This window comes from Myxine glutinosa, chromosome 10, assembly GCF_964187855.1.
Source record: "Myxine glutinosa chromosome 10, kmMyxGlut1.1, whole genome shotgun sequence".
Taxonomy (NCBI): Eukaryota; Metazoa; Chordata; class Myxini; order Myxiniformes; family Myxinidae; genus Myxine; species Myxine glutinosa.
In genome coordinates, this window is record NC_136270.1 from 93,058,060 (window position 1) to 93,202,238 (window position 144,179).

Below are 144,179 nucleotides of genomic sequence, written 5' to 3' on the forward strand. Positions count from 1 at the left end.
ACTAAAATCTAATAATTTCGTCCTTATCACATATGATACATCTCTGCCAAATTTTGTCTGAATCCGTCCACAACCTTTTGAGATATTTTGTTCACAAACAAACAGACGGACATACAGATGAAAAGTCGGTCAGAGACCGAGGACTTGCCGGAATTAAAAATATGGCGACCGAACCGTGACCGATGACGTCATCATTATTTGTTTTCTAAACTAATTTATTCCTAGATTATGCTCAAGAAATTTCATCTTGATCAGATGAAGTTTTGTACTTGTCGAATTATGATGTCATAATGGAGGCACTTATGACATCATCATTAGCATATTTTATTCCCCATGGAGAGTTCTTTACAATGAGCCGTCTCAATTCTTTTTATTCAGCACTTTCGGAGATATAGATGTGCAAAGTTTTTCGGTTTTTCCAAGATGGCGGCCGAACCACGTGACCGATGACATCATCATTATTTTTTATTTTTTTTCTCCATCAGTTTATGCCAACATGGCGCTCAAGAAATTGCATCTTGATTGGATGAAGTTTTGTACTTGTCGAATTATCGAATTATGACGTCATAATGGAGACCTTGGGCCGAAAGAGTTAAAAATTGGGCACAGTCTATTCCAGGGAAAGACAAATGTGTGTGTAAAGTATGGCGATTCTATGTGTAACAGTGTAGACGTAGTACTGCGCACAAACAGACAGACAAACAGACAGACAGACAAACCAACCAACCAACCAACATACTTGCCGGAATCTTTTCCGGCAAGTAACAAACAGACAGGGGTGAAAACATAACCTTCATCCACCTTTGGTGGCGGAGGTAATAAGTAGTAGTAGTTCAATTCTCCCTGTGACGGAAATACAGTGATGAGAGAGTTTCTGCAGAGTTGTTTTTACACCTTCGTGCCATGGTGGAGCACCCTTCTTCAAGGTGATCTCTAATGGAAAGATTGAGACTTAAATAAAAACGACAAAACGGGAATATATGAACAAGTAACCATAGATTAGCATGTTGTATTGCCACATGTGCAGATTGAAGGAACCCTCAATAGCCAAAGTTGATGAGAAAAACTAGTTTCCTTCCTTCTTGTTTAAGTACTTAATCCTTCAACTTCCTTTTAGTTACCTTGTGAAAATGTATTAAGTTAAAACATGCAAGGACTTTAGGTATATCGTACTAAAATACGCCATTTTGGTGTCTGTCTGACCAAAATGCATTCGGTTGTTACTTATCCAGTCTCAACGAAACCTGACAGGAGGACTAAGGGTCACATGATGGAGGTTGTAGCAACTTCATTTGCCCTTTCCCCAAAAAGGATTTCCACCTTGGGTGAAATCCGTGTTAAGGTGTATAGATAGCTCAGCTTGGCATTCCATGGGGAACAGTACCCACTGGAGGTAAAAATTATAACCGCAAACTATTCAGTCAATTACATGCAATGTGTTGATAACCTTTTTAAACAGTTGCTACCGTTGTTTAACACTAGACTGTCTTGAGGCATTCCATGCGTATCGCGTCCCTGACAGACAAACGTACCCAACTCCTCCCTCCCACTCTGCCCCTGGCCATGCCTGTATGGAGCAGTTGTTTCTAGTTGGTGAACATCTACAAAGTTGACGAAGCACACAAAATAAGGGGGAACTAGAACGCCACTCAGTGGAGCGCATACTCCCGCCGGGTCAAGTTGGAATAATACGTTTTGTTTAACATCCCCTCTCCCAAAACAATAAATGAAAAAGAAAGTAGGCCCTAACTGTCAGAGAATGCGCAGACAAACAACTTTCTTTTATATATATAGATATAGAAGAATATATATAGAATATATAGAAGATAATGTTTAATAAAAATGAGCCCTATCTTCCAATGGTAAAAAAATCCTTCAAAAAAATTCCTGGATCCGGAATAATATCCTGAGCTTCACCAAAAACTAATTAATTCTTCCTTATCCCAAGGGCAATCATCCCACCAACTTTCATCCAAATCCGTTCAGAACTTTTCCAGATATCTTGTTCACAAACACACGGACACACACACGGACGGACACGATCGAATGCGTTACTCCCTAGCGGGAGTAATTACAAAAAGGAATACAAATAGGAAGTGTTGCTGCCACAGCAGTAGAATGTACAAAGTGCGTCTTCAAACAAACAAATCAGGCCTGCTGATTGTAGGTTGTTTTTATTTAATTAAACAGATTTGTAACTTGAACTAAATCTCCGATGCAGCCATGTTGGATTGTCAGTGGTGACACCCCGCTGTCGGAGCGAGTCTTAGAGCAGAGCCACGAGTATCACTAATTTTAAATTGAAGGCAGCAAGGCCAGGGTGACACGGCATCGGTCTTCGGTGCGATTAGGAATTTTGATCCTTTGAATGACTCTCAAGCTAAAGGTAAGCTTCAAGCATCAACAAAATAACGCAAATGGAAATGTATGGAATCAACACAAATGCAAATGAACTCAAAAGGAGGGAAAAAACTGGAAAATTGTGAGGGATTTGGGTGGGGTTAACGAGGGGAGAAAATATCATGATTTTGGATTGGGGACAATCTGAGATGGCGGTGACCAGCTGTCTTGAAAACCTGGAGGGAAGAATGAGATCGAAGAGGATGTGGAATCCCACTTTTGGGATGTGGATGTGCAAGTTTCCGTTTTGTATCCCACTCACAGGCCGGATCTGGATCCGGACCTGAACCAAAATCTAATCGGCTTGTTCTTGTCACCTAACCAACTCGTCCACCGAGTTTTATCATAACTCGTCCCCAACGTTTTGAAATATCATGCTATAAATTGTTTTTGGCCCTATCTCTGAATGGTGAACAATGATCTTAAAAAATTAGCGTGTCCGGATCGAGATTTGGATCTTCACCAAAATCGAATCAATTCGTTCTTGTCACACACCCAAACTGTTCACCAAGTTTCATCCAAATCTGAATCTCTCTCCTGAGGGCAAAGAATCCATCCGTTAATTTCCCCTAGAATTACGTATGGAATAATTTGCAGAACGCAACCCCCCTGACCATCTTGATGACCACCTTCAGAGGCAATTTTTTCCCTGCAGAGCATGGGTTGGCCTTTTTCGGGCACCGTGGTCCCTTTTTTGAAGCAATGTTTTACGGCCGGATGTCCTTCCTGCCGCCAACCCTGTTGGTCGCCTTTTTGCGACACAAAGGGAATTACCAGTGAACTGGAACTCAATTTGCCGACCTCGGAAGGATGACAGGCTGAGTCAACCCCCCTGGCGTTAATTCAGCGATCCACCGGGATTCGAACCCAGGATCCCAAGCCGGCACCCTAACCGCTAAGCCAACACCAGCCCCCTCCCCTCCCCTAACCCCATTCCTGCCAGAGCAGCACTGTATAATACACATTTACGTAGAGAATTTGTGTCCTCCCCTGACCCTGAATCCAGGTTTGTGGGGGTGGGAGGGGTCTATTAAAATGTTTAGACCCAAAGATCCCATCATGCGCCACCTGCTTTCAACTCGTTCCGTCCAGCGGTTCAGAAGTGCAGAGAAGTGAAACAAACACACAGATAGACACTTCTCAAACTCTTGAAATAGAATACTTTTTAATTCTCCATTATTTTGGGACCCAGTAGATAAATGTGAAAAAAAACTTCCACAGTACGACTAATGTTAGCTGTTGTGAAAAGGTTTGACGTTTCAACTAGCTTCACATTCTTTAAACATATATATTCATATTATCATTTTTATACATTAAAAAAAATATATCGCATTATAAACAATTCATCGGGCACAACTTGCTTCAATGGAGTTATCAAATCCATGGTAGTATTTACACATTGGAATTATTTTATTGTGTGTGTGTGTGTTTGTGTGTGTGTGTGTGTGTGTGTGTGTGTGTGTGTGTGTGTGTGTGTGTGTGTGTGTGTGTGTGTGTGTGTGTGTGTGTGTGTGTACCCGAGGAAGGAGGACTTGGGGGGGAAAGAGTGGAGATAGCATCCCCTCCAACCAATATGGGGTCATTGTTCATTATTATAGGCCTCATGTCGTTGCAGCCTTTCTTGCTCCATCTGACGTTGCCAAGCATTAAGAATGTGCATCTTTAGGTCTTCCAAGCCATGGCCCGTCAGCGCCTCCACGGCAACAATATTTTCAAAATGCATGGGCTGGGTCGGCCTCAGATCCACTGGCAGTTCAGGAAAACAGTCTACAGAGGAACAGCGTGTACAATGTACTGTATCTGTATCCAACAATTCCTTGATGCTCAAGAAGTACAAGAATCTAAAATCAATAATTTAACAGGAACCTTAACACTTAAACTCTTGGCTTTTGAGCAGCAGTACAATTTTGCGCACCATCATCTTCCAGCTAGTGTTATACTTTTATGTAATACCTTCACTCAACATGCAGCGAATATGAAGATGGAACATTTCTGCGCTGCAAGCACTATATGTACAAGCTGCATATGTTAAGTGTCGTTTCCATTTCAATGTCGTTATGTTCAGGTCCCTTGATGTAAATCCAGTTGACTGGGACTTTGCATTTGTAAAATATTTTACGTTTCTGGCATTGCAGTCGCTGATGACGGCCAGATTCAAAATTGACTAGAAGAAGAAGAACCACCTTTAGAGGCCATTTTTCCCTGCATAGCGGGGGTTGGCCTTTTTCGGGCACCGCGGTCCCCCTTTTTGAAGCAATGTTTTACGGCCGGATGCCCTTCCTGCCACCAACCCTGTTGGTCGCCTTTTTGCGACACAAAGGGAATTACCAGTGAACTGGAACTCAATTTGCCGAACTCGGAAGGATGACAGGCCGAGTCAACCCCCCTGGCGTTAATTCAGCGATCGACCGGGATTCAAACCCAGGATCCCAAGCCGGCACCCTAACCGCTAAGCCAACACCAGGCTGCAGATTCAAAATTGACTGCAGTGAAATATCAACGGGGTAAAGAGATCTTTAATAAATAGTCACCCCGCTACCCCAATGCCAATTTAACCTTGCTCCAGCTTCCAAAAGCTTCACTCTGGAAAATAAAAAGAAATAAGTAAATAAAATGAGCTCACTTTTCAGTAAAAGAGTAACCTTCATCAGAGGATTCGGGAGCAGTGTGCATTTATTTAAATACCTCCCTCCCTGTGGTGATGGGGTCATTGCTTTAAATTGTGTTGCATCTTACCAGAATCATTGGTGTAATGGTTAGAGCATCCTCCCTGAGTCTCAGAGGTTTGATTCTGATCCCAGCTGAGTCATACCAAAGACTAAAAATGGTACGTACCACTTCCTTGCTTGGTGCTCAGCATTTAGAGGATAGAGCATGAATGATTCCCATAGGGCAAAGGAATTTCCTCCTTAACTTTCCCATCAAGTGTGGAAAGAAAAGCTGCTCTGGGAAATTACGCAACTTCCCCCAAGCTCAGTGGCTGTTTAGCTGGATTTGAGTCAGCTGTTGTTTCATGTATTTCTGATTACCTACCGGTGGACGGAGGTTATGTTTTCACCCGTCTGTCTGCGAGCAGGATATCTAAAAAGGTTGTGGACGGATTCAGACGAAATTTGGTGGACAGGTTGTGTGTGGGACAAGGAGGAATTGATAAGATTTTGGTGAAGATCTGGATCCGGATGCAAATTTCTTTTGTGATTCTTAACCATTGAGATGGGGCCAAAAGCGATACACATTACGGCACGATATCTCGAAAAGTTGTGGACGAGTTGGGTAGTTGACAAGAACAAGCCGATTAGATTTTGGTTCAGGTCCGATTCCAGATCCGGCCCATCAGTGGGATACAAAACAAACTGTTGAGCCTGGCGGAGGCATGCGAGTGCCGTTCTTGTTTAAAATGGTTTTGGTTGTGTGGCCCCTGAGGTGCTACGGAATTTTGGTTCTGGCCCACAATCAAAAGTATTTGGGGGCCCCTGCCCTAAATGAAGGTAGTACTTGTTTCCCAAATGATAGGCCTGAGCATTTATCCTTGTAATAAAGTTGGGTTGGTTAATCCCAACTGCAGGACATAACTCGTCTCTGATTTGAGATTTGTTCATGTAGGGCATTGTATTTTGGAGAAAAGAAAAACCGAGGCAAGGTAACCAAATGCTTTTAGTTCTGTTTAGAGCATAATATCGTTGAACATACCTTGGACATGCTGCAGCTGCTGCACCAGTTCTTCACATCTGGCCTTAGACCCAGGAAGATCCAGCTTGTTTATGACTAGAATCACAGGCTTGTTGAGAAGACACTCATCATACAACTCCAGCTCCTGTCGAACAGTGCGGGTCTTTGAGATCGCAGGCAGGCACTCTGGCTTTGCACAAAATTTCAAAGTGACTTCCTTGAAATCATGACACTTGCACGTAACCGCCCCATTAAAACTGCCACTTCAAATGGGGCAGACACCAGCACATCTCAAAAAACATTTAGCAGATGCTATTACCAAGGACAAGAGCCAAGGTACTGCATCTCCAAACACGTCCGAGTCAGTCGTACAGACCTTAGTAAGGAGTTGAACAGTCTCAAAGGCATTCCTGAATGGGGTTTTGTAAGACAGCTGGAATCCATGCACATCTACCTGTAAGCATCCCGTTGGGAGAGATGGGGGGAAGGGGGAGGGAGGCGGTCTCCATTTTGTGCTGATTTATCAACAAGGTGTGTGCATCAAGGCCGCTTACATCCTGCATTCTGTATATCGTATGGCTCCTCTTTCCGTTCGAAGACCTCACAATCTCACCACAAACAGCAGTAGCTTCGTCCTCTGCACGTGTTTTAGAAACTTGTGTCCCATGCCACGGTTTCTATGCGCTCCTTCAATAAGACCCGGCAGGTCGGCCACGCTGATCTGGTTTCCACAAACACAGCACAACAGTGACGGTGAATCCCAAGAATACACTTGAACTGGAAGAATTCTTAACATAAACACTCAACTGTAACACAGCATTCAAACACAGACCGTATAGTAATGACCACAACGAACACCACACCAAATAGTTGGTTGAGAGGGATAATGATAACCACCTTGGGAAGATGGGTCGTTTATTTTGTGTGCAGCCTGTGGCTGCTGGTGCGCATCATTGCTGGGAGCGTGGCTGGGCCACTGATGTGGTGCCCCCTGCTGGTTAGACCAGGAATTTAGCCAGGGTGCCGGTGATAGTTCACCTACTCTTCACGAAGGACCCCATGGGATTTTTAACGTCCAACAACTAATGTCAGTAGATTCTGCGTCAGTTTAACGCCCATTTGATGGATGGCACACACATTGATGAATCACCCTCCCTGTGAAACACCTGGATGAAAGTGTATATACATCTAAACTATCCTGCCAACTCACACAGCCTCCCCCCGCCCCCCTTGAAAGGCTCACCATTTATACTGTTTTGTTATGGCATCAGATCTTATTCCCTTGCTATTTCCATCCTATTTGCAAACTAATACATACTTAATGTCAAATCAGTCATGTGACCAATATAGATGAGTTTCAAAGGCCAATATTTTAAAACAATTCCAGTCCTGAGGGTCAGCCCAGGTTAGAAAAGGGTTACTGGTGTGGTATTGCAAATGTATTTTTTGTCTGAAATCTGCCTACCTGTGTATAAGTAGGATACATTATGACTCCAAATTGAGGTCTCAAAGTTGTAACTAGAAGAGTTGGAAGAGAGAAATTATGTTTAAAAGGGTGTTCAGAGATAAATAAATCACAGATCGCCCGCTTCAGATCATCAAAGTAAAAATGCTTGTTCCAGATAAACTACAAAGGAAATGGTGGATTGCACACTTGCATGGATACTGGGCAATCCTTGGCCGTGCGGTGGACAACCGGCTCAGTAACGTGGATTTCCCTGCATTGGGAAACCTGTTCCAAAGCAGAAAGGTGGGCTCCATAATGACATGTTCAATATTTTATACCTTCCCTCTGCGTTCACACAATGTGGCTGGTTGATGGAAAATGTAGAGAGCAAGTGCATAAAAAAATGGGATTTATAATATTATCTCGAGAAGAAGATCCGTGACTCATTGGAAAAACTATAAAAACTGCAACATTAGAGGTATAAATAAATAAATAAATATATAATTAAAATTAATTATTGGGGCAGAGGGAATAGGCAGGCCAAAACAAAAGACCAGGACTTGGAAAAATGACAGATATACCCAGTCATGAGTAATCAACTTCCTAAAACTTCACAAAAATAGAGAGTTCATGGAACACATTACCCCACGCAGACATGAGAAACAATGACATGGGTGGGGTCTGTGAGCAGCACGTTTGATTGGTCGAGATGTACATGGCGGCATATTGTGTCCAAGTACTGCTAAACGGAAGGGTTTTGAAAGTGCCAAAAAAGGTGATTTGTGTTCTACAGTGCTCAAGTATATCATTCAATTAAAATAAAATAAAGATTATAAAAGTTTATCGAAAAAAATTCTTGTTAGTTTACCGCCATTGATGCAGTGTCTTTTACACCACCTTATTTAACACGTTAACATTATTTATTCGTGCATGTTGTTTGCGTCCTTTATAACTCCTTAAAAACAGTAAGTTTCCTGCTTGGAATGATTTTCAGTTTGGACTGTCAGACAGACAGAGTAAAAATATATTATCTCACTCCTTTCTGTGCATGCACAATCAGGACAAATTCTGAGTCAAAGTACTGCTGAACTGCAGGTTCATTTTCCGATTCATGTTCCGACACATGTTCAAAATGTAACTTTCAATCGAAATGATGTCGTTCCTCGATCATAAAGTGACGTTTGTAGACAGAAGGACAAAGTGAAAAAATTGCTTTGTTCCCCACTTTACACCGCATACGTGGTGTAATAAATCGAAACAAGCTTTCCTGAACGTTACCATGTGCTGATGGTGGACAAACCTGTTTCTCGATCTCGCAAGGACAACTACCAGGTTTACAAAAGAGAAAAATCGGCATTTCAGGGTTTTTGTCCAAATTTTCTTTGCATCATTAAATGACCGAATAGGTACAAAACGAACTTTTATATCAGGTCGAGTGCAATGCTCATACATGGGTCGAGTGCAATAAAGCGAAACGTTTGAATCGATATTGATGGAAATATAGATGACTTCTAAAAATGAAGGATCCCAGCTTTTTGAAGAAGCTTTACCCTTGTGAAAAAAGGGGGCAAACTGAATTTAAAAAACAAAACAAAAAAAAACGATGTTCATACATTTTGACGATCCTCCACCTTCCCCCGACGCACAATGTATGAACCAACAGTCCCCATACATCGATACAAGTTACATCGATACAAGTTGGTGTCCATCCCTTTGTGTCTCGTGATGTCTGTCCTGATGTGTTCAAGTTACCTATCTCTTCGTCCTCACCACTTTTATCCATCATCACCAAACGTTATAGGCATCATTATCAATATCCGACATCATGCATATAGTATATAACCCGGCTAGCGGCTAGGGCTAGCGGCTAGGGTGCCAGCTTAGGATCCCAGGATCCTGGGTTCGAATCCCGGTCGATCGCTGAATTAACGCCAGGGGGGTTGACTCAGCCTGTCATCCTTCCGAGGTCGGCTAATTGAGTACCAGTTCACTGGTAATTCCCTGCTTGTCGTAAAAGGCGACAAAAAGGGTTGGCGGCAGGAAGGGCATCCGGCCGTAAAACATTGCTTCAAAAAGGGGACCAAAAAACAACAACAACCACAGTCCCCGAAAAAGGCCAACCTCCGCTTTGCGGGGAAAAATGGCCTCTAAATGTGGTTATATTTTTTTATGCATATAGTATTGTTACGGACACGACTTATTAAGATGTTATGCTGGGCCGAGCGGAATGGCCGCCGTGTTCGCACAAGTTACCCGATTATACTCGAACGTTGACTAAGTCGCGCTATGCTAAATCAATGATGGAAAGGACACAACGGCTGGGTTAAAATGACACGACACCAGGGGTACGGTTCTCAAGACCTCCGGAGGAGGTTATAATATTGCGGAAGGTTAGATTACAAAGACAAGAGAGACAGCATAGAAAGGTGGGCACTTAAACACGGTCTTATCTTAGCCCCGACAGACGACAGATAAACGGGACAAGACTGACTCACACGGGGATTGATGGCAAGGAAGGCGGGTAGTCGATGGCTCAAGGTGCACTCTTGGCTCAAGGACAGAATCGACCCGGTCCGGTCCAGAGATGCGGGAGGTCTCACAGCGCTCGGAGGTGGCGTCTGGTTCTCTTTCGTGGCTGAGGCGCATCTGACGTCACGTCCGGTAGGCTGCGTATATCCGGCGGGGAGTGACACGCCCTCGGCTCGTTAGCTCCGCCCCAGATGGAATCGGTCCGCCCTTCTTATTGGGTGCGGGGGGTTACCGGGCTCCGCCCTTGACGAGGAGCTGACAGTGAGCCCCTTCGTGGTAACCCCGTCGGAGCGCATGGTCAATGGCGGCTAACCAAGCCGGTGTGAGGACGCACACTCCCCGCACGCCGCGGCCGCGCCGCCCCCGCTGTGGTTGTAGTTGTTGTTTCATGGGGAAGATGGGAGGAGGTATGGGGAGGTCCTAAACTCACTACTGGTGCCATACAATCACATTCTGGTGCAACGAAGAGTCAGAATTAATGGAAACGAGTCCTTAACTGACATAGACTAAGAATAACTAGCAAGATGTCCGAAAGTTGTCTACGTGAGATGCGGTGGACCTGGGCACGACATTTAATGGGGGAAGAAGGGGAAGGTCGGTTCTACAGAGTGTTGTTTACAGACAATGGGACTAGGGAATGGGGGATTGGGGATAGTTGGGGAGTATTGGGGAAATAGGGGAATATTTACAAGCGGATATGAAGGCCAAATCCCATATCCGCAACAGTATATAAATTTATTTCCAACCTTTATTCCGTTCGGCCCACTCGAAATGAGACTTGCATTTACTGCTGTGCCAGCTATCTCAACTTAAAAAAATCCTTAGTTTCTTGAAACTGTCACTTCACAACCTTATCTGTATCAAACAAATAAATCTATAAGTGAACTTGGTTCTGGGTATTCCAGTGTAGGTTCTGATGAAATGATCTGAAGAAGCAAGAAAAAATAAATAATTAAGGTGCTGCGAATACATCGTGTGACGCACACAGACATAATGACCGATCACAGTTACCCAATAAGGCCGACATCGGCGATAAGTTTCAAGCTCAGATGTATGAATTGGCGTTGTTGCGCACGGTTTTGGATGAACCCAGAGTCGATAGTACCTCCAAGGCCTCCAACAGCTACGCGCAAACGCTGTTTGGGAGCATACAGTTCTCCTGCAAATGGGCAACAAGCACACACATGACAATATATGAAACTTTTATATTCTTAAATAATCTAGTGCCAATAATGTTTTAATAGCCACTGTGAAAGATGGGGATGCACACGACAATCACCAACATGTACATTGTACAAACCACCTCAGGTAGAGTAGGTGGCCCCTTCCAGCACTACCCACTACTGCTCATCCTGAAGTGATTTCACCCTGAAGTGGCACGGGGGTAGGGTGGGGGGAGATGGTGCAGCTTGTGGGGAGTGGGGAGGGAAGAACGTGTCGGGAGGATTCATCCCGAACAGGGACATGCCACGGAGAAACCGTGAAGTTCACGTGCAAGCTTCCCGGCAAGGTCACCGTGCATCTCCTTCCCCGTGGTTCGCACCACACTGTTTTATAGCTTCTGTCTCCAGCCGTGGCCGTGGCATCACTAGTCCCACCCTGCTCAGCTGCCACTGGTTCAGGCCCTAGTATGTAGGTGGGCCATCCCCCTATAACCGTTCACCCACTTCATATGCCACGCTTTCTCCACGATGGCGGTGTTTTCCCATGCAAAGTATTGCCGACGACCGGCTGGGTCGTTTTAAAGGACACAAAGGACAGATTACCAAGGGGTGAAACATAAAAAGGGTGCGACGGGTTAGCGGTTTTAGACATACGCGTGATGAGGGAATACGACAATTTTCTACACATATAATTAAGCTTAAATCATGATCACAATTAATTTATCTCACGGGTATTCTAAATAGGCACCATGGGAAATAACTATCGCTATACTATGCAAAGTCACTCCCAAGAAGGCCTTCCCACAACAGTATTATCAATAAAAGTTTATCTTCCTTACGAGAGGGTTTCAGGCATTGTCAGATATTCACAATCTTCATTTGTTGCATCAACAGCACAGGAAAACCTCAATCTGCACTACAAAATGTTTGTCATTACAACTACATGCATGTCTACATGGTGACATACCTAAGAGTTGGTTTTCATTCGTCGTGATAGTAATGCCAACAGGAACTTTCAAAATGATGTCGGAACCCTTTTTCCCTTTGATGGACGAAAAACTTGGAAGGAAAAATATAAAAGGTAAGTGGAGATTATGCTTGAAACAGAAGCAGATACAATAACATCAAACAATACCAAAACTCCAACCTCCTATGCGTGAATTAAACAAATTCCCTTTTGCTTCGAAGCATTGAACCTCATAATAAGGAGCATTGAAACAGGGTGTATTATAATATTGTTACGGATCCGGGGTCGTGGGGATCAGGAGGGGTGGCCGCCTCGGACCTGTTTCCCGACCTTTGATCCTGAAGCTGATGAGCCATGGATAACTCCGTGACCAGAAGGGTTGCTAGGCAACCACGGGCGCAGTCTGAGGTGACCAAATCTGGCAGGGTCCTCGCGCACATCTCACGTTACCTTACCGGTGGTTTAGTTATCCCAGATGGAGAACGGGGCTCTCGATGTCCCACCCGTGTCTATAAATTACGCAAGGCCAAGCGGGATTCTGGCTAATCTTGCGCTGCGAATCAATGTGTACAACCTCCCATCTACTTTTGACACGCTGTGTCTAACCAATGTAGGAAACAGACACACGGGCAGGTTGGAAATAATAAATCTTGTATTGTTAAACACGTATTTACAAAGCATGTATTTACAAGCAAACAGTATCACACAAGAAAACAGTGTTAGCCCTCGTGTACGCAAGCGCCCTTACACGATCATTCTAACCTTTGCACGAAACAAGACATCGGCGCCTCACACATTCTGGGAAATTAGAAGAGAAAGGGGTGAATAGACAGAGGGGGAGAGAAGTTGGTGGGGTATAGGATCGACCCCGGCCTCACCCGTATGAGTGTGATCGACCCCAGCCTCACCCCCGTGTAAGGTGTGGTGAGTAGCTTGCGTACCTTTCCATACAGGACCGAAAATACCTTGTCACACGCGATGCTTGTGCATGGTGGTTGTGATGTCGATGGTGGTGGGCTCTTCTTTTCAAATTGATAAATATTCATCTACCAGTTAATATACCATGCATCTACTGGTTCAGTAGATGACAAACACAGGACTTGCTTTGCTCCTCGCATGGACTGCATGGGGCTGCTCTCTGGTGCCATTCGCTTTCTTTTGGTGCTTTTATTTTCCCAAGAACTTGAAAATTACAGCAGAGACTTTTAGCAACAACAACATCTGCCATGTTGAAATACACTGACCCTAGCTGTATCCCACAATTGCTTGCGGTGAACATTATCGAGAAGTCGTTAGGTCTGGGATAACTTTTTGTCGATATATTCGGTCCGCTGGATACCACCAAATGGTGAGCAGTAATATTTGCACTGGGCAAGTGGGCAAGTAGGAAAGGGGACATGGGAGGGGTAGGGTGACGTAAGGGGAGAAGCAGGTACTACAGAACCGAGCAGGTAGAGAAACAGGTCTTCTGGCCTTCGGCTCTAGTGCAAACATTGTTAAAAATATGACTACTTATTTTGAGCATTATGCAGTCTAATGCATTTCAAGGCAAGATTGGCCCCAAATGAATATAGGTACGAACATCTATATAACAACATCAAACAATTCTTTTTGCTCCAAAATCAAAGCAATTTTGTTTTAAAATGAACATACACGGCACAAAAATATGGGGAAAATTAAACTCCACAGTTGCACCGGCATTCAAAAATGACTTTTCAACGAAATCAGCACAAAACAGCTGATCTAGAGCTTGAAGGTAGGACCTCGTGGACACCTACCTGCTATGATGACCCGCTTCAGCAATAAATGTCAATTTGGGATACTTGGCCTTGATGTGACGAAGACTAGCCGAGGAATCTGCCAAGAGCCACACATCCCCACCTGCCCCACCAACTCCTCCATAGCGAGCCAGGCCTTTGCCACTGACACCGCCTTCAACAACCAACCTCAGCGAGTCCACCAACACCTAAATGATTCAAATGCAACATTTTTAGCTATGGACAATGGTTGTTGCGATAACCAAATCAAAATAAATTGCCAGTCAAGTTAATTCATTCAAAAAATAATTTATTTATTTAAATTACCACCTCATAATTATGATGCAGTTCATTACTTGCAGGTGGAGCCTCTCCTGTTTTGCTCTTTCTACTCTCTCAGCCCTCAGACACTCTCCAGCCACTCTCGAATGCACACATTCTTCTGGTCATCATTGTTTGTACACAGCACATGGCTGCACGTTTGCATCAGTTCTTGCAGGGGAGTGGCGATGGCGCTGATGCAGTGCCCGCTGTCGGTTCGAGCAGGAATTTGGAATTTGGCCAGAGTGCCGACTCGCCTACTCTTCGCAGAAGAAGCCATGGGATCTTTAATGTCTTCCAACTAATGCCAAGAGATGGGACACCCAGTTTAACGTTCGTCCGAGAGTGCACACACATTGATGAATCGTCCTGCCCGTGGAACACCAGGTGACAGTTTATAGCTGGGTCGAGATTCAAACCCAGGCTCGACAGCTCAAAAGTGTGTGTGCGTATCTCTAGGCCATCGCCATTGTGCGCGTATCGCTGACTATCATGACAGCTCTGTTCTTCCAGTGATGTCCTGGTTAAACTTCCAAAATCCAGGCTGACTGCAAACCTGAACTCTTTTGTTCCTCACCTCTCACACAGGTGGATCTGCCTTCCGGAGACTGTTAAATCCCACTCTTTTCTCCAAGGCTTCAAGCAGGTGGTGCATCGGCACGTCATGTTATTCCCCATCCCTACCCACAATCTTCATTACTCCCATTAACTCTGCAGAGCCCAACCCTCTTACCTGCAGGTTCCGTCCCCATTTCTCCCCTCAGTCCCTTACTTGCTCCACTATCAGTATGTTTCCTTTTTGCTCTCTGGCTCCTTGCTCTCCCACAACATAAGCCTATATTTTTATTTAAAAATAAAAAAACCATTTCCTTTATAGTAATCGTTGCAAAATGATATAATTCTCCAGTGGTGCGGGTATATCTAAAGTAAAGCAAAAGGACTTGTTTCAAAACTCTGTCAGTGCTGAGTAGGGAAAGGGTTTGAATGTATGACGTAATACTTCCAAGTGACGTGCTAAATATATTTTTTCTCTTCACTCTTGTGTTTATTTGAAGAACAAGATGCATGGAGCTAAGTTAATGGCGTGCAAGTGAGTAGAACATACTCAGGCGGTGTATGCGTTAAACCCCACTGGTCACTACGATCGTTTAATTTAGTACTGAATTCGCTTGGCTGGTTTCGCGCTGCTCCTTCACTTATCCTGTGCCGAGACGAACGGCAACTTGTTTTAAAAATGAAATCCACATACGAGTCGCAAAATAAAAACGAGACTAGTTAGTTGACGAAGTTACAATTACCTCAACCTTCAGGTGTTAAAAATACCGTTAATGCTGACAACGTCATCTTTAGATGTTGATCACGTAAAAAAATATATTGCATTTATTTGCTCGTCAGGACCACGGAGGTATATAATTTTATTATATACCTCCGTGGTCAGGACACCAACCCACCTTTCGAGCCTTGGCCATTCTGGCAGGAACCGTTCTCATCTCATCGTACAAACGGTGAGGCGTTTTGGGAATTAACAAAGATATTTGCGCAACATCTATCCTTCTTTTAAAATCCCACTCTGCTTTACTTTTACTCACCTTTAAAATAACGTATCTAAAACATAAATCGAACGTGATGTTAAACCAGCAACATCCAATAGGAACGGAGCTCTATACACCGCCTATTCTGTTACGTTAGCGCTGACATGAAAAACGCAGAGGTCAGAGGCAAAGCAGCACAAGAAACTCGAAAAAGACAACTGGTTTTATGAATACCCTGACACAGAGCCCAGCCCCAGATGCCGCTGGGATGGCATGACCTCAAAATCAAAGGGCTTATCAGTTGAGACTACCTTTAAAACTTGGCAGTTTCATGACGATTGGTTTAGAGTGACCAGCAGGCGAGTGACTACCAAACAGACAGAATGGAAAATCGCTCAGAGAGCCACACTTGGCAAAAGAGAACAAAGTAGAATGGCACTCAGTAGATCAGCATCCTTTTGACCTCACAAATAATTGGTGGTGGAATCCAGCGATTGATGCAAATATGCAAATAGTCTTCAAACTTTAAGTTAATCGGATGAAAATTGACATTTTTAGAAATTTGGCCTATGTTGACCTCAAATATAATTGGTGGTTGATTTCAGTAAGCCGATATGAAAATCCTATTCAAATTTCAAGTACTGTAAATCGGATGAAAAATGATTTTAGAAATTAAAAAAGGTTATTGACCTTTGGCCTATGTTGAACGTTTGGCCTATGTTGACCTCAAATATAATTGGTGGTTGATTTCAGTAAGCTGATATGAAAATCCTATTCAAATTTCAGGTAAATCGGATGAAAGATGAGGATTTTAGAAATTTTAAAAGGTTATTGACCTTTGGCCTTTGTCGACGTCAAAATAGATGGTGGTTGAATTCAGTAAGCAGACATGAAAATCCTATTCAAATTTCAAGTAAATGGGATGAAAGATGAGGATTTTAGAAATTTCAAAAGGTTATTGACCTTTGGCCTATGTTGAACTTTTGGCCTATGTTGACGTCAAAATAGATGGTGGCTGAATTCAGTAAGCAGACATGAAAATCATTTTCAAATTTCAAGTCAATAGGATGAAAATTGAAGATTTTAGAAATTTGAAAAGGTTGTTGACCTATGGCCTATGTTGACCTTTTGACCTAAAAATAAATAGGATTCTGTCGGACCACAAACTTTACCGTTTGGTGAAGTTTTGTGAGGACCGGTTTAAAATTGTGACCTGTAGGCAAGTATAAGTGAGCCGACACACAAACACACAAACAAACCGGAGTGATCAACATAGTTGTCCCCAAAATTTTTTTAATGCCAAGTAACAACAAAGTCGACCGACAAATGTACTTGAAAAATCTTCGATTTTGCAAGTAACAAACGGACCCAAATGCAATACCCTCTCCTGTGGTAAGGGCAATAGGTATCAATAACAAAAAGCCTTCACATCAAACCCAAAAGGAGCCCAATGCGTTCTTGATATTGCATTTTTATTACCACAATATTCCCACTGTAAAGCATCAATTCAGTACAGTAAACGTGTTGGCAAATATAAAGGCACTTTTAAAAGTTATGTGCAGTACATTTAACCAAAACCGAAATGAAGCGCAGTGCGAAGCAAGAGAATGGAAGGGTGTCATTTAGGCCTGAAAAAGCGCATTCTTCTTTAGCTATTTCAAAACTCACTCGTAATGAGAACTCGTGGCTGTTTCATGAAATAAAAATCCATATTGCGTCAAAATGATTTTCAATAATTGTATAACAAAACAGTGATATTTAACAATGACGTCCTCCCATCCCGACCCCTCAACTTTCCCCGCTCCGCCAGTTCAACCTCAATGATCACTCGTGAATGAATAAACTTGCTTCCTAACAAGATAACCACACAGTTCATTTGTGACGAGGTTATTTTCAAAAAAAAATGCTGCAATAGTACCGGCTACTTTTTCGGACGGACTATGACGTCGGTCGTCTTCAACCCTTGGAGCGAAAATGCGAAAATGCAGCAAGAGAGGAAACGGTTTGCCCAAGTTACACTTTTAAATTAAAACAGAATTTGTAAATCAACAGCAACACCAACTAGTACAAGCAATGACAATCACTGCACATACTATCTCCAGAGTGCTGCAATTGCGTTGGGAAGATCCAAACAGTGCAGCGAGGAAAAAGGGCCAGGAAACAAATAATACGTGAGCAGCTGATCGTAGACATCTGTATTTAAAGAAAAGGGCTGTCGATGCAGTTTTCCATTGGCTGGGGGGCACAGTCCTGGATGGGTCCGCCACTCAGACGCAGGACACTCGAATGGCTGACCTCAGAAGGATGCCAGACTGAATCAACTCACCTGGTGTTATGTTACCGGCACGTCAGGGGCTCAAACTCAGGACCCTAAGATCTTAAGCCAGCCACCTTGACCTTCAAGCAAACACCAGGTTTCTGTATTAAAAGGGAAAACGTTAATAAAGATCCAATTTGCTGTTTTATTTCTGTAGAGATATAATGGCTCATGGCATGGCGCATTCATCACGTCCAGGACATGGATGACATCATGTGCACTATAAAAGCATCTGCAGACGATGGACAAAACACGGTGAGCGTCGATACGGGACAGGAATGATTCGCCAGGGGGTTTCGAGCATCAATCCCCAGGGGTTCAACGGGCAACGCAAAACGGACTAACCAAGTTTGTTCCGAATGTTTGGACGTTTGATTTTAAACAAGTTGTGAAAAATAATGGGGCAGTTTATCGACACCTCCTCAAGCAGTAAAATAGTGGAGAATATTGGGAAGAAACTAACACTTGCGCTGAAATAAATGAATATTTAAATTCAATTTCCTGCACATTTTATATTTCAAACAAGACATTTGAAATGTGAAAACTCTGCCGTCGGCTTAACAAATCTTAAATCGTGTCTGCAATGACATTACTCGGGTGAGTTTAACGCTCAGCAATAAAAATCAATATAATTTACTGGATTACATTCCATCGTGGCCAACAATTGTCCAGCGGCTAACACTTGTACCAGCAACCATCCCTTTCAAGGCTTTTCATCACCGTCAAACACCAATGCCAGCCCAACATACCCACTCATTTGATTGCATCCAAAATCATGCGGGACTGGCAATCGACAGCAGCAAATTGAACGAGTCGATAGATTCGTGCAAACGGAGCGAAGTACGCCCACCTCGTCGCCCTCGTAAACATTGTGCTCCGAGCCACCGTCAGGAATGAGGTTCCGTTGTGGCCGTGGGCCTGGATCATTGCAGCCGAGACACTTTGGTGGGCTGCGATGTGTATACATCCAAAAAGAACGGGCCTTCCTGATTCGGCAGATAGGTGGTCGGTATTACGTTGTACACACCCACCGGTGCCTTCTCCACTTCCAGGTAGCAAAATCCACATCTAGAACACACATTTTAAAAGGAGTGAACAGCAAGCTATGGTTTAAGCGAAGCCAAAGGGGTGATAACTTGGTACTTGCTACAATGAAAAATGGACAAAGGAAAACAAGTAAACCTGATGAGCAGGTGCACTCAGGGCTATCTATTTATTACGTATGCATGTGGTGGGGGTAGGGGAGGAAGTCAGCCGGTGAGTACAAGGAAGTCTCGTGTAATGAATAACATTGTATGAATGAATCCCAATCATTATAATTGCATGCTTTTAATTAAACAAAAAAAACCTGATAATATTGTTATGTGTGTGGGGGTGCAGGGCAGTCATCAAAATGCAAGACCATGGACCATGTGTTCACACAATGAATGAATGATCGTTTTAAGGCTATTTTTCCCCGCTAGAGCAGGGGTTAGCCTTGCGGGCCCATGACAATCATGGTTCCCTGTTTGAGGCAATGTTTTTATGGCTGAATGCCCTTCCTGACGCCAACCCTTGGTCGCCTCTTACGATGCGCAGGGATACGGTGTACCTATTCTAAATCGGGGTACACACCGGGATCATTCATCCCAGCAAGCTGGTACTCAATTTGCCGACCTCGGAAGGATGACAGGCTGAGTCGACCCCCCTGGCGTTAATTCAGCGATCGACCGGGATTCAAGCTCAGGATCATAGGATCCCAAGCCGGCACCTTAACCACTAAGCGAACACCGGGCTCTAAATCAGCAAGTGCTGTAGATTGCTAAATGACATGCTTAGTTTCATATCTCACCCAAACTAAGCTGTATTAATAACAGTAATAACAGTCTTCGAGGTAGTTTGAACTCCGGCTGAGTCATACCAAAGACACGTTACATGCAGTTTCCTGGCTTGATACTCACATCATGGACAAACAACCATAGGCTGGTAATAATAGTGCAGGCTAACATAGGTCTAATGGCCTCCACCTCCACCTGAGCTTACTTCTTGTAGGGAAACCATTTTATAACATTGTTATAACAGTAGAAAAACGAGTGGAGGCTTTGAGTAAATTGTTCATGCTCATAACATCCATATAATGTAACTCCTGAATGTGTCTGAAACCGTTGCACAGCAATGTGTGTATATTTCTTTCCTCGACCAAGGCAGGAAGTGGGTGGAAACGGGACAGTAGTAGTACTTCACCAAATTAATTCTGCCCAAGAGTATGGATTTCAAAAGTTGTAACTCGTCCACCTTAATCATTACTCAGGAAGTAATTCCTCTTTTGATGCTTCGACTTGTGGATGTTTGCCAGTAACCACGCAAACAGGCAGACAGACAGGACTTTAAACCGATGCTAAAATATTGGAGCCAGTTAGGCCTGGGATTTAATTTAATATGGTAGACCATGCTATGTTAGAACAAAGCAGTCAAGGCTGGAACAATCAAGCTGTACAAGGATCAATGATTCAAGGTGAAACTAAAACAGTGCTTGATAGAGCGCACACCTCCGCCGGGCTGAACAGTTTACATTTTGTATCCCACTGATAGGCCGGATCTGCTGACCTGAACCAAAATCTAATCAGCTTGTTCTTGTCACCTAACCAACTCATCCACCGAGTTTTGTCATTATCCATCCACAACTTTTTGAGATATATTGTTTTTGGCCCGATTTCTCAATGGTGAAGAATCATTAATAAAAAATTTTTAATTCTTGTATACGGATCCGGTTTTGGATCTTCACCAAAATCGAATCAATTCGTCCTTGTCATACACCCAAACCTGTCCACCAAATTTCGGCCGAATCCATCCACAACAATTTTTTGAGATATCCTGTCCACAGAGAGACAAACAGGCAAACAGACAGAAAACTACAAAAAGAAATATAAGCAAATATACTCTGCAATGGGAGAATCAAAAAAGAGCAGGAAGATTCAAAAAAGAGCTTGACAGAACAGGAATCGACAAGGAAGACTCATTGAAATGGCTAATAAGAGGTTTAATTAATTGGGATGGAGAACAAGTCATCATAAATGCCAAAGACCAAGGCCACTACATTAATGCCTTTAAGAAAATGGTGGGATTGAGCAAATCAGCCAAATGCAGGTTTTGTGGGTTAGAAACAGAAAGCATCAGTCACCCCCTTTCGGGATGTAAAAAACTCATGTCAGAACAGTTGTACACAGAAAGACATGACAGCATCTATAGAGTAATCCACTGGCACATCTGTAAACATTTTAACATTCTGGTTCCAGAACAATCATGGAAACACAAACTAAATCCGCATGACAAGATGATCCCAACAAGTGTGGACATTAAAAACAAAACATTGCATCCGGACATAGTGCTCAAACACAAAAAGGAAACGTCAGCATGTTGATTGAGGTTTCAGTTCCCAATAACTTTGGACCAAATCCTGTAAAACTCGGAAAATTATCAAATACCAGGAGCTGAAAAATAAGGCCAAGCGTACTTGGAAATTGAAGAAAGCTGAAAGTCTACCAGTGATAGTCGGAGAAACAGGGATGATCAGGAAACCCCTTACTGAGCACTTAAAAAGCATTCCGGGGAATATCACGACAAACGAGGTACAAGGGGAGGCTGTCAGAGGTTCAGTGAGGAGTGTATAAAGAGCCCTTGGAACGAAGTTATGAGAAAGAAGTTTCACAATCTGCTTCATGAATAATAATGACCGAAAAAGGAGGTGAAGATTTTGAGTTCCAGGACAACTTCTGAAACCACAAATGGAGATAACAACCACTGGGGGAAACATATCCTACATCCACCTTCGGTGGTGGAGATAACAAACAGCGAGTAAAAGACCTTCTCACCATCAACATTCAATCTAATATTTCCTCTCTGGAATGTGTGCTGAGCAAGCTCAATGTAGGTGAAGCTTTAAATTTCTTTACATCGACATTTTAATCATAATAATGAAGCCAGCTAAAATAAGTTTCTTCTGTGCAGTGTTGGGTAAATCAAGTCCCACCCTCACTTAGCTCTATACTACCAATAGTGTGTCCTCGCCCAACCCACCTCTTCACTTAAATAATACCTGTAATTTCCCGACGTTTTCTTTTCAAAAGGTTCAAGGCCTGCTTCACCCTCACTGCTCACAGTCACCATTTCAAATCCGACACTGAATTGCCTGCAGGGAAGAAAAAACAAACCGTGCCACACAAAATTGCCCCAAATCCATGGATCAACTACTAGAGGGTTCATAGAATACCTTACCCCATGCAGTGTTTAAGTACAGTATATACAGTATATGAATTTAAATGAATAATGATTTTAAAGGTCATATAAAAAATTCCAGAAGTTTACTGCTGTTTGTGCAACGTCTTATACACCACCTGATTTAACATCTCCAAGTACTGCAACGATTTTCGTGATTAGTGAAGGCGATTTGTGTTCGACAGTGTTCAAGTATTTAATTCAATTTAAATAAAATAAAGATTGCAAAAGTTGCGTAAAATATTCATTCCAGAAGTTTACCGCCGTTGACGCAGTGGCTATTGCACCACCCTATCTAACACATTACATTAGTTATTCGTGCCTGTTGTTTGTGTCCTTTATGACATTCTTAAAAACAGTAAGTTTCCTGTTTGGAATGATTTTCAATTTTGTTTCACTGCCAGGCAGACAAACTAAAATAATAAAATATATATTATCTACTCTTCTGTGCGCTTGTGCGATCGGGACAAATTCATAGCCAAAGTACGGTAAAATGGCACACTTGTATTCTGATTTATTTTCCCAATTTGTGTTCAAAATACAACATTAAATTGGAATCAAGTTGTTCCTCAATCAGATACTGACGTTTGTAGACAGAAGGACGGACAGGAGAGGGGCAAATTAAGTCGCAACAACCTCCACCGTGTGACCCTTAGTCCTCCTGTCAAGTTTAGATGAGATTGGATAATTAACTTTTTGACATTGGACATTGGACGTTCGGTCGATTGGACATTGTCAAATGTATCGCGGTCAGACAGACAAACAGCAAATTGTGTATTTTAGTACGATAAACCACTGTTTCAACTGTAATCTCTTCCTTTTTTTAAATGCCACATTATTCTCTCCAACTTTACCAAAATCGTGATACATTTTTAGAATGCTGTGATATCGCAATCTAAAAGCTCTGCCAACAATCCCAGTAAAAGTCTGCTCGAACCCTGTTTTCGAAAGAGAGGAGAAATGTTACATTGTCTCAGTATCCAATGGGTATCGTCGATTCGAAAATGCAATTCCACTCTCCTGTAGCTGCGCTTGCTCACCTGTCTTAAATATCTCCAATGTAAGCACTCTATTCAAGTACATAGAATCTTTATAGGAACGCAACTGACTACCTTGGTCCTCGAACCTCAATGAGCAAAGGTCCAGCCCGCGTCAGGCGCAGCTGGTATATGGGATTGAAACTATAAGTAGCATGGTAGTTGGTGCAGCCTCCGGCACTCTTGCCCTTCCATTCCGCTTTCACCTGGTAGGACAGACAGCTCAAGTTGACCTCAGAGGACGAGCGAGTGAAATGCAAATTACACATTGGAATCGCACATCAGAAGTTTGGTTTGCAGTTTCCTACTCTCAGCATATTGTTACGCATTGCAACATTTCACAGCTTACAAAACCATTGGTCAATTTTTCAGCTTTTGCATGCCAAACGTCCTCAAAAGTGAAACTCACCCGTTGGTAATTGGGGTACGGGTGAGGGATTTTTGACAGTGTGAACTTGCGTGACCCATACACCTGCATAGCAAACACAACAAAGTTACATGTGCAAAAAAAAAGAACAATGGGTGAGTACAATGAAGAAAATAAACTTGTCATTTCCACTTGCTTACTCTCAGGGTGTAGCTGATGGTGTCGTGCTTCTCATACTGTGACACGACCAGCGTGTACAAGTGTGTCCCAGGCTCCTTGAGGTTCAGCTTGGTAAGGTAATGTGGACTGTTGATACGAATGCCGTCAATGTGTGGTGGGGGGTCGTCTATGCACAACACGTACATGTGCAAGCACAATCAAACATACCTTTTCAATCCGCAAAAAGAAATAAATAGCAACAAATCGATACAATATGTGGACGGACTCGAGCGATATTACACGCACAAGGTACTAAACAAAATAAAGCATCACAGTAAACATCCATTGATATACCCAGACCATGAAGCTTGTAAACTGTGCAGCACATGTGGGGGGTTAGCAAAGGAGGAGGAGAACTACGCAGGAGTAATATTCAAAACTGAAGGTACCATCTTGTACAGCTGCTCACTAAGCAAGGCTGAGGCCCGACGTTTCATCCGGTACTGTAAAAGCATTGTAACCCTGGTGTTAAGAGGGCATCATGTGACTGTTGTAGTGATGACTTAATAAAGCCATATATACACGTGATAATTGCCATAATCAAATGTCTATCAAGCCAAATTAAGATCATTTGTTGTCAAATCTCTATTTTATAAAGTGGACAACGACTGGTAATTCAATTAGACAAAACGTTCAATAACTCTCTCTTCTGGAACAAACTCCCACACCATCTTCAATCCCTCTCCTCCGTCCAGGTCTTCAAAACAGCTGTTTACCACCATGTCTCATCTTTCCCCATCCAAAACCTTCATCTTTTCTACCCCCGTTAATACACCCCAAATCCACCTCCTTCAAATCCCGTTTTCTTTCCTGAATCCCCTGTAGTGACCATCTTGTTTATCCCATGTACACACCCCAGCCCTCTTCCTTACTGTTGTTGTGCTTCCCTCTCTCTCTCTCCCCCTCGTCTCCCGCTTCCTTTATTATATGTTCTACATGTTAGCTCTTACACAAGCCTCGACTTAGAATACCAAAAAAAAAAATAAGTAAATAAAAAAATAAAAATACAAATAAATATCCATAATATCAAAGTAGCTCAACATAAAACACAACTTATAAATTACAGCAAAAAGGGAGTAAAATATTAAAGGATAAAGATAAATTTAATCAAAGGTAATTAATTAGCACAGAGAAAATGGATTTTATCTAATTTAGAACCCGCTGATCCAGTGATCCATGCTCCTCCCCTAAATTATTAAAATAATATATTTCTAATACACCAACTGTGTTCATTGAAACTTTCAAAATTTAGAGTTATTTTGGTTGAATTTGCATTGTTTCTGCTACTAGAAACACCCACTACCTTTGGGAGCAGCCTGGGAGAGGGGAGAGGAGGGGGAGGGAGGGATACTGGGGGTGGTGGGGCAAATATATTGGGGGGATACTGGTGGGTGGTGGTGCAAATATATTTTGTGCCGTGGTGAATAATCCTCCGTCTTCAGCAGCAGTCAGTGAACCATTTACACGGCGGTGGCACATGTGCAGGCGGAAATCATAAGTGGTCTCCTGCAAGGTTGGTGGGATGGGGGTGCAGGAAGTTAAGGGGGGAGGGGGGGTTGAATTTCTTTTTTCAATGAATCACATGACCTGATCCTGGGTACCACCAACGCATATGCAAAATCTGGTGGAGAACGGCCCAGCCAAGATTTGTTTTTGTTTTGCAGAGAATATACATGCCCATTGGAATCTCCCGCGATGAAGCTAACTCCAAGGGCCTCTCACTCACTCACCGCAGGCAGGTTGGTGGTCTTTCCGTCTTCTACCGACTCCTCTCTGGCCTTGCCCCCCCCAGCTCTCTCTGGGCTCTGTCCCGCAAATATTCCTACAGGTCGCACAAGATCTGCCTGCAACCCTCTTTTGGTTAAACTGCCAAAATCAAGACTCTCTGCTCACCTTCACTCCTTCATTCCTCTTTTCTCCCGCCTCTGGAACAAACTCCCTCACTCTCTTCAATCCCACTCCACCCTCCAAGTCTTTAAAACAGCTGTTCACCACCATCTCTTATCTTCCCCCATCCAAAACCTTGATCTTTTCTACCCCCGCTAATTTCACCCAAATTCCACTTTTTGAAATACCAACTTTTGTCCTGGAAGTCCTTGGTGTCCTTGTGCTTTATACTTCTCCCTCCCCCCCCCCCCCCCCTTCCCACGCCTCCTCCCCCTGGGCCCTCTCCCTTCCACACATCTCCCTGCTCTCGGATGTTGTGTGTGTGTGCTTCCCCTTTTCTCCCCATCTTGTCTTCCGCTCCCTCTTTTTGTGTATTTTGTTTGTCTGGTCGATTTGTTTGTGAAGTTAATGTTAGCTCTTTCACGAGCCTCGATTCAGTATACAAAAAAAAAAAAGAAAAAAAAAAAAAGAGAACTGCCATATTTAATATAATACGATTGTTATTACCAATACTCTCATTCATTTGATCTCTATCTATCGAGGAGACATGCTGAATGGAGAAGGTGGATCAGACTCGGCAACGGTTGCTGGAGTGAGATGTGCATGGAAGAAGTTTCGGGAACTGAGTGGCGTGCTGATGAGAGGGGAGTGTCGTTGAAGCTGAAGGGAAAGGTGTATGCTGCATGTGTGAGAAGTGTTATGATTTATGGGAGCGAGACATGGGTAATGAACGTAGAGCAGCAACGAAGGCTGGAAAGGGTGGAAATGCGAATGGTTCGGTGGATGTGCGGAGTATCGTTGAGAGAGAGGAAGACAAATGATGAATTGCGAAAGATGATGGGAATAGAGCCTGTGATTGATGCTGTGAAGAGGAACAGGTTGAGATGGTTTGGTCATGTGTTGAGGAAGGATGAAAGTGACTGGTTGAGAAGAGTGATGGAAATGAATGTAGAAGGAAGTAGAGGACGGGGAAGACCGAGAAAGACTTGGCTAAAGATGGTGGAAGAAGAAATGCGGGCAAGGGGGTTAACAAGGGGAGATGCAGAAAATAGGGCAAAATGTAGAAGATTGTCATGGGTACCACAAGGCTAACCCCCGCTCTAGCAGGGGAAATGGCCTTAAAATACCTGTTGTTGTTGGTTGTATTTGATCTCTATCGATCTATCATTCATTCTCTCTCTAGCTCAAATCTGCCTATTTTGAGTGAGTAAACCTCTTGTCATTTATATTTTCCATGTGAGTCAGAAATCATGCCATTAGTCTTGGAAAAATAAATAAATGTAATAAAATGAAATTCAATCAAGCAGAGAAGCCAAATGGGGAAAGTGATGATAAATAGTCATCGTTTCCCATTACAGGGCAAAAAAAAAAAACACCGAAAAATTAAACATTGATTTGCAAAGACGTAATCAAGGAAGACAGACATCATAATCGTAATAAAACAGCAAACGAATGAATGAATCATGAATGAATAAATCATACACAGACAACACACGTATTTAATGACAAACTCACTCGGATAATATATCTTTTTCCCATTTGTTTTGTAGACGACGAGGGTGAAAAACACCTTGTTTTCTGCAAAATCGTCCTGATAGGAAAAACACGAAAAAAAACCAGCGATGACGAACCAATTCATATGAAAACTCGAGTATTGAGTAAGAAACTGCACAAATCCCTTGCAAGTTCTGGTCTCGGTGTGGAATGAAATGCTTTTCAAAGATCTCGATAAATCTAATGTCGCACTGAAAAATCCGCAATTGTATGCATTTCCCCACATTGTGTCATAATATATCCTCTTTCAGTGCCGCCTTACCTTGTCCGTGATGTGCCTGGTGAGCAGCACCCATACTGCGGTCCCGCCGATAGGCACAGTCACCTCCAGGCGGTACTGCGGGTTGTTGCTCAGGCTGTAGGCATCACGAGTGGGACCCTCAGCTGCACTCCATTCACTATGGGGGGAGGAGGGGGGGGGGGAAGTGTTGGAATGTACAAGCAAGGTGCTGTAATTAGTCACCCTGTACCCTTTGCACACAGCAATAGAGCCAAGCCAATGGTCAAACAAACATACCATGCCAATGGAATACCAGTGCTGGAAAAAAGCCTCTGTTGGCCTCCAATTAAAATTAGAGCATAGTCAATGGCGCACCATAGCAAAAATCCCAACGCTTCCACCTAAAGTAAAGTTGAAAGATGGCAAAAGGGTCCACCAGGAATGACCCAATATCAAATACTGAATTAATTTTTTTTTTCTTTCTGTTTTGACCCCAATGATCCTAAGTCCCAAACCTCTGGGTATGAACAGGGGGTCAAATCGCCAAAGAAACGGCCGCAGGGGGCAGGGTCAAAATTGATACTGCTCTCACACGTTCTTGCCATGTGGTGATCATAATGACCAATAGTGGTGAATTTCTGCACAACCATTTAGGAGGAGATAGCATAGATAGTCAGGCAGCTTAGCACCGGATTTGAGATGAATATGGACATTCCAGACAAAAGCACCAATTTTTTTCCCACATGTTACCTGTTACCTTAGCTTTACATTTTTGATAGGAACCACTTCCTCCGAATACATTATGGCGGCCATCTTGGATTTTCAAGATAGCCACCATGTAAAAACCTATATCTACCAATATCTCAGCTTCTTAGCCACTTAGGATCACAATGTAGGTGTCTAAACATACATTTTCTGGGTCAAGGAATACAACTATACCATTTAGAAAAACAACAGACGATTTTTATTAAGACAAAAAAGAAACTGAACATAATACTGCAAAAAAAAAAAAAAAAAGTCTTCGGAGGAAGTGGTTCCTACCAAAAATGGAAAGCTAAAGCTATGGGTAGCATGTGAGGAAAATTTAGCGCTTTTGTCCAGAACGTCCACATCCATTTGCTAAGCTGCCTGACTAAGATAGACAGACACCGGACAGACAGAGCCAATTACAATATATCCCTGACTCTTTTCAAAAAGCGTAGAGATTTTTTGTTTGTTTGTATGCATAGTCGAGACTCGTGGAGGCTAGCACACTGAACGCATTAGGACAAAAGACAAAAACAGGACACAAAACACACATTCATGGCGAAGGAAACGCCAAGGAGGAAAAACTGGAAAAATTAGGAGGGATTTGGATTGGGTTAACACGAGTAGAAAAGATCATGGTTTTGGATTGGGGACGATCTCAGATGGTGGAGAATAGCTGTCTTGTTGTAAATGATGTGGAAGTTGAATGAGGAAAAAAAAAGGAACAAATGAGTACAGGTGAGCAAAGAGGGTTGATGGTGGACCATGTGAGCACTGCAGAAACCTGAGGGAGGGAGGGAGGGAGGTAGTCAGGGGGAGACCAAAGCACAGAGAGAGCAGAGAGGGTGCAAGACCAGAAAGGAGGTGATGGTAGACAGAGAGACCACTGACCTGTTTTCTATGGAGAAGTGATAGACCCATAGACTCAGCTCCAGCATGGAAGATTCCAGTATTCTTGGAGGCCTTAGTTTCCATGGCATCAAGCTGAGCAAGATGTGAGGAAGGGGAGCTAGTTTCAGATGGTCCTTTCAGAGAGAGATTGTGAAAGTGTGAGATTTGTCAGGATTGAAGACATATTCCAAATGTCTGACCAGTTTGTGATTTTGTCAAGGTCTGAAGAGAGGGAAGAGGCTGCTGCCTGTCTTGTCTGTCAGAAGGATGAAGGATGACACAGCAGAGAGTGGAGCCATCAGAAAATGGATAAAGAAGATTTTCCAGAGAGTCAGAGAGATCATTGATGAAGATCAGGAATAGCATGGGTGCCACCAGAACACTGCCTTGGGGCATTCCAGTCTTTACAGGGAGAGGATTTGAAAGGATTCCGTTGAGAGCCACACATTGGCTACGAGAGTAAGGATGTCAGTAAGGCATGTGTGGAGTTGGCATTGGATGCCATAGGCAGCCAGTTTGAAGAGTAAGGTAGGAAGCCAGATTGTCTCAAAAGCATAAGATATATCCAGTGAGACGGACAGCCCTGATCTCATGCCTGACATTGAGGGCCTCCATCCATTGTTGGGCGAGTTGAAGCAGCATGTCCTAGGTCTGAAACCAAATTGATGATCTGAGATTGTGCTGTCAAGAAAATAAAGGACTTTATATAAACTGTGATGATTTATTCCATGACCTTGCTGATGTTTGGAAGCAAGCTGATAGGTCTGTGTTTGAGGGGATCAGTTTTTACACCATTTTTATGTAGTACTGATTTCCAAGCAGATGGAAGATGACCTAGCGCAAATGACAGGGGGGAAACGGCAGAGAGATGATGTGCAAGAGCAGCAGAGGTCTTTATGACAGGTGAGCTGAAGCCTGTCCGGTCAAGTACCTGAATCAGAGTCGAGAGTTAAAGGAACCTTCTCCACCTTCGCAGGTGCAAATGACAGAGTCCAGGAGCAGTTGGTTATGACAGCAAAGGATGGTTACCGAGAGTGAGGGGTTGAGGACACACGATTTGGAAGCAAACACAGAATTGAGGCATTCATCCTTCTCAAGAGTGGTCTGCTGTGTGCCATTTGAAGAGAAGGAAGGGATGGAAGGGGAGCATCACCAGAGACGGATTAGCAAGATGCCATAATTAGTGTAACAAGACAATTAGTGTTTACTGGTATTCAGGTATTGTTAACAGGTTTTTATTTTTCTTCATTCTTCACCAGCAGTTCTCGTATTACTGTCCACCGTCATCTTCTCGTCCGGGTAAGACGAGTACAAGTTCAAGCTCCTCTCGCGTGCCTGAGCCATCATGGGGAATGCAATGACGGCTGGATGTATCACCACACAATTGCCTCCCCACCCAACTGGGTCAAACCGCTCCCCATTATAACTCGACGTTTTTTTTTTGTTTGTTTTTTTTTTTTTGTATACAAGATCGAGGCTCGTGAAAGAGCGAACATTAATCACACAGAAAGACAAACAGACACATAAAACAAATAACATCGGGAGCGGTAGACAAGATGGGGAGAGAGGGGGAAGGACACAAACACAACATTTGAGAGCAGGGACCGAGAGTATGTGCCTCAAAGATGCAGCTCAGCGAAGTTCAGCTCGACTCTCCTTAACATTGTGTGAACGTGCCTTGATTATTGTATCATACAGCACATTCAACAACCTGGAAACATCGTGTGCAGATCACCCAATGAAATCTCAAGCAAATAAGCCACACCTATGCAAGCACGTGGTGACAGGAAAAAGCTCCGGATTCCAGTTCAGATAAATGACATCGAAGAACTTGCATGCTACGTCCCAATCGATCCAAAACACACCTGCAGTGGCAAAAGGAAAGAGGTTTTTTAAAGTATTTGTCTGAAACAACTTCTTTTTTTTCTTTTTTTAATACCAATTCATGACGAAATGAAAACAATCATTGCTGGAGACCACCGGTATCATGCTGGAAATATTAGCACACCATTGTCAACTTTCTGAGCCGTTTTGATGTCATAATTCAAGGCCTTCTGGAGATCTGGTGTCCAGTTCTTTATGTCCTGTTCGCTGTAGCGACCCTTCCAGCGCAGGTGACTCCAGGGGTTTTTCAGCTGTAGAAACTTTATCCCCTGGAGGACAAATGTAGCAAAAACCCCATGATCATTTGCTTCTCACACGCTTCATCATTTGTATCAAACCAGGACTCGTGTCCTCTCCACAACGTGCAGATATTAAAAGTTGGAAATACAAGCTGCTCACACACTAATGAGGCTTTTTCGAAAGTGATGTGGATTCACCTGGAACATTAATCATTCCTCTCACTGCCCATGCATTTTCTCCTATCTTTGTTTCCACCTTTACCTTGGCTTCTTGGATGTCCAGCACCGCGTAGGCATGAGTAGGAACCAAGCCCCGCTGTTCACCTTCCTCCTCAGTCATTACACCTGTTGCAATGGTGATGAGCACATGACCTCTGTGAAACCTGTTTAACGAGGCATGGCCATTTCATATACAGTCATGAGACGGGGAATGATACTTCAATGCAGAGGCAAAGAAAATGCACATGGGGAAGAATAGTGGGAACAAAACGGTAATGAAGCAAAGTCATTTATCTCACCGTTGATGCAGCATGCTGAATGTGGACTCTGCCTGGAACTCTGTATGGTCAGTGTGCATAGACAGTCGATCAGGGATCCAACCAGTGAGAGCATGCAGGTCAATGTTCTGAGGACACATGGCCTCCTCCTCAGTACAGGTTTAAGGTTTAAATGTTTTCTCACAACTAATGTAACATCCCCTCTAATATGTAGGAGATGTAGGTCTATTCATATATATGTAGGTCTAGTATGCAAACAGATCCAGTTAAAAACTAGAACAACAGTCAGTAGAGGGTATACCTCAGCCAGGCTGAACAGTTTACCTTTTGTATCCCACTGATAAGGCGGATCTGCATCCGGACCTGAACCAAAATCGAATTGGTTGTTCTTGTCAACTATCCCACTCATCCACTAAGTTTTGTCATAATCTGTCTACAACTTTTTTGAGATATCGTGCTACGTATCATTTTTGGTCCTATCTCTCACTGGTGAAGAATAACTTTAAAATTCTACTATATGGATCCGGATCTTCACCAAAATCGTCGTAGTCACACACCCAACATGTCCACCAAATTTCATCCAAATCCATCTACGACTTTTTGAGATATCCTGCTCAGAGACAACAAACAGACAGACATGGGGTGAAAACATGACCTCTGTCCACCTTCGGTGGTGGAGGTAACAAAGCACAAGACCAATTAATCAACATCAGATTACTTTTGTTCACTGTGCAGCCTACATGACATTCACCGTATGGATAATGTCAGGATTTTGAAAGCATACCGAGTTTGATCCAGGAAAGTCGTAGCCACCCATTACTTTCATGTAAGCCTTCTCAACGAGTGAGATCCAGAGTTCATTGCGGTTGTTTGAGTACGAGCAAAGGAGCTCTCCAAAATGATCCACAGGCAGGTAATCATCGATTACTATCTGTCAACAAAACACAGGTACAAAGTATTGTTATGTCGGTGGGGTAGTGGTAACTTTAGACCAGGTAGATTTGTATAGGTAGCATGCTCCGATTGTCGTGTAGAAACCACCATGTAATAAGTACTCGTTAGCTCGGATGTCGGATTGTGTATATTTGTCCCTATTACGAGGAATGGGGCATGTTAACTAATTGTAGGGATTATGTTAACTACTACCTTGTTCGTCAAACCTCTGCGATTTATCCTTTATCTCTTTTGGCAGCGCACCATAGACACTAGTAGGAAGTGCCCATTAAACTGCACTAAATAATAATAAAACCCAACCGGAAGCCAGTTCTGAGCACTGCCGATGGGACACCACCAGCTACATCACCACAGAGGTCAGGCGGGCCGAGAGCCACGCCCAGGAGGGCAGTGATTGGGCAGGAGTTGACAAACAGAAAGGCCAGGGTAAGAAGGAACTCGCTGATTGGTGAAGAAAATGAGGAGCAAGAAGCAACTCACTGATTGGTGAAGAGAAGGGCGAGTAGAAAGCATCACGCTGATTGGCGGAGCGCGACCGATGACGTCAGAAAGCGGCCTGTGCGCTGATTGGTGGAGAGCTGAGCCTGTGGTGTTGGCCTGCGCTGATTGGAGGAGAAGCACCGATGACGTCAGAGCGGGACGTTAAAATAACTCTCAAACCAGCATTTTCTCTCTTGCTCTTGTCCTTGCTCTTCCTCTTGCTTTTGGCCCTCTTGTCCTGCCTGCTTTTTGTTCTCCCGATTATCGTGTGCCTGCTCGCGTTCTGGGTGACGGTGGATGGCTGTGCGCTGACGATTCTCCTCCCGTCTTGACGTTCTGGACCTCGGTGCAAGCGGTTGTGCCGGCATAGTCTTCTCGTTCCCCTGTTCGTCTGGCGTCTAGGATTGAGAGCTGCAGTTGATGGGAGAGGCGGCGCGTGGACGAGCGGACTGCGGCCTTCTTCCCGCGAGGAACACCGCTGGGTCCGGACTGCGCACACGGGGCCTGGACGATTCCTGACGAGACCCCACGAGCTGATCACATCTAAGTTCCACAATAAACCACACGTTTTTATTTTATCCAGATTATCTTTCCCTTCATCTGTTTTTAAGTCTGGTGTGAGGGACGTCCCGTTTAGGAATTTAGTTTACCGTCGCGTTTTCTTGTTTTCGGCATTTCATTTAATAAAACCTGTTTAGTTTTGTACCTTTTAAATCTGGTTTGTTTGAGTTATTTTCTGCAGGTGCAGGAATTGCCGGCGGACCGCAGGTAAGCTCTTCAGTTTCCCCTTCTTCCTTTCTCCCCCGCTTATATAAAGTCCGCATTTGATCATCGCCTCGGAGTTGAAGCTTGCTCGGCTAATCTGTTTCCTGGGAAAGATTTTAATCGCCAGGAACGCGACAGTATAAATGCTCACCCTGTTTTATGAAATGGTCGATGCAGACTATTATATAATTAGGGAAGTGAAATAACTGTGCTACACACTGACATGCAATGACTGTATTCCAGGAGAGGTTTTTGCACGGTAGTTCCCCTCCCCTCTCCTCTCCTCTACCCTCCCTTCCCCATTAATTTTTTTAATCCCCGTTTTCTTGAAAGCCACCTCACAAATTCTGCAAAGCAAGGGGTTTACGAAGCTTTTGCATTTGGATAAGTAGGCCGAAAGATATTTCATAGTAACCCAAGCCAACCCACTGAGCACTATCATTGCTTTGTGCTGCATGTTTCTTTTGCAATTGTACTCCGATTCAAAGTAACATAAAAAAGACATTCCCACCTATGAGGCCTCACAATAAAGTTCCAGGACTGATGTTTTTTTCACGACATGTGTCAGCACTGGCTTGGGTTTCGTAATTGGGAGTGCATCGTAATCTTCCGATCAGTACTGTGTTAGTCGTATCGATCGGTTGTGTTTTGTAGCAGTAGTGGAGTTTTGTTGAAATTGTAAGTGTTGCAATCGTGTTCTGAAGATGAAGAACAAATTTATGGAACAGAGAATCATCATCAGTTTTATGGTAAAACTACACAAAAGTGGCACGGCCAATTTTGACATGTTGAAGCTAGTGTATGGGGAAGATGCAATGTCAATATCACGTGTCTTGAATGGGCGAAGAGGTTTGCGGCAGGGAGAATGGACAAGAATGATGACACACAGTTGGGGCTCCCATCGATTGCCAAAACAGACGAAAATGTTGAAAGGGTGGGAATATTGGTCTGGCCCGATCTGACCGACGTCCAAAACTCCAATTAAAGGAACTTATTTTGCATCAATAGAAGAGATCCAGAGTAGTGACCAACAACACCAACAACAACATGCATTTTAAGGCCATTTTCCCTGCAAGAGCGTGGGTTAGCCTTGCGGTCCCCATGACAATCCTCTCCATCTTGCCCTATTTTCTGCATCTCTCCTTGTTAACCCCCTTGCCCGCATTTCTTCTTCCACCATCTTTAGCCAAGTCTTTCTCGGTCTTCCCCGTCCTCTACTTCCTTCCACATTCATTTCCATCACTCTTCTCAACCAGTCACTTTCATCCTTCCTCAACCCATGACCAAACCATCTCAACCTGTTCCTCTTCACAGCATCAATCACAGGCTCTATTCCCATCATCTTTCGCAATTCATCATTTGTCTTCCTCTCTCTCAACGATACTCGACAAAAAGGGTTGGCGGCAGGAAGGGCATCCGGCTGTAAAACATTGCTTCAAAAAAGGGGACCAAAAAACAACAACAACCACGGTCCCCGAAAAAGGCCAACCCCTGCTTTGAGGGGAAAAATGGCCTCTAAAGGTTTTTTTTTTTTTTTCTTTTTTTTTTTTTCTCTCAACGATACTCCGCACATCCATCGAACCATTTGCATTTCCACCCTTTCCAACCTTCGTTGCTGCTCTACGTTCATGACCCATATATCGCTCCCATAAATCATAACACTTCTCACACATGCAGCATACACCTTTCCCTTCAGCTTCAACGACACTCCCCTCCTCATCAGCACGCCACTCAGTTCCCGAAACTTCTTCCATGCACATCTCACTCTAGCAACCGTTGCCGAGTCTGATCCACCTTCTCCATTCAGCATGTCTCCGAGGTAGCAAAATGTTTTCACACCTTCCAGCTTCACGCCGTCTCCAAGATCCAACTCAACATTTCCTCCATCTGCAGCTCCCTCTGTGCACACCTTACATTTGAATGTAGCTGCCACACTGGTTAATGACCCTCTCAGACCACTACATTTTTGATGAACCCACTCAGCGCACATTGTACATTGAATGGAGTTCACTCCGACAACATTCCTGCACACAGCACAGGGCCACTTCCCAGTTCTTTCCACCTCACCACCTGCTTTACCACTTGCCATCACCTTCGTCTTTCGATATTCACCTTCAGACCTTTTGTCTCCATACATTCCTTCCACTTGTTCATCTTTTCCTTCAGTCCATCCATACTTCACCAGATCATCTGCATACAACAACTCCCATGGTAAACCCTCCTTTACGTTCTGAGCCAGCACCTCCATCACAGCTACAAATAGTAGTGAACTTAGTACCGACCCCTCATGCACTCCCACCTTCACCTCAAACTCACCACTGTTCCCGTCCTTCGTCCTTACAGCTGTGCGTGCTCTTTTGTACATTGCCATCACGACTCTGATCAACCATTCCTCCACTCCTAACTTCTTCAATGCCCATGTCAATACTTTGCGTGGAACCCTATCGAATGCTTTCTCCAGATCAACAAACCCAAGAAACAACTTCTTCCTCTTCTCCATGTACTTCTCCTGCAACTGTCTCACAATAAAAAGCACGTCTGTCGTTCCTCTTCCTGGCATAAATCCAAACTGCATTTCGTCGATCTTCACTTTCTTCCTTATCCTCCTCTCCAACACCCTTTCCAATACCTTCATTCCATGCTCCAATAACTTTATCGCTCGGTACGAGCCACACTCCAGAGGGTCACCTTTCCCCTTGTATAGAGGGACAAGAGTACTCAGTTCCAAATCCACTGGAATGCGGCCTTCTTTCACCACCAGATTACAGATCTCTGTCATTCTCTTCACACCCCAACTTCCTGCTGCCTTCAACATATCTCCCACAACTCCCGTCGGCCCTCCCGCTTTTCTACTCTTCATTGCTTTTATCGCTTCCTCAACTTCCTTCTCAGTTATCTTCTCTGCCGGTCCTAAAACTGGGTTACTCTCTATGTTGCCATCCCATTCATTCTCTGTATTCAGCAGCATTTCCATATATCTTTTCCATCTTCCTTTAATTCCATCTGGGTCCACAACGATTTGTCCCACTTCATCCTTCAAGCAACTCACCCCCATCACATCACACCTCTCTTTCGCTATCTGCTTTGCAATCCTGAATACTGCTCTCTGGCCCTCTTCCGAATCCAAGCGTTCTCCGAACATTTTCCTACATGCCTCCTGCGCCTTTGCTACCTCTTTCTTTGCAGCCTTCTTGGCTGCCTTATAACTTTCATGCTCTGCTGTTTCTGCTCCCGTACCCTTCGCCTTCTGCCACTCCTTGAACTTCTTCCTTTTCTCGTCAATCCTCTTTCCAACTTCATCATCCCACCACCATGTTTCCGAGTGCCTCAGTGGTCCTTTTGTCCATCCACATACCTCACCAACGGCTCCCAACAGACTAGCTTTCATTGACATCCAACCACTTTCAAGCTCAACCACATCACCCTCTACCCTACTCAGCCTCTCTTTTAATGCCTCCCTTACTGTCACCTCTTTCAACCTCCACACCTTCATTCTCGGTTGGTACTTCACCCGCCGAGCTCTCCTCGCACCTTTCACCCTTATGTCGCAGACAACCAAGTGGTGCTGTGAAACAGCCTCCTCCAGAGAGTAGTGACCGATAAATTGTAAATGGCATTTCAGACAGCGACTTCCAAGGTGCATTGAAGCATGGCAGTGACATTGGCAGATGTGTTTAGACTCCCAGGGAGAATACTTTGAAGACGACCACTAGACATAATTGTTACGTTTACAATAAAATTTTCTATTGCTTTAATCCTGGAACATTATTGTCAGACCTCGTATGCTTTCCACTTGTGGGGAACACTAATGCAATGTATGATTTTGTAAATACAGTTCAGGCAAAATAAAAATGGGAGTCACTAACTGTGCTCTTTTTAATTGTCCAGACAGCATGTTCAGTCGGATGCTAATCTCCAATATATTAAGTCCTCGTTCCATTTCAAGGAAGTCCAACAAAATCCTATGAAAGGTGCTTCACAGTCAGGGAATTGCAACATAGTCAATCACCAACAACAGACAACAACATGCATTTTAAGGCCATTTTCCCTGCTAGAGCGGGGGTTAGCCTTGCGGTCCCCATGACAATCTTCTCCATCTAGCCCTATTTTCTGCATCTCTCCTTGTTAACCCCCTTGCCCGCATTTCTTCTTCCACCATCTTTGGCCAAGTCTTTCTCGGTCTTCCCCGTCCTCTACTTCCTTCTACATTCATTTCCATCACTCTTCTCAACCAGTCACTTTCATCCTTCCTCAACACATGACCAAACCATCTCAACCTGTTCCTCTTCACAACATCAATTACAGGCTCTATTCCCATCATTTTTCGCAATTCATCATTTGTCTTCCTCTCTCTCCACGATACTTCGCACATCCATCGAACCATTCGCATTTCCACCCTTTCCAACCTTCGTTGCTGCTCTACGTTCATTACCCATGTCTCGCTCCCATAAATCATAACACTTCTCACACATGCAGCATACACCTTTCCCTTCAGCTTCAACGACACTCCCCTCCTCATCAGCACGCCACTCAGTTCTCGAAACTTCTTCCATGCACATCTCACTCGAGCAACCGTTGCCGAGTCTGATCCACCTTCTCCATTCAGCATGTCTCCAAGGTAGCAAAATGTTTTCACACCTTCCAGCTTCACGCCATCTCCAAGATCCAACTCAACATTTCCTCCATCTGCAGCTCCCTCGGTGCACACCTTACATTTGAATGTAGCTGCCACACTGGTTAATGACCCTCTCAGACCACTACATTTTTGATGAACCCACTCAGCGCACATTGTACATTGAATGGAGTTCACTCCGACACCCTTCCTGCACACAGCACAGGGCCACTTCCCAGTTCTTTCCACCTCACCACATGCTTTACCACTTGCCATCACCTTCGTCTTTCCGATATTCCGAACATAGTCAATCACCCTTTGGGAGATATTAAACTAGTTTCAATCAACTTGCCCTCAGTCCTCATTTGTGGATATTAAAGACAGAAAAAACATTTGGAATGAGAGCAAATACATCTGATACTATGACAACATTCCAAACATCATCTTCCCTGGAATTATGCTGTTATTCATTCCTGGTCATAGCAGTCTGTTATCAAGGAATGTTGATTACCTATGGGAGGTTTATATACACAAATAGATTGTGGCTGCTATTAACGCAAATCCCTACAAGCCAAAGTCGAGTGTTCCTTTTAATGTGTGCAGATTTTAAAACGCAACATCCCCCCTGCTAGCATACTGACAAGGTTAAGTATGTACTTCAAAGCAATGGCAGTAATGAGGTACAGAAATACTGGCAGGAAAGGGCAATTACCTTAAGATTAGCCAAGTGCGATGTCCAAGTTGGAGATATCCGACTGTTTTTTATGTGCATCGTGTCAAGTGGGAATGTGTAGTTAGTCGTTTTAAGTGTCGTAGAGAGGGGATGAATGGGATGTACACGGAAAGTGTTGTGGGGAGGTCGAGAATGCGGAGACGACATGGACTTGATGGACCAGGTGGCATCCTCCTGTATCTGGGTGTTCCTTGTGCAAGAGGATCTCCCTGACCTACTTCAGCCAAACTCAGAATCACTTCGGAATGCATACAAGTCAAGGTGCATCACCACCCTCATAAAACATCAAAAACCTGTCCAATTTTTCTCTTGGAATGCATGCAAAGCATACACACCTTGCGAGGGATGCCGTTAACATGAAGTTTCACCATGTACTTTCCGCAGGGGTTGTACTGGGGCTCTTTGTGCCTGTTTTGGGGGTAGATGATGCTGCAAAAAGAGCAATGGGATTATCTGCAGAAGTGAGGGAACCGCCACAAAAATAATTCAATCCTATTTGTAAGATTCATCCAAGAAGGAGGTAGATGAAGCAAAAACAGTGTATCGGCCAATAAATGTACAAGGTGGTTGGTCACTGGCCTTCCAGCGGTGAATTAAGAAGCAAGAATTTGAAATATTTGGCCAGTGTACTGGCATGTCATGGCGTACAGCTTTTTTAAGACACTTTTATAATCTCCAATGTTTAGAAGTGCATAAAAAATAAGATAGTGGCTTAGCATCCCCTCTGAAATATGACATTGTATAATGCAATGCAATGCCCTACCTGGAGAGCACCTGGCCAATAATCTGTAGTCGAATCCCATTTCATCATGAACTTTTCAGCAATAAACAAGAGCAAAGAAAGAAAGGGAACCATGCTTTGATCAGCAGATGCACTTGTTCCTACCTTGTGATAAGTTTTTTCTTGAAACGCCTCTCATACGCAGCACTGATTGCCAAGGAGGCGACAAAAGAACAATCAGAAACAACTGTCTGCAATAGAAAAGAGTTTAATCAAAAGTGGATATACAAGACAAGTGGACAAACGATTGGATCAGACAGGAAACAAAACTCCTTCACATTATCGTCACAGTTAAAAAACCGAAATGGAACTGGGCCAGACATGTGACAAGAAGAATTGCAAACTGGTAACCTGGAGAAGGCCCTGGAAGAAGCAGAGGTAGATTAAATATCAGATGGAGATGTTTAACTGAAAATTTCACTGGAGTCCATTGACCTCAAATTGCATTGAAAACCCCCCAGAATGGACCATGTTCATCCTGCCATAATTAACTAAATAAGCTGGTCAAGTAACGAAGTAATTTTTTTTTTTAAGATGCTAAAAATTAATGATTTTCTTGCATTGCCAATTGACTTCGAGCACAGTTCACCATATATCAGTCAGCTAGCAGGTTGTGATGTCACTCGGCCATCAAGCAGCTACTTACCTAATATTTGGACTAGCGGTACTAGGATATCCCGGTATTAAATACACGAAAATAAAATAATTGATAAAGTAGTTTATGTTGTCAATTTTGTAACATCTGGCTTTTGCTTGAGAACACAATGACCGGCTGATCTCCATCACAAGCTACAATCTAGAATGGGTAATAGTTTTGGTCAAACTATCTGGTAAGCAAAAGTGTTCTTCATGATTTGTCTTCGCCAAACAGTAAATAGTCATCAAACATTGATAGCTCATTCTCAACCTCAAAGCACAGTATAGTCAAAGCTATTGTCCTGACCATAAGTAATTTGAAGAGAGCTGTTCAGTCACCAGATCAGCAGTGTTGGGTCAAGTCCAGTTCCACCAGAGAGATGGTGAGTAAGCTATTGTGTCATGCACAGATATAACCAACACAAACCTGTTTTATACTGAAGCTGGAAATAGCATATATCATCGTCGGATCATCAAACATGTCCGAGGGCCTGAGCCAGCGAGAAAACCTCTCCTTCTGTTTGGGTGCCAAGGCCAGCTTTCCATGGCTGTCACTAGAAGGTGCAGGAAACAAGAAAACACCCAAATGTCACTAGTTTTAATTTATGTATCTGCTGTCACCATCTTTTTGGGTCTTGCCCCCATTGCGTTTGACAGATTAGATATGTTCCCTCATAGCCCCACCACCCACCAGCATATTCCTTGTAAATGCCCTCATGCAACACAAGTTGTCCTACCTCTTTCTGCAAATAAAGACCTCAATCTGAACAATAACAAAATAAACAAAAATAATTAATGTTTGTTTGTTCCTTGTTCGATGGGCGGACGTGAAACCAGTTCCCAGAACACTCGTTAGCTTAGCACAAACAGCAAGAACATGTTGTCTATATTCCAGGGATACTAGGCTGTGGCAGCAACGCACTGGTTCATACCCAAATGGCACGGGGAAGATAAATCGTTCTTTTAGATCCGCCATGATGAAGGGCATGTATTCGAGGCCATTAATAAGAGATGTCCTTCTGCAAAACAAAGAGCGGTTCAGGTGACACAAACAGCTCAGACATTGCTCTCAAAAATATAGAAATACTAGCAGAAGTACCCGGCATTGCCGGGCGGGGGAGGGGAGGGGGAGGGGGAAGGGGAAGGGTGGAGGGGGAAGGGGAAAGGGGGGAAGGGGAGGATGGAGGGGGGGAGGGGAGGGCGGAGGGGAGGGAGAGGGGGGAGGGGGAGGGGGAGGGGAGGAAGGGGAGGGCCAGTCAACAATGACGTTGCAGTTCTCATGGTAGGAGAGCAGCACAACAATCGCGACATCGTCCAGCATCTTCGCGACAACAGCACGAAGCGGATTTTGGAGACGCACCGATCCTGTGAGGCCCTCCAGTACCGGCGTTGCCGGGCGGGGGAAGGGAGACCCGTACATTCTCAACCCGTACATTTGCCCTCTCGACTCAAGCTCACTCGGACAAAAGCCTCGCACAAATTACACCGTGAAGGCCCAATGGCCATGTCTATGCCACAAATCAAGTACATGAGCGAGTCTGGCGCACTGAATTGAAAATATATAGAACGCTCATACTCCGTGAAAAGTGTAGCCGCCATGTCGCCACCTTGGTTAGCACGACTCGACCAACTCGCTTCGCGGATCTCGTTTGTTTTGAACGTGTCCCAGATTTTAAAAGCCAGACAACTGTTAAAATGCCATTTTGAGCGGCAATAAACTGCTCCAATCGGTAACGGAAGGGTTGTGGAAAGACGTTTCACAGCTGTTTCAAAGACGTTTAATTCATATCGCACAAAATCGACACAAAACACGATCACACAAAAGGTGAAAAACTCAATCGCTTTTCGCTCTGAATTACGTGCAAACGTGTGACGGAAATCACCATCGCCCAGCATCGAGTGCCAACCAAGATGGCGCCCGGTAGCTGCATCTCCACCTATGTGGTGTGAATGGCAATGGTCATTGATTCGATATATTTTCTGTTCAATGGTCTGGCGGCGGGGATGGAACATCACGTGATCGCTCTGAGCGAATCAGCGAGCTGCTCTGGCACATGCTGAGATTCCGTGTATAATGTTCCTCGCTGAAATGCGCTGAGGTAAATATGAATAAAAAATATGGATCTCGTCAAATATTTTTAGGTAGGCCATGTCCTTCCCAGGCTCAATGGCCATGTCTGTGCCAAATATCAAGTACGTGAGCCTCTCCGTTTAGGAGTCTATCGGTAACATTACACACACACAAACTGTGTTTTATGTTCAATGGTCTGGCGGCGGGGATGGAACATCACGTGATCGCTCTGAGCGAATCAGCGCGCTGCTCTGCCACCGGCTCAGATTCCGTGTATAATATTCCTCACTGAAATGCACTGAGGTAAAAATATGGTAAAAAAATATTATGAAATAATTTTTTTTAGGTAGGCCATGTTCTTCCCAGTCTCAATGGCCATGTCTATGCCAAATATCAAGCACGTGAGCCTCTCCGTTTAGGAGTCTATCGATAACATTACACACACACACACACACACACACACACACACACACACACACACACACACACACACACACACACACACACACACACACACACACACACACACACACACACACACACACAAACTGTGTTTTATATATATAGATTAAGTCAATTTGGTGGTACACAAACTTTCATCAAAATCACCAACCAAGAGCAATTTCCTCACCTCAACTGGCTTTGTGGCCCAGAAGAGACATGAGACACGACTGAGTAAACAATTCATGACTAACTGTGCAAGTATCGGACATTATTACACCGACACTTTAAATTGAATAATCAAAGACACTTTCTAAAGTTCCAGAAACAGTACCGACCAATGAAGCCAAAATTAGTCATGTGAAATTTTGCCTTTCCTTTTTTTGCCAACAACGCCATTTTGCCTTTCATCAACGGGTATAATACGGCCCTTAATGTAAAGCATGCAGTAGCTGAATCGAGAGCAGAATAAAAACTTAGAAAACAAGTAAAGAATATTATAATAGATGGAACTTGCAGTATAAAATGAAATACTGAGCAATAAATTGATGTCAAACGTGTTGTAATAATGTGAGCATGGCGATCAGCCACCCCTATAGTGTCTTTAGAAGCAAAGAACTGCCGAGGCAGCTTTCCATTCGCTAGGGGGCACAATCCTGCACGGGTTTCCACTCTGACTCAGGATACTCGAATGGCTCGTTCTTCCCTGTGAGCTGGAACTCATTTTGCTGACCTCGGAAGGCAGACAGGTTGAGGCAACCCACCTGGTGTTGTTTAATGGCATGACAGGGTCTCCCACTCAGGACCCGAAGATCTCAAGTCAACCACCTTAACCGTTAAGTAAACACCAGGCTATGAGGATTGACAGCATGGAACATGTACAAGGGTGAAACCACAAGGTGAAAAAAAAATACATGTTACACCAAAACAGTATACTTATGGATGAGACAGGAGAGTATCGAAGTTAGAGGTTGTATGAATCAAGGTGGTACAAACAAGAAAGATTTAATTTTAAAAAGCAAGTTAAAGGTTTGCATATTGGTATGGCTAATGCGCAGCAGGAGAAAGGGAGTATGTGGGGAAGAGGCAGTCTTATTTAAATTCAGGAAACATGTATACTCGAAATCATGCAACAACAGACAAAACCTGCACAACATGTATATCCGTGTGTGTGTGTGCATGTGTATATATATATATATTTATTTATTTATTACAACATTAAGGTTAGTTAGGAAGTGAGTGAAGGTGGGATGTGGGATGTTTCGTTACAAATGTTTCCATATAGTCCACAGATTTCCTTGATTACTACAGTAATGAATGCAAACACGAGGTGGATGAGTTGGTTAGTGACAAGAACAAGCCAAATCCATTTTGGTTCAAGTCGAAATTCAGATATGGCCTGTCAGCAAGATACAACACGTAAACCGTTAAGCCTGGCAGAGGGAGGTAAGCCCACAGTTGGATGCAAGAAACAAGGGAATGAGTGAACAGGAAAAGAGGAGAGGAGGGAACATAGTAACCTGTAACAAAGAGGGTTGTGATAGGTAGAGTTACGGCAGGTAGAAAAGATAATAAGAAAGGAAAGGTAGTGCCATGAGTTGCTGCTCTACCACCTGCATGAAGGCCTGAAGAGAAGGGTGGGATTGAACTGCCTCAGCAAGGTAGTTCCACAAAATGGATTAAAAAAGTAACAGCGATGTTCAACTCAAATATCTGAGATAGACCAGATTACGTTTATAATCAAAGTAAAAATAATTAGGAATTTTCATAAAAGGCTCACCGCAACACTTGGATCTCCTCCCTGGAGTAGTGTTCACCCGAGGATGAGGATGGTAAAATGTTTCTGGATTGCGACTCTGTGGCCTTGTCACTATTATTGCCAAAGAAGTTCATGCCAAGCGGTGGGATGCGAGGTGCTGGGCGTGCCGCACGCTGCTGCTTGTCTTCCTTCTCTGGAGTAGCGGTCGCAGTTGGTGAGATGCCCTTCAGTTTCTCAACTCTTTTGGGACAGATAGCACAACAAGCACATAGACCATGATTTATTGCGTGCAGGACTTGCTTGACTGGTAGATGTTGATTAAGAAAATTAGTAGAGTTGCAATGTGAACAAGTTTCATGAAATAAAACACCATTAAAAAAGGGAGGTATTAAACAGGTGAAATAAAAAAGCAATGACCCTCAGTGTTTGCACGTAACAACCCAAAGCAGGAATCCCTTTCCCAGGAAACCCAAAGTTCACTCGTGACCCTCGTTCGCCAATCGTTCGCTCCAGACCTCGAAGCAGCTAGGCTTCTTGTCCGACTCACTCGCTCCGCCTTTCCTCTCCTTCCTCTTCGTCGTCGTCCGGTTCCAGTTTAATTTAAAACATTAACTTTTTTACCTTTTGACAATAGTAATCTCTATTTCCCCCAAACGACAACAATAATAGTACATGGAATCAAAAATGTTTACAGTGAAGGAAACCCACAACAACGGAAGTGACGAATCCGTAACAATAGTGATGTTGGCCATGTCATCTGGCTCAATTTTGCTGATGATTTTAGATTTCTCTGTTGATTTGGGTACTTGATAGAATATGGAATTGGATGCTGTATAATTTACAAATCACGTTTTGGTACCTTGACTAGGCATTTAATGCAATTTAATAGATTACTCGTTATAGGGAATGCCTTATAACTTCTGACCTAACGGGCATAGAAAGATCAATTTGGTGTCTAAATGTAGGTTTTTGGTTCTGGGAGTCCATTGAAACAAAAATCTTGCCGATGAGAAACACTCCTTATGAGCAAAACTCAAAGATGGCCACCCGTAAACCCCTGGTACAGGATAATGATTATAACTACCAACTTGGTAGAAATGGAACGATGATTTGTGTGTCCCAATATCAGTTTTCAGGTAAGGGGAATTAAATTATGCAACATTTTTTGGTATTAGAGAATTCCTCCAGAGTATAAATAAATAAATAAATAATATATACACTACCGGTCAAAAGTTTTAGAACACCTCAATTTTTCCAGTTTTTATTGAAATTTACGCAGTTTAATGTCTCAATGTACTCTGAAATTAAGCATAGAACAAATAAATAATTGGAGATCAAAAATAAATCGTAGAATCATTTTGTTTAACAAAATTTAATTTTAATTTTTGACTCAGCAAAGTAGCCACCTTTTGCAGATATAACCGCCGAACACACTCGTGGCATTCTTTCTACAATCGAAATCAAATATTGTTTGGGAAGTTCTTCCCAACACTGTTGCAGAAGTTCCCACAAATGTGTTGCACTTGAAGGTTGCTTTGCTTTCACCCTTCTGTCCAGTTCATCCCAAACCAGCTCGATGGGGTTTAAGTCTGGAGACTGTGCTGGCCATTCCATGATTTGAAGCCTACCGTCTTGTTGTTTTCCTCGAAGGTAGTTTTGACATAGCCTGGAGGTGTGTTTAGGGTCATTATCTTGCTGTAGGATGAACCCCTGACCAACTCGACGTATACCAGAGGGTATTGCATGGCGCTGCAAAATGCTGTGGTAGCCCTTTTGATTCAGGGTGCCAGTCACTCTGTGCAAGTCGCCGAATCTGGATCCAGCAAAAGAGCCCCAGACCATCACGCTTCCTCCTCCATGTTTGGCAGTTGGTGTCACACACTGTGGAACCATCCTTTTGCCTACTCGACGGCATACAAAAACCCTGCGTGGTGAACCAAAGATTTCAAATTTTGATTCATCGGTCCATAAGACCTTCTTCCAGTCTTCAGTAGTCCACTGGCGGTGCGTCATGGCCCAGGCAAGCCTCTTTTTCTTATTTTGCCATCTTAGCAATGGCTTTCTTACTGCCACTCGATCTGTCAAACCTGCAGCTCGAAGTCTTCTCTTTACAGTTGAAACTGAGACTTGCTTACTTCGACCAGTGTTAAGCTGTGCTTGAAGCTGTTTTCCTGTGAGCTACCCATCACGCAAGCTGTTGACTCTCAGAAACTTGTCTTCTGATTCTGTTGTGGCTTTGGGTCTGCCAGACCTCTTCCTGTCAGAGTTTCCTCCAGTTTCCAATAGACTACTTCCTACAGTGCAATATTGTCCAAATAATTATTCAGATGGTGTAATAACAGTCTGTTTCAATACTGCTTTTATACAGACAGGGGGTTTGTAATCAAGTAATCAGCAGAGGTTGGGACACCTGTAGGAATTGTTTGCATCAACTTTCAAGGCTTAATTTACTTACATTGCTGCAGAACAGCTGTAAGTTGTTAACCTTTTACTTGTTCCCTGAAGAAGGCCTTTTTTTACAATATAATTGTGCAATTTACATTATTTTCCCGTTTTTGCTAACCTAAACTTTTTTATTTAACCTCGAGCAGTTTACTGCTTACCTTTGTACCATTTCAGGTTATTCACTGGACATTAAACTGCGTAAATGTAAATAAAAACTGGAAGAATTGAGGTGTTCTAAAACTTTTGACCGGTAGTGTGTATATACAGTGCGTATCAAAAAAAAGGTAATCCGAATTCAAGGGGTTAATATGCAAAGGTTATTTAGTTTGACAATTTACATGTGGTTTACCAATTATGAGGAGATCCTCAGCTTTCCATTGATGCCTTTCATGCATCATTGCTGTCACACATGACCGAGTACATGTTCATTGAAAATGACAAGTTCAAATCACATTTTTACAAGTTTGGCTAATCGGTGCAAGACAGTTTTAAATGGACGCATTACTTGTCGACTGCCAAGTTGATTATGTAAAATTGTTAAGCTGGTCTGGTGATCGTCAGTTGCGTCATCCTTTGTTTAAGATGGGTATTGAAGATGGGCCTACAGTGTATGGGTTTAGAGACAGTCTGAGTCATTGAAAAGATGGTTCAACTTACGACTGAACAGCGGACCTTCGTGGTTACAACCTTTCACCAAACTGGAAGTTTGCAGCGAACTCGTGATGCGTTCAGGGAACGTTTCCCAGAATGAGAGCCTCCAGCAGCCAGAACCATCTGGGCGAATGTTAGAAAATACCAAGAGCATGGCACTAGCCTCAACCGCAACAAGGGGAATTCTGGTAGGAGGCGCACTGGGCGATCGGACATGAAAATTGCAGCAGTAAGGCAGCATGTTTTGGAGCATCCCAGGGATACCAGCGCAAGACGAAATGGGACGGGATTGCCTTCGGCAACATTCAACCGAATCACAAGACTGTACCTCCACCAACATCCATGTCGGATTCACATCCGGCATCAACTTACGCCAGGGGATTTTGCCAGGAGGCTGGTGCTTGCCAGATGGTTGATAGCACGTTGCAAAGCAGATGTCAATTTCCTGCGGTATCTCGTTATCGGCGACGAAGCTGCTTTCGCCATGGACGGCAAGGTCAATACCCATAATGTTCTTAAATATGCACCGACAGGACAACCCGCGGAATTTAATTTTGACACCAACATGAATCGACAAAAGTGGACTGTTTGGTTGGGACTTTGTGGAAGTGGTCAGGTGATCCGACAATTTTTCTTTCAAAGGAATGTCAATGGTAACAGGTATCTGCAGATGATCAATGATGAAGTTTTACCGCAGCTGGAGGAGAACTTTGAGCGACAGGTTCGTGGTATCTTCAGATATCTCTGGTGGGCCCAAGATGGTGCACCAGCACATCGTCTTATCGCTGTCCGAGATCGACTGAGGGAACACTTTGGAGACCGAGTCATCGCCCTCAACCATGCGGTGGAATGGCCGCCAAGTTCACCTGACCTCACACCATGTGATTATTAGTCCCCTACCGGTGTAACACCGGAGGGGACTATAGGTTTGCACGCCGTCCCTCCGTCCATCAGTCCGTCAGTCCGTCAGTCCGTCAGTCCGTCACGCAAAGAACAGTTTTCCGGACTTTTTTTCTAAACGCTTAATGCTAATGATTTCAAACTTGGCACATGGATTCCTCATGATAGGTTACAGATCAAGTTCGAACTTCACGACGTTTCGATCATTTTTGACAAAGTTATGGCACTTTGAACTTTGGGAATTCTGATAATTCTGATGATCCTTAACTCAGTGCCATTTTAAGTTTTAATTTCCTTTAAAAAAGATTTTCTCTGCAATAATTGGACCGATTGAGATCAAATTTTCACCATATGAGGGACTCGGTCTGCAGAATATTTTTATAGTAATTATGACGTCACAGGTCACGTGGTTCGGCCGCCATGTTGTTTTTCGTGACCTTTTTCTCTGCAACGGCTGAACAGATCGAGGCCAAACTTTGCAGGCAGAATCGCATACCCATGACGAACAAAAAAGTCAGCGAGCATGACGTCATGCTTCACATGGTTTCAGAGTTATGACGTTTTTAAGCATGAACCTTTAAAACCGAGCTCCTCCCTCATTTTTGATCCAATCAAGGGGAAACTTCACAGATCTGTTCAGCATGTCAATCTACTAAAATGTCCTTTTGGAATTTGCGATAGGGCGCGTGGTTTGGCAGATATCGTTAATTAAACGAAAATATTTTAAAAATGGATATCTCTTGTTTATTCTAGAGTTCTCCTCAAGCCGCACCGCGCACCCTCAGCCTCGTCTTGTGACGTCAACAGCGCGACACAGCGTGCGCTTTCCGGAGGGGCGGAGCCAAGCCGAGCAACATATATATACACATCGATCATTGATCGTGAACCGGAAAATATAATAAATTAATGATATTTAGCGACTCGAAAGGTTCTTTATCAACAACTTATTTTCTCGTGCTTCTGCTGACCTGTCTGCAAGGTGTATAAATCGAAGTCCCGAGTGCGAATCACAGGTGAGCCCGTCCTGAGGTAATTAGTGATTGGGAACGATTCAGAACCTGTGGATAAATAACCCTTGGTAATTTCCCCAACAGTTTTCCGGACGACAGACTGCCGGTAGGGGACATGTATTGCAGCGCAATACTCAGAATGCTTGTTTCCTTTGGGGACATTTAAAGAACAAGGTGTTCGTAACTCCTCCCCGTGATCTTGACGAATTGCAGGGCCGTATTCGACATGAAGTGGATGCTTTGCGCAATGACCCGGCTATGGTGAGACGAGCAGTTCAGGGCATGCTCCGCCGCTGTGAGCTTTGTGTTGAAAGGGGAGGTGGACATGTTGAAGGTGTGGGTGCATAAAGGCCAATCATTCCTGAGAAAAGTTCACATCTGACGTTAATTTTGCACCAATTATCCTGACTTGCATCGATTAGCCAAACTTGTAAAAATGCGATTTGAACTTGTCATTTTCAATGAACATGTACTCGGTCATGTGTGACAGCAATGATGCATGGAAGGTATCAATGGAAAGCTGAGGATCTCCTCTTAATTAGAAAACCACATGTAAATTGTCAAAATAAATAACCTTTGTATATTAACCCCTTGAATTCGGATTACCTTTTTTTTGATACGCACTATCCCATAAGATGTCACATGTCATCAAACAGTCCCACCCTCCACCTCAAAGTCAGTATCTGTTGTGTCCACCATTTGCACGTGTACAAGTCTGATAGTGGCATCAGGGATGTTCCTCCACTCATTCTGTAATGCCTGACCCAACGCAGCTACGTTGTATGGTGGCGGCTGACGTCGGCGTACACGTCGCCCTAACTCATCCCAAAGGTGCTCGATCGGGCTGATCGGCTGAACGATCGGCTGATCGGCTGAAGATATCCATGTATGGTGGCGGCTGACGTCGGCGTACACGTCGCCCTAACTCATCCCAAAGGTGCTCGATCGGGTTTAAGTCTGGGGGCAAAGCTGGCCAATTTATAGGGTTAGGGTTAGGGTTATACAAAGTTGCGTTTTCAAAGTGTGTCAGGTTGCGTTTTCAAAGTGTGTCAGTGTATGTATATATACAGGGTCAATCAAAAGTAGCGCCCGCGCCCGATTTCTGTTTTTTCGGCTGTCAGATTCTTTCTGGGATGTCATGTTGTTAATAATTGTCTTGCAGATTATTAATTTTCTTAATTTATATATTTTTGTTTTTGTTTTGCAGGTTATTGCTGAGAGTTTGGAAAGTTACTGAATTTGCACCAAATTGAACCATGAATTACCTTTCAATGAATCAACGCATTGTGGCCGTGAAACATTACTACAAATGTAATGAACAACCACGATGGCGGCACGCCGTTTGGCACAGGAATTCGATATTAACCCGCCCCAGGGAAGAAACATACGATCGATTGTCGAGAAATTTGAAGCAACAGGGTCGGTAGCCATTGCAAAGAAGTCCGGTCGTCCGAAAACGGCAACTAATGTAGCTAGGGCTGAAGAAGCCATCAGGAGACTGGAACAAAGTCCGCAAAAGTCAACTCGCCGTTTATCTGCAGAGTTGGAAGTGAGCCAATCCAGTGTTATCCGTATCCTTCACCAGAAAATCGGGCGCTACTTTTGACTCACCCTGTATATATATATATATATATATATATATATATATATATATATATATATATATATATATATATATATATATATATATATATATATATACATACACACACACATACATACATATTGTTAGGAATTTTGGGGTAGTGATATATAGATTCAGGTAGATCTGTATAGGTAGGTGCTCCGATGATCGTGGGTAGAAAGAACCATTTTGATGTACATAAGTCAGGGACCTGTTTAGCCCGAATGTCGGATTAAGTGTATATTTGTCCCGATTACGAGGAATGGGGCATGTTAACTAGTGTAGGGATTATGTTAATTCCCGTGTGTGAGACCTTGTGATCATCCCGTTGTCCCTGATCGCACCACACAAACACTAGTGAGGAATCCCACCATTAAAAGCACCACACACACTAAATAAATCCCCCCCACAATTAAACCAAACAGATGCCAGACATCAACACCAGGGCTAAAAACACCGCCTTGTTGAACACACATCACTCAAGCAGGCCGAAGAACGCCCCGGAGACTCATGATTGGCCAGGGCGGACCAAGAAGCAACTCGCTATTGGGCAGGAGTTGACCAATGGGAAGAACGGAGTAAAGAAGGACTTGTGATTGGCCAGGGGTGGGGCAAGAAGCTTCCCTCGGATTGGTGGAAGGAAGGCTGAGAGGGAAGCATAGGACTGAATGGCAGGGCCCGCCGATGACATCAAAGGGTGGTTTGCGGGCATTGGTGGAGAGCGAAAGCCTGTGGTGTTGGCCGGCAGGGATTGGTAGAGAGAGACAGATGACGTCACAAGGGATTGATAAAAAGAGGAGAGGAACCGCCATTTTCTCTCTCGCATTGGACTTCTCGCTCTTGTGCCTGCTTGACGTTCTGGATCTCGGTGCAAGTGGTTGTGTGCCGGCATTGTCTCCTCGTTCCCCTGTTTGTTTGGACGTGAGGAGGAAGAGTGCCGACGAAGAGCTGGGTTCTCCGTGCGAGTGACGAGCATACAAGGGCGGCTTGCCACTGGAGCGTGACGAGGCAGGGGCGAGCGAGACGCCCGGTGAGGCCTGGCAGCGCGCGAACGAGGCGGACTGAGGCCTACTTCTCGCAAAGGCAGGGACCGCGTCCGGATTCCCGCGCACAAACGGGGGCCTGAGACGGGTCTTGACGAGGTGCCAGGACAGATGATTGAGCTAAGTGCACACCACACACCTTTATTTTCAGTTCTAGTCTCCGGTGTCTGTGTTATACACTACCGGTCAAAAGTTTTAGAACACCTCAAATTTTCCAGTTTTTATTTAAACTTAAGCAATTCAAGTCCAGTGAATAACCTGAAATGGTACAAAGGTAAGCAGTAAACTGCTCGAGGTTTAAAAAAAGTTTAGGGTAGCAAAAACAGGAAAATAATGTAAATTGCACAGATATATTGTAAAAAAGGCCTTCTAGGAACAAGTAATGGGTTAACAACTTACAGATGTTCTGCAGCAATGTAAGTAAATTAAGCTTTGAAAGTTGATGCAAACAATTCCTACAGGTGTCCCAACCTCTGCTGATTACTTGATTACAAACCCACTGTCTGTATAAAAGCAGTATTGGAACAGACTGTTATTACACCCTCTGAAGCATTATTTGGACAATATTTCACTGCAAGAAGTTGTATATTGCTATCATAATGGCGAGAAAAAGGCAATTAACAAAGGAAGACAGACAGACCATTATAACCATTAAAAGTGTAGGTCTTTCCTTCAGAGAAATTCAAAAGAAAGCAAAGATGTCAGTAAGTACAGTTTCCTACACCATCAAAAGGCACTTGTAAACTGGAGGAAACTGAAAGGAAGAGGTCTGACAGCCCCTAAGCCACAACAGAATCAGAAGACAAGTTTCTGAGAGTCAAAAGCTTGCGTGATAGGTGGCTCACAGGACAACAGCTTCAAGCACAGCTTAACACTGATCGAAGTAAGGAAGTCTCAGTTTCAACTGTGAAGAGAAGACTTCGAGCTGCAGGTTTGACAGGTCGAGTGGCAGTAAAAAAGCCATTGCTAATATGGGAAAATAAGAAAAAGAGGCTTGCCTGGGCCATGAAACACCGCCAGTGGACTACTGAAGACTGGAAGAAGGTCTTCTGGACCGATGAATCAAAATTTGAAATCTTTGGTTCATCACGCAGGGTTTTTGTACGCCGTCGAGTAGGCGAAAGGATGGTTCCTCAGTGTGTGACACCAACTGTCAAACATGGAGGAGGAAGCGTGATGGTCTGGGGCTCTTTTGCTGGATCCAGAGTCGGCGACTTGCACAGAGTGACTGGCACCCTGAAGCAAAAGGGCTACCGCAGCATTTTGCAGCGCCATGCAATACCCTCTGGTATACGCCTAGTTGGTCAGGGGTTCATCCTACAGCAAGATAATGACCCTAAACACACCTCCAGGCTATGTCGAAACTACCTTCAAGGAAAAGAACAAGATGGTAGGCTTCAAATCAAGGAATGGCCAGCACAGTCTCCAGACTTAAACCCCATCGAGCTGGTTTGGGATGAACTGAACAGAAGGGTGAAGGCAAAGCAACCCACAAGTGCAACACATTTGTGGGAACTTCTGCAACAGTGTTAGGAAGAACTTCCCGAACAATATTTGATTTCCATTGTAGAAAGAATGCCACGTGTGTGTTCGGCGGTTATATCTGCAAAAGGTGGCTACTTTGCTGAGTCAAAAATTAAAATTAAATTTTGTTAAACAAAATGATTCTATGATTTCTTTTTTATCTCCAATTATTTATTTGTTCTGTGCTTAATTTCAGAGTACATTGAGACATTAAACTGCGTAAATTTCAATAAAAACTGGAAAAATTGAGGTGTTCTAAAACTTTTGACCGGTAGTGTACGTCTGGTGAGGGAGCGCTCCATTTAGGATATTTATTTACCGTCGCTTTTCTTGTTACCGGTATTTCCTTTCATAAACCTGTTATTTTTGTACATTTTAAATTCGTTTTTCGTGTGAGATATTTTTGCAGGATGAAAACATCAGCGAGGCCGTCCAGGTAAGTCGGTATTCTTCTTCCTCCTCGCGTATCATCCACCATCAATTTGAGTTGGACGCCTCCATTAACGCTCGTTTCCATCTGTGGCTCGCTCCCGGTATTAACTGAGAGCAGTCACATGACAATATATATATTCGGGGTGTTTTGGGCCTTTGGGGTGTTTTGGGCCTTTGGGGTGTTTTGGTGCCTCAGGGCATTGAAGGGTATTTTGGGTTTTTGGGGTCTTTGGGGGTCTTCAGGGTAATTTGGGTCTTCAGGGGTCTTGGTAGTCTGAAGGGTCTTGGGGGAAGTAAAGGGTCGTCAAAGGTCTGAGGGGTCTCAGCAATCTTAACGGAATTAAGAGGGTTAATTATGAGGGTGGTAATGTTATTTGAAGAAGAAGAAGACGTTTTCGTCACCTATAAACATAGTGACAAACATAGCGACATAACCATAAACGTTTGCTCTGTTATAATAAGATTTAAAGGGGATTTGTTGAGCCGGTTTACGAACATCCAGCTTATGAACACATTGTGTTGGTAAACCGGGGACTCCCCTTGCACACTTCTCACATTATATGATGTATGATGCATGCTTTATAACAGACACAAACAACTCACCTCTCCACTGCCTGCTTTGTCAGGGTGTTTAGTTTAGTCTGAAGTTCTTTATCTGAAGTTGTCTTGCTCTGAAAGATTGAACAAAACAAAACAATTTTTCCCAATAACATCCAGAAAGTGTTCTGGCTATGCTGCAATTATATTATAAATTACAAGGTTAAAACTTATAATTCACATTTTTCACAACAAAATATTGCACACAAAATGAAGAAGAAACTCAATCAACTCCAAAGTTCATAGAACACCTTCACCCCATGCAGAGTTCAAGTACATATATAATTATATTGAAATAAAATAATGATTGTAAAGGTTGTATAAAAATAATTATTCCAGAAGTATACCGCCGTTGATGTAGTGTTCATTACACCACCTTATTTAACATGTTACATTAGTTTTTCGTGCCTGTTGTTTGTGTCCTTTATGACATCCTTAAAAGCAGCAAGTTTGTAATGATTTTCAATTTTGTTTGACTGCCAGGCCGGTAGACAGAGTAAAAATATTATCTCACTCCTCAAGGCGTTTGTGCGTCCACGTCAAATTCAGACCCAAAGTACTGCTAAACTACAGGTTTGTTTTCCAATTAATATTTCATTTCCGGGTCAAAATATGACATTCAATTTAAATTAAGTTGTTCCTCGATCATAAACCGACGTTTGTAAACAGATGGATGGACGGACGGACGTGTACAAATTGCTTAATCCCACTTTTCGCTTAACGTGCGTGGAGTAATCAGGCTCATACAGGCTACCTCAGGCCTTCCTATGGCTCAATTAAATGGCTTTTAATTGCCCCATGTTCTTATCATAAGTTCTAAGCACAAAAACAAGACCAAAAGTCTAACAAGGGTGTAACTGGGCTTGTTTGATACTTTAGTTGAAGATGATAGTCTGACCTTGGTGGGGATACCAATTAGCAGTTCGCAAATAATGTAAGTATTAAAAAAAATTCAATAAACTCCACATTCCTGTACCACCTTCCTTGACATTGACAGCAGATCAAGCTGAATGTCAGACATTGACAGTAGGTTCGTGAAGGACTTGGACAAAAAAAAAAAACGTACCCAGTCTGAATGTTGCTATATTCAGTCTTATGCTGTTCTTCTGCTCCAATCGGTTCATCTGATCATTTGCTTGTTAAAGTGGACATCTCTCTGGCCATTCTCAGAGAGCCTCCTCAGCGTCGACGAGTCTGGCATTTCACTCAGGCCAACTGGCACGGTCTTCAAGCAGCCATCAATCATCTGGACTGGTGTCCCATCTCTACTGCCTCTGACATCAACTCTTCCTGGGAATTCTTCCAAAGTAAATTGCTCTCTGATGCACCGATTCATCACATCTCGTCTTCAGTTGTCATACCCTTCCTCCTGTCCATGGTACACTGAATCTTGTGGTGAGGCAGTTGCCCTGAAACAACTTGCCTTCGCCTCCTGGAAGACAAATCCAACTGAAGGAAATCTCAGTTCTTTTCACAAAGCGCGGAACAAGTGTGTGTCCACCCTCAGGAGAGCCAGGAAACAATATCTCTCTACTCTCAAGACTGAACTCTCAAACCTGTCTCCTTCCTCCAAATCCAGGTGGTGTCTGGTCAAATCCGATTCTGGTGTTTGTTCCCCTTCCATCCCCTTCCTTACCTCAAACGGCTACACAGTTGATACTGCACTTGAAAAAGCCAAATGCCTCAAAACTCTGTTTGCTTCAAAATATTGTGTCACAAACCCATCTCTCTCTGTACCCACCTTACCCAGTCAAACCCAGTTGCTCCTGGACTCTGTGTCCTCTCCTGACAAGGTGGAGAGGTTTCGGTCAAATCTCGATTCCGATTCTACAACTGGACCAGATGGCAGCAGCCCATGGTTCAAGAAATCCTGCTCTGCTGCTCTTTCTCACGATCTCTCTGTTCTCTTCTCCCTATCTTTTGCTCAAGGTGATCTGTCATCTGCTTGGAAATCAGCCAACATTACCACTTTACACAAAAAAGGTGCAAAAACAGATCCTTGCAACTACAGACCAATCAGCCTGCTACCAATAATTAATCAGCAAGGTCATGGAATCCATCATCGCTTCTGATATTAAATCCTTTCTCTTCTCCAATGGCTTGATCTCTGATCATCAATTTGGATTCAGACCAGGTCACCTTACTCTGGACATGCTGCTTCTGCCGTCTCAACAATGGATGGAGGTCCTCAATGCCAAACAGGAAATCAGAGCTGTCTCACTTGACATATCTCGTGCCTTCGATATGGTCTGGCACCCCGCCCTGCTCACGAAACTCTCTTCCTATGGTATCCATGGAACCCTCCACACATGGTTTGCCGACTTCCTCTCTGGTCGCAGTCAACGTGTATCCCTGAATGGAATTCTCTCATCTCCCCTTCCTGTCCAGGCTGGAGTTCCTCAGGGCAGTGTTCTGGGCCCTGGGCTTTTTCAAGTCTTCATTAATGATCTCTGCGACTCTCTGGAAAATCCTCTCTATCTCTTTGCTGATGACACCACTCTCTGCCACTCCATATCTCAACCCTCAGATTGGCAGCCATTCTCTGCAGACCTGGACAAAATCACAAACTGGTCAAACAAGTGGAACATGTCTTTCAATCCTGACAAATCTCACACTCTCACTTTGTCTCTCCGTAAAGACTGTCTGGACAACCCTCCCATCTACGTTCTGAACAATCCTCTCGAAGAAGCTCTGTCACTCAAGCTTTTGGGGCTCACTATCTGCCATGATGTCTTTCCTGAGAAAACCACATTTCCAAGCTGGCCTCCAAAGCGAGTCGCCGGCTGGGCATCCTCCGTCGTGCGAAGTCCTTTCTGGGCACTTCTGAGCTCCTCACCACATACAAAGCTTTCACCCGCAGCTCAATGGAATACTTCAATATGGTCTGGCACCCCGCCCTGCTCACGAAACTCTCTTCCTATGGTATCCATGAAACCCTCCCACACATGGTTTGTCGACTTCCTCTCTGGTCGCAGTCAACGTGTATCCCTGAATGGAATTCTCTCATCTCCCCTTCCTGCTCCTGCCTCACACCTAGCTCGGCTTCAGGCTGTTGAAACCAAAGCATTCAGAATCATTGGCATCTCCCGTGACAAAGCCGATTCTGAGGGCCTTTCTTTGTCTCACTGCAGGCAGGTTGGTGGGCTTTCCCGTCTTCTACTGACTCCTCTGCGGCCTAGCTCCCCCTGCTCTGTCTGTGCTCTGTCCTCCAAATATTCCTTCAGGACGCACAAGATCTGTCAGCAACCCTCTTTTGGTGAAACTGCCAACATCAAGACTCTCTGCTCACCTTCACTCTTTCATTCCTCTTTTCTCCTGCCTCTGGAACAAACTCCCACATTCTCTTCAATCCCACTCCTCCCTCCAGATCTTTAAAATAGCTGTTCACCACCATCTCTTATCTTCCCCTATCCAAAATATTGATCTTTTCTACCCCCATTAATCCACCCCAAATCCACCTTTCAATCTAACTTCATTACTGAAATTCCTAGTTGTGTTTATTTGCTTTCTACCGTGTACCCCTCCCCCTTCCTCCCCCACCCCTCTTCCTTCCACAAATCTACTGACGTCCCTGTTCTCTACTGGTGTTGTGCTTGTGTGCTTTCCTCTATCTCCCCCTCTTGTCTCCCGCTCCCTCTATTTATTGCAAGTTTTTATGGGCCTGTGCATGTTTTCGTGTGTAATGTGTTGGCTCTTACATGAGCCTTGACTGTATACAAAAAAAAAATCGTGAAACTGTAAATGTGGAATCCGTGAATGGCACGGATGGAAACCCTCACGTCATTTCCTCATTCTACTTTAAACTCAATATCTCTATATTTTCAATATACCAGACAACCCTGGTGTTGGGCTAGCGGCTAGGGTGCCGGCTTAGGATCCTAGGATCCTGGGTTCGAATCCCGGTCGATCGCTGAATTAACGCCAGGGGGGTTGACTCAGCCTGTCATCCTTCCGAGGTCGGCTAATTGAGTACCAGTTCACTGGTAATTCCCTGTTTGTCGTTAAAGGCGGCAAAAAGGGTTGGCGTCAGGAAGGGCATCCGGCCGTAAAACATTGCTTCAAAAAGGGGACCGAAAAACAACAACAACCACGGTTCCCGAAAAAGGCCAACCCCCGCAAATGGCTTCTAAAGGTGGTTATTTTTTTTATATATCTCTATATTTTCAATGCAAACAGCATAATTCATCATTCCAATCACAAATGAAAACTATCGTATTAATATATTAAAATATAATGTTAAATCACGATTGTATTGAGATATTATCAAACCAGCGAACCGCTCATTTCCAGGTTCTGAAGCAAGGTCCCTGTCGATCGCATTTCAAAATCATAATTGATTGTATTGAGGAATTTCTGAAACCTCATACCGAACTTATGACACCTGCTAGGATCCCAAAACGTTCCACAGGGTATTATATTTCCTTTTAGTAAAATATGCAACTGTAGTGGTTACTAAACGCTGTCCCCCACTCATCTGACGAGATCCTCAGCTATGATTGGTGGACGTTTGTGAGGGACATACATACAACGGACAGACAGACAAACGCTGTTCCAGACGGCATTGCCCTACGGGCTACGCCTTAAAAACTAAGCAATAGCCCTGCCTGAGGATCCAAAAAAGCATTTTGGCACTTCACAATTCCCAAGCAAATGGAGTTTACCAAATTCAAACTTGTATCATTTTTGTTTATTGGTTGCCTGGATGATGTGACCAAACATTATCATGATATTTCAAACTCAACATCTACATACAGTAGGAAATAGATGTATTATTTTTCTGACACTGCTTGGGAAATTTCATATTTGTTTCATCCAGACACACAAAAAAAAAATCGAACCTTAGGGAAGAGCGAGTAAAAAGGCGCAACTTATATTGAGAGCAACAACAAACTTTCAGTGAGGCAGTGGAGCCACAAGTGGATACAATAAGTAAGGGAATTAATGAACAGGAAAGGATGAGTGAGAAGAGGAGAGAACACAGCCACCTTCACGTTAAAGCGATTGGTTAGGTTATGTCAGGTTAATGGGATTAGAAAATATTAAGGTGGGGATTAAAAGAGCTGCTTGAAACCATGGAGGGAAGAGAGGGATTGAACAGCATCCGAAACACAGTTCCACAAACAAGAAAAAGAGGAATAAAAGAGTGGAGGTGTGTGTCAAGACTGGATCTGGGAAGTTTAACCAGGCAGTGGATACTGGGAGTATACGGATCTGGGAAGTTTAACCAGGCAGTGGATACTGGGAGTATACACACATCCTGGAGTTAGTGGGGAAGACTGGAGGGCAGAGGGAACTAGACAGGAGGAGACTCGGTTAAAAGAAAAGGCCACTGTCCTGCCTGCGGTAATATATTAGATACAAGTAAGGGGATGCATATCTTACAATTTAACAAAGACAGATACGAACATCGATCTTTATTGCACCACGGCGCATATTTATTGCTCAAAATAATCAACACCATGGTCCACACATTTTTGCCAACGTCCAGGCGGTTTAGTGATACCATCACAATAGAGCTGTGCCTCCTACTTACTTAACAGGTGCTTCACATCGGCCTTGGCATAATCATCAGAATAAAAAGGTTCCACACCAAGGTGTTCCTTAAGCTTGGGGAAGAGATGGAAATCTGACGGAGCCAAGGAAGGACTGGTGACCATTTATGGCGGTAGTAAATTGACCGTCTCTTACGCTCATAGTCGTAATGGTTTCCTCCACTGATGCTTACAATCAGGTAGAAAGAACACCACTTTCCAAACCACTTACTGTTTTTAGACACAAGTTAGCAACCTCCATGTACAGCTCCACAGCATCATCCTGGTCACCCTGCTCATCCTCAATGAAAGCCTGATCCAGAAGAAAACGTGCCTGCTTCAGCTCCTGTGGTTGTTTCGAGAACTGCTGCCGTGCAATAGAGTTTCCTTTTTCCTGTTTCTCTGTCAAAATATAAACAACAGTTTCCAGCTTCGGTCTTATTGCATAACTGGAAGACACTCTTTTTGCTGCCATATTCATAAACAAAACACACTGTCTGACAAAGCAACCTCTTAAAAGCAGTGCAAAGTACAAAACACAACAAAGCAACACTTAAATGGAACATTCCCAACATCCTTCGAGGAGTTTGATCAGACTACTGATTTCAAAGTTCAAAGCCGATAGTCAAATGCAATTTTGTTTAATTGGTTTGCCATTAAATGTTGATGTCTATCAATGGTAACAGTTGAGTACCTTACTCGAAAAAGGGCACCCCGAGCGTGAATGGATCTGTGAAATTGTGGCTAGAGTGTCCGCTCTGAGTCGGCAGTTCAAGTCGGACTTTGGTCGAGTCATACCAAAGAGCAAAAAAGTAATGTGTGTGACCTTGCTTGACACTCAGACAATTAGAGGTTAGAGCACAGATAAACCTCGTATGTTTGCATCACACGAAGGGGGAGAAGGGGTGGAGGGAGAGAAATCCATGGTGCAGACCAGGACCCGGAAGCAGGAGTTTGAAAAATGGCTGGTGCATCGGTGCACACATTGGCCTACACTTTTTGAAATGCAATATGGGACCATTATACCTCCACAAGCTAAGTTTAGCCTATGGGAAGGCTTTGGTTATATGGAAAAATGCTCCATCTCTCATTGGAGAAGAATAACTTTAAAAATTTAAAAATTCTCATGTCCAGATCTTCACCTAAATCGAAGAAATTCATCCTTGTCACACACCCAACCTGCCTACCAAGTTTCATCAGAATACATCCATGACTTTTTAAAATATCATGCTATATATCGTTTTTGGACCTATCTCTCAATGATGAAGAATCACTTGATAAATTTTAAAAAATTCTCATATCCAAGTCCAGATCTTCAACAAAATCCAATTAATTCGCCATTTTCACACACCCAACCTGTCCACCAAGTTTCGTCCAAATCCGTCCATAACTTTTTGAGATATCTTGATTACAGACAGACAGGGGTGAAAACATAACCTATGTCCACCTTTGGTGACAGAGGTAAAGTTTATTCAAAAAACATCGTTGTACACCCCAAGAAAAATGCATCTTTAACCTTTAATGAGAAGGAGTAGCAAAATAGCAAAAAGTTAACAGACGGATGGACAGACATCCAGACATCACGACCCATTATACAAGTCCATCTCGTCCAGAATCTAGATGAGATGACCTAAAAATCCTGAATTTATGGAGGAAATAAACAATAAACAACTTCCACAGAATTTTTTGGTTGGGAAAGGTTTCATCGTTATTTGTACTTCAACTCCATTCCACCTGTTGTGTTGATTGTTTTTGTGCTAAAACACATCGGAGCAGCTTACAAGGAACCTAATCAGACTCAGTAATGTAGGGTGGGGGGGGGGGGGGGGGAGGGTCCATAAGACCTTCTTCCAGTCTTCAGTAGTCCACTGGTGGTGCTTCATGGCCCAGGCAAGCCTCTTTTTCTTATTTTTCCATCTTAGCAATGGCTTTCTCACTGCCACTCGACCTGTCAAACCTGCAGCTCGAAGTCTTCTCCTCACAGTTGAAACTGTCTTGCTTACTTCGACCAGTGTTAAGCTGTGCTTGAAGCTGTTGTCCTGTGAGCCACCTATCACGCAAGCTGTTGACTCTCAGAAACTTGTCTTCTGATTCTGTTGTGGCTTTGGGTCTGCCAGACCTCTTCCTGTCAGAGTTTCCTCCAGTTTCCAATAGACTACTTCCTACAGTGAAATATTGTTCAAATAATGCTTCACAGGGTGTAATAACAGTCTGTTCCAATACTGCTTTTATACAGACAGGGGGTTTGTAATCAAGTAATCAGCAGAGGTTGGGACACCTGTAGGAATTGTTTGCATCAACTTTCAAGGCTTAATTTACTTACATTGCTGCAGAACAGCTGTAAGTTGTTAACCCATTACTTGTTCCCTGAAGAAGGCCTTTTTTATAATATAACTGTGCAATTTACATTATTTCCCCGTTTTTGCTAACCTAAACCTTTTAATTTAACCTCGAGCAGTTTACTGCTTACCTTTGTACCATTTCAGGTTATTCACTGGACATTAAACTGCGTAAATTTAAATAAAAACTGGAAAAATTGAAGTGTTCTAAAACTTTTGACCGGTAGTGTATAGAACGAAATGAATTCTCAAAGGTCTGTAATATAAAGGCCATTGAGTCTCTCTCACACCTTTATCTCCAATCTAACTCACCATCTGATTCCAATTTTATCGATGGTTTTAGACTCGGCATCAGCAATAATTGAGAAAATTCACGCACACACGGGAAAATGCCAAGATATATATTTAAAAAAACAGTTTTTTAAATTAAAAACAATTTTTTTTTTTTAATCGCAGGACGATGTATCGTAGGACGGCACATCGGCACCGCCCAAATCGCAGGACGGCACCGCCCAAATAGCTCAAAATGTCGACATATCTGAAAAATTCGCTTTTTCTTTTCCGTTAAGATATATATTACTTTTCCGTTTGATGACAGTCGTAACAAAAACGTCAGCAATGATGCCGACATATATTTATTCGTTCATATTTCATTCATCATTATTATCCAGAAGTAAAATATGTTTCAGGAAATTACCGAGAGATATTTCTTCGTTTTTTTTTATTAGTTATGTGCACATACACTTTAAATAGGTTTATTTGAAATCTTTAATGACTCAACCGGAATCGACGCAGGACGATATATCATATACCGCCCAAATAGCAGAAAATGTCGACATATATGAAAATATCGCTTTTTCTTTTCCGTTAAGATGTACTACTTTTCCGTTTGATGACAGTCGTCACAAAAACGTCAACATTGACGCCGACATATATTTCTTCATTCTTATTTCATTCATCATTATTATCCGGAAATAAAGGTAAACCTGTTTAAACTTCCATTCATTCCATCGATCTTTATTTTATTTTTTCACAACAGTTTTCAACATCGTGTTCACATCCAGAATGAATAAACTAACTCCATTTCACGTGTGCATGGACGTGTAATTCACATATGTAAAATAAATAAATTAACAGATGGGAAATTGCTGAGATATTTTTTCGTTCTTATTTTATACTTGGGTTTTCGTGGGACACAAAGGTGCAATGTTATGTTCTTATACACCGCCCAAAAGACTTTTTTCCAAGGGACATCTCCATTTGAGCTGTATTCTTTATATCGTCGGAATGTTTCATTCTTTAGACGTAGTCACAATAACAAGTTGCAATTAGGTACTCTGCACGTGGGGAGAAAGGCGGTGCATCGTTTACGTGTCGCCACTCGCGTTTGTAATCGTGTGTGTGTGTGTGTGTGTGTGTGTGTGTGTGTGTGTGTGTGTGTGTGTGTGTGTGTGTGTGTGTAATTGGACATAAGAATCGGAGCATATCGTTGGACATAAGATTTGAAAACCATTAGAGATAGAATTGTGAGAAACAAAAATCAAAAAACAAGGTGTGTGTGTGTGTGTGTGTGTGTGTGTGTGTCTGCGAATAAGAGAGAGACAGAATTGTGAGGAACAGAAATGAAAAAACGAGATGTGTGTGTGTATATATATGTGGATATATATATATATATTATTTATATATATATATATATATATATATATATATATATATATATATATAGTTACATATTTATGGGAATGTATATGAATTACTACTCAGGTCTTTGCTTATCAATGTGTAGTCGATTAAGGGTTGTTGTGGTTGGAGGGTCAGGAGCCCTTCTGGAAAAAGAGACCGGAAACGGAAGAAGAAAGACACGAGGTAAAAAGAAGCGACGAGGAGTCTTCTTCTCTCGCCCCGCTCCGACAAAAGGTGGATCGATCTTGAGCCGCGGGGAAAAGCGGCGTTCCCCAAGCCCGTCTGGCGAGAGGAGTTACCGGGACGTGTACCTACCCGGTGGACGCGTCAAGTTGCCGTGGGGCCGTGCACCGACCCAGCTTCTGGCACCGTTCGCGGCACCGTCTACAAAGACGCATACGGGTCGCACGTTGGGGCCTAAAACGCGGTGCAAGCGGCGTGTGGCTTTTGCTTGCTATACAGTACCCGCTTCGCGTGGCCACGAGGGGGCTGCAGCCATGGTCCCCGGTACGATACCTGCCCGGTGGAAACACGTCCACCCGGGGTTCGTTCAACCGCCCGAGTGCGGCGAAGCCGACCATCATCTTGGTCAGGAGGGGCCCAGAGACATTGTGAGGGACAGAGACCAAAAGGGGGTCGTGAGTACAAAAGGGGACACACATATATAAGATGGCCATCTTAATCATCTAGGGGATTGATTGTGGATTGTGAATTGTTGATGGTGGATTGCTCGGGGAAAATATCCTTGATTGTAGCATTGAAATTGTATGGTATCATTACCCTTGAAATATATCATTGAAACTCAGTTTTCTCTTGGGTGGAATTCATATGGATTGCGTGGCGAAAGCGCATATGTGATACAACTTTCTGGCGAAGTTCCTCTCACGGTCCGGGGGTCACCGAGACCAGGTAGTCACCGAGGGGACCACGTAACAGAATTGGGGGCTCGTCCAAATTACGATTTGCGGATTCGCAATTGGGTCTACGTCCGGGATTTAAAATTGTATAACATAATAAAATAATAATTTTATTAAGTAAAATTTATTAATTAATTATTAATTGGTAAATTTTTGAGAAATTGTGGTAAAGTCTTGGGTGAAGGTTAACAGGTGTTAACGATAGTCACCATGGCGTTTGTTGCACAGAACTTTGCGGTAACACCTAGTGAGGCACAGTTCCGAGCGTTACTAAAAGCGGACCTCTTGAAATTGGCCAAACATTTTAACTTGGAGGTCCGAACTAATTTGAGGAAGGCAGAGTTGCAGACCACGGTGATACAGTCTATGGTGGGATTAGGAACATGGGACGAGTTAGCCTGGCAGTGGCTACCCGAAGAACCAGAAGACGTTGAGCTCCGGAAACTGGAGTTGCAATTACGGAGCCAGGAACGGATTAAAGAAGAAGAAAGGAAAGAGCAGAAGAAGAAAGGAAAGCAGAAAAGGAAAGAGCAGAAGAAGAAAGGAAAGCAGAAAAGGAAAGAGCAGAAGAAGAAAGGAAAGCAGAAGAGAGGAGAGAAGAGAAACAAGCAGAGGAAAGGAGAGTGGAACGAGAACTCCAGGAAAGGTTAGCAGAAGAAGAAAGGAAAGCAGAAAAGGAAAGAGCAGAAGAAGAAAGGAAAGCAGAAAAGGAAAGAGCAGAAGCAGAAAGGAAAGCAGAAGAGAGGAGAGAAGAGAAACAAGCAGAGGAAAGGAGAGTGGAACGAGAACTCCAGGAAAGGTTAGAAGGGAGAAAAGCAGAGGAGAGGAGAGCTGCAAGGGACCTCGAAGCAGAGGAGAGAAAAGCGGAAAGGGAATTAAAGGAACGTGACATGGAGCTTCAGCAGGAAATTAAATTCAAGGAGCTGGAGTTAATGAGAGAACGGGGAGAGGTACCACCCTTGCTGACGGGGTCGACACCTATCCAGAAAACCTGGGATGTGGGCAGACATGTGAGGCTGGTTCCACCGTTCAGTGAAAAGGAAGTCGCGAAATTTTTTCCACACTTTGAGAAAGTGGCTCGACAATTAAACTGGCCGGAGGAGGCCTGGACCATACTAGTGCAAAGTGTGCTGGTGGGAAAAGCTCAAGAGATTTATTCGGCGCTACCAATGGACCAATGTGCAGATTATGAGGTACTGAAGAAACACATCCTCAAAGCCTATGAGTTGGTTCCGGAAGCTTACAGGCAAAAATTCAGGAATGCCAGGAAGAGGGAGAGTGAGACCCATGTGGAATTTGCCAGAGTGAAAGAAAACATGTTTGATCGGTGGTGTGAGTCAAAAGGAGTCGGGAAAGACTTCGAAACATTGCGTGACTTGATCCTGGTGGAGGAATTTCAGCAGTGTGTCCACGAGGACATCAAAGTGTACCTGCAGGAAAAGAAAGTCCCAAAGTTGTGGGACGCAGCCACCATGGCAGATGATTATGCCTTAACCCACCGAATAGGGGTCCACGAACCTAACTCCTCGCCTAGATCTCCGCAGGGGAGGTGGGGAACAGCAGGTGCGGAGAACGACAATACATGGCGGCGGCCTCGAGAGGATTATGGGGACAACGCGGATACCCCACCTGTTCGAAATCAGAGGGATGCGGGCCCAAGACAAACTTATATTTCGGGGGGCTCGAGGCAGACCACGAGTTTTTCCTCCGGGCCTACTTGCGCTTTTTGCAAGAAACCTGGACACTTGATGTCCAGTTGTTACCGCATGAAAAGGGAAGACCCAGAGCGGAGTCCGACTATTACGACTCCAAATGCAATGGCCATTGTGAGAAATCGCCATCAAAAGGGTTACCAACCATTTATTTCAGAGGGGTTTGTGTCACTGGATGGAGCCTCGACTAACCGGAGACCGGTTAGGATATTGAGGGACACAGGAGCACATCAATCTTTAATGCTTGAAGGCATTTTGCCATGGTCCGAGGAGACGGCAACGGGGGATAGTGTTCGTTTACAGGGGATCGGGGGCGGTGTTAGTGCTCCACTTCATGTCATCCATTTGGAGTCCGAGTTGGTGTCAGGACCGGTCACCGTCGGTTTACAAGCCACACTTCCTGTAGAGGGTGTATCTGTGGTTATCGGGAATGATTTGGCCGGGGGTCAAGTTTATGGTAACCTGAGGGTTGGTAAAGAGCCCAGCAGGAAAAATAACACCACACCAGCTCGGGATGGCGACAAAAGTACCAAGTTATTTGTAGGGGGACTGAACTTCAAAACAGAGGAAGAAGTTCTGACCTCTGTCTTCAACAGATATGGGCCGCTGGTGGAAGTGCGGTTGGTAAGAGACAGGGAAACGCAACAGTCAAGAGGGTTCGGCTTTGTCACGTTTGCAAGCACAAAAGACGCCAGAGAGGCAGAGAAGAATTGGAATGGCAAGGATTTGGAGGGTCGGACCATAACAGTAGGGAAGGCATTTCGTAGGCGTCGAGAGGTCTACAGGAGAGTACAACTGGGCGGTAGTATTGGTGGTGGCCGCAATCAATATTATTATGGAGGCTCCCTGAGTTACGGCAGCTCCCGAAGGAAGGATTGTCAAAGTAGTGGCCGAGAAGGAGACCGCTATTCATGGGACTACAGTGACAAGCGGTCCCACCATAATTATTAGGGAAGTTCTGAAAAGCTGAAGCACTGAAGGCGGCAGAGCCGCCGAGCCAAGATTCCTACACGGATTAACCGTGAACGCCACGTTCCTAAAGGCGTCCATGTAGTGAACTTTCATGCACGGACTAACCGTGAACTCCACGTTCCTCAAGGCGTCCATGTAGAGAACTTTCCTGCACGGACTAACCGTGAACTCCACGTTCCTAAAGGCATCCATGTAGTGAATACTCGGCTTGGCCTCCCGGAAAAAGTGCTATCGAGTTGCTTAACTTTGGATCTTTGATCAACCCCTTAACCTTCATTCACAAGAAACTGACAGTCAAAGTTTGGCTTGGCAGGAGTCCAACGGGAAATTGAACATGTAAAGGGCAGGGACAATGTCGTTGCTGGTGCTTTGTCCAGAGTGAATTACCTTTGAAAATCTCTGGGGGTTTTGTGAAATTTTGTTGCTTTATTTTTGAGTTGTGATAATTGTTGCCCAGGGGAACTGATGATTTGGGGGTTGAGTTATCTGGTTTGTTTATCCAAGTTGGCCGGCAAAGAAAGTTTTCGCTGGGTTCAAACTTTCTTTCTTGAAGGGGGGGAGTGTTACATATTTATGGGAATGTATATGAATTACTACTCAGGTCTTTGCTTATCAATGTGTAGTCGATTAAGGGTTGTTGTGGTTGGAGGGTCAGGCGCCCTTCTGGAAAAAGAGACCGGAAACGGAAGAAGAAAGACACGAGGTAAAAAGAAGCGACGAGGAGTCTTCTTCTCTCGCCCCGCTCCGACAAAAGGTGGATCGATCTTGAGCCGCGGGGAAAAGCGGCGTTCCCCAAGCCCGTCTGGCGAGAGGAGTTACCGGGACGTGTACCTACCCGGTGGACGCGTCAAGTTGCCGTGGGGCCGTGCACCGACCCAGCTTCTGGCACCATTCGCGGCACCGTCTACAAAGACGCGTACGGGTCGCACGTTGGGGCCTAAAACGCGGTGCAAGCGGCGTGTGGCTTTTGCTTGCTATACAGTACCCGCTTCGCGTGGCCACGAGGGGGCTGCAGCCGTGGTCCCCGGTACGATACCTGCCCGGTGGAAACACGTCCACCCGGGGTTCGTTCAACCGCCCGAGTGCGGCGAAGCCGACCATCATCTTGGTCAGGAGGGGCCCCAGAGACATTGTGAGGGACAGAGACCAAAAGGGGGTCGTGAGTACAAAAGGGGACACACATATATAAGATGGCCATCTTAATCATCTAGGGGATTGATTGTGGATTGTGAATTGTTGATGGTGGATTGCTCGGGGAAAATATCCTTGATTGTAGCATTGAAATTGTATGGTATCATTACCCTTGAAATATATCATTGAAACTCAGTTTTCTCTTGGGTGGAATTCATATGGATTGCATGGCGAAAGCGCATATGTGATACAACTTTCTGGCGAAGTTCCTCTCACGGTCCGGGGGTCACCGAGACCAGGTAGTCACCGAGGGGACCACGTAACAGAATATATGTGTGTGTGTGTGTGTGTGTGTGTGTGTGTGTGTGTGTGTGTGTGTGTGTGTGTGTGTGTGTGTGTGTGTGTGTGTGTGTGTGTGTGTGATGGGGGCGGGGAGGGAGAGGATTTGAGCTCTTGAAGTCACATTTTACATGAGATGTAATAACACATTTCAAACTGTATTTCCCATGTGCACGCACATGCATTCCCATGTTATCAGAAGTAAATACATTGTGTAGATTGCATCATTTGTGCATCTGATAAATTGCCAGTAACCATTTTGTAAAACTGAATGTGCAGCAACTAAATGAAGATGTCCAAATGTCACACACGTCCATGCCCATGGGATTCCCACGGGTGACCCCACTAGTTTTGATGTATATCACACGCTACATCAGAAAGCTCCAGTAGATCACCACAAAATACATGACACATACAGACACGCACACAGATTGCACACAAGATGACGGAGGCGAGGAGGCGGCATGATATATTGATCGTGCCACCTCCATCTCAGCTGGGACGGAGAGGACCAGGGACTGCGTCAAACACATGAGTTTTGAAGGCAGTGGGGACTGACCCGAAGACGGCAGCTTTGATGAGACGAGATGCGCACGGGGTATACGATGTCACACACATTTGGGAGGAGCATGGCAGCTTTGGTGAGGAAGAAAGCCACGCTCCACACCCGAGGTCACACAGATTGTCTGACGCGGCTCGACCGAGTAGCTTTCTGGGGTTTTCTGTCCCCATCATCACGAGAGCTCGTTGGGACTTGGAAAGCCTGGGTAGGATAGGAGGACCCGAGCTTTGGTGGACCCGGGTGGAATGCAGAAGGCCATGAGCATGGCGCCCGAAACCGTGCAGATCGTCTGGAACGAGGCCTGGCCTTCCAGCTTGTTGGGTTTTCCGAGCCCATCATCAAGAGATGCGTCGTTAGGTGACTGGTATCACGTCATTAAACATGCGTTTGCGACGCGGCTTGGCCCTGCACCTTGATTGACAGCTTGAACCCCTCCCCTCACCCCCAATATGGCGTTACCAACGAAACACACACACACACACACACACACACACACACACACACACACACACACACACACACACACACACACACACACACACACACACACACACACACACACACACACACACACACCTCGTCCATTTATTGTAGATGGACAAGCAACCATAGGTTGGTAAACTTTGATGGGCTTAATGGCATCCTCCTGTATTGGAGTTCCTTCAGAGAACTCATAATATACTCACCTGCAGCTTGTAGAAGCTCGGCTCTATTCAAATACTCATAAGCCTTCTGTTGGAGGATGTCATTCTGTGAGCCAGCCACCATGGCATAAAACAAGGCTTGTGCAGCTTCCTGAAAATGTACACGCACGCCGCACGTTTCGTAAATAAATGGAAGCACAATTGTCAGAACACCCCCACGAAGGAAGGTTATCCTCCAACTCTCGGAGTGACAAGTCACGGCCGCAAATATGACTACGGAGGCAACGATCGTTCGGCCATGCACGTACCGTGTAGTAAAAGGCAGCCGGTCCGTACGTGCCGACCTGGTCCTGCTGCACGGCGAGCTGCGCAAAGCGAATGGCATCCTGCTCCAAAGCTTCAGCGTCCATGGATCCAATCCCATACACTCACAAAACGACACAATAATGTTCGCCTTTTCCACTTCCGGGTATGTTTAGCTACGTACGGTTGTTGTTGTTGTTTTATATTTTGTCCTTGAAGACCTTTTTCAACCAACTCGTCATACAATAATTCAAGAAGTGTCTGTTTGTGAATTGTTTTGATTGCTATGCTCTCCTGAACTGTAGGTGCATGGCGGTCTTGTGGTAAAAAAAAATACATTCACTTGCACGAGGGTTAAACTCCACTGATCTCCATACTAATTGGATAGGAAGGGAAGCTCATTTTTGAAGCCATTTGTCCGCCATCTTTGCACTCCCATGAATCCCCAAAACGGGTGAATGAGACTTTTGGTAACTAAAATGAACGCCAATTACCGATGAAATGTGATTCCTCTCATCCTTTGATCTCTTCATCTAAAATCAAGTCGGAATGGAGAAAAATGTGTGCTTTCCTGTGATCCCGGACCTCAGCGTTATAATGTTTTTTTGTTTTTTTTACCACAGTGGTCTGTTTCCTAACCCTACCCCTAACACATAGTCCAAATTAGCGAAACTTGTAAAAAAAACGCTGAGGTCCGAGATAACAGGAAAGTACAGAAAAATGCAGTACGAAGGTGGAATTTTCGTCGGAAATGTGCATCTGGAAGCAAGTATTTGTGCTGACGCAAACAGGATTTTCTCTGTTGTGGGAGAAGTAATATGGCGGATGGAGCGCTTCCCGTGGCTTCAGGACCGCGCAACCAATTAACGTTCGGCACCCTGTCGGCGCCCGCGGAACTACGTTACTTCCGGTTATTGCACCCTTCGCGACAACAGTCACATGATCTGCGGCGGATCCAGGAATTTGAAGACGGGGGGGGGGGGGGTGCATGAAACTATAGCGCTGGGGAGGGGATAAAGGAGGGGATAAAGGAGGGGTCTTGGGGTCCTCCCCCAGGAAATTTTTTTTAAATGATCGTCAGAAGCGGCATTTCATGCGTTCTTGGAAGTTTCTGCAGTTCCTTGCGTTCTTCCCTGGTCCAACAGTTCAGCAGATTCGCACCGCCTGCACCCTCATCCTGGATCGAAGGGGGGGGGCGGTGCGCACCCCCTGCCCCCCCCGGATCCGCCCCTGCGTGATTGGATACGTTGAAAACAAACCACAAAAGGCCACCTGTTACAGCCGGAAATGATGTAAACGGTGTTGGTTATTTGATCATAACTCGCTTAATTATTGTCTTATCTTTAAAATGTTAGCTTTCCGACGAGCTAGAAGTAATTCTCTTTCTAACAATATAAAGTTTTATGAAAAATAATGCCCTTTTGTGTTTTGTTTTCAACGTATCCAAACACGTCACTGTTGTCGCGAAGGGTGCACTAACCGGAAGTTACGATTATGATTTATTAAACGGATGTTTATATAAATCGTTTAAAATAAAATAAAGCCTTCAATTTCTGATATTTTGCCTTTTCATTTTGGCCTCCCAATTGAAGCCCCGCCCGTAGGGCGGGTACCGTTGCTAGTAACAATAATAATGATTTCTCTTCCAAGGAACTTCAATGCAGGAGACCATTAATTATTAGTTCATCCTAGTCACATACCCAACATGTCCACCAAGTTTCGTCCGAATCCGTCCATAACGTTTTGAGATATCCTGTTCACAGACAGACAGACAGGGGTGACAACATAACCTCCATCCACCAACCCAATCTATGCAAGTATCAATACTTTAATGAATTTGATCACCATGGTTCCTTAGCTGGACCATAATTAGTTTCTCCAACACCTTCCCCACAACTGAAGTAAAAAAAAATGACGGGTTTTTTTTTTTGTATTGACAGGTTCCTTGCTCGTTCGGTATTTCGTCATTGAAGGAATTTCGTGATGATACCTTTTGTTGCACGGAAACATTTGTTTTCAATTCAAAATATTGCCGTCAGAAGATATATCTTTAGAAACTAAAACAATGTCACAGCCAATGTACCGAAACTAAAACTAAAGTAAAACAATGTACCGAAACCACCCCCCCCCCTCCCCCTGTTCTACTGCTGCGGATTTCACCGTCAGGGATTACATCACAGGTTAATATTGGTGAACCCTTTGTTTAACTGTGCAGTTCCTAAGCAGTATCTACCGGCAGCAGGCGGGTGTAGTTTTTGTAGTATATCATTCAGTTCTTGTAATTCTCTGTCACAAAAAGTTTTTTTTCTCTAAGTACAGTACATACATGTAAGCTGGAAAAATGCAACGTTATTTTTTTCCCGATTCTGTGTCTTCTCATTTTCGGGTCCGTCCGTCTGGTTCCCTTCACCTTTCAATGATCGACATTCCTTTTGCCAAGCTATTATAACATCATCGGCAAGCTTTAAGAACGCGCGGGACGTGCACGCTACATTGTCGTCAAGGCTTGGCCATCACTCATCAGACGGAAGAATGACGTGTTAAGGCGTGTTTTTGTATGTCATTCCTCAGTGTTTTATTCGGGTTCGGCTCTGCTCGGGTCTGCATTCAGCAATACAATTACAAGGCGAAGCCTTCTCATTTATCTGATCGAGGTAGGTTTGTTTCATTCGTATTCGATTAATTAACCATCCTTCCACAGACCCTTTTATTATCCCCACAAGTGAAGTGCGATGGTTGTTAAATGAAACTTTGTAAATCGAGGTTTTAACTATGTGAAGGAACCTTGTGGTCAGGCAGGCTGCAAAGGTAGCACTGTGTCGGAGAACCTTGTGGTCAGACAAGTGTAGAGGTAGCGCACTGTGTCGGAGAACCTTGTGGTCAGACAAGGTGTAGAGGTAGCGCACTGTGTCGGAGAACCTTGTGGTCAGACAAGGTGTAGAAGTAGCGCACTGTGTCGGAGAACCTTGTGGTCAGACAAGGTGTAGAAGTAGCGCACTGTGTCGGAGAACCTTGTGGTCAGACAAGGTGTAGAGGTAGCGCACTGTCGGAGAAGATTGTGGGTAGACAAGGTGTAGAGGGAGCGCGCACTGTGTCGGAGAACCTTGTGGTCAGACAAGGTGTAGAGGTAGCGCACTGTGTCGGAGAACCTTGTGGGCAGACAAGGTGTAGAGGTAGCGCACTGTGTCGGAGAACCTTGTGGGCAGACAAGGTGTAGAGGTAGCGCACTGTGTCGGAGAACCTTGTGGGCAGACAAGGTGTAGAGGCAGCGCACTGTGTCGGAGAACCTTGTGGGCATGCAAGGTGTAGTCTGTAGAGGTAGCGCATTGTATCGGAGAACCTTGTGGTCAGACAAGGTGTAGAGGTAGCGCACTGTGTCTGAGAACCTTGTGTTGTGGGCAGACAAGCTGCAGAGGTAGTGCACTGTGTTGAAGAACCTTGATGTCAGACAAGGTGTAGAGGTACTGCACTGTGTCGGAGAACCTTGTGGTCAGACGAGGTGTAGAGGTAGTGCACTGTGTCGGAGAACCTTGTGGTCAGACAAGGTGTAGAGGTAGTGCACTGTGTCGGAGAACCTTGTGGTCAGACAAGGTGTAGAGGTAGTGCACTGTGTCGGAGAACCTTGTGGGCAGACAAGGTGTAGAGGTAGCGCACTGTGTCAGAGAACCTTGTGGGCAGACAAGGTGTAGAGGCAGCGCACTGTGTCGGAGAACCTTGTGGGCATACAAGGTGTAGTCTGTAGAGGTAGCGCATTGTATCGGAGAACCTTGTGGTCAGACAAGGTGTAGAGGTAGCGCACTGTGTCTGAGAACCTTGTGTTGTGGGCAGACAAGCTGCAGAGGTAGTGCACTGTGTTGGAGAACCTTGATGTCAGACAAGGTGTAGAGGTACTGCACTGTGTCGGAGAACCTTGTGGGCAGACAAGGTGTAGAGGTAGCGCACTGTGTCGGAGAACCTTGTGGGCAGACAAGGTGTAGAGGTAGCGCACTGTCGGAGAACCTTGTGGTCAGACAAGGTGTAGATGTAGCGCACTGTCAGAGAGCCTTGTGGTCAGACAAGGTGTAGAGGTAGCGCACTGTTTGGAGACCCCTTGTGGGTACGCTACACACCTCCCACCTGCACCTCTCTTTCTGTGTGCTACACACCTCCTACCTGCACCTCTCTTTCTGTGTGCTATACACCTCGCACCTGCACCTCTTTCTGTCAACTCGAATCCATGCAGTTATTTTCAGAGCCAGCCTACACAATACCGCATGACAACACAACTCTCACCTGCACTTCTCACTCAACTGCATCTACACCAGCCAACTAGTGTAGGGTGAAAAAGGGGTCGCCAATACGCCCTGACTTCTTTTTCTCCCTCGTTTTGTCCCTTTTCCGATCTAATTTCCCCGGATGTATGAGGAGCCTATGTATTGCTAGTGATAAGGTTGAATGTATGTACCACCTTTAGAGGCCATTTTTCCCCGCAGAGCTGGGGTTGGCCTTTTTCGGGCACCGTGGTCCCCTTTTTGAAGCTCAATGTTTTACGGCCGGATGCCCTTCCTGCCGCCAACCCTGTTAGTCGCCTCTTGCGACACAGGGAATTACCAGTCAACTGGTACTCAAATTTGCCGACCTCAGAAGGATGACAGGCTGAGTCAACCCCCCTGGCATTAATTCAGCGATCGATTGGGATTAGAACCTAGGATCCTAAGCCGGCACCCTAACCGCTAAGCCAACATCAGGCTTCATAAGGTTGATAAGATAAGGTTGAATGTATAAGGGGTTATTTTGAGTGTTAGGGTCTAAGATTGTTTAATGTGTGATATTACAATCTTCTGCAAAGTGCCTTTCAACAGTTAATGCCAATCTGCTCGGTGGGTATTTTCTCCGTTGGTAAGACATAGTATGTTATAAGTAGATGGGAGTTTGTGCCCCAGGAAGCCTTGCGCATTTGCGGTTCATAAAATGTGACCTGTGTCTACATTTGCGGTGCTGTGCTTCGCGTATTCATGGTTTTTGGGGCATAATCAATCGAGCATTTTTAATGAAACTGGAATTATGTGCAATTATGTTTGTGAACTTTCAAATTTTTCCTTTATGAATCAAGAACCGCCGGGAACCTATCCCCCCCCCCCCCCCCCCCTTTTGCCATTGAAACCATGCCCGGCATTTGCCCGGCATTCGCAGAATCGACATTCGCGGCATTTTTCAGGAACGTATCGTATCACCAATGAATTCCGGGGTCTTATTGTATTAGAAAATGAAATGTGCAGCCAATGAAGAAATAGAACTGAACTCTACTCCACCAATTTTAAACTAATAAGGAAAAGAAGACAACGTCAGGAAGAGGAATGTGATAATCAAAAGGAACAATAAATATGCAGAATGAATGTAGCGATTTTGACGACTAATAGAAAGGACAGTTTACCTGGACATACCTCACCAAGGTAAACCATCAATTCTAAAGAAATGCAAATAATTTTTTCAGCTTTTTCCTTCTGGACTTGATTTTTATTTTTTATAATTTTTTTATACTTCTTATTTTTTCAGCTTATTGGTTACAACAAGACGTGAGCGAGAGGGCAGAAAGCCCCCAGACTCCTTGGCCTGTACAATTATCCCCCTCTTTATTGATGTTTATCATCCAAATCCGTCTATTCCAATTATTAGATTTGTTTGATTATATTCCAAATTCTGACCACCAACTCAACTCGTTTCACAAATTTCAATTGACTCCAAGTTTAGCACAGGAAATCGATTTCTGAAAAAAAAATACAATAAAGAAAAAAAAATACATGTTAAACACAAAAAAATAAACATTTGATATTGAGTCTATTTTTTTTTTAGCGAAATAACCCTACCCTTCAACATGTTTGCATGTTCTTCAGTATTGCAGAGAAACCAGTTTAGGTGGTTTGCTGTTGGTTAATTAGTAATGCGACACCAGGATGTATTTGCTGTTGAAGTAACACGCAAAATCCAGGCTGACTGTACACCTTTGGGTAAAAAAGTTTTGGTTTTGTTTTGGGTAAAAAAAGAAATTTTGAATAAAAAAAAAAAAAGTTTGATTCTTTTGGATTATTTTTAAATCGCTCTATAGTACCAAAGCCATTGTAGGTACGTGAAAGGTGATATTAAAAATTATCCCTGACCCTATTCCTTAATGGGTGTAGGGAAGTGCTTCAGGCACCCACAAAAATAGAAAAAACTAGAACGGCACTCGGTAGAGCACATACCTTCGCCAGGCTGAGCAGTTTACGTTTTGTATCCCACTGATAGGCCGTATCTGGATTTGGACCTGAACCAAAATCGAATTGACTTGTTCTTTTTGCCTAACCAACTCATCCACCAAGTTTTGCATAATCCGTCCACAACTTTTTGAGATATCGTGCTATGTACCGTTTTTGGCTCTATTGCACTCAATGATGAAGAATCACTTAGAATTTAAAAATATCGTATCTGGATCTGTATTCAGATCTTCACCAAAATCAAATCGATTTGTCCTGTCAAACACCCAACATGTCCACCAAGTTTCGGCCGAATCCGTCCATAACCTTTTGAGATATCATGCTACATATCGATTTAGCCCTGTTATTCAATGGTCAAGAATAGACCCTGGTGTTGGGCTAGCGACTAGGGTGCCAGCTTAGGATCCTAGGATCCTGGGTTAGAATCCCGGTCGATCGTTGAATTAACGCCAGGGGGGTTGACTCGGCCTGTCATCCTTCCGAGGTCGGCAAATTGAGTACCAGTTCACTGGTAATTCCCTGCTTGTCGTAAAAGGCGACAAAAAGGGTTGGCGGCAGGAAGGGCATCCGGCCGTAAAACATTGCTTCAAAAAGGGGACCAAAAAACAACAACAACCACGGTCCCCGAAAAAGGCCAACCCCCGCTTTGCGGGGAAAAATGGCCTCTAAAGGTGTTTTATTTATTTATTATTCAATGGTGAAGAATCGCTTTAAAATCATTGTAGCTGGATCCAGGTCTTCACTAATATCTAATCATTCCGTCCCTGCCACACACTTAACATCTCCAGCAAATTTCGGCTGAATCCATCAACATTTTGAGATATCCTGTTCACAAACAAACAGACAGACAGGGATACATAGTTTCCATAACCTCCGTCCTCCTTCGGTGGCAGAGGTAAAAATTGATTTCTTCAAAATGACACCGAGCAAAGCCGGGTACCACTCCTGAGATTGAGCCCTAAAAAAGGCGAAACTAGTTGGCAGCCTTGCTTTTCATCAGCTTTGTGACAGTATTTTGATGTATGTGTATGTCCCAATCTCATCTCTCATCTATATTTTGAGGGAACAACCAATTAACTCTGCCCTAATCAATCATCCCCAGCTGCGACTAGGACTGTATTATGTTGTCTTTTTACCCTCCATCACCTTGCTCTTCCATGAGCCTAGATCTTGAATAGCAAAATAAATTAAAACAAAATGTTTGATTATAAGAGTTTGTGCGATTCATAATGGAATATTACTTTTTCTGTTTTTCTTTTGGCAGGGAAGACTACTTTTGATTAGTTCCTGATGTGGAGCCAAGGTGAGTGTCCTACTGATATATCCACATCGATTTAAAATCATGGTATATATTTATACTGATACATTCTCCTGAAAAGGAATGGGGTTTTTTTTCAGCCAAACTTCACTCAAATACTTTAATGGCAAAATATTCCAATTTATTTGGTTTATTATTTTTTACTGTACCCTGTCTTATCTGTGTCTTTAACTGTATGTTGCATTTTTATTCTCCATTCAAATACTTAGTTTTCATGACTTCTTTTTGTTTGGAACATCTTGGACTTTCACTTTTCCTTGTAGCCAGACTTTATAAATACAGTTGGGTACAAAAGTTTGAGTCCACTCAAATCATGAATGCCAAGCTTTCCCATACCACAATTTCAAACAGCAATTTTTCATCGTGTTTAAGATATTAATTTGTAGTCATCGTTTATTCATATTCTTTCATTTATTAGGGTTATTATTGACTGAAATTTTATCTTAACGGGATAAATGAAGGCTCAACACATTTTACTGATTTATCCCCCTTTTCTGGCGTTGGCTTAGCGGTTAGGGTGCCGGCTTGGGATCCTAGGATCCTGAGTTTGAATCCCGGTCGATCGCTGAATTAACGCCAGGGGAGTTGACTCAGCCTGTCATCCTTCCGAGGTCGGCAAATTGAGTACCAGCTTGCTGGGATGAATGATCACGGTGTGTACCCCGATTCAGAATAGGTACACCGTATCCCTGCGCATCGTAAGAGCGTGACCAAGGGTTGGCGTCAGGAAGGGCATCCGGCCATAAAAACATTGCCTCAAACAGGGAACCATGATTGTCATGGGGCCCGCAAGGCTAACCCTCGCTCTAGCGGGGAAAAATGGCCTTAAAACGATCATTCATATTCATTCATTCATCCCCCTTTTCTCATCAGTTAGTAAGTTTTTTTTTTTTTTTTTTTTTTTTTTTTTTTTCTCCCCCCCCCAAAGTTAAGTTTCATTTGGACACCATAATTACCTCATTTTGATTAATTCTACCATATTCATGATATTACATTGTTTTTTGTTTTTTTTGGTATACAAGATCGAGACTCGTGAAAGAGCTAACATTAATCACACAAAAAGTCAAACCGACACATAAAACACAAAATAAGGGGAGCGGTAGACAAGATGGGGAGAGAGGGGGAAGGACACAAACACAACATTTGAGAGCAGGGACATCGAGAGAACTATGGGAGGGAGAGGGCTTGGGGGGAGGTGGGAGAGGTATAAAACATATGGACACTGCAAGGACTTCCAGGAAAGAAGTTGGAATTTCGAAAAAGTGTATCTGGGGTGAATTAGTGGGGGTAGAAAAGATCAAGGTTTTGGATGGGGGTGAATAGAGATAAGAGATGGTGGTGAACAGCTGTTTTAAAGACCTGGAGGGAGGAGTGGGATTGAAGGGAGTGGGAGAGTTTGTTCCAGAGGCGGGAAAAAAGGGGAATGAAAGAGTGAAGGTGAGCAGAGAGCCTAGATTTTGGCAGTTTAACCATAAGAGGGTTGCTGGCAGATCTTGTGCAACCTGTAGGAATATTTGGGGGACAGAGCACAGAGAGAGCGTTGGGGAGCAATGCCGGAGAGGAGTCGGTAGAAGACAGAAAGACCACCAACCTGCCTGCGGTGAGTGAGTGAAAGGCCCTCGGAGTTAGCTTCATCGCAGGAGATTCCAATGATTCTGAAAGCTATGGCTTCAACAGCATGAAGACGAGCTAGGTGTGAGGCAGGAGCTCTGGCCCAGAAGGGGGAACAGTATTCCATTGAGCTGTAGATGAAGCAGCTATTGTTATGTTATGTAAACTTGTAAGCTTGTTATTGTTATGTTATTATATTAACCAATTAATGCTAATTTATATATTTATTTTACATTTCAGAATTAATATGTAAAATCAAGAATGAAGTTTACTAAAAATTATTCAAACGCCTCAAAGCATTCACATTATTTATAATTTAAAAAAAACAAAAAACAAAAAAGCATGTCTAGTGAACTTAGTGAGGGTCTTCATGGACAAATAATGTCTCAGTGCCGGATTGCTGCGAGAGTGGAAGTCTCCAAAGGAGTTGTTCAGGTAACCCTGAAATTAAGAAACCGATAGAGGAAGCATTTTTTTTATCAACTGAAAGGTCAGGGAGGCATAACTAGGTTAACCACTCCATCCGAGGAACATTACATGACATTAACATGTTTCCGAAATAAAACTGCAACAGCAGGGCAAATACAAGCTCAAAATAATGAAGAACGGCATACCCCAATTGACAAAACTACTGTTAACACTCCACCGATCTGGGCTTTATGGCAGAGTGGCCAGACGGAAGCCAAACAGTTCAATCTTGGTTTCATCAGACCACAGAATCTTGTTTCTCACAGTCTGAGAGTCCTTTAAGTGCTTTTTTGCAAACTCCAAGCGGGCTTTCATGTGTCTTTCACTGAGCAGAGGCTTCCGTCTGGCCACTCTGCCATAAAGCCCAGATCGGTGGAGTGTTGCAGTGATGGTTGTCCTTCTGGAAGTTTCTCCCATCTCCACACAGCATCTCTGGAGCTCAGCCAGAGTGACCATCGGGTTCTTGGTCACCTCTCTTACCAAGGCCCTTCTCCCCCGATTGCTCAGTTTGGCTGGGAACCTTCAATGCAGCAGAATTTTTTTGTAGGCTTCCCCAGATCTGTGCCTCGACACAATCCTGTCTCTGAGCTCTGCAGGCAGTTCCCTCGACCTCATGGCTTGGTTTTTGCTCGGATATGCATTGTCAGCTGTGAGACCTTATATAGACAGGTGTGTGCCTTTCCAAATCATGTCCAATCAATTGAATTTACGACAGGTGGACTCCAATCAAGGTGTAGAAACATCTCAAAGATGATCAAGAGAAATGGGAGGCACCTGAGCTAAATTTCCAGTGTCATAGCAAAGGGTATGAATACTTATGTAAATGTGATATTTCAGTTTTTTCTTTTTAATAAATTTGCAAAACTTTCTAGAATCCTGTTTTCTCTTTGCAATTATGGGGTATTGAGTGTAGATTGATGAGGGAAAAAATGAATTTAAACGATTACAGCATAAGGCTGCAACATAACAAAATGTGAAAAAAGTGAAGGGGTCTGAATACTTTCTGAATGCACTGTATATAAAGAGTACATTTATTTGTTATACAGATATTGATTGGAAGAAACTTATTCTTTTGTACTTGTCTTTAATTGTGAAGCTGATAAGTGAACTCACAACTCGAGCAGGCAGGTTGCCCTCGAAACGCACACGAGTTTGCCTGCAGCCGCAGCCTGATTTACGACCCTGCTCTCGAGTTCTCAGTAAAGAAAATAGTTAGAACTGGTAGATTTTATAGAACACAATTCAAGCTGATTAATATATACTAGGGCATGCCCGTACTATATCTATATCTAAAATTATATCCCCCCCCTCTATTTACATGAAATGGTTTGGTCCAAAGCGAACGGCTTGCGAGTACGGTGACAATCCCCCCCCCCCCTCTATTTACATGAAATGGTTTGGTCCAAAGCGAACGGCTTGCGGAGTTTGGTAAAGAAATCGCCATAGCGTGCACAAACGCGCAGGAAAGCGAAAGAATCGCAAATTAGTTTTAATTAGTTTTAAAACATAGTTTAACGCCAACATAGCGGCAACATAGTTTGCCAACGTGAAATAAATGAATACGCTCTCAAATGTGCCGTCCGAGGCAGAGTCTGTTCGCCACGTTCGGCACACGTGATAACTCGCTGCTCTCTGATTGGTTGAATCGTTTTTTGGACATAGCTCGGTAACTACTTGTCCGATTAATATGAAACCTTGAAAAGGCACATCCTCGGGTCCCCAGCAATATACCTGGCAAGTTTCAAGTATATCGGACCCGTGGTTGTCGAGAAACAGCGGTCACAGACAAACACACAGACATACACACATACACACAGAGATTACTGGAATTATAGATAGATGTATGTATATGTATATATATATATATATATATATATATATGTATATATATATATATATATATATATATATATATATATATATATATATATATATATATATATATATTAACGAAGATTAAGCCTTATAAAAGAAACAATTAAAACTCGTGTTTGCAGCAAGCGATTGAGGCTCAAGAAAGTCACTCAGTTCACAAATTAAGTACGCAAATAATTAATTCCACTTCCACACCACGATGCCATGTTGTTTCCCCCACTGACCCAGGCTTCAGACTTTGTGCCAGCACATGCGCCACAAAACCTGACACTCATGCTACGACCCCCTGCAGTGTCCACATGGGACTTCAAGAAGAGATCCTGCAGCCCTCATTACGATGGCCATCATGCCCACTTCGGCCGTGCCGGGCCACGTTACCCAAAAGACACATCTTGCATGCTGTGCGTCATGCCATGCCGTCTGCAAGGCCCTTGTCGGCATTCTTTAAAATAGTTCAAACAGTCGAGGCCGCAAACCAAGATAGCGAGTGATATCGGCTGGTTGTTCACCATTCCTATTTCGTTTCACTATGTCTAATTTGACATCCAGAGTTACTAGGAGGAGGGGGGTAAAGCAGGCAGGACAGTGCCATGCAGCTCGGTAAATTTAACAGGGTCTTAGGTTGTATTTGGCAGGAGAAAAATTATTAATCAAAAGAGCTGGTTTGTATACTGCACAGGAATTTAGTGAGGCATTATTTAGAATATTGTGTCGCCTTGGTCAACACAACTCAGGAAGGACCCAGCTGCCATAGACAGGGTTCAGCACAGTGCTACAAGATTGATTCTGGTCCTAGCTAGACTGAGCCATGAGGAGCGGCTGAAGCAGACGTGACTTTATACATCAGAAAGGCGGTGGTTACGAGGGGATGTGATAAAGATGTTTGAAATAATAAAGGGTGTAGACAAAATACGTGTAGAATAATTACTCGGCACAATAGACAATGATAAGACAAGAGGCCAGAGCCTGAGAGAGAAGAAGAGAGTCAAGACGGTTTTAAGGCATGGGTCTTTCACTCCGAGATTAGATAATGCGTGGAATGGTCTCCCTGGAAAGGTAGTGGCAGCAGAAACTGTACACAAGTTTAAACTGGAATCGGATAGATACCGAGAAGCATTGGGGATAGAAGGGTATTGGGATATTGGCAGGACTTGTCGGTAACTTCAGTATGGATGGCTGATTGTGTGATCTGTACTGATCGTGATGTCCGTGAGGGTTTCATCAAGGAATAGTGCAGTGTTTACACTTCAGGCAGAGTAGCAAGTGGTGTAGCATTATCTATCTATAATTCCAGTAATCTCTGTATGTCTGTGTGTATGTCTGTGTGTATGTCTGTGTGTCTGTGACCGCTGTTTCTCGACAACCACGGGTCCGATATACTTGAAACTTGCCAGGTATATTGCTGGGGACCTGAGGATGTGCCTTTTCAAGGTTTCATATTAATCGGAGAAGTAGTTACCGAGCTATGTCCAAAAAACGATTCAACCAATCAGAGAGCAGCGAGCTATCACGTGTGCCGAACGTGGCGAACAGACTCTGCCTCGGACGGCACATTTGAGAGCGTATTCATTTATTTCACGTTGGCAAACTATGTTGGCGCTATGTTGGCGTTAAACTATGTTTTAAAACTAATTAAAACTAATTTGCGATTCATCGTAACTGCGATATGCGACCTTCCGGACAGTCAAATGAGGACGTCACTTCCGGACTTACGGATAGTCATAGTGACGACGTACTGATGCTGAACGTGGCGAGCAGACGCTGTAAGGTACGATCGATTGTAGTACACGTTTATAATAACTCTGCCGATACAGGCCCGATTAACTGCAGCGCCATCCGAGCTGCGGCGTCGGGACGATACATTCATTGTACGGTCACATCACGCACTTACGGGCACGCCCATGGGCCCATGGGCACGCCCATGCATGCATGGGCGGACATTTTTTTTTTTTTTTTTTGGCAAGGAACGGGCACCCACGTACGGGCACGTCCTAGTCATTTTAAATGAAAGAGCTTTGACATTAAAAAAAAAATACACATATTTGCATCAGATGGAATGAGAGGTATGCTCAGTATGAGAACAGTATCTGAGTTCAATCCACCCATTACATGGACCTCTATGATGTGTCTTTGTAGACACATGTGGAAACATACGTAAAGCTTTTATATATATAATAGATTATTTGCGTGATCCTGAGCCAAATGAGTAAACAGAGGCACACTTATTAGGCTTCTTCTTCACACAGTAATTAAGCAGACAATAGCCAAATGTTTTGTTGTGTGTGCAGGTCCTGGGAATCCTGCACATCCGCCAAATCCTGGTGCCTTCAGACCCCAAGGACAGCCACAATGTCCTCCATTTCCAGGCAACCAGGGATACCCAGTGCCACCCGTGACTGGCCCAGTTTATCCAATGCCTGGTCAACCCATGTGTTTTCCTCCACAGCCAGGATTCCCAAATCCTAACATGCCCTACCATGTAGACCCTGGTCACCCTCACCCTGGTCACCCTGGTCACCCTGGTCACCCCCACCATGCTGGTGAAGGGCATTGTGGTAAATCAGGACATCATGGCCATCACAAGAAAGACAAGAAAAAGAAGGACAAGAAGGACAAGAAGGACAAGAAGAAGGGGCATAAAAAGGAACACAAGAAAGACAAGGTTGGTGTTTCAGTTTGGCAATGTGTTAATGATGTTTCACATGACAAAACTGTCAGACTGGTACTTCACAGGTCGGACCCTCACAAAGTGTGCCAACCCTCAGGTGACATTACCCAAGGAACCTGGTTTAGCACAGTGTTTTCCCATTTATATAGTCTTCAAAACAGAACATTCATTAAAGTCCCTCCCTCTACAAATCGCTCATATTCGTACTTGTTAGACAATTATACATCTGGAAGTAACAACATATCTCTCACACCTGGTGACTTTTCTACACCGTTTACAGTGCCTTCAGAAAGTATTCACACCTCTTGACTTTTCACATTTTCTTTTGTTACAGCCTGAATTAAAAATGGATCAAATTTAGATTTGTTTGTCACTGAATTGCTGCTTCTATGTCCCAGTCCTTCCAGTTTGTGGCCCATATACAGACATAACACGCATATCTTTCCTCTGTATATGCCATAACTGTCCGTTCCTCCCATCTTGCCACTCTGACCACCTGCTTGCTGATCTCTTCCGATACTATTATTCCGACGCCATTAATCCTTCCATCCACAACTGCGTGCAACAGCTTGTATCCTCCTACCAACCTCTTCCTGTCTTTTTTCCTTCTGGTCTTGTGCACACACAACACTTAAAATCTCCTCTGCATTATCTCCACCACCCAACCACTTCCCCTCCGCCGACTGATCCCAAATTCAAACTACCTAGCCTAACATCTTTTCTGAACTGCTGCCCACCTGGCAGAGCTGGTGACATCTTGGTTAATTTGGGACACCCGGGTCACCGATCAGCAGCGCTGCCTTGACTGCCTGCTGGACCTCCTACCCTAAGCTATCATAATCATGTGTGCGTGCGCACACACACACACACACACACACACACACACACACACACACACACACACTGCTCCTTCTCCACTCATTCCTCCCCTCTCTCTCCACACTCAACTCCTCTCCTCCACCCTCCAGGCACTCATATCTCTACTTGTGCCCCACCCACTCCCTCAAGCTTCTCCTCCACCCTTCCCCTCTCCCCTTCCGTATTCTCCACTCTCCTTAATACCTTAAAACCGTGGTCATTCAGCGTACAGCACGTAAATGCTTATTAGAAAAATCACCCATTTCAAAACCACAGTGGCACGCTGTAATAAATGAAGCTACCTAACCCTACCTGATATGAAACGGCACGCTGTAATAAATGAAGCAACCTAGCCCGAACCTACCTCCTAAAATGCGGAGGTAATTATGGCATGAAGAGGCCCATTGAGATATTAAATGGATGTTTTTTTTTTTGTTTTGTTTTTTTGTATACTGAATCGAGGCTCGTGAAAGAGCTAACATTTACTTCACAAACAAATCGACCAGACATACATAATACACAAAAAGAGGGAGCGGAAGACAAGATGGGGAGAAAAGGGGAAGCACACAAACACAACATCCGAGAGCAGGGAGATGTGTGGAAGGGAGAGGGCCCGGGGGGAGGAGGCATGGGAAGGGGGGGGGGGGGGAGGGAGAAGTATAAAGCACAAGGACACCAAGGACTTCCAGGACAGAAGTTGGTATTTCAAAAAGGGGAATTGGGGTGAAATTAGCGGGGGTAGAAAAGATCAAGGTTTTGGATGGGGGAAGATAAGAGATGGTGGTGAACAGCTGTTTTAAAGACTTGGAGGGTGGAGTGGGATTGAAGAGAGTGAGGGAGTTTGTTCCAGAGGCGGGAGAAAAGAGGAATGAAGGAGTGAAGGTGAGCAGAGAGTCTTGATTTTGGCAGTTTAACCAAAAGAGGGTTGCAGGCAGATCTTGTGCGACCTGTAGGAATATTTGCGGGACAGAGCCCAGAGAGAGCTGGGGGGGCAAGGCCAGAGAGGAGTCGGTAGAAGACGGAAAGACCACCAACCTGCCTGCGGTGAGTGAGTGAGAGGCCCTTGGAGTTAGCTTCATCGCGGGAGATTCCAATGATTCTGAATGCTTTGGTTTCAACAGCGCGAAGGCGAGCTAGGTGTGAGGCAGGAGCACCAGCCCAGAGGGGAGAGCAGTATTCCATTGAGCTGCGGATGAAAGCCTTGTATGTGGTGAGGAACTCAGGTGTGCCAAGGAAGGACTTCGCACGACGGAGGATGCCCAGTCGGCGACTGGCTTTGGAGGCCAGATTTGAAATGTGGTTTTTCCAGGAAAGATCATGGCAGATAGTGAGACCCAAAAGGTTGAGTGACAGAACTTCTTGGAGAGGATTATTCAGAAAGTGGATGGGAGGGTTGTCCAGTCGGTCTTTTCGGAGAGACATCGTAAGAGTGTGAGATTTGTCAGGATTGAAAGACATGTTCCACTTGTTTGCCCAGTCTGTGATTTTGTCAAGGTCTGCAGAGAGTGAGGAGGCTGCAGACTGCCGATCTGAGGGATGAAGAATGGAGCGACAGAGAGTAGAGTCGTCAGCAAAGAGATAGAGAGGATTTTCAAGAGAGTCAGAGAGATCATTGATGAAAACCAGAAAAAGCACAGGGCCCAGAACACTGCCTTGGGGAACTCCAGCCTGAACAGGAAGAGGAGATGAGAGAAACCCATTCAGGGCCACACGTTGACTACGACTAGAGAGGAAGTCCGCCAGCCATGCGTGGAGATTTCCATGGATACCAAAAGAGGAGAGTTTGGTGAGCAGAGCGGGGTGCCAGACTGTATCGAAGGCACGTGATATGTCAAGGGAGACTGCTCTAATTTCCTGTTTGGCATTGAGGACCTCCATCCATTGTTGAGAAAGCAGAAGCAGCATGTCCAGAGTGGAGTGTCCAGGTCTGAAACCAAATTGATGATCAGAGATCAAGCCATTGGAGAAGAGGAAAGATTTCATATCTGAAGCAATGATGGATTCCATGACCTTGCTGATAATTGGGAGAAGGCTGATTGGTCTGTAGTTGCTGGGATCTGTTTTTGCACCTTTTTTGTGCAAAGCGGTGATGTTGGCAGATTTCCAAGCAGATGGAAGATGACCTTGAGCAAAAGAGAGGGTGAAGAGAACAGAGAGAGGGAGTGAAAGAGCGGAAGAACATGATTTTAGGACCCGTGGGCTGATGCCGTCAGGTCCAGTTGCAGAATCAGAGTCGAGGGTTGACAGACACTTTTCCACCTTGTCAGGAGGAAAGGACACAGAGTCCAGGAGCAGCTGGGTACGACTGGGTACGGTGGGTACAGAGAGGGATGGGTTTGGGACACAAGATTTAGAGGCAAACACAGAGTTGAGGCATTCGGCCTTTTCACGTGCGGAGTCAGCCGTGTGGCCATTTAAGGTGAGGGAGGAGATGGAGGGGGAACAAACACCAGAAACAGATTTTACCAGACGCCACCAGGATTTGGAAGAGGGAGACAGATAAGAGAGTTCGGTCCTGAGGACGGAGAGATATTGTTTCCTGGCTCTCCTGAGGGTGCACACACACTTGTTTCGGGCTTTGTGAAAGGAAATGAGATTTCCTTCCATTGGATTTGCTTTCCAGGAGACGAAAGCAAGTTGTTTCTGGGCAATAGCCTCACCACAAGATTCCGTGTACCATGGACGGGAGGAGGGGTATGACAACTGAAGACGAGAAGGGATAAAACTGTGCATGAGAGAGAGCAATTTACTTTGGAAGAATTCCCAGGATGAGTTGATGTCAGAGGCAGTAGAGATGGGAGACCAGTCCAGATGATTGATGGCTGCTTGAAGACCGTGCCAGTTGGCCTGAGTGAAATGCCAGACTCGTCGATGCTGAGGCGGCTCTCTGAAAATGGTCAGAGAGATGTCCACTTTAACAAGCACATGATCAGAAGAGCCGATTGGAGCAGAAGAAGAGCAGCAGACATTTTCAGGGAAGTTAGTCATAACCAAGTCCAGAAGAGAAGATTCTCCGTTGACTGAGATCCGGGTTGGGAAATTGACAGATTGTGTCAGTCCCAGTGAGTCACAGAAGTCCTTTGCTGAAGAGCCATGGCTGGTGAGAGAGGTACCCACCCCCAGCCAACTGGCATGGTGACAGTTGAAATCACCACATATGAGGAAGAGAGAGTTGGGATGGGTAGATAGAAGTTGGTCCATATTATCAGACAACGAGATGTAGATGGAGTCATCACTGTTTGGTGGACGGTACAACACGCATATGAACAAAAGGTGGGAGCGAAGGGGAAGCCGTAGCCAAAGGTATTCCTGGGGGTGAGGTGGAGAGAGGGCAGTGCAGGGCGAGTGAGGAAGAGAGTTTTTTATAAAGATAGCAACCCCACCTCCAGAACGAGGCTCAGGTCTATCATACCGGAGGAGGGAGTAACCTGGGAGAGATACCAAGGAATCAGAGACATCATGAAGGAGGAAGGTTTCTGTTAAGCAGATCACATCTGGTTTGTCAGAAGCAACCTGTATGGAGAGATCAGTTAAGTTTGAGCGAAGGCCCCGGATGTTTGAGGTCCATACTGTTAAGGAAGAGGAAGGGGGAGCATCGGATACAGAACAGGGGGGGAGCGGTAGGACAGGATGTGGAAGAGGAGGAAGAGGTAGGGAGAGCTGTTGCAGGTGTGTCAGAGATTACAGAATAGCTTGGAGAAAGGGAAGAATGGGGCGGACAAAAGGTTTGATGGTGTTTGGGTGAGGCGCAGTGAGGTGTTATTTGAGGAGGGGGAAGAGTGAGGCAGAAGGTTGAGGAAGATGAAGGTGAAAGTTGGAAGGGGGAAGAAGCGGGGAGGACGCTTTGAGGAGGAGGGGTGAGAGGGGAGTCTAGGAGGGGAGGAGTGAGGGAGAGTCTCGGAGGGGAGGGGTGTGGGGGGAGTTTAGGAGGGAAGGGGCAGCGGGGGGAGATTTGAAAGGGATGGGTGTTTGGGAAGATTTGGGGGGGAGGGGCAAGGGGGAAGATTTGACAGAGATGGGTGATGGGGAAGATTTGGAGGGGAGGGGTGAGATCCACCAAAGGATTGGTTTGTAGTTTTGACTTTGTTCAGAATGAAAATGCACCAACTTAAGCATGCAACTTAAGTGAGTTTTACGATAATTTATGCACAGTATGAGTAGCCCTGTCCATGATTCGACAGAATGCATGTGTGAAGATTATGACAAAAGATACGAGATTGGCAGAGCCTAAGCCAATTGCCAAATCACTGAAATAATGTATGATTAATATACTACAAGGGTCTGCGGGAACAGTGCATCTGTCGAGATCAAAACCTTTATCTCAGTAACAAGGCAAGCTTGAAACATGAAAATAGCAAATGTTTGGAGCTTTCATTAAAACTCATCTATTTTGTCTGCCTTTGCCCTTCCCAGAGCTCGAGCTCGAGCTCATCCTCTTCAAGCAGCTCAGACTGATCACTGCGGATGGAGAGCTCTTTGTGCAAACACAGTACTGTGTCTATAAAAGCTTTTTAATTGGTGCCTTGCGATAACTAATATATTCGGTATTATCTGTTTATCTGTGTTAAGTTTATGGCTTTAGAATTTTATTCCGAATGGGGATCAATTTCTTTGTATTTCTGTGGGAGGTGGGAGGTGGGTGGTGGGTTGATTTGAAATTTATGGACACGCTTGCTGATATTCCTCTTGTTTGTATTTCCTAATCACAAAATAAAATGATCATAATGTACAATTTCAAGAAAACTTTGTATTTCTGGAAAAGCAAACATCTCATTGGATTCTCATGATTGCAGTATTTCAGACGACCTGCCTAACCTGTAGAGGGCATAGCATCAGTGGCGCGGCCACACCCCCAGCCAATGATGCTACCGCGCAGCCTTGCGCTGCATACAAAGAACAAAGAAGATCTACCTGAAGTTAAAGCCACATAATGTGGGTGCTGTGATTTTAAGCAATGCCTTCCTCCATCCTTTCTCCTAAGTTATATATCTTAATTCTGGGCCTGCTTTGGAAAGTTTGATGAAGTTGTTTGTTCATCATTGCTGAATGTCACACATGCACTCCATAGATTGACACAGTTCCCTTCTGGATCATGTCCTTGTGTGAGAGGCAGGATCCAAATTCACCTTTTTATTTTTATATTTGGTGTCATGAAATTTAGTCACCAAGCTTGTTCCTCACATACTGACGTGCTCCTAGCGGGCGTGGTTTGAAACCAGGAACAACCAATACACTCTGAGTACCAAGGCAGAGCTCGATCAGATGCTTGAGCTCAGTATTATCCGCCCCTCTAGTAGTAGCTGGTCCTCCCCCTTACACATGGTCCCAAAGAAGACACCAGGAGACTGGAGGCCTTGTGGAGATTATCCGGCACTCAACAGATGCACTGTGCCTGATCGCTATCCAGTGCCACACCTCCAAGACTTCTTTTTCTTTTCGAGGTGCTTGAGTTTTCTCTAAAGTTGATTTGGTTAGAGCGTACCATCAGATACCCGTCGTGCTTGACGATATCTGTACGATGGCTTTTACCACACCATTTGGACTTTGAATTTGTTTGTATGCCATTCGGTCGACATAACGCAGCTCTGAGGTTTCAACGTTTTATCGACGTCACGCGAGGATTGCCTTTCGTCTATGCCTATCTCTACACAAGATGAGCATGCAACACATCTGAGACTGCTATTCGACCAGTTGGCTAAGTATTGTTATGTTTATGGGGGTAGATAAATGAATACCGTAGGAGAGGTAGAACTGTATAGGAAGTAGCATGGACCAGGTGACATGTAGGAACATTTTGATGTATTAAGTAGGGAGACTGTAGCATGAGGTTGTTTAATTGTGCATGTTGTGAGGGGTGATGCAGTGCTAATTAGTAATAGGGTTTAAGGATAATTTTCCCCAGTGTGTGCCTTCCCTCTAGTTTTCACCTAACGTTTTTCTGTCATGGCCAGCCATGTAAAACCTCCTTATACAACAACAACCGCCGACAAAAGCCAAGAACGAGCCGGTCAGACTTAGCCCTGTCCCCAATAGACCTAATAAGGCAAAAGCCCTGCCCAGAAGAGGTGGGGAATCGATGGGCAGAATGGAAGACTGGCAGGCCATGCCCCGAGGTACGTGATTAGCCCGTATGACGTGGGCGGGGTGAACTTGGAGGTTAACGACACAATTGGCTCTCAGTAAGGAAGAGGACGAGAGTGCTCTTTGCCTTGGCTTGAAGAAGAAGGCTGGCCATTTTGTGTGTGCTTTTGGAGAAAGAGGAGCTCTGGGCTGCGTTGGAGACACTTTGAAAGAGGGTTGTGACTTGGTGGGCTGAAGCCCATGTTGTTCGTCACAAGGACGAATAATTAGAGTTAAAGAGAGCCGTCCTCACCACTCGCCTCAAGGCCCTGTGCACCCTCGACGCGCGGCACCTCGGCCACCATCTTGTGCACTTCCCACACTGTGGCATCGAGCTTCAATGGCCACCAAACTAAAAGGTTCCATTCTGAGGCCAAAGCTAAGTGCTGGCAAAAAGGGGGGATTTTCTTTTCATTTACCTTTCCCTTTGTGTATGTATTTGCAACTGTGTGGAGGCACCTCGTAGTGGGATATAGAATTAGTTTTTACCACAGTGTTCCTTTTCATTCCGTGTTCGAGTTTCATTAAATCATTTGTGTGCATTTTATTTGTCGTGTTTATTTGTTCGTGGTTTAGGGAATAAACCCGTGTGCCCGTTCAGTTAAACGCCTCGCATCTCTTCCTTCCCGTGCGCGCTAAAAATAACCGCCATTTTTGGGAGTCACCCTTGGAGTTAAGGCTGGTTCGGCTAGCCATCCCTGGTGATCTTAATCACCGGGCAACGCGACAGTATGGTGTGGTGATCAACCCAGCCAAGTGTCAGGTGGGTGTATCTGTACTCACTTCCCTGGGTCATGTTGTGGATGAGCAGGGAATACGCCCTCTACCGGACAAAGTGAAGAGCATCCAGGATTTCCCAGCACTGACATCACTAGTTTAAGAGAATTATTAGGCCTAGTAAACTTCTACAACTGTTTCATTCCCAACTGTGATAACCTGCTTCAATCCTTCACCGACGTGATGAGGGATAAGAAGAGGAGGAGCCAGCCTATAACCCTTAGTGAACGAGAGCTTTCAGCCCTTGATAAGGTGAAAGTTAAATTGGCTGCGGCTGCCCTCCTTGTCCATTCCAAGTCGGACTTCTGTTATGCCTCATGATCGACACACCAGACATATTGGTGGTGTACTGCAACAGTTGGCCAACGGAGAATGGCAGCCACTCATTCTTCTGAAAGTGGCTGCAGCTGGCTGAGACTCGCTACAGTACCTTTGATCGGGAGTTATTAGCCATGTATCTCAGTGTCAAGCACTTCAGATATCTACTGTAAGGAAGAACTTTCATCATCTACACCGACCACAAACCTGTGGTGTGCCTTAGACTCAAAGCCTGACCGTCACTCCCCAAAGGAGATTTGTCATCTTGACGACATATCCCAGTTCACGACAGACATCAGGCATGTTAAGGGACTCGATAATGTGGTAACGGATGCACTCTCACGTTCGCACATTTCTGCGCTTCACACTTCTTCCTCCATCGATTATAGTCAGATAGCAGATGATCAGGAGAATGATGAGGAGCTATGCGAGCTATGAGATTCATCTACCTCATTATCGTTTTGGCAAGTACCACTCCCTGCTTCAGATTGATACATCTGGTGTGATGTCTTAACAAGAAACAAACAGCCTTTTGTGCCTAAAAATAAAAACCGGCGTGGAATCCATCAAGGTCCATCGCCATGTCAAACCCCCTTTAGGTAGGTACCTTTGCTACACCAGATGTGAAGTTTGAGCACATTCACATCGATCTTGTAGGACCACTGACTACCTCCATCACGTTGGTGCAGTTATATGCTCACCTGTATCGATTGCTATACCAGGTGGCCTGATGCCATTCGTCTACATAACATTACAGCAGAAACAGTCGCTGCAGCCTAGTACAACCGTTGGAATTCAAAGTATGGCACATCATCTACCATCACCACAGATAGAGGGAGCCTGGTGGAATGCAATCATACTCGTACTACTGCTTATGACGCAGCAACGAACTGCGTGGTTCAACGTTTGCATCGTCAATTGAAGGCAGCTTTGAAAGCTCAATCAGACCCGAGTCGGTGGTACGAATATCTCTCTCCTGTTCTACTGAGCATCCGCACTACCATTAAGGACAATCTGAGATGTATGCCAGCGGAACTTGTTTATGGTACCCCCATTGCCCTTAAACTACCAGGACAAATGGTTGCACCTAATCGACCGACTACATGACTGGACCCATCCGTCGACTGCAAGAACACAGCTTCCTGAGCAATCGCCGCAGTCTGAACAAATGACAAATCCGACCGACTGCTGGGAAGGCAATGGCAAACCACCCAGTATGTAACCCTTGCTCAGCAAGCTGCGTCGGCGACACACTGACGTTTTCTGAAGAAGAGTACGGTATGGGACGTCAGAGAGAGGGTGACTCAAAATCGCCATCTTAGACCCAAATAAAATTACAACAACAACAACCACGAGATCCATTGCTGGTCACGTGAACTCTCGTTTTCAGAGGCTGCGCTCGCGGCTGTGGTAAGTCGAAGTCGTGGTACTACGCTGTGGACTGTGGTTGTTATTATAATTAGACACTTTTAATAATCATTTGGTACAATTTATCGAATGTCGGGCCGTTCTGAAAAGTTGTGGCCTGGTCGATCCGCCGTGCGACCCTCCAGTCCTTGAGATGCAGATGGGAGACGTTCGTAGGTGCACGGATCTGGAACAGGTTTAATATGAACAGGAAATATTTGAACACTGCCGTTCATATTATTTTAATTAGTTGATATCAATTGTCTGTTCGTGTGTTCGATTCTCACTTGACTGGAGTTAAATTTGACAACAAAAACTGACACGGGGTGCTTGCAGGGGGCGCTGCATCTCGAAGCACACCGTCCTTTGGTCCTGCGGACTGGGATCTGAGTAGAATGACCATCGAGGAACCTCAAGAACAGAGTAGAGGGCAGTTACATTGTGCAAAGTTAATTATTTATTTATTTTTACCAAATGTGGCAAATTTCAGCAGCAGTAAATATATCATTCTGAGGCGACACTGAGGATATTAAAAAAAAGAAAAAGAGTCCAAAGATGACATACCCCACTTCAAATGTTCAGTTTGTGATTTTCTGACAAAATGTACCAACGGCAACATAGAGAGAGTTGGCATTCGCACAACGAATACAATTGTGGGATTGATGAAATGAGAAAAATCTTAACCAATGAAGACCAACAATTCATCGAATGTTAAATTGTGGGTCAAAAGGTTAAATGGCTCAAGAGGAAATGGAGGACATAATCGTCAGGTTCACGATGTTTTTTTCGTTCAAAATTTTTGGAGATTAGCAAAACTATACATTTTTGGAATATTCAGAGCATGAGGAATCCAAAAATTAATGTTTACATTTGCGTAGACACCTTTGCGAAAATGACACTCAGGACAGTGATGAAGATCTGTAAAAGCATATTCCTGAACGGTATAGACCGAGTAGATCCTGTGTATAGGACTTATAGTTCAATCTGATACTACCTATAACAACCTATAACTTCAAAGGACTTGCAATATCATGTATTATGTAATACAGTTATATCACAAATATAAAGACAATAGTTTTCAATTACATTTGTTTGTTGCTTTTCTATAATCCTGAGCACTATTTTGAGGCCTTTATTGGATTCCTCGCCCCAGAAAACATAGGATTAGCATATTTAATGCAGTTTCTCGGTTGACTAGAAGTCGAAATAGCGCAAAATATGTATTTTATGGCGGCCATTTTGAAAATCAAAAATCTGTGTCTGTGCAAATGGCAACATTGATTTTCGGGTTCTCCATGCTCTGATGATTCCAAAAATGTACAGGTTTGCTAATCTCCCAAAATTTTGAACGAAATTATATTTGTTAACATTGTGAACCTGACTATAAAGGCGTCGGGTTTTGTATCGATACAGCACAGAGTAGCACCAAACCATACCGTCCTGTCCTCTACAAAACCGTACTGTCCTCCACAAACCATACTATCCTCCACAAAACCATACTGTCCTCCACAAAACCATACTGTCCTCCACAAAACCATACTGTCCTCCACAAAACCATACTGTCCTCCACAAAACCATACTGTCCTCCACAAAACCATACTGTCCTCCACAAAACCATACTGTCCTCCACAAAACCATACTGTCCTCCAAAAAACCATACTGTCATGTCCTCTACAAAACCGTACTGTCCTGTCCTCTACAAAACCATACTGTCCTCCACAAAAGCATACTGTCCTCCACAAAACCATACTGTCCTGCACAAAACCATACTGTCCTGTCCTCAACAAAACCATACTGTCCTCCACAAAACCATACTGTCCTGTCCTCTACAAAACCGTACTGTCCTCCACAAAACCATACTGTCCCCCACAAAACCATACTGTCCACCAGAAAACCATACTGTCCTCCAGAGAACCATACTCTCCTCCACAAACCATACTGTCCTCCACAAAACCATACTGTCCTCCACAAAACCATACTGTCCTCCACAAAACCATACTGTCCTCCACAAAACCATACCGTCCTCCACAAAGCCATACTGTCCTGTCCTCTACAAAACCATACTGTCCTCCACAAAACCATACTGTCCTCCAGAAAACCATACTGTCCTCCAGAAAACCATACTGTCCTCCAGAAAACCATACTGGCCTCCAGAAAACCATACTGTCCTCCACAAAACCATACTGGCCTCCACAAAACCATACTGTCCTCCACAAAACCATACTGTCCTCCACAAAACCATACTGTCCTCCACAAAACCATACTGTCCTCCACAAATCCATACTGTCCTCCACAAAACCATACTGTCCTCCACAAAACCATACTGTCCTCCACAAAACCATACTGTCCTCCACAAATCCATACTGTCCTCCACAAAACCATACTGTCCTCCACAAAACCATACTGTCCTCCACAAAACCGTACTGTCCTCCACAAAACCGGACTGTCCTCGGCAAAACCGCACTGTCCTCGGCAAAACCGGACTGCCCTTGGCAAAACCGCACTGTCCGCAAAACCGGACTGTCCTCCATAAAATTGGACAAATGTCCACCGTAGACGCGAGGCACGATGCTTGTATCTTATGCATTGAAAAGTGTTACAGAAAGAGTAGGTTATGATGTGCTGTCAATCTGGATAAATAATTATTTGCCTTTAAATGTTAATTTTGTGATAACACGAAACGGATTCAAGAAGATGGTTCCACAAATCGAAGAAAAGAGAAATAAAAAGGTTTGTAATGTATGTCAGTTTGTATTATTTGTATGTGACACTGTATGATGTGAGTAACTTGCGTAGACTAAACGAGACAACAACAGTGGGTTCCTCCTAGTCAAGTTTGATGACGACTCGTCGTTTTTCACAACGTTCAACACCCCCATTGGGAGGTTCCGATGGTTTTCATTTGGCCTGAAATGCTCACCCGAGATATTTCGACGCATCATGGATCAGATGCTGGAGCATGTTTGACGTTGACACTGCTATCATGGACCACATCTTGATTGGAGCCGAGCCAATGATCACCATGACTGAATTCTGCAAAAAGTTGTCAACAGAGCTAAAGAGCGTCCCTCGGATTGATGTTAAACTGGGCCTTCCTTCTGCCGGGATTAGTTGGTGGACGTTAAAGATCCCACGGGGTCTTTCGTAAAGAGTATATGAGTTGTCGCTAGTCCCTTGAACAAATTCCAAACTCCGGTATAAAACTGTGGGTAGCAAGTGGTCTGGTCTTATTGGATACTCCATTGACACCAGGTTACACTGTTTGCTACCACAGAATTGTTTGTTGTTTGAGCAGCAGCGCCTCCTACATTATAAACAAATTTACGTTCCCATGGGGTTTATGATATCACGAGTGAACTGCCTTGTTTGGCGACAAAGGGCAACCATGATGACATCTATATATATATGAAACACAGTTTGTGTGTGTGTGTGTGTGTGTGTGTAATGTTACCGATAGACTCCTAAACGGAGAGGCTCACGTACTTGATATTTGGCACAGACATGGCCATTGAGCCTGGGTAGGACATGGCCGACCTAAAAATATTTGACGAGATCCATATTTTTATTCATATTTACTTCAGCGCATTTCAGCGAAGAATATTATACACGGAATCTGAGCGGTGGCAGAGCAGCGCGCTGATTCGCTCAGAGCGATCACGTGATGTTCCATTCCCGCCGTCAGACCATCTATATATATAAAACACAGTTTGTGTGTGTGTAATGTTGTAATGTGTGTAATGTACGGGTCTCCCTTCCCCCGCCCGGCAACGCCGGTACTGGAGGGCATCACAGGATCGGTGAGTCTCCAAAATCCGCTTCGTGCTGTTGCGAAGATGCAGGACGATGTCGCGATTGTTGTGCTGCTCTCCGACCATGAGAACTGCAACGTCATTGTTGACTGGCCCTCCCCTTCCCTCTCCCCCCTCCGTCCTCCCCTCCCCCTCCCTTCCCCCTCCACCCTCCCCTTCTCCCCTCACCCTTCCCCCTCCCTTTTCCCCCTCCCCCTCCCTTTTCCCCCTCCCCTCCCTTTTCCCCCTCCCCCTCCCTTTTCCCCCTCCCCTCCCTTTTCCCCCTCCCCCTCCCTTTTCCCCCTCCCCCTCCCTTTTCCCCCTCCCCCTCCCTTTTCCCCCTCCCCTCCCTTTTCCCCCTCCCTTTCCCCCTCCTCCTCCCTTTTCCCCCTCCCCCTCCCTTTCCCCCTCCCTTTTCCCCCTACCCCTTCCCCCCTCCCCCTACCCCTTCCCCCCCCCCATGCTCAGCATGACGTCTGAGGAGTGCTGCCCAAATTGAATCTTCCTCTTCTTTTGCATGCAACAGAAAGCTGCATCATCGCCGGAGAGTGCTGCTCTGCTGCTGATGCCCTCGAAAGGGTCGGGCAGGAGTTTGTAATTTGTTCAGAGTGCCGATGATAGCTTGGTGTGTGTGTGTGTGTGTGTGTGTGTGTGTGTGTGTGTGTGTGTGTGTGTGTGTGTGTGTGTGTGTGTGTGTGTGTGTGTGTGTGTGTGTGCACGCTCCACTATGAGTCACAGAACGAGTTAAAAAAAAAAATCACTTGAGTCACATGAATGACGAAAGTAACAAAATTTAAAAAGAAGAATGATCAAAAGGAATTGATCATTTAGAAGAGGGAGGATTACCTATTGTTCCTGCAGCGAAATATGTCAATATAAACCTTTTCATGTCGTTTTTGATTGTTCTGCTTGCACAGACACGTTCGATGGTGATGACAGCGATATTGTCGAGGCGTTGCTGTCCCATCACGGTGCGGAGATACGCTTTCACCCGTCTTAATTTACTACAGGATCTCTCTGCTTTGTCCTTCCACAACTTGCTGACAAATGCCCTACCATCAGCCATTTGTGTTTCTGCGTCGGCGTGATTGCGTGGTTCGCTTTCATGGACGGAAATGGTCATTTCGAAAGAGCTTGAGGGCGGGCGAAGCCTTCGGAGTCGGGCAGAGCTGCCACTTGCTGGATTATAAGAAATTCGATATTTATCTTATTTTAGTATTATTTTAACCCCAAAAGAATTACGATTGATAATTGCAAAAATGGTCAAATATATGACTATTCACATGAGTTTTACATCACAGGGAAATGGCAACCCTTCTGTCATCTCGCGATATTTTGCCATCCTGATGTTTATATGCCTGAATTATATAAGCTAAGCTGGATTTTTGGGGCATCATTTGCACCCCCCCCCAATCCTTGCCTCGTACGCCTTTCACACACACACACACAATTTGTTGTGGTGATTGTGGTGAACCTAAATCGAGAGAGATAGATAGATATGTCTTGTGTAATTTGCAGGCAACAACCATTCTTCAAAGAAAGATGGTTTCACATGATCTCCTGTGACCATCCCTACCTTGTTTGCATTCTTTTTGGCAAATCTTCCCTACCTTCCTTTACATTTTGAAAGAAATGTTTTTTTTTTTTTTTTTTTTTTTTTTTTTTGTATACAAGACCGAGGCTCGTGAAAGAGCGAAAATTAATCACACAGAAAGACAAACAGACACATAAAACAAATAACATCGGGAGCGGTAGACAAGATGGGGAGAGAGGGGGAAGGACACAAACACAACATTTGAGAGCAGGGACCGAGAGACATGGAGACATCGAGAGATCTGTGGGAGGGAGAGGGCTTTGGGGGGGAGGCATGTGAAGGGGGGAGGCATGTGAAGGGGGGGGGGGGGGTGGGAGAGGTATAAACATATGGACACTGCCAGGATTTCCAGGAAATAAGTTGGAATTTCAAACAAGGTGGATCTGGGGTGAATTAGTGGGGGTAGAAAAGATCAAGGTTATGGATGGGGGAAGATAAGAGATGGTGGTGAACAGCTGTTTTAAAGACCTGGAGGGAGGAGAGGGATTGAAGGGAGTGTGGGAGTTTGTTCCACAGGCGGGAGAAAAGAGGAATGAAAGAGTGAAGGTGAGCAGAGAGCCGAGATTTCGGCAGTTTAACCATCAGAGGGTTGCTGGCAGATCTTGTGCGACCTGTAGGAATATTTGGGGGACAGAGCACGGAGAGAGCTGGGGGAGCAAGGCCGGAGAGGAGTCGGTAGAAGACAGAAAGACCACCTACCTGCCTGCGGTGAGTGAGTGAAAGGCCCTCAGAGATAGCTTCATCGCGGGAGATTCCAATGATTTTGAAAGCTTTGGATTCAACAGCGTGAAGCCGAGCCAGGTGTGAGGCAGGAGCACCAGCCCATAGGGGAGAACAGTATTCCATTGAGCTGCGGATGAAAGCCTTGTATGTGGTGAGGAGCTCAGGTGTGCCGAGGAAGGACTTCGCACGACGGAGGATGCCCAGTCGGCGACTGGCTTTGGAGGCCAGCTTGGAAATGTGGTTTTCCCAAGAAAGATCATGGCAGATAGTGCTGACATTATTTTTGTTATTTGATCATTTGTGACATTTGTTATTTTTGTTTGTTATTTTTTTCAAATTTGTTATTTACAATTACAATTATTTTGTAATTACAATTACAAAAATTACAATTACAATTACTTTACAATTTGTTATTTTTTGAAAACCTTTTGTTATTATTTGCAAAATCGAAGATTTTTCAAGTATATTGTTCGGTTCCGTTTGTGGTTCTGTCTGTTTGTCACCGGCCTACAGGTCACAATTCTAAACCGATCGCCACGAAACTTCACCAAGTTGTAGAAGTCGTCCCAATTGGGAAGCCTATTGATTTTGACGTCAAAGGTCATCTGGAGGTCAAATTTCTAAAATCGCCATTTTAAATCCGATTGACTTGAAAATTGAATAGCATTTGTATATCAAGTCACTAAATTGGGAAACATACTATTTTCGAGGTCAAAGGTCAACTTAAGGTCAAATTTTTAAAATCATCAATTTTCATCTAAAAAGCCGTCAATTCTCAACAGATTGACTTGAAAATTGAACAGCATTTGCATATCGAGTCACTAAATTGGGAAACATACTATTTTCGAGGTCAAAAGGTCAATGGTCAACTCAAGGTCAAATTTTAAAAATCAATTTTCATCTAAAAAGCCATCAATTCTCAAGCGATTGACTTGAAAATTGAACAGCATTTGCACATTGTCACTAAATAGGGAAACCAACTATTTTTGAGGTCAAAAGGTCAAAGGTCAACTCAAGGTCAACCTTCCAAAACCATCATTTTCATCTGAAAAATTGTCAATTTTCTTCCTATTGACCTGAGCTTTGATCAAGATTGTCAATTTTAATCTTGATGAAATGGACAATTTGCTGTATCAATGGAATTTTTTTTCTTGGGGGGGGGGGGGGCATATTTTGAAAAGTATCGTGCTCAGCATGACGTCTTCTTGTTTGCTTATTTGAAAGAAATATTTACTTTACCACTGATGTAGAAGTTGCTTCATCAGAAAATGTCATCTCATCAAGAAACCCAGGGGAATTGTGGATTTAACAACAATAACACTAAGAACAACTTTATCATTCACAAACCCTGATGAATTATGCTTTAATATGCCATTTGCAGTTTATTTCTTTCATGTGTACGTCAAAAGTTATAAAATTTCAACCACCCAGGTCTAACCAAACATGATGTCCATTCTCTGGTACTTCCTGCTGGCCACCTTTATGAGCAATCTTGCAGCTGGAGTGAAGTGTCCAGATGGTGGAAAATGTCCTGATGGTTCCACTTGTTGCCGAATGGCTTCTGGTAAATTTGGCTGCTGTCCATTTCCAAAGGTATGTCGAACGAGCCACCTGCCTCGGACACAGGTAGCTTTGAGCATATTGGGGAATTTGTGTATGTTCCAAAGGTATGTCAATTCACTAAGGTATGTGTGCTTTTGTGTGGCTTAAACATCCAATATATTGTTTAAATGGGGGGAAAATGATTGGTTGAAATATAATTCATTCATTCCTAAGATGGAATTAAATAAAAATAAAGATTGTGAGAATGAGTCTGTATCAGTGATGTAAAGTACTTGGGTTGTTTACAACGTGTGTGCTTGTGCAGGCAGTATGCTGCACTGATGGACAGCATTGTTGTCCTTTTGGGTACATCTGCAATGACACGAGCGGAAAATGCATCAAGGGCAGCCACTCAATACCTTGGGCAAAAAAGGAAGCACATCAGGATGCAAACTTGACAGAGGTACTTCTGCAATGCACGGAATGATGTTGACTGAAAACTCATAGTTGACTTTTTGTATGCAAAGTCATGGATTGTGGAAGAGATGGAACACAGAACGGACAGGACACAACAGAACAACAGAACAACAGGGATATTTGGAAGAGAGAGAGGGGGTGGGGGTCACACCAGCAGCAGTGATGAGAGCCAAAATAGAGGGAGGCTTGGACATATAAACGATGTGGGGAAGCATGAGGAGTAGGGGAGGATGCACTGAGTGGGCAAAATTGATATAGACACAAACTCTCAGGAAGGAAAAAACTGTACGTTGGGAAGGGGGGGGGGGGGGGAGGTTAATAGCGCTAGAAAAGATAATGGTTTTGAATGTGGGATGATCTGAAATCGTGGTGAACAGCTGTTGTGAAGATCTGGAGGGAAGTCTTGAATGAGATTGAACAGAATGTGGAAGTTGGATCCACAGGTTGGGGGGGGGGGGGGGGAAGAGAAACAATTGAGTGGAGGTAAGCAGTAATTCAGGATTTGGGGAGGTTCAACACTCCCAAAAAAAATTCAGGACTTTTTGGGGGGGGGGGGGGAGGGGAGCATTTTGTATAGGCGTGTAACACGTTCTTTTAACTTTTTGAATGCTTGTACCACCATGCAATGCTTTGATAGCATTCTGTTGAACCCTATAGTCTGGTGAATTGTCTGATCTTTCCATGTGTGCCAGACCATTGCTGCTTTCTGCTCTTTCTGCCTTGTTATTGGTTGTAGAATTCTCTCTTTGGTTCCTCTCCCCCTTTCACGCCCTGCCACTGATTGCAATCAAAACCTTTGGATGCTTGTTTAGTGGACATCAAAATTTAACAATGTGATAAAATATTGGAGGGAATTTTTATTTTTTGTGAATGCTCAAGTTCCTGATTCCCTTCTCACTTGTCTATCTTTCTTTTTCCAGCACATTGGACAAAAATGTCCAGATGGGAGCTCATGTTCAGTTTGGAAAACGTGCTGTCGTTTACAAAATGGAACGTATGGTTGCTGCCCCTTCCAACATGTAAGTATAATTCACATTTGCAACCCAAAGGTTTTTTTCCAGACTCGGTGGTATAATGGTTAGAGCATACACTCCGAGTCTCCGAGGTCAACAGTAGAAACCTCATCCAAGTCTTACCAAAGAGTTTAAAATTGGTACGTGACACTTCCTTGCTTGACGTTCAGGACTTAAAGGGCTAAGAGCAGGAACATCCATGGGGATTCCTCCTTCGGAAATTCCCCACTGAGTGTGATGCGAAAGTTGGTGCCATTGTTATGACACTACTGGTACCCAGAGTACTCCGGGAAGGGAACACTTCCTGCAAGCTCAGCGACTGTGTTTGTCATGTCTAACAGACCTGTGTTGTGTCCATTCTTCTGTATGTTCATGTGTGTGACACATGTGTAGCAGCTCCACTTTGAGCCTTAGATTCTGTAAAAAAACAACATCATTCAATCATTGATGGTGTTGGCTTAGCCTGGTGTTGGCTGGTGTTGGCCTGGTGTTGGCTTAGCGATCAGGGTGCCGGCTTGGGATCCGAGGATCCTGGGTTCAAATCCCGGTCGATCGCTGAATTAACGCCAGGGGGGTTGACTCAGCTTGTCATCCTTCCGAGGTCGGCAAATTGAGTACCAGCTTGCTGGGATGAATGATCCCGGTGTGTACCCCGGTTTAGAATAGGTACACCGTATCCCTGCGCATCGTAAGAGGCGACCAAGGGTTGGCGTCAGGAAGGGCATCCGGCCATAAAAACATTGCCTCAAACAGGGAACCATGATTGTCATGGGGCCCGCAAGGCTAACCCCCGCTCTAGCGGGGAAAATGGCCTTTAAAACGATCATTCATTCATTCATTCATTCAATCATCATTAATTCAAAATACAACATCAAACAAAATAATCATTCCTCACCTTATCCACAGCTCTCCTTGCTGCTTTCCTCTTCTGCCCATACAGGTGCAATAACCCCACAACTGGCTGCCTCCCTCTATCCTTGATCTTCTCTATCCTCTTCCAAACCTCCTTCTTTTTACCAACTGCCTTCGCTACTTCCTCCGTCCTCCATAGCACTTTTCATGAAAATGTAATGATGTGCATTCGTGTTCGTAAAATTTAACCAACCGCCAGGAACCGATCCCCCTTTTCCCCATTCAAACATTGCCCTCGACATTCGCGGATTCGACATTCATGGCATTTTTCAGGAACGTGTCCCCCGTGAATGTTGGGGTCTGACTCTATTTACTTTTGGCGGTTTATATATGCATCATGAAGAACAAAATTGGTTTAGGGTCGTTTATTGGCAAAATGTGGCTGCTCATGGTCACTTGAGTTGCAGTTATATAGGGTCTCTCAATATTTCACGGGATTTTGAGTTGGACAGGTGACAGTGATGGACCATGCCATATAGCAGCCATGCTATTGCTGTTTCGATCGTGGTTTCTGTAAAGTCCGTGATAGCATGATAGGGGAGGGCAAAGAGTTCAATATTCTGTTGTTTTGATGTGGGAATGAAGAAATATGCAATGATTGATGTGAGAATGCCCTTTGCCTTTGAGTGGGAGGAGGAGTGAGGGGAGGACAGGGAGTTGAGGTTATGAGGAGAGGGAGAGCGAAGATGGGACAGAGTTAGGAGGGGGGAGGTTGAGGCTTTGGGGTGGGGGGAGGTTGAGGCCTTTCGGTGGGGAGGAGGGGATTGATGCATTAACATTGGGAAGGGGGGAGTGTGAGGACTTGGGGGTTGGGGGGTTTGAGGTGGGTGTGGGTGTTGAGGACCTGAAGTCACATTTTACATTGCGTGGATGTACTGCGGGTCCCTGCTAGTAAAAATGTAATACAGTATAATGTTCTTCTAATAATGCTGCAGCTGTATCTCCAGCTATGCTATAGTTTCCTGATTGATTTACAGTATTGCCATGCTGTTATTGTGAATGTATTCTGATTTTGCACAGGCAGTCTGCTGCAAGGACAGACGTCACTGCTGTCCCCAAGGCCATATTTGTAACCTGCAAACTTTGATGTGTGATATACCCTCAAGCTTGTCATGGAGTAGCACATTCCTCGCGAAGGCAGTTGAAGGCCATCTCCAGGTGTGAAAATGGCTCTGCACCACAGTGTGATTTTTCAATATTGCTGTGTCTTCATCGCTGCTATTGTACACCGCTCCTTTCCTAAGCCATCTCCAGGCACTGCATGACGTCATCGCTCAGGCACCTTTAGAGTTATGAAGCTGATATTTGGACACGACAATGACCAAATGATTTGGCTGTAAAGGGTATTTTCGATTTATTGATTAATCAATCAATCGATTAATTATTTGATTAATTTTTTTAAGGTTACAGATTCAGATGAAACGGTGGTGGTTCAGGTATTCTATTAGCAAATTGATTAATAATTTAAATATTTTACGATTATTATTTCTTTATTTTCATTATTAATCATTTATTTATTTTCTTTCTCATCTGGGCAATATCTCAGGCACCTTTTGAGCTAGGAAGCTGATATTCAGACATGACAGTGACCAAGTGATGTGGCTATAAATATATTTTTGATTTATTGGTTAATCAATTAATTATTTATTGATTGGTCAATTAATCAAATGATTATTTCATTTTTTCGATGAATGGCTTATTTAATTAATTTTCAAAAAGTTACAGCTTCGGATGAAACACTGGTGGTTGAGGTATGCTATTAGCCAATTGATTAAGAAATTATTTTATGATTATTGTTTATTGATTTTAATTATGCAATTAATCAATCGATTATTGTACACATCTCCCTCACCATACCATCTCTATGCGCCGCATGGGGTATTGCCGGGCAACGAAGGCACCCCGGCAATGCCGCACTGGAGGATGTTATTTATTTATTTGGTATGGGGCGGTGTACTTTGAATGTATCTGTACTTTTTTGAAATATTACTTCCCATCATCAGTGACACAAAGCCTGCTTCTGGCTTAACGGTTAATGTGGCTAGCTTAAGATATTTGAGTCTTGAGTTTTAGCCCCTGTCTTGCTGTTAAATGAGGTAGATAATCTGGAGGAGATGGGCCTATCATGGTGTGAGGCACAGAATGTAGCTCAGGGTTGAGATAAATGGCGAAAACTTGTGGGAGCCTTATGTTCCATTGGGACGAAGAGGATAAGTAAGTTTGTAAGTCTTGCTGTTAAATAACACCAGGTGTGTCTGTCATGCTTCCAAAGTCCGCAAAATGAGTACCAGCTTACTGGGAATAGGGGGGCACTGCATCAGCGGCACAGTCACTCTCCCAGCAATGATGCGACCAGAAACAACAGGCTACATACAAAATAATAATCAATGACGCATTCGGATTCGCAGTTAAACTTGTTTAGCAACTCGAGCCAATAATAAGATGCTCTCTAGTTTATTTAATGCAGGCAATTGTCCTGCGACAGCCATTTTTACAACACAAATGTTCTCTTTGCTTTCATGTACAAACCGCATTTCTTGGTGGTCCATTGTTAAGCGGAGTATAATTTTTATTTATTTAATTTTACATAAACAGCTGTGGTTGCTTCTTTATCTGCATAATATTGTTACGTTTGTAGGTGGTGAGGGAGGGTGGGTAGATATTACCTTAGAACAGTTAGAAATGTGTAGCTTAGTTTGCCTCGCCTGAGGAGTTTTTCTGCTCATCTCCCTGCTTCATCATCGTCCCTGGTTCCTGCTCGTGTCCCTGCTTCATCATCGCTTTAAATCCATAGATGCGGAGCTTGGAGTCATTAGAGTCATCCTCAGAGTCTGTCTCTTGAAAAACACGAACATCAACATCGAGGTCTTTAGCAGTTCTTTATATGTAGTCACATATTGCTTCTGATGTACCTTCCACATTTAATTGGTAGACGTGAATACATTTCCCTACACTCTGAGACGATTAGCCCTGAAAAGGATCGTTTGTAAGATTGTTGTGCTGAATTTGTCGATGTGATAACACGAGTTAACTAGAACAGCACTCTTAGAACGCATACCTCCGCCTGGCTGAACAGTTTGTTCTGTATCCCAATGATAGGCCGGATATGGATTCGGACCTGAACCAAAGTTTTATCGGATTATTCTTGTCAATTAACCAACTGATTCACCTAGTTTAGTCATAAGTCATCCATAACTTTTTGAAATGTCATGTTGTATATCCTTTTTCACCCGATCCCTCCATGGTGAAGAATCACTTAAAAATTAAATAAATCTCATGTCCGAATCCATATTCAGATCTTCACCAAAATCGAATCGATTCGTTCTTGTCACACACCTAACCGCTCCACCAAGGTTCGTCCAAATCCGTCCATAACCTTTTGAGATATCCTGCTATATATAATTTTGGCCCTATCTCCCAATAGTGAAGAATCACTTAAATTCTAGTAGCCGGATCCGAATCCGGATCTTCACCAAAAACTAAACATTTCATCCGTGCCGCATACGCTACATCTCTGCCAAATTTCGTCCGAATCCGTCCACAACTTTTTGAGATATCTTGTTCACAGACAGGGGTGAAAACACAACTACCTTTGGTGGTGGAGGTAATAACAGGGGGAACCATGGGAAGGTTGTCATCTCCCACCCCCTTAAATATATGAACGTTGTCAAGATAATTCCTGGTTGCAAGATGCAAAATTGTCCAGGTTGTGTCCAGGTCTTGATGCTCGTCGGCACTTGGCCTCAAAGGCTGAGTCTCGTCATATAATAATAATTGGTGTCAGCGGTCAAGGTGGGCAGTGTGCTTTTCATGTTTCTATGGTGCAGCTAGTCTTGCCTCCTACTCTTCCACTTGGTTATGATGTTATGTGCTAACTTCTTCCAGAAGTCTCCGGTGAATGAGACGAACTGCAGTTGCCCTCATGGTGGCACATCTTGTCAGGGCCCTCAAGGTGATTGTCTTTGCTGCCTCCTGCCAAATGTGAGTGCACCCATATGAAATCCACATGGTGACGTTGTTTCGTTCATTATTTGTTTTGTTTTTTTTACATTTTTGGCACACCATGGGATTGCTTGGCAATTATTATTCGCGAAGTTCAACATCAACGTTGTTGTTCTTAAACGGCCACTATTATTCCACCTTGTGGAGTCGGCCAGGGGAAGCTTGGCCCAAGTCATTCAAGAACAGGCTGGCGAGGCCTGACATTCGCCGAGTTAGTTCACCTAGCTGTGGTGCCGACATACTCGCCTCCTCTTTGCGAAGGACACCATGGGATCTTTAACGTTCACCAACCCATGCTGGCAGATGGGACTCCTAGTTTAACGTCCATCTGAGGGACGGCACAAATATTGATGAATCTCCCTGCCTGTGAAACACCGGGATGACAGTTTATATCTGGATCGGGATTCGAACCCAGCTGAGACAGCTTAGAGGTGAATGTGTGTACCTCTAGGCCTTCTTGTCAGATCGCGAAGTACAAATGGTGTGTTCCGTTTGCGAGCCGCTTGCTTGTTGTGTTCTGTTAGCAAGCAGCTTGCTATTGCTTGCCAAGCCAGACATTCCGTATCAACCGCTTTGCAAACTGCTCGTCCAGTCACTCGGCAAAGGAGCAAAGTTATTTCGTCCATGTAAAATGAGGTTTGACTTTAAACAAATTGCAACAGAATTATGAAATAAAGACTATGAACACAGGTAACTCTATGGCTATTCAGTTTGTTTTTATGTGGATTGTTATTGTATGCTACATGGTTCTCAAGGCATTAATTACATTATTAGCCCCCGTTGGACTTGGACCGAAAGGGGGCTTATGGATATGGTCTCGTGCGTCCGTGCATCCACAACCATATCTCGGAGATGTATGGACCGATTTTCTTCAAACTCGGCACACCGACAATACATGATGGTATACATATGCACATCATTTTGTTTCGCAATGCGATCAAAGGTGGCCGACTGGCGGCCATTTTAGTTCAACAAAACCCGACGTTGAACACGTCCTCAACCATTTCTCGGACATGCATTTGCTGATCTTGTTCAAACGTTGCACACAGATAATGAATGATGGCTTACATATGTACGTCATTTTTTTTCGAGATAGAATTAACATGGCCGACTGGCTGCCATTTTTTTTGACTTAAACGTCTCCAACAATTTCTGGGACATGCATGGTCCTATTTTCTTCAAAGTTGGCACAGACAATATATGAGTATACATATATGCAGAAGATTTTGTTTTGTAATTCGACCAAAGATGGCTGAATAATGGCCTTTGACTCTGTACAGCAAAATTAATAAAACCACGGTGGAGGCTGACATTTTATGTCTTTTTTTAATTTATATTATCATGATATTACGATAATCGTGATAATGATGAGGTCCATTATCGTGATATAGTTTTCTATTGTTGCCCAGGCCTAATATAAATATACAGTCACGTGAAAAATTAAGTACACCTCGTAAACTTTTGACTTTTTCAACATATTTCAACATACAGCTATTTGATCTTCATTTCAACAATATTGATAGATAAAGGTGATATAATACAACAAATATCATGAAACATTTACATTTTGTTGTCCATTGTATAATTTAAATAAACATAAATGCAAATTTCACGTGTGGAAAAAGTAAGTACACCCCGACATTTATCACTACTTCAAATACCTAAAATTAGAATCAGGTGCACCAGCTCAGGTGCAAATGATTAGAACATCATTAGAGGTGATCTTGGAGGAACCTGTCTTATTTAAACCTCAGTCATTTAGTTTGGTTTGCTCTTTGTTGTTGAAGTGTGCAGCGTCACCATGCCGAGATCAAAAGAGCTCTCTGAGGCCTTCAGAAAGAAGGTTATAGATGCCTACGAGTCTGGGAAGGGATTTAAAAAGATCTCCAAACAATTTGAAATCAATCATTCGACTGTCCGGAAGATCATCTACAAGTGGAGAAGATTCCAAACCACTGCCAACTTGTTCAGGCCAGGCCGCCCCAGCAAGTTCAGCCCGAGAACAGACCGCAAGATGCTGAAAGAAGTCTCTAAGAACCCCAGAATGTCATCACGGGACCTACAGGTAGCTCTTGCCACTGTTGATGTCAAAGTGCACGAGTCTACCATTAGAAAGAGGCTGCACAAATTTGATCTACATGGGAGGTGTGCCAGGAGGAAACCTTTGCTGTCCAGAAAGAACATCAGGGCAAGACTAAAGTTTGCCAATGAACACCTTGGCAAAGACCAGCACTTCTGGAACAATGTGCTCTGGACAGATGAGTCAAAGGTAGAGCTATTTGGCCACAGTACCAGAAGACATGTTTGGTGAAAACCAAAGACAGCATTTGACCACAAGAACCTGATACCATCTGTAAAACATGGTGGTGGAAATATTATGGTTTGGGGCAGCTTTGCTGCATCAGGGCCTGGGCAGCTCACCATCATATAATCCACTATGAATTCTTCATTGTACCAGAGGGTGCTTGAGGATAATGTGAGGCCATCTGTCGGAAAGTTGAAGCTCAACCGAAGGTGGACCTTGCAACATGACAATGACCCTAAACATACCAGTAAATCCACCAAGGAATGGCTGAAAAGAAAGAAATGGAGGGTTCTGGAATGGCCAAGTCAAAGCCGGGATCGAAATCCCATCGAGATGGTGTGGGGGGATTTGAAATGAGCTGTGCATGCAATTGTGCGTGCTGTGCAACAATTTTTTGTTGAATAATTATTGCAAAGTCAATTTCCCATTGTTTTTTGTTCAATTAGATCACCTTTATCTATAGATACTGTTTAAATGAAGATCAAATATTGATATGTCCACACATGTTAAAAAGATGAAAAACATTTCAAAAACATGTGACTGTATATGACAGAGATGGCTGTCTGTTCGTCTGTTCACAGTTTACGCTTATAGGTAATGTGAATGGCTCCTGGCAAGATTGAATAATGTATCGTATAGGCTTAGTAAAAGCTGATATTCAAAATCAGATTTCATATTTGACGATCGTAACTCATGGCCTAAATAATTGTCGTAGTCTCGAGTGAAATCGGAAAATAATTAGGAAAGAGCCTATATTAATTGAATAATAGACTCCGCGGGATGTGAGGTAAAATGGTCCAAAATTCAGTATTTTCACTCTTAAAGGTAACTATTGTAGTATTGTATGAATTTAATTCGAGGAAGGGCCTGAATTTATTTTACACCACCCAGGGACACCAGTGGTGATCTTTTTGGATTTGGATTCAAGTTTTTGTGTCAACCTTTGTTGCTTCCGTGAATGTCATTGTCTGTTCTGTGTTCTTGCTCTTCCAGGACCCTCAATGATGGATAAAATAATTTAAAATCCAGTATTTTTAAAATTAATCTGCGTATTTCTCACGTTTAGTGTTGTTTATTTCATAAAGTGGTGCCAAAAATGCCTAAGATCGCCGTCCATGTATAGAGACTTTTTGATACGGGTCCCAACGGAATGTTGGCGTGTTTCTATGCATGTCCGCACACCATGCCATCTTCTTCTTCTTGCACTGGCAACGTTTGAAAATCCAGAAACCCGAGAACTTGAACAAGCATTAGATACAACACGGAGGCCAAATAGACGGTCAGAACAAGCCTTTCAATCTCATTAGCAGGTCCAGAATAAGCATTGAAAGTCAATGGGAACTGGGAAGGAAGGTGTTGGTATTTCAGGGATTGAAATGCCTATTCACATTTTCTGTCACTCGGGACGGGTACTTTTGCTTGTTCATTTAATTTACAACCTTTTCAGGCTGTTTCAAGCTAATTGTTCTCGTGCTATGGTCTCTCTATGGTCTATGGTGATGGTTACAAACTCTGGTTTGGTTTTCGAAACACTGTCCAGGTGGTGGTTCACATATTCCAGTTGTTCAGAAAAGCCACCAGGTTGGCAGAGCCCAATGGCCTACTTTGTTTCTCCCATTTAGATTTCTAAGAGCAGCTTGACAAAGCACGTGGCATTTCCTTATACACATGTATTGTGAGGTTGTTTTTTTTCCCCCTTCTTTTTGGTCAAGATGGCATTGGAACATTTCAAAATCTTTCTTGAGCAGTTGTATTTGTTACGACTCTAACCTTGATGGACCTCATGAGGAGGGCCAATGGTGATCACTTCTGGCCATGGGGATGTCCGTGCCTGCAGGCGGTGTGTTGTGCTGACCAGCAATACTGCTGCCCCTCTGGTTCCAGTTGCAATCCTGAAACAAAGACCTGTGACAAGGACGTGAAGCTGCTTTCGTTGTCCCCTGGGTCTACAACTCCGTGGAACGTTGTGTGTAGTAACACCACTTCCTGTCGTAGAGACTTTACCTGCTGCCCTTTGGCAAAAGGGCACTGGGCCTGTTGTCCATTTCCTGAGGTAAAAATGTTTGTTATTTTTGCAACTGATATTGCTTTATTATATTAATTCATATATAACATATGTGTGAATTGCTGATAGCAATCTGTGTTGTAGATGTGAATCAGAACGTTGAAGATGTTCGTTTTGAGTTGAGGGAAGGGTTCCTGATGTCAAAAGTGTCAATATTCAGGGTGTTTAGGAGTACAAAGTTCTCCCACTAAGAGAGCCTCATGGCAAAGAGTGCGTTGCAATAAATCTTTAACCATTGGTGCTCCCCAAATATTTGGATGTTGTTTTTGGAATGGAAAGCCCATGTGAAGGGAATGAGATGATTCATCAATTGACAAAAGGTTATTGATATACCTCGGCATGAGTCGGCAGACATATGTGGTGACTTTTGTAGATGAACCCGGGATCATGTAATAAGGCTTGAAAAGTCTTGCTGTCCATAGCCCTACAATTGGGTCTGCAGGTCCTATTGTGATAGATCCTATCACTGTCACCAATTTTGAAGCTCTATTCCACTAAGCAAAAGTACAATATCTAGAAATACTCAGCGAAAATACTTGCTTTCAATTGTGCTTTGATACTTGCTTTCGATTTTGATAATCGTTGATCCCTTTAAACGGGCAGCAAACATGATGTCTAAACGGTAGGAATTATTCTAAATCCAGGCCACGATGTTCTAAAGCTGTCGCTTTGTGCCATTCCTCGTGTCTCAGGCCTTTTGCTGCGCTGACCGTCGTCATTGCTGTCCCAAAGGCTATGTCTGTAACCAGATCACGCGCACCTGCTCCAAACACAAGGCTCGTGTGCCCTGGGCAGAGAAGGTACCGGTGGAGATCTCTGAAATTCCTCACGTGGACCTGCTGTGATTCGCATTGTGACTCCTGGTGACAATTTGCCAAGTCGTTTAAATCTCAGAGCCAATGAGCAGTTTACATCGTAACGATTTTTATTCAAGACAGACATGAAGTGCTGCACTGCTGTTTTATTATAATTGTACAATTTAAAGCAATTACAAGTTTAACGAACGCTTCTTTAAATTCTCTACTTCCGACTTTTGGAATGTATTTCTTGTTTGATCTACTTTTCAAAAGTTATTTTCTACTGTAGAAATTGTCTACTGTTGAAATTTTTTTTTCTCACCTTTGCGGTTAATTAAAGAACATTCAGCCATATAGCATGTTTTGAATTTATTTTTTCTTTATCTCATAAAAAACCCACTAATGTATGGAATTATTAGTCCATTAAAAAACTGCGTATTTCTGTCTCATTTTGTACATCTAAAATAACATTAGCCAAAGTTCCTGAGTTATCATGATAAGCTGAAGCATTCAAAACAAGGCTACAGTCCAAAGAAAATGTATGAGCAGTCGATTTATCATGGGTAATGTTGAAGGTGTTTACCAGATGTGAAAGCAATTGGTCTGAACACAATTGCCTCAGATCTCGACTACCTTTGTACAAAGGAAAACTCCATTCGTGTATGAACCAAAAGTTTTATGTGACAATTCAATCCCTTCGATTTTATGAAACAATGTTTGTGTTGTTCGAATTGACCTTCGTTTTGAGTGCAACATGCCTATCAGAATGTCATAGTTTGTTTTATTGTCAGTGCGAAGAGGAGGTGAACTATCGCCGGCACCATGGCCAAATTCCTGCCCTAACCTAAAGGGGGCACTGCATCAGCAGTGCAGTGGTGTTCCCAGCAGTTCATGAAAGACTTGGGCCAAGCTTCCCCTGGCCAACCCCACAAAAACGTGGGAATAATTGTTGCCATTAAAAAAAGAAGAAGAAGAATTATATGGTCAGGACAAACCACAAAAACGTTCAAATGTTACTCCAGAGAAAAAAAGACATTCTTTGTGAGATTGGGACTTCATAAATAATTATTTCTACGTTTGCTTTTCAATGAACACCATAATAGTTTGTTCTGATTTTCAAAAGTATTGCTTCCTGGAATGTGCTTGTAGCATGCGCATTGCGCACCATGGGGAATCATGGATGTGGAATATGTTTCACTCTACAACCACATTGGTTCACCTCATACGTGTGTGTGTGTGTGTGTGTGTGTGTGTGTGTGTGTGTGTGTGTGTGTGTGTGTGTGTGTGTGTGTGTGTTTTATTACCCCATGCACGTGAAGCGAAAAGTGGGATTAAACAATTGGCTCACTCTGTTTGTCTTTCATTCTGTCTTCAAACGTCAGTTTATGATCGAGGAAGAACTTAAGTTCACTTGAATGTTATATTTTGAACACGAATGAGAAAACGAATCTGTAGTTTAACAGTACCGTGACTCTGAATTTGTTCCAATCACACACGCGCTCTGAGAGGAGCGAGATGATTATCTTGCTCCATCTGCCTGTCTGGCAGGCAAACAAAATTGAAGAATTCCAAACGGGAAACGTAGTTTTTAAGGATGTCATGAAGGACGCAAATAACAGGCACGAAGAACGAATGTAACACAAGGTGTTGTAAAAGACGCTGCATCAACGGCGACAAACTTCCCCCAAAAAATAGTTTTTCCAAATTCTACAACCTTTACAATCTTTTACTTCAATCGAATTATAAATTTCAATGCTGTAGATTTCACAAAGGCACAAATTGCCTTTTTGCCACTTTCCAAAAACGATCGTTTAGCAGCACTTGGACGAAATATGACGGCATTTTACATCATCTTAACCAATCAAATTTGCTGCTCGCAGACCCCGGTTTTTTCGGGGTCGTTTTTCCATGTCGCTTTTTCTCAAGACTGTGTGGGGTAATGTGTTCTACAAACTCTCGTTTTTGTTGTTTCTAAGGCTCATGTAAAGCTTATAATTCGCATGTTGAGCAAGGACCTTGAGATCGCTGTACTTTTACAAGAATTGCAAACAGTGGAGAATGGACACATCACCGTTTAATGGTGGCACGTTAATTTGGGATCCCAGCATGATGAGATATTGCACATTGATAGAATGCTGAACAGGACAACTTTTGGATGCCTCTAAAGTTATTGATTAATGAGTAAAGATAAGCAGTTCAATTGCACCTTTTTCCCCGCAAGGGTTTCAAGTTATGAGTACACCACTAACGCAGGTTATCTCCTATCCCCATCCGCAATCTTTTCTACCCGCATTAACCAAATCGCCTTACTTGTTGCTTATTGTATTTACTCCATTCATCCCTCTCGTCATCTTTTTTTTGTTCGTTCATTCCGTTGTTTATTGTGTCGTACTGTTGCACCACTGCCCCTCTGGCACCTTGTTCTTCCATGAGCCTCGATCTTGCATGAAGAAAATTGCTGCAACTGAATGAATGAATGATCGTTTTAAGGCCATTTTCCCCGCTAGAGCGGGGGTTAGCCTTGCGGGCCCCATGACAATCATGGTTCCCTGTTTGAGGCAATGTTTTTATGGCCGGATGCCCTTCCTGACGCCAACCCTTGGTCACGCTCTTACGATGGATGCGCAGGGATACGGTGTACCTGGATGGATGTACAGGGTCTGCTTCTACTTTTCTGACCTGACATCTCACACCTGTCCTGCCTTTTCACACCCGCACGTGCCGCGTGTTCTCCGGCTGGATAATGGAATCTGCTTTTGATGGTACGGAATACGGAATCGAAAGGCCCGCTCCCGTTGTTTGTGGCCGTGGCCTTGTTTGCCGGTGGCCTTGTGGTCTTTGTGGCCTTGTTTGCCGCTGTGGTCTTGATTAGCGGCTGCAGTCGTTTGCCGCTGCGTTTGCCGCTTTGCCTCCTCGACCTTGGCCTCGTACTCGTCCCTTCGCTCCTGCCTGGCATGGCTCTGAAGTACTCCGCCGCAAGGCTTCTTCTGCTCAATACCCGCTCCACCCCATCATGCATCTCTGCCATCAAATCAAATGGACTCCTCCGACAACCCAGGTACATTCACCGTGGCTCCGGTCGCAAGTTTGTTTATTTGCAATCAGGTCACTCCATCCCCGTCCTCTGGTCGGCTCAGCGCACTCTCACTCTTCGTCCCAGCGCACCTGGTCACAGCAACCCACACGATCGCACCTCTTGCCTACGAACCCTGGCTAAATCACCTGAATTCATCCCTGCTGTTCAAAACAACATCAAGCTCACCCTGTTCAACACCCGGTCCCTCAACAATAAATGCCTCATCCTGAACGAATACATCCTGGATAACAAACTGGACTTTCTCTGTCTCACCGAAACCTGGCAACAACCTCTGGACTACTACACACTCAACCTCACCACACCCAATGGATATTCCTACGTCAATAAACCACGCTCGGAGGGCCGAGGTGGTGGAATTGCCGTTATCCACCGTCAAGACATCAAGACCAACCTCATCTCCATCTCATCTGCTCCATCATTTGAACACCTGGCTTTAAAACTCTCTGGTCACACGCAGTCAGTCATGGCTGTCGTCTACCGCCCTCCCAAACCACACCCATCATTCCTGTCTGACTTCTCCTACTTTCTGACCCAGCTATGTTCCCTCTCCCCCTCAATCCTCCTCCTTGGTGATTTCAATATCCACATGGACTCCACTGACTCCACAATAACCACTGACTTCACTGATTTACTCACCTGCTTTAACCTCACTCAACATGTCGACTTTCCTACCCATATCCGTGGTCACATTTTGGACCTTGTCTGCTCCACTGGATTAAATTTGCACCATCTCTATGGCTCCGACCTCACCCTCTCTGACCACTTAGCCATCACTCTGACCATCAACATCCCCGCCCCAACACCAAGGCATTATCGCACAATCAACTTCCGTAAGCTAAACGCTCTTTCACCTACCTCATTCTCATCCACCCTCTCTGAAAAAATGTCCACTTCTCCCTTCATTGACCTCCACACCCCTTCCGACCTCACTGACTACTACAACCACACTCTCTCCTCCTGCCTTGACCAGCTTGCGCCTGTAAAAACCAAAACAGTTTCTTTCACCCATTCTGCTCCCTGGTTTATCCCTGAACTCCACCTGATGAAAACTCGTGCTCGCCAACTTGAAAGACTCCGCAATAAAACGGGTCTCACAGTTCACTCCCAAGCCTACAAGGACCACATACAACACTACAAAGATGCCCTCTCCCGCGCCCGCTCTGCCTACTACTCTCAAATTATCCACTCTGGCTCCGGAAACCCAAAAGCACTCTTCTCGACAATAAACAAACTCCTCCGCCCCCTGAACACCACCACCCAGTCATTCACAGTAGACAACTGCATCTCCTTCCTCTCTTTCTTCCAACGCAAAATTGACAACATCTACAACAGCTTGACCACCGCCGCACCCGCTCCCCCTCCAACCACCTGCCCCCCCTTGTCCTGCCATCCCCTGTCTCGGTTCTCCCCAATCTCTCCTACTGACCTCTCTGAACTCCTCATAGGAATGAAAACTGCCACCTGCACTCTTGACCCCATCCCCTCCAGCTTTGTCAAAGCCTCCCTCCCTGCTCTCTCTCCACTTATCATTGCAACAATAAACTCCTCCTTGTCTACAGGCATCGTCCCACCTTCCCTCAAAATTGCTGCTGTTACCCCCATTCTAAAAAAACCTGGTCTAAACCCTGACACCCTAAACAACTTCAGACCCATCTCCAACCTACCCTTTCTGTCAAAAGTTTTGGAACGCGCTGTAGCCACTCAACTCAAACATCATCTCTCTGCCAATAACTTGTATGAAACATTCCAATCCGGATTCCGCTCCAACCACAGTACTGAAACTGCTCTCCTCAAAATCACCAACGACCTTCTCCTCTCCTCTGACGCTGGCAACCTCAACATTCTCGTCCTCCTCGACCTCAGCGCTGCCTTTGACACCATCGATCACACTATCCTCCTCACCCGACTTGAATCCACCTTTAACGTCACCGGCACTGCCCTCTCTTGGATTAAATCATACCTCTCTGATAGATGCCAGTTCATCTCCATCAATAACTGCAAATCCCCCACTGCTCCCCTCCCCCAAGGTGTCCCCCAAGGTTCAGTTCTTGGCCCCCTCCTCTTCATCCTTTACCTGTCCCCGCTCGGTCACTTAATCCGCCGTCATGGTCTCCAATTCCACTGCTTCGCCGATGACATCCAGCTTTTCATCTCCACCAAGTCCGTCTCCACCGACACCCACTCTATCCTGACAAACTGCATCACTGAAATAAAATCCTGGCTTCAAATCAACTTCCTCAAGCTTAACTGTGATAAATCTGAAATAATCATCATTGGCCCAAAAACGCTCACAAAATCCACCCATAACTTTGCCCTCAACATCGACGGTATCCCAGTATCCACCTCCCCTCACATCCGGAATCTTGGCGTCATCTTTGACCAAACCCTTTCCTTCGACAAATACACTAAACAGATCACAAAGTCAGCCTTCTTTCACCTGAAAAACATTGCCCGTCTCCGCTCATCCCTCTCCTCCACGGCTGCAGAAACCCTCATCCACGCCTTCATCACCTCCCGTCTGGACTACTGCAATAGCCTCCTCTATGGTTCACCCTCAAAAATCACCAATAAACTCCAATACATTCAGAACTCCGCTGTCCGTCTACTCACTCATTCCCGGACCCGTGACCACATCACCCCCGTCCTTTACAAGCTTCACTGGCTCCCCATCCCCCAGAGAATCCAGTACAAAATCCTCCTCTTGACATACAAAGCCCTCCATAACCTGGCCCCATCCTACCTGGCTGACCTCCTCTCCAGACACACTCCCACCCGCAACCTCCGCTCTGCTGGTACCAACCTCCTGACCCCCTCCATCCGGACCAAATTCAGATCCTGGGGGGACAGGGCCTTCTCCATCGCTGCTCCCACCCTCTGGAACTCACTACCTCACACCATCAGAGACTCCTCCTCACTCACCACATTCAAAACATCACTAAAGACCCACCTGTTCAACGCTGCATTCAACATTCAACCCACAGCATTTAACCCCTGACTATCTCTTCTCCTTCTCCCTCCTTTTGCTTTAAATATTTCCCTATTGATTCTTGTCTTGTCTTTTTGATTCTTGTCTTATATATATGCCGTATATCGCTGCTGTTTGTTTTCTTGATTCTTGTCTTTTTGCAATTGTTGTTTTCATGTATTGTTATGCATTATGTTTTCCACTCTGTCAAAGCGCCTTTGGGCTTCTGGAAAAGCGCTATACAAAATAAATGAATTATTATTATTACCTATTCTATACCGGGGTACACACCGGTATCATTCATCCCAGCAAGCTGGTACTCAATTTGCCGACCTCGGAAGGATGACAGGCTGAGTCAACCCCCCTGGTGTTAATTCAGCGATCGACCGGGATACAAACCCAGGATACCAGGATCCCAAGCCGGCACCCTAACCGGTAAGCCAACACCAGGCTAAATTATTTGCTGCAACTGTTCTTTCAAATACACACATAAGTACACCTTTCCCCTTCTGCCCATAATCTTAAAATTATCTCCCTTCATGTTGGCATGTGAGCAGCAAAATTTAAATATAAGCAGCTTAAACGCAGAGGACGCCTTGATGTGGAATCGTAAGATAATTTGGACTTTTAAACTGCATTGGAGAGGTCTCTCCAATAACTTACAACAACCCGAGATGGCATTATTGAACGGTCATACCATCAGGTAAGTAACGGCACTTGCATGGATGGTGTTCACTCTTGAGGTCTCGAGACGAAAATGAACGTGCCATTTGCAGATGGGGGAATTGTCCTTAAAAATGACACGTGTTGATCGAGTTCTAAAGAATTATAAACTTCAGAATATTATCGGATAAATCTAAAATAGGATTGAATGAATCAGAATGGCTACACCATCTAATTGTGCCAACAACCTCAGTCATCACAATTCGTCATGGCTGAGATAGGGACAATCATGATGGCCATACATCATTTAACCTGGAAAATTCACTAAATTTGTCTTCGTTGTCAAATGTGTGCAAGTTCACTTACGTTTCACTCCCATACAATGAGTGATGAAGCATCTTATGCGTTGATGATCTTAATATCCTTATTTAACTGCTCTTTGTGCTTTTGAGCAGGCATTTTCTATTGAGTGACCACCGATCTCATGCAGCTGTGGTTTATCTTGCCAGAGAGGCATGGTCGCAAGAACATGGCTAAAATACCCCATTGTTACACGGTTTTCGATGAAAGTTATTGTAACCTTTGTGAAGTGAACAGGGAAATCAGTTGGAGTGGATTCAGGCAGTCGTCATAGTACCTGAGGCTATGCCTGTAATTTGTCCAAATTAAATGATGGAGTCTGGAAAAGGCATCTGGTTTAAATTTGGAAGAGGAAATGAAAATGAATGAATTATGGTGCGACATCGTTTTCTTATTTTGTGGCAGGCAGAGGCTTGTTTCTTCGTTTGCATGAAGGCAGAAAAGTATTTTTGCTTTGAGGATATCTACATATTACATACCCAAAATGGAGATTTTGATTAGACACACACACACACACACACACACACACACACACACACACACACACACACACACACACACACACACACACACACATATATATATATATACAGCCACATGAAAAAGTAAGTACACCCCATGTAAAGTTTTGACTTTTTCAACATATTTCAACATACAGCTATTTGATCTTCATTTCAACAATATTGATAGATAAAGGTGATATAATATAACAAATAACATGAAATTTACATTTTGTAGTCCATTGTATAATTTAAATAAACATATATGCAAATTTCGCATGTGGAAAAAGTAAGTACACCCCCACATTTATCACTACTTCAAATACCTAAAATTAGAATCATGTGCACCAGCTAAGGTGCAAATGATGAGAACATCGTGAGAGAGGATCTTGGAGGAACCTGTCTTATTTAAACCTCAGACATTTAGTTTGTTTTGCTCTTTGTTGTTTAAGTCTGCGGTGTCACCATGCCTAGATCAAAAGAGCTCTATGGGGCCTTCAGAAAGAAGGTTATAGATGCCTACGAGTCTGGAAAGGGATTTAAAAAGATCTCCAAACAATTTGAAATCAATAATTCGACTGTCCGGAAGATCATCTACAAGTGGAGAAGATTCCAAACAACTGCCAACTTGTTCAGGCCAGGCCGCCCCAGCAAGTTCAGCCCGAGAGCAGACCGCAAGATGCTGAAAGAAGTCTCCAAGAACCCCCAGAATGTCACCACGGGACCTACAGGTAGCGCTTGCCACTGTTGATGTCAAAGTGCACGAGTCTACCATTAGAAAGAGGCTGCACAAATTTGATCCACATGGGAGATGTGCCAGGAGGAAACCTTTGCTGTCCAGAAAGAACATCAGAGCAAGACTAAAGTTTGCCAATGAACACCTCAGCAAAGACCAGCACTTCTGGAACAATGAGCTCTGGACAGATGAGTCAAACGTAGACCTATTTGGCCACAGTACCAGAAGACATGTTTGGCGAAAACCAAAGACAGCATTTGACCACAAGAACCTGATACCAACTGTAAAGCATGGTGGTGGAAATATTATGGTTTGGGGCAGCTTTGCTGCATCAGGGCCTGGGCAGCTCACCATCATAGAATCGACGATGAATTCTTCATTGTACCAGAGAGTGCTTGAGGATAATGTGAGGCCATCTGTCGGAAAGTTGAAGCTCAACCGAAGGTGGACCTTGCAACATGACAATGACCCTAAACATACCAGTAAATCCACCAAGGAATGGCTGAAAAGAAAGAAATGGAGGGTTCTGGAATGGCCAAGTCAAAGCCCGGATCTAAATCCCATCGAGATGTTGTGGGGGGATTTGAAACGAGCTGTGCATGTAAGAAACCCCTCAAACATCGTACAGCTGAAAGAATTCTGCATGGAGGAGTGGGCAAAAATTTCTCCCAGTCGATGTCAGAGACTGGTAGACAGTTATAAGAAACGCCTACTTGAGGTTGTTTCTGCCAAAGGGGGCAATACCACCTATTCGAGCCAAGGGTGTACTTACTTTTTCCACATGCGAAATTTGCATTTATGCTTATTTAAATTATACAATGGACTACAAAATGTAAATGTTTCATGATATTTGTTATATTATATCACCTTATCTATCAATATTGTTGAAATGAAGATCAAATAGCTGTATGTTGAAATATGTTGAAAAAGTCAAAACTTTACATGGGGTGTACTTACTTTTTCACGTGACTGTATATATATTGTTACGGACACGGCTAAAGATGTTGCTTGACCGAGCGGAATGGCCGCCGTGTTCGCACAGTTTACCCGATTACCCCCAACTCACCCGATTCCACTCGAACGTTGGCCAAATCGCGCTACGCTAAATCAATGATGGAAAGGACACAACGACTGGGATAAATGAAACGACGCAAGGGGGTACAGTTCTCAAGACCTCCGGAGGAGGATATAATTAGTGGTGGAGAAAAGGGGTAGATTACAAGGTAGAGTGAGGTAAAAGACACAGAAGAGATAGGCACTTAGATACAATCTTATCTATCCCCGACAGACCACAGACAAACGGAACAAGACTGACTTACACAGGGATTGATGGCAGGGAAGGACAGGTCGGTTGATAGCACAAGGTGCACCTTGGCTCGGGGACAGGATAAAGCACGGTCCAGTCCAGAGATGCGGGGAGGTGTCACAGCGCTCGGAGGTGGCGTCCTTCTCTCTCCAAGCTCAGCGCGCATCTGACGTCACCTCCCTCTTCCTGCGCATGCTCAGCGGGGAGTCACACGCCCTCGGCTCGTTGGCTCCGCCCCAGATGGGACCGGTCCGCCGCTTCTATTGGGTGCGGGGGTTACCGGGCTCCGCCCTTGACGAGGAGCTGACAGCGAGCCCCTACGTGGTAACCCCGTCGAGCACATGTGCGATGGCGGCTCGTTGGAAAGGCCTGGTGCCCTCCCAACACCCCCCTACCAACCAAGCCGGAGTGAGGACGCGCACTCCCCGCGCCGCCGCCGTTGTTGTTGTTGTTGTTGCTGAACCGTGAGGAAGAGCTGCGGGGAGGTATTGGGAGGTCCTAAACTTCCTAACGGTGCCATACAATCACATTCTGGTGCAACGAAGAGTCAGAATTAATGGAAACGAGTCCTTAACTGACATAGACTAAGAATAACTAGCAAGATGTCCTATAGTTGTCTACGTGAGATGCGGTGGACCTGGATGCGACATTTAATGGGGGGAAATAGGGGGAGGTCGGGTCTACAGAGTGTTGTTTACAGAAAATGGGACTAGGGAATGGGGGATTGGGGATAGTTGGGAAGTATGGAGGAAATAGGGGAATATTTACAAGCGGATATGGATGGATGCCAATCCCATATCCGCAGCAATATATATAATAAACACACAGACATACATACACACACATATGCATATATACACACATACATATATATATATATATATGTATATATTCACACATATATACACACATATGTATATACAGTGCATTCAGAAAGTATTCAGACCCCTTCACTTTTTTCACATTTTGTTATGTTGCAGCCTTATGCTTAAATCGTTTAAGCCTCTCCTCAGTGAAAGACACATGAAAGCCCGCTTGGAGTTTGCAAAAAAGCACCTAAAGGACTTTCAGACTGTGAGAAACAAGATACTGTCGGCTTTCATGTGTCTTTCACTGAGGAGAGCCTTCCGTCTGGCCACTCTGCCATAAAGCCCAGATCGGTGGAGTGTTGCAGTGATGGTTGTCCTTCTGGAAGTTTCTCCCATCTCCACACAGGATCTCTGGAGCTCAGCCAGAGTGACCATCGGGTTCTTGGTCACCTCTCTTACCAAGGCCCTTCTCCCGTGATTGCTCAGTTTGGCCGGGCGGCCAGCTCGAGGAAGAGTCCTGGTTGTTCCAAACTTCTTCCATTTAAGAATTATGGAGGCCACTGTGCTCTTGGGAACCTTCAATGCAGCAGAAATTTTTTGTGTGGGCTTCCCCAAATCTGTACCTCGACACAATCCTGTCTCTGAGCTCTGCAGGCAGTTCCCTCGACCTCATGGCCTGGTTTTTGCTCTGATATGCATTGTCAGCTGTGAGACCTTATATAGACAGGTGTGTGCCTTTCCATATAATGTCCAATCAATTGAATTTACCACAGGTGGACTCCAATCAAGGTGTAGAAACATCTCAAAGATGATGAAGAGAAATGGGAGGCACCTGAGCTAAATTTCAAGTGTCATAGCAAAGGGTCTGAATACTTATATCAATGTGATATTTCAGTTTTTTCTTTTTAATAAATTTGCAAAACTTTCTAAACTCCTGTTTTCTCTTTGTCATTATGGGGTATTGAGTGTAGATTGGTGAGGGAAAAAATGAATTTTAACGATTTCAGCATAAGGCTGCAACATAACATGTGAAAAAAGTGAAGGGGTCTGAATACTTTCTGAATGCACTGTATACACACCTTGATTCAGCAAATGCAATTTATTTTGTTTTAATGGAAGTCGCTACATCGAGGTAAAGGTTACAAATCAGGCAATATAATATACTAGTGGGGTTACCCGTGGGAATCCCACGCGCATGGAGTGTGTGACATTTGGACATCTTGAGTTTGATGCTGCACATTCAGTTTCACAAAATGGTTACTGGCAATTTATCAGATCCACAAATGATGTAATCTACACAATGTATTTACTTCTGATAACATGTGAATGCATGTGCGTGCACATGGGAAATACAATTTGAAATGTGTGATTACATCTCATGTAAAATGTGACTGCAAGAGCTCAAATCCTCTCCCTCCCCACCCCCATCCCTCCCATATCACGCACACTGCACCAGGGAGTGGAACACCCACAGGGGAGTGGGTCACACACACACACACGGGGGATTGTGTGACTGTGTGTCACACAAACACACGGGGAAGTGGGTCACACACACACACACACACACCTGGGGGAGTGGGTCACACACACACACACACACACACACACACACACACACACACACACACACACATTCACACATCCACACACTATATAAACTAAATTGTGGCTTCTCAAACACAACAGTATGGCAGTAGATACTCTACCACAGGTGTTCATGTAAAACACTTCGTGATACCTCTTTGTAAAGGATTTACGTTTGTATTGGTGTTAAATTTACAATATAATTTAAAGTCTCCCTCGTATTTTGATCAAATTGGATGATAAAATGATTGGAATTTGGACATTTCAATTACCACCCACACCTGGAGAGCCTTTTTTCTTTCTTTTTTTTTTGTATACAACATCGAGGCTCGTGTAAGAGCTAACATCAATCACAAAAAAAAAGATAAAACGGACACACAAAACATACAAAAAGGGAGCGGGAGACAATATGGGGAGAGAGAGGGAAGCACACAAGTACAACAGCAGAGAACAGGGACAATGGGAGATCTGTGGGAGGGAGAGGGATTGGGGGGAGGAGGTATGGGAAGGCGGGGGTGGGGGGCTGTAAGAGGTATAAAACACATGGACTCTGCTAGAACTTCCAGGAAAGAAAAAAGTCGGTATTTCAAAAAATGTGGATCTGGGGTGAGTTAACGGGGGTAGAAAAGATCAAGGTTTTGGATGGGGGAAGATACGAGATGATGGTGAACAGCTGTTTTAAAGACCTGGAGGGAGGAGAGGGATTGAAGAGAGTGAGGGAGTTTGTTCCAGAGGCGGGAGTAAAGAGGAATGAAAGAGTGAAGGTGAATAGAGAGTCTTGATTTTAGCAGTTTCCCCAGAAGAGGGTTTCTGGCAGATCTTGTGCGACCTGTAGGAATATTTGGGGGACAGAGCACAGATAGAGCTGGGGGAGCTAGGCCGGAGAGGAGTCGGTAGAAGACAGAAAGACCACCATCCAGCCTGCGGTGAGTGAGTGAAAGGCCCTCGGAGTTAGCTTCATTTATAGATGTCAGGTAAGCCCTGTCCTTGCACATTAAGCTTTGGAACAAACAACACAGCTACGGATTTAATACAATGCATGAAGTTTCTTCATTACCTTCAATTTGGTACCTTGAACTCGATAATTCTGCAGCACATCTTGTCAAAGGCAGGTTCTTTATAAGGCAAGCCCATCCTGTGGATCGTTAGAAAAATTATGGGACAATTCCAGGCGTACGTACGAAATGGCATCGACAATTCAATGTTCTCGTTGATGTTCTATTTATCACTTAAGGAAACGATGTTATTCATAGAATACTTACCCCCGTGCAGTCGACTTGGTTTGAGCCAACTGTTCTGTTTTTTTTTTTAACGGTTTTATTTTTGACCCAATATGGCTGCAAGACCACATGACCGATTACATCATAAATTTACATTTTCCAATATAATTCATGCATAGATCACGCTCAAGAAACTTCAAACTGATTGGACTAAGCTCGAATTATGACGTAATAATTAAAGCACCAATGACGTCATCGCTAACAACACTTATTCCCCGTGAGGAGTTCTTCACAATGAGCCACGTTTCAATTTTCTCCATGGAGCGGTATCGGAGATATAGAGGTCTGAAGGAACTGCGCTCCAACGCGAGTCGAAAGAATTGACGCGACCAAAGACGGAATTCGTCTGAGTTGCTTTATTGAAACAAAACAGCTCAGGTATTCTGACAAGCCCGTTTATCGGGCAGCAATATATATACACATTTATGTCGGGAAGTTTGCCCGGCAAAAGCTATACCGGGCATGCCCGGGTGTCAAGGGCGAGCCTTGGAAAGGCGAGTCTGGACCTGCCCGGGCGTGTTTGGCTGCGGCCTGGCAAGTCGAGGCTGGGCGTGCCCGGGCGCTCTGGGCGAGCCCTGGAAAGGCGATAGCGGGCATGCCCGGACGCTCTGGGCGAGCCCTGGAAAGGCGATAGCGGGCATGCCCGGACGCTCTGGGCGAGCCCTGAAAAGGCGATAGCGGGCATGCCCGGACGCTCTGGGCGAGCCCTGGAAAGGCGAGAGCGGGCATGCCCGGGAAAGACGAGACCGGGCGTGCCCGGGAGGTTCGGGCGTGCCCGGGAACAGTGAGTCCGGGCATGCCCGGGAGAGGCGCGTCTGGCCGTGTTCTGGCCGGTGCAAGGCGATTGTGTGCATCCAGCGGTAACCGCTACACACGCCCCTCCAGAATCGACCTGCACCGGCAGGGTCAATTTAAGGGGGGTCCGGATGACCCGGCCGAAGCGACCCCTGGAGGGTCGTGGGGAGGGGTCCGACGTGGTGGTGGGTGGTCGAGCGGGGGGAACTGTGGACGGGGGGCGGCCTCGCCGCGGAGGAAGGGCCAACCGTGGTGGTCGGTCGACGTCCATGTGCGCCGGTTTGAGGCAGTCCACAGAAATCCGGTCCGGCCGGCCGCCGAAGTCGACGATGAAAGACTTGTCGCCCCGTCGCAGGACCCGGAAGGGCCCATCGTACGGCGGCCGGAGTGGCCCCCGGTGCGCGTCATGACGCACAAAGGCGTACTCCGCTGTGCGAAGCGCCGGGGGGACGTAGGACTGGGGGCCACCGTGGCGGGACGTCGGCATGGGGGCAAATCGTGGGGCGGCCTCCTGGAGGTCCGAGCGCTGGCGAGCGGCGGACCAGGGACTGGTAGCGTCGGGCACGAATTCGCCCGGGACGCGGAGCGGCTGGCCGTAGACGAGCTCGGCGGCGGACGCCTGGAGGTCTTCCTTGGGGGCCGTGCGAAGGCCCAAAAGGACCCACGGCAACCGGTCGGCCCAACCGTCGTCCTGAAGGCCGGCCATGAGTGCGGCCTTCATGGAGCGGTGAAACCGCTCGCACAACCCATTGGCTTGGGGGTGGTAGGCCGTGGTGCGGTGCAGCGTGACCCCCAACGAATGGGCGACCACGCCCCAAAGCTCAGACGTGAACTGTGGGCCGCGGTCGGACGAGATGTCCGCTGGTGCGCCGAAGCGCGCGACCCAGGTGGCGATGAACGCCTGCGCCACATCGGCGGTGGTGGTGGAGGCGAGGGGCACGGCCTCCGGCCACCTGGTGGTCCTGTCCACCATGGTGAGCAGGTGGGTGAACCCCCGCGAGGGGGGCAGGGGACCCACCAGGTCCACGTGGACGTGGTCGAAACGCCGTTCAGGCACGGCGAAAGGTGCCAGCGGGGCCTGGGTGTGGCGGTGGACCTTCACCCGCTGGCAGGCCGTGCAGGCGTTGGCCCAGTCGCGGATGTTTCGTCGAAGGCCGTGCCAGACGAAACGCGCCGACACCAGCTTCTGAGAAGCTTTCCGGCCCGGGTGAGAAAGGCCATGGATGGAGGCGAAGATGCGGCGCTGCCAGGAAACGGGCACGATGGGGCGAGGCTGGCCCTGGGAGACGTCGCAGAGCAGGACGGTGCCCGCGAAGGGAATGTCGGCCAGGCGGACACCCGTGTCCGCCGCACGGAGTGCCTGCACCGAGGCGTCGGTGGTCTGGTCGGCCGCCATGAGCGCGAAGTCCACGCCGAGGTGGACCGCGTTCGCGCTGGCCCGAGAAAGACAGTCGGCCACGGCGTTGTCTTTGCCGGCGACGTGCCGGATGTCCGTGGTGAACTCCGACACGGCGGAGAGGTGGCGCTGCTGGCGGGCCGACCACGGCTCCGTGACCTTAGCCATTGCGTAGACCAACGGCTTGTGGTCGACGAAAGCCGTGAACGGGCGGCCCTCCAGGAGGTGTCGGAAATGGCGAACGGCCAAGAATAGCCCGAGCAGCTCGCGGTCGAACGTGCTGTAGTTTAACTCGTTCGGCCGGAGTTGCTGGCTGAAAAAAGCGAGTGGCTGCCAAACCCCGTCCACCCATTGCTCATGGACGGCGCCCACCGCGTAGTTGGAGGCGTCCGTAGTGAGGGCAATGGGCGCGTTGAGCACCGGGTGAGCCAGCAGCGTTGCGTCGGCGAGGGCCCGTTTGGCGCTGGCGAAGGCCGCGTCCATGGCCGTGGACCAAACAATGTCATGCTTGGCCGGCTTGCCCCGGAGGGCCTCGTAAAGGGGCCGCATGAGCTGAGCAGCGCGGGGCACGAATCGGTGATAAAAATTCACCATGCCGAGGAACTCTTGGAGGGCCTTGATGGAACGGGGACGCGGGAACGTGGTGATGGCCTCGACCTTGGTCGGCAGCGGCACGGCCCCGGTCTTGGTGATGCGGTGGCCCAAAAAGTCAACGGTCGTCGCGCCGAAGTGGCATTTGACCGGGTTGACAATTAAGCCGTGCTCGCTGAGGCGACCGAACAGTGTTCGGAGGTGGAGGAGGTGCTCGGCGCGGGACGTGCTGGCGACGAGGATATCGTCCAGATAGACGAAAAGAAACGGCAGGTCGCGCAGCACGCCGTCCATCAAGCGCTGGAACGCCTGGGCCGCATTCTTGAGGCCAAACGGCATCCGCAAAAATTCGAACAGGCCGAACGGCGTGATGACGGCCGTCTTCGGGACGTCGGCCGCCCAGACAGGTACCTGGTGGTAGCCCCGTATCAGGTCAATTTTCGAAAAGATGACCCGTCCCGCCAAACGGGCGGAAAAGTCCTGAATATGCGGGATCGGGTACCTGTCGGGGGTGGTAGCGTCGTTGAGACGGCGGTAGTCGCCACACGGGCGCCATCCACCCCCCGGCTTTGGCACGATGTGCAGTGGCGAGGCCCACGCGCTATCGGAGCGCCGCACGATGCCGAGGTGCTCCAACGCGTCGAACTCGGCCTTCGCCACGGCGAGCCTGGCCGGGTCGAGGCGGCGGGCCCTGGCGTAGACCGGCGGGCCCGTAGTGGGTATGTGGTGCTCGATCCCGTGCCGCACCGCGACGGCCGAAAACGTCGGCCGCGTGAGGGCCGGGACTTCCGCGAGCAGGCGAGCGAACTCGTTCGCTGCCGGGAGGGCGCACGCCAGTTCGGTCGGCGCGGAGCTGCTCATCGTGCACGCCAGGGAGCTGAAGGTCTCGGCGTTGACAAGGTGACGACGTTTGACGTCGACCAGCAGCCCGTGCGCGCAGAGGACGTCGGCGCCCAGCAAAGCCATGGGGACGCAGGCGGTCACAAAAGTCCATTGAAAACGCTGGCTGCCGAAGCAGAGGGTGACGACGCGTGGGCCGAAAGTGCGTATGGCCGAGCCATTAGCAGCGACCAAAGAGGGGCCGCAAACGGCGTCCCGCCTGTCCTGCTCGGAGGCGGGTATGACGCTCAGTTGGGCGCCGGTGTCACACAGGAAACGCCGCCCAGACGCTTTGTCCCGAATAAACAGCAAGTTGCCCGAGTGGCCGGCGCTCATGGCTGGGAATGAACGCCGGCCCGGCCGTTTCCCGACCTGCCGAAAGTGCACGGGGGCCGGCACGTCCGAGCCTTGTGTCCGAACCTGGCGTGGTAATAACACCACGCCCGGTCAGGTGGAGGCCCCGGCCGTCGTGTCGGAAGCGGGCGGTGCGGCGTGGCGGCCGCCAGTTGCACCGGCAGTTCGGCCTCCAACCGCGCAGGGCGCTCGGGCGTCGCCTCGGACGGCGGCGGGCTCCAGGTAACCGCGCCGATGTGCTGGCCCGCCGAGGAGATCTTATCGGCTTCCCTGGCGAGGGCGCGGGAATCCGTGATCAACGTGCCAGCCAGGGCAAGGCGTACCGGGTGAGGCAGCTGGCGAAGGAACAGCTCGCGGAACAGAAAATCCGGAGAGTGCTCACCGAGCAACGAGAGCATATAGTCCATGCGCTCTGACGGGCGCGTGTCGCCGAGCTCGGGCAGAGCGAGCAGGCGCAGTGCGCGTGCTGCCGGTGAGAGGGCGAAAGCGTCGAGGAGGAGTGTCTTCAGCGCGTCGTATTTGTCAGCAGCCGGCGGGTGCTCGAGGAGGCTCAAGGCGCGGGCCGCGGTGGCGGAACCGAGCGCCGCCACAACATGGTGGAAGCGGGTGTCGTCCGCGGTGATGCCTCGCAGGGCGAACTGAGAGTCCGCCTGAGCGAACCAAACAGCCGCGTGAGCCTCCCAGAAGGTAGGCAGTTTAAGCGTCACTGCCGTATCCATGTCGGTAGGTCACCAATGAAGGAACTGCGCTCCAACGCGAGTCGAAAGAATTGACGCGACCAAAGACGGAATTCGTCTGAGTTGCTTTATTGAAACAAAACAGCTCAGGTATTCTGACAAGCCCGTTTATCGGGCAGCAATATATATACACATTTATGTCGGGAAGTTTGCCCGGCAAAAGCTATACCGGGCATGCCCGGGTGTCAAGGGCGAGCCTTGGAAAGGCGAGTCTGGACCTGCCCGGGCGTATTTGGCTGCGGCCTGGCAAGTCGAGGCTGGGCGTGCCCGGGCGCTCTGGGCGAGCCCTGGAAAGGCGATAGCGGGCATGCCCGGACGCTCTGGGCGAGCCCTGGAAAGGCGATAGCGGGCATGCCCGGACGCTCTGGGCGAGCCCTGAAAAGGCGATAGCGGGCATGCCCGGACGCTCTGGGCGAGCCCTGGAAAGGCGAGAGCGGGCATGCCCGGGAAAGACGAGACCGGGCGTGCCCGGGAGGTTCGGGCGTGCCCGGGAACAGTGAGTCCGGGCATGCCCGGGAGAGGCGCGTCTGGCCGTGTTCTGGCCGGTGCAAGGCGATTGTGTGCATCCAGCGGTAACTGCTACAGGTCCAAAGTTTTTTGGGGTTTCCAAGATGGCGCCCATACCACGTGACCTATGACGTAATTATCAGTAAATATTCTACAGGAGGTGGCGCTCATGTTGAAAATATCGTATCAATCGGACCTATGGTTGCAGAGAAAACGAATTTTAAAGGGAATAAACCCACAAAATGCCAGTGGAAGGGACAAGTATACAAAGCTGTTCTAGAAGGTATTGCCCTACAGGCTATGCCATAAAAATTCTACACAAGTAGACGCACACTATGGTGAAAAGTTTGTGTCAATCGCACCAACAGTTGCTGAGAAAATGAATAAATTAGTTTAAACAAGATGGTGCCTCGACTTTGTGACCTATGGCGTCATAATTACCACATAAAATTCTACACGAGTAGACGCATACTATGGTGAAAATTGCTTAGAAACTGAATTTTTTTAACTTGTGAGATACCCGTGCTATGCACGGGTGGGAGGCCAGAAGCAAACAGGCAATGCAGATACGGCGAATGATAAAGCATGAAACCAATAAATTCCACATTCCTGTAGCACCTTCAGTTGCACGTCAGACATGGACAGCAAGTTCGTGAAGGACTTCCATGAAAAACGTACCCGTTCACAAACAAACGGGTGCGTTCACGTATAGAAACATCGATCGTGAGTTCCGTGGCGAATCTGCATATGGCGATCTGTGAAGTTCACGTTTAGAAAGTAGAAACCATGACGGCATGTTGTCATTCACTTGAACTCGATATCTCTTTTTTCATTCCAAACAACATATCTCCAATCACAAATTAATCACAAAATAAACTTTTAACAACATTGTTAATGTTTCCTTCATTGTAAAAACTACCAAGTCAACAGTTAAAAGGATTTTGAGCCGATAGGTGTTACGGCCTTGGCAAGATCGATGGAGACAGCGATCTGTTAGCTTATACACCACCCAAATAGCTATGTGGAATTCTCTCATGTAGGGATTAAACTCACGTCGTTTGAACTTTGGCCGAGGTCATTATTTACTTTTAATGATGTTTATATACGAATAAAAAAGAAGATAATTGGTTTTAGGTCGTCCTTTCCGCATATCTCGTGGGATTGCGAGTTGGAGAGACGACCGTGATGGCGGGGAGGGGGTTGGCATTCTCTCAAGCAGGGATTCAACCCATGTCCTTATAAAAGGTCTTTATCCAAGGTCACTGAGTCCGATCGGTGCAGCCGTTTGTGTGGTACCTGGGAAAATAATGTTATGCAGCAGTCCAAACCTGAAAATGCTGGAGGCCAAAGCTGAAATTGGAAAAACAATATAGCCTATTTTACTCCAGGAGATCCCAGGATTACCCACCCAAAATATCGTTGCAATCGGTTCAGCCGTTTTTGCGGTACCTTCGAACGGACGGACAGACAGACAGACGTACGGACATTTGGTGAATTATAGTAAGATGCAGGCACATGCACATCCGTTCATACGCAACCAATCGCTTAACCCCGCTTTTCGCTTTGCGAGCGAAGGGTGAAAATTTTAAGATGCAGACACGCATGTCTGGGACTTATTATCCTGCTATTAATTTGCAATTGTTCACCATCTTTGACACCAATACAAATTTTTATGACGAACCCTATTCATCAAAAATCCACATATATCGAATAGTTACAAATGGAGCCCCTCACCACCATTAGAGCATTTAAAATGCATCAGATGTGGCAATAAATGTGAATTGTTGCTCCCAGCTTGCCGGTTCCATGACAGAAGACACCAATTGCATTTTGCGACCTCCATTCCTACAGGCAACTTACTAGTGACTGCAAAAGGTCTATTTCATTTTAAGGTCTATTTTTTCATGTGTAAAATATCTATTTCATTTTAAGGTCTATTTAAAAGGTTTATTTCTTCATGTGTAAAAATCTTTCATTTTAAGGTCTATTTAAAAGGTTTATTTCTTCATGTGTAAAATATGTATTTCATTTTAAGGTCTATTTTTAATGTGTAAAATATCTATTCCATTTTAAGGTCTATTTGAAAGGTTTATTTTTTCATGTGTAAAAGTTCTATTTCATTTTAAGGTCTATTTAAAAGGTCTATTTTTTCATGTGTAAAATATCTATTTCATTTTAAGGTCTATGTTTCATGTGTAAAATATCTTTCATTTTAAGGTCTATGTTTCATGTGTATATATAACCACCTTTAGAGGCCATTTTTCCCCGCAAAGCGGGGGTTGGCCTTTTTCGGGAACCGTGGTTGTTGTTGTTTTTCGGTCCCCTTTTTGAAGCAATGTTTTACGGCCGGATGCCCTTCCTGACGCCAACCCTTTTTGCCGCCTTTAACGACAAACAGGGAATTACCAGTGAACTGGTACTCAATTAGCCGACCTCGTAAGGTATGACAGGCTGAATCAACCCCCCTGGCGTTAATTCAGCGATCGACCGGGATTCTAACCCAGGATCCTAGGTATCCAAAGCCGGCACCCTAGCCGCTAGCCCAAAAGGTCTACTATGTTTCATGTGTGAAAGATCTATTTCCTTTTAAGGTCTATGTTTCATGTGTAAAAGATCTATTTCATTTTAAGGTCTATTTGAAAGGTCTTTTTTTCATGTGTAAAATATCTATTTCATTTTAAGGTCTATTTAAAAGGTTTATTTCTTCATGTGTAAAAATCTTTCATTTTAAGGTCTATTTAAAAGGTTTATTTAAATTTCACATATATGTGTAAAAGATCTATTTCATTTTAAGGTCTTTTTAAAAGGCCTTTTTTTTTCATGTGTAAAAGGTCTATTTTTCATGTGTAAAAGGTCTTTCATTTCAAGGTCTATTTAAAAGGTTAATTTTTTTCATGTGTAAAAGGTCTATTTCATTTTAAGGTCTATTTTTTCATGTGTAAAAAAGATCTATTTAATTTAAGGGCTATTTAAAAGGTCTATTTTTTCATGTGTGAAAGGTCTATTTCATTTAAGGTCTATTTAAAAGGTCTATTTTGTCATGTGTAAAAGATCTATTTCATTTTAAGGTCTATGTTTCATGTGTAAAATATCTTTCATTTTAAGGTCTATGTTTCATGTGTGAAAGATCTATTTCCTTTTAAGGTCTATGTTTCATGTGTAAAAGATCAATTTCATTTTACGGTCTATTTAAAAGGTCTTTTTTTTTCATGTGTAAAAGGTCTATTTTTCATGTGTAAAAGGTCTTTCATTTCAAGGTCTATTTAAAAGGTTTATTTTTTCATATGTAAAAGGTTATTTCATTTTAAGGTCTATTTTTTCATGTGTGAAAGGTCTATTTCATTTAAGGTCTATTTAAAAGGTCTATTTTGTCATGTGTGAAAGGTCTATTTCATTTTCAGATAATAAATAGTCATTAATTTCGGACCAATTTCACTTCACTTTGATTCCATTGTGTCGTCCATTTTCTGCGTTTTTGATCCGTATCGGTGCACGTATGGATGCGTGTGTATTGGATGAAGCCCATTCGTGAAATTCACTTTGATTGACATTCGATTTGCACGCAGATGGCAGTCCGCCATTGGAGGAGGCATGAGAGGGACAATCGGCAGCTGTGCTGACGACCTCACTCCCGCAATTGATACGTTGTATAAATATTGACCTCTGACCCAGGAAGCACGGGTCTTTAGGCCGAGCACCTGCTCAATGTTTCTATATAATAGAGATGGTACCTATCCTAACTTAAGAAATTCAAAGCTATTTACCCTCATGTCACGTATATATTCCATCCCTGTTGTGGAACTACACACCTTGTGACCCCAACTATTGCCGCATGAATCCTGATGATCAGAATGTCCCTGAGACACAAACACCATCCTCTCTGTGGTCCACAGAGGAGTTCACACTTCTTTTTTTAATCACTTCGTCAAAATGCAATGTGTGGGGATACTGTATGTCCAGTCCCATTTGGATAAGGTAGGAGGTTCAATGTGAGGGGGGGGGGGGGGGGGGATTGAAAATTATGTTGAAAATGTTGTTGTTGAAAAGATGTTGAAATATGTTGAAAAGAGTAGGGGAGGAAAGAGAATCACAATGAAGATTGATTGCACCGAGTACAACAAAACAACAACAGGCATTTTAAGGCCATTTTCCCTGCAAGAGCGGGGGTTAGCCTTGCGGTCCCCATGACAATCTTCTCCATTTTGCCCTATTTTCTGCATCTCTCCTTGTTAACCCCCTTGCCCGCATTTCTTCTTCCACCATCTTTAGCCAAGTCTTTCTCGGTCTTCCCCGTCCTCTACTTCCTTCCACATTCATTTCCATCACTCTTCTCAACCAGTCACTTTCATCCTTCCTCAACACATGACCAAACCATCTCAACCTGTTCCTCTTCACAACATCAATTACAGGCTCTATTCCCATCATTTTTCGCAATTCATCATTTGTCTTCCTCTCTCTCCACGATACTTCGCACATCCATCGAACCATTCGCATTTCCACCCTTTCCAACCTTCGTTGCTGCTCTACGTTCATTACCCATGTCTCGCTCCCATAAATCATAACACTTCTCACACATGCAGCATACACCTTTCCCTTCAGCTTCAACGACACTCCCCTCCTCATCAGCACGCCACTCAATTCCCGAAACTTCTTCCATGCACATCTCACTCTAGCAACCGTTGCCGAGTCTGATCCACCTTCTCCATTCAGCATGTCTCCGAGGTAGCAAAATGTTTTCACACCTTCCAGCTTCACGCCGTCTCCAAGATCCAACTCAACATTTCCTCCATCTGCAGCTCCCTCTGTGCACACCTTACATTTGAATGTAGCTGCCACACTGGTTAATGACCCTCTCAAACCACTGCATTTTTGATGAACCCACTCAGCGCACATTGTACATTGAATGTAATTCACTCCGACACTTCCTGCACACAGCACATGGCCACTTCCCAGTTCTTTCCACCTCACCACATGCCTTACCACTTGCCATCACCTTCGTTTTTCCGATATTCACCTTCAGACCTTTTGTCTCCATACATTCCTTCCACTTGTTCATCTTCTCCTTCAGTCCATCCATACTTTCCGCAATCAACACCAGATCATCTGCATACAACAACTCCCACGGTAAACCCTCCTTTATGTTCTGAGCCAGCACCTCCATCACAGCTACAAATAGTAGTGGACTTAGTACTGACCCCTGATGCACTCCCACCTTCACCTCAAACTCACCACTGTTCCCGTCCTTCGTCCTTACAGCTGTGCACGCTCTTTTGTACATTATCACAACTATGATCAACCATTCCTCCACTCCTAACTTCCTCAATGCCCATGTCACTACTTCACGTGGAACCCTATCGAATGCTTTCTCCAGGTCAACAAACCCAAGAAACAACTTCTTCCTCTTCTCCATGTACTTCTCCTGCAACTGCCTCACAATAAAGAGCGCGTCTGTCGTTCCTCTTCCTGGCATAAATCCAAACTGCATTTCGTCAATCTTCACTTTCTTCCTTATCCTCATCTCCAACACCCTTTCCAATACCTTCATTCCATGCTCCAATAACTATCGCTCGATACGAGCCACAGTCCAGAGGGTCACCTTTCCCCTTGTATAGAGGGACGAGGGTACTTAGTTCTGAATCCACTGGAATGCGGCCTTCTTTCACCACCAGATTGCAGATCTCTGTCATTCTCTTCACACCCCAATTTCCCGCTCTGACCCTCTTCCGAATCCAAGCGTTCTCCGAACATTTTCCTACATGCCTCCTGCGCCTTTGCTACCTCTTTCTTTGCAGCCTTCTTGGCTGCCTTATAACTTTCATGCTCTGCTTTTTCTGCTCCCGTACCCTTCGCCTTCTGCCACTCCTTGAACTTCTTCCTCTTCTCGTCAATCTTTCCAACTTCATCATCCCACCACCATGTTTCCGAGTGCCTCGATGGTCCTTTTGTCCATCCACATACCTCACCAACGGCTCCCAACAGACTATCTTTCATTGACATCCAACCACTTTCAAGCTCAACCACATTATCCTCTACCCTACTCAGCCTCTCTTTTAATGCCTCCCTTACTGTCACCTCTTTCAACCTCCACACCTTCATTCTCGGTTGGTACTTCACCCGCCGAGCTCTACTCGCACCTTTCACCCTCATGTCGCAGACAACCAAGTGGTGCTGTGAAACAGCCTCCTCCCCTGGGATCACCTTTTGGCCCGGAGGTGCCCCCTATCTCGCCTACGCACCAGCAGGTAGTCAATGGTTGTCGTCGACCCACCTGACGTGTATGGAACAAGCTTATTATCCTCTTTCTGGAACTGAGTACTACAAATCAACAAATCGGCTCCATCAGCAAACTCCAAAATCCTTTCACCTTCTCCATTTCTCACACCATATCCGTAACCCCCATGAACTCCCTCAAAACCATCCATACTCCTTCCCACATGTCCATTTAGGTCTTCTCCTACCACAACAACTTCCTCATCTTTCACGTTTTCCATCAGCTTCTCTATTGCACACTAGAACTTGTCCTTCTCTTCATCCCTCCGACCAACCTGCGGAGCATATCCCGAGATGACGTTCACCAAGAGCTTTCCAATCATCATTTTCACCATCAACCTATCACTCACTCCAGTCACACTCACCACACTGTCTCCAAACTCCTCAGAAAACAGGACACCAACACCATTCACACCCTCCGGGCACCCTTGCCACACATAGTTGTATTTCTGTCCCTGCCTACCCTTCACTATTCTCACACCACTTCCCTTCCATCTCGTCTCCTGCACACAACATATGTCCACTCTTCTTCTGACCAATACTTCCACCACTTCTCCTGATCTCCCTGTCATTGTCCCTACATTCCATGTCCCAAATCTCAGAAACCGATCTCCACGTCGGGCATCAGACTTTTCGTCGTCATAAATGGAGTGATTTCCAACCTTGCTTCGATCGGGGTCCCCACCTTGAGTTTTGACGAGAGGGATTGGGGTCCTCCACGGGGTACTTCGGGCTGTACCCTGCCCATATATAGTTGTAATTGTCATGGTTCTCTTTTTGAGGCAATATTTTTATGGCCGGATGCCCTTCCTGACGCCAACCCTCTTAGTCGCCTCTTACAACACGCAGGGATAAGGTGTACCTATTCTAAACTGGGGTACACACCGGGTATGATTGCACCGAGTAGAAGAGTATAAATAGATGGGAGGATCGCAACGAGAGCATTGGGGGCTGAGGAGGTTGAAGGGGCGAGTACTTTAGAGTAGACAGTAGAAGATTCACGGCCAGTGATTGGAGGATGATAAATAGGATAAATGAGTAAAGCTTTGGCCGTTTATGTTTTTGTGGAAGATTTTGTTTGGAAGATATAAAACATGTTTTACATGAATGACAAGCACAGTCGACATTGGGCAAATGAAGATAGCAAATGGGAGTAAGGCGGGAGGGGGTGGAGTGGCTGGTGCCCCACACTTTCTCAAATGGGGGAAAATACTGTGTTACCCCCACACGGTACACACATTTTTCAACTGTAAACATGCGGTGTCTTTGAAAAAGTGGAAAAGTGAATTAATCTATGATACGCTGGCTTGTCACGTCTGTCTGTCTATCGCGTTAAACATCGCGAGATGACGGAATCCCACGAGATTGTGGATTAAATACGTTGTTTCATCATTACCTTCGCAAAAGCGGAAGGTTATGTTTTGATCGCTGTGTATTTATTTGTATGTCTGTGTGTGTGTATGTTAATCGCATAACTCAAAAAGTATTCAACCGAATTGCATGAAATTTGGTGGGATGATTGGTTATTATACGGGACACATTTGATTAGATTTTGGGAAACAGATTTGCTCAAATTCTGACTATTTTTAACTCGATCGTATTTCACTCAAAGTTATGAGCGACTGAAGAAGAAGATGTCCATCCAGGACGTCATCACTATAACGCGATCTCCCGCGATCATTTCAACCTCAAAAAAAATTATAATTGCAGATTTGTCAAGAGATGAGGCATATTAACAAACGAATGAAACAGATTTGCTCAAATTCTGACTATTTTTAACTCGATCGTATTTCACTCAAAGTTATGAGCGACTGAAGAAGAGGATGTCCATCCAAGACGTCATCACTATAACGCGATCTCCCGCAATCATTTCAACCTCAAATGAAATTCAAATTGCAGATTTGTCAATCGGGGAGGCATATTAACAGACGAATGAAACAGATTTGCTCAAATTCTGATTTTTAAAAATCGATCGCATTTCACATAAAGTTTCACATCGCATACACTCCCATGCCAAGTTCAGAACAGTAGCTGCGGCGAAGGTATGCGCTCTACCGAGTGCCCGGATTCTAGTTATTTAATGTGTCATGTTGTGCTGTATTTATACGCACACTCACCTCCAAGCTGTCCAGCCTGGGTTTGAATCCCGACCCAGCTCTAAACTGTCATCCCAGTGTTTCGGTGTTTCACACGCAGGGTGGTTCATCAATGTGTGTGCCCTCCCTCGGATGGACGTTAAACAGGTGTCCCACCTGCGGGCATTGGCTGGTGGACGTTAAAGAACCCACCGTGTCTTTCGTGTAGACTACGCAAGCTACAACTGGCACCATGAACGAATTCCAAATTTGTGCTCTAACTTCAACCGGGAAGTTTGTACAAGATGACGGAATTCTACTGCGAACTTCAACTCCTTTGTTTGTACAGCAGAAGAAGAAGAAGAAGAACGTCAATTTCTTTCTTTTCGAAATGATGCAGAAAAGACCTTCACACAATTGGGATTTCAGAACTGGAAGAAAGCAAGCGTCAGATTGAAGGAACACTGTCAGAATCGTGCAGATGCAGAAGCAGTTGTAAAGCGAAAAACCAGGCGAAGGACTGGGATGGCCATGGGTGTGATGCGCACCTTAAGCACTGAGGGAAGACCAGTGAAGGCATAGAAAGAGGCTCACGTGCCACATTGAATGCGTACAGGATTTCCTCAGGGACGACCATCCAATTACAGGTCAGGATGATACTGCAAGCAATTTGTTCCAACTAATTAAACTGAGAGCAAACGACATTCCAAATATAGGACTGCAGGTGCTGGTCAATACACCTTCGTTGGGCATCAGGACAAGTTTCATCAAAATCGTGTTTGGTTCAAGCGATAATGACTGAAGCATTTGTCGACTCACTCACTCACTGATTTACCTGTGGACACTGCTCGATCGCATAAGCTCACCTCACTAACGTCCAGGTGAGCGAAAAATGCACGGCTGAATCATTCCACGAGACCGATGGATCTGCTGAGTGGAGGATCTCCCTTCTCCCCATCATGTGACCAGATCCTCAGCTCTGTTTGGTGGACGTTTGTGAGGGATGTGCATACATGTACTGGACGGACAGACAAACGCTGTTACCAGATGTCGTAAATGATGCTTTACAAATGTCGTAAAAACTACATGTCGCCCAATATTGTTAACAAGCTCAATTATCAAAGGCCCTGATTGATGACCTCCTTCTTCATTTGTATTCGGCACAAGGATGTGGAGTAGCATCATTGGCTGAGGGCGTGGCTGTGCCACTGATGATGCAGTGCCCTCTGCTGGTTAAGGTAGGAATTTGTAATTTGGACAGGGTGCCGGCAATAGCACGCCTACTCTCCACAAAGGACAGAGTGGGGATCTTTAACATCCACCAACTAATGCTGGCAGACGAGACGCCCAATGAATGTCCAAGTGAGGGACGGCACCCCCATTGATGGATCACTCTGCCTGTGAAACACCAGGATGGCAGTTTAGAGCTGGGTCGGGATTCGAACCCAGGTTAGACAGCTTAGAGGCGAGTGTGCGTACCTCAAGACCATCTACCACCCATCTTCATCATCGCCAATGTTGCTGCCTATTTTCTATTTTATTTTTTGTATACAAGATCGAGGCTCGTGTAAGAGCTAACATTAATCACAAAAAAAACAACGGACAAACAAAACAAACAATAAAGGGAGCGGGAGACAAGATGGGGGAGAGAGAGGGAAGCACACAAGTACAACAGCAGAGAACAGGGACAACGGGAGATCTGTGGGTGGGAGAGGGCTTGAGGGGAGGGGGTATGGCAGGGGGGGGGGCGGGGAGGTATGGGAAGGGGGGCGGGGAGGTATGGGAAGGGGGGGCGGGGAGGTATGGGAAGGGGGGGCGGGGAGGTATGGGAAGGGGGGGGCGGGGAGGTATGGGAAGGGGGAGTGGGAGGTATGGGAGGGGGGGGGGGTGGGAGAGGTATAAAACACCTTGTCACTGCAAGAACTTCCAGGAAAGAAGTCGGTATTTCAAAATAGTGGATCTGGTGTGAATTAACGGGGGTAGAAAAGATCAAGGTTTTGGATGGGGGAAGATAAGAGATGGTGGTGAACAGCTGTTTTAAAGACCTGGAGGGAGGAGTCGGATTGAAGAGAGTGGCGGAGTTTGTTCCCGAGGTGGGAGTAAAGAGGAATGAAGGAGTGAAGGTGAGCAGAGTCTTGATTTTGGCAATTTCACCATAAGAGGGTTACTGGCAGATCTTGTGCGATCTGTATAAATATTTGGGGGATAGAGCACAGACAGAGCAGGGGGGGGCAAGGCCAGATAGGAGTCGGTAGAAGACAGAAAGACCACCAAATTTAGCTCTTTCACGAGCCTCGATTCAGTATACAAAAAAAAAAAAAAAAAAAAAAACCTGCCTGCGGTGAGTAAGTGAAAGGCCCTCGGAGTTAACTTCATAGCAGGAGATTCCAATGATTCTGAAAGCTTTGGTTTCAACAACGTGAAGCCGAGCTAGGTGTGAGGCAGGAGCACCGGCCCAGAGGGGGGAACAGTATTCCATTGAGCTGCGGATGAAAGCCTTGTACGTGGTGAGGAGCTCAGGTGTGCCAAGGAAGGACTTCGCACGATGGAGGATGCCCAGTCGGCGACTGGCTTTGGAGACCAGCTTGGAAATGTGGTTTTCCCAGGAAAGATCATGGCAGATAGTGAGACCCAAGAGCTTGAGTGACAGAACTTCTTGGAGAGGATTGTTGAGAAAGTAGATGGGAGGCTTTTCCAGTCGGTCTTTTCAGAGAGACATCGTAAGAGTGTGAGATTTGTCAGGATTGAAAGACATGTTCCACTTGTTTGACCAGTCTGTGATTTTGTCCAGGTCTGCAGAGAGTGAGGAGGCTGCAGACTGCCGATCTGAGGGATGAGGTATGCAGCGGCAGAGAGTGGAGTCAATAAAGTCTTTAAATGTTGTGAACAAAAAAATATCAGTTCCACTTCTTTCT

The 144,179-nt window shown here is 44.8% G+C and overlaps 4 protein-coding genes across 6 annotated transcripts; 2 read left to right on the top strand and 2 right to left on the bottom strand.

Moving 5' to 3' along the window:
* Positions 1-3,548: 3,548 nt before the first annotated feature.
* On the bottom strand, positions 3,549-15,845 carry GTPBP10 (GTP binding protein 10). The gene is made up of 10 exons (XM_068126458.2): positions 15,705-15,845; positions 13,954-14,141; positions 12,176-12,267; positions 11,057-11,204; positions 7,728-7,801; positions 7,535-7,587; positions 6,683-6,790; positions 6,446-6,523; positions 6,091-6,214; positions 3,549-4,167 (listed from the first exon to the last, which is right to left on the bottom strand). Exons 1-10 carry the CDS (start codon positions 15,741-15,743, stop codon positions 3,980-3,982), a joined length of 1,092 nt encoding a protein of 363 aa, XP_067982559.1. The 5' UTR covers positions 15,744-15,845; the 3' UTR covers positions 3,549-3,979.
* A 1,395-nt stretch (positions 15,846-17,240) lies between these two features.
* On the bottom strand, positions 17,241-71,727 carry CAPN7 (calpain 7). The gene is made up of 21 exons (XM_068126467.2): positions 71,495-71,727; positions 71,229-71,337; positions 61,120-61,289; positions 55,363-55,430; positions 45,152-45,370; positions 41,792-41,878; positions 41,287-41,413; positions 40,329-40,414; positions 39,778-39,871; positions 32,683-32,829; positions 31,920-32,026; positions 31,664-31,784; positions 31,287-31,431; positions 31,044-31,143; positions 27,683-27,818; positions 27,382-27,457; positions 23,961-24,106; positions 23,803-23,865; positions 23,469-23,599; positions 22,178-22,270; positions 17,241-19,170 (listed from the first exon to the last, which is right to left on the bottom strand). The coding sequence occupies exons 1-21, from the start codon at positions 71,594-71,596 to the stop codon at positions 19,026-19,028; spliced, it is 2,472 nt and encodes an 823-aa protein (XP_067982568.2). The 5' UTR covers positions 71,597-71,727; the 3' UTR covers positions 17,241-19,025.
* Positions 71,728-73,653: 1,926 nt separating this feature from the next.
* LOC137418333 (uncharacterized) lies at positions 73,654-91,252 on the top strand. Its single transcript, XM_068104372.2, has 4 exons — positions 73,654-74,143; positions 78,987-79,025; positions 85,283-85,656; positions 90,934-91,252. The coding sequence occupies exons 2-4, from the start codon at positions 79,013-79,015 to the stop codon at positions 90,973-90,975; spliced, it is 429 nt and encodes a 142-aa protein (XP_067960473.2). The 5' UTR covers positions 73,654-74,143; positions 78,987-79,012; the 3' UTR covers positions 90,976-91,252.
* Positions 91,253-94,602: 3,350 nt separating this feature from the next.
* Positions 94,603-114,714, top strand: LOC137433429 (progranulin). 3 transcript variants are annotated; one of them, XM_078785897.1, is made up of 8 exons: positions 94,603-95,145; positions 102,679-102,840; positions 103,115-103,252; positions 104,187-104,285; positions 106,212-106,349; positions 109,077-109,172; positions 113,336-113,551; positions 114,256-114,714. In XM_078785897.1, the coding sequence occupies exons 2-8, from the start codon at positions 102,691-102,693 to the stop codon at positions 114,406-114,408; spliced, it is 990 nt and encodes a 329-aa protein (XP_078642023.1). In that variant the 5' UTR covers positions 94,603-95,145; positions 102,679-102,690; the 3' UTR covers positions 114,409-114,714. The 3 variants fall into 3 exon arrangements, with proteins under 3 accessions (XP_078642023.1, XP_078642025.1, XP_078642024.1); XM_078785899.1 differs by having other exon boundaries at positions 95,017-95,145; positions 109,080-109,172; XM_078785898.1 differs by lacking the exon at positions 94,603-95,145 and adding an exon at positions 99,853-99,901.
* The last annotated feature ends 29,465 nt before the right edge of the window (positions 114,715-144,179 follow it).

Bases quoted from the DNA above. Each gene is read 5' to 3' on its own strand.
- LOC137418333 (XM_068104372.2), top strand. The intron at 85,657-90,933 runs GTTGGTGTTTCA...TGCCCTTCCCAG, and splicing joins AGGAACACAAGAAAGACAAG to AGCTCGAGCTCGAGCTCATC.
- GTPBP10 (XM_068126458.2), bottom strand. From the start codon at position 15,743: ATGAGAACGGTTCCTGCCAGAATGGCCAAGGCTCGAAAG. The intron at 12,268-13,953 runs GTAGGTGTCCAC...TTTCCTTCCAAG, and splicing joins GAAGCGGGTCATCATAGCAG to TTTTTCGTCCATCAAAGGGA. The intron at 11,205-12,175 runs GTATGTCACCAT...GCCCATTTGCAG, and splicing joins GAATGAAAACCAACTCTTAG to GAGAACTGTATGCTCCCAAA.
- LOC137433429 (XM_078785897.1), top strand. From the start codon at position 102,691: ATGATGTCCATTCTCTGGTACTTCCTGCTGGCCACCTTTATGAGCAAT. The intron at 103,253-104,186 runs GTACTTCTGCAA...TTCTTTTTCCAG, and splicing joins AGGATGCAAACTTGACAGAG to CACATTGGACAAAAATGTCC. The intron at 106,350-109,076 runs GTGTGAAAATGG...AACTTCTTCCAG, and splicing joins CAGTTGAAGGCCATCTCCAG to AAGTCTCCGGTGAATGAGAC.
- CAPN7 (XM_068126467.2), bottom strand. From the start codon at position 71,596: ATGGACGCTGAAGCTTTGGAGCAGGATGCCATTCGCTTTGCGCAGCTC. The intron at 41,879-45,151 runs GTGAGCCTTTTA...TTTGTTTTGCAG, and splicing joins GAGGAGATCCAAGTGTTGCG to AAGGACATCTCTTATTAATG. The intron at 31,144-31,286 runs GTGTGCTAATAT...TTGCCACTGCAG, and splicing joins GGCTCAGAAAGTTGACAATG to GTGTGTTTTGGATCGATTGG.